A 132,051-nucleotide genomic window follows, 5' to 3' on the forward strand; every position below is an offset into this window, starting at 1 on the left:
AAATTTGAACTACTAATGTGAATACTTCGAGAAATCATGAATTTGTCACTGCGTTCAAACCCCAAGGAAAGTTGTATGATATTGAATGGGGTCACCTAATCAACATGATAACGTTTGCGTGACATTGAGAGAGTAGCTAGCTAGTGGCTTCTTACGATTGTAAGAATGCCCACTTGTGACGCCCCATTTTCCTTTTTTTACCAATCTCCATTCCTTTTTGAGACAAGTGTGAACAAAGTAGCTCAAAAGACTCAATTTTTTATCCTATTGCCTTTTCATGTTCATGTTGACTTGTAAGAAAAAACTACCTAAAACTTGAATCTATACAACAAATTTCCAAAGGAGTTAGCCTTGCTTTCCTCCTTTATTGACTTGGACGTCTTTCAGATGCCAGGGCCAAGCAATTTATCATTCGAGACAACTCATATCTAAACTAGAGAGAGAGGAACAAATTTTGTATAACATGTTAACATGCATATGTCGACTCATTTATTATCACTTAAAATTGGGAGAGAGAGAGACCAAAGAGTACAAAATATTTCTACAAGATTCAAAATAACTTTTAAGAGGCAAAGGAGCAAGGTGAGAGTCAACACCAATTATCAAAATTTTAATTAATAACATAAAATTAAAACCCACAATATTGTGGTCCGGTAGTATTTTTTTTTTCAGTAGTAATAAGTAAGAGATCTTAGGTTTGAATTTTCTAAATGGCGACTTCGATACCAATTTTTTCTCCACCTCCTCAGTATACTAATACATTTTTGTATAAAAAAACAAAGGAGAAGAAATAAATAAATTGACTACTTGCTTACATAACGGTTCAAGAATCCAAACGTTAGGATCGTTCGAAAACTATTTCATTTTTAGTTTTCACTTTTGTTTTGAGATATGAAAAAAAAAATACATGGGAGAAAGGAGGGATGAAGAAGGGTGGTGTTATGGGGGAAAGGATCCTCGCTGGATCTTTTCCTAGGGATCCTATTGATCATGTGATCTCATATGTTCATTGTATATCATGCGATTAGAAATCATTTCAAAATTTAAAATTTAAAATTAAATATGAATAGTACCTAACGAAAATTGACCGCACGATATACGATGAACATGTGAGATCACGAAATCCCTATGATCCTTAGGAAAGGGATCCCGGAGGATCATTTTCCATGTTATGGAAGGAAAGAAATAATGAATGAATGAAATGTTGTAATATAATATGCAGATTGCCCACATGAATAGTTCATTACTATTCATCCAAAGAAAAATCAGATGGATCGTTATTCATATGAAGAAAAACGGATGAGTTACTATTCATGCACAGTATTTCACTATTCATTTGAGGAAAGTTTGTAAAGTGAACAGTGTTGCTATAGTAATCTTTTGCCTATAAGATGAGAGCATACGGAGGAAGGAAGAAGTGAGGAGAAGAAGAAAGCGAGAGGAAAACATATAGAGGAAAGAAGGAGGAGTTATGAAGGAAAAGGAAGAGAAGAGGAAAGAAGGGAGATGCGGAAGAAATTACCAGTGAGCCAGGCTAGAGAGACAAGAGGAAATAGTGAAAGTTATTTTGTACTCCTATTAGTTCAGATAATGAAATAAAGTACTACTGCTGTCCGAAGACGTACGCATACTTGCCGAACCTCGTAAATATTGTCTCTTAATTACTTTATTCCAATGTACACATATCATCGACTTTACAACACGGTATCAGCACAAGAAGCTCTCGTGTCGGTAGAAAACACAGTGCCATAAATTTGATGAAGCATTACCTATCTCTCACCTTTGTCGGTTGGAATCTCACAGATCAGAAAATCTTATCATTTCATCTTCATATCTCTGTATGGCTAATTTTCTTAAAGTAAATATACGTTTGGTTATATAACTATTATTATTATTGGTAGAAAATCTTACAGCCATGTAAACAGCCTTTGAACTCTAACTTGTTGAACTCGGATTGAGATACTTTCTTCTTGAAAGTTGTTCGTCCACCCAGTACCTATAACATATCAAATTTTCATAATATTCCAACGGTGCAATTGTCACAGATGTCTGAAACACCAAGCCAATTTTCAATTCCGCAAAAAACTGGACAGCCATCTTATAAGTACCAAAACTCTTTTTTAGTAGCTCAAATTGAAATTGTTTCTTCATGAAAGTTGTTCGGTATCCTCCTATCCATATCATACTAAACTTTGAGCCAAATCTAATGGTTTGATCTTCTCATAAGTTGCAGGAACTACTCTTGACTCCAAAACTTATGGGAACCACTTCAATTTTTTTCGAAACTCACCAGAGGAGGAACACCAATTGGGACTTATTGTTATTATTACTTCTTGGGGAACTAAAAGGACTTAGAACTGTGAAATGAAAATAAAACAAAAAGGATGAAACAAAAGAAAGTGGCAAACAAAGTAAAAAAAAAAAAAAAAAAAGATGGAGATTTAAGCATTGCCTTTTCTGTTTTGGCATATTTATGTGAATGGTGCTGGTTTAAAGCCATCACAAGTTCTATTTATTTACAATGGGTGAAATTATTACCCTTTACTTTAAGCTTTGATATTTATGTGAATGATGCTGAATCAAGACCCTTATCACCAGTTTTATTTACTTTTTTTTTAGGGAAAGTTTTATTTACTTAAAAGCAATTTATTTACCATGGCTGGAATTACTGCCAATTGTTTTGATTTATTTAGTGTACTACATTTTATGATGAGTATATAAAAGGACCTAAAGTTCCTTGATCATATTAGAACCTAAAGTTTCTTGATCTCATCATATAAAATGATTGGACCTAAAGTTCCACCACTAAAAAAGATCAAACCTGAAGTTCCTTGATCATCATTATATAAAATAGATCAAACCCAAAGTTCCCTGATCAAATGAAAACCTGAAGTTTTTGAATCAATAGGGAGAACAACAGTTCCTCAATTAAATTAAAGTGACGGCCATAAATCCCTTGATTCATGTAAATGAGAACCATGAGTTCCTTAATCCAAGTATATATTAAGTATGGGCATGAGTTCCAAAAATATGAACCTAAAATGATGTCGATATTGAGAATAAATTTTGAGTTCATATGAATAATGTTTTGACCTAAAGTTCAAAATATGAATAATGTTAAGAACTTGAAGCTCTAACATTGTGTAGACATGTGGTATGAGTTAATTATCGCAATTTATGTCATACCTAAATTTCTTCATTTTGGGAATAAGGAAATAATGAACTTAGCAAAACTTTATTTTGTGACCATCGACATCTTACACGAGATACTTTCATGAATTCATAATTCCAGAGAATTTATGTGAAAGCATATGATATTAGAAAACATATTTGCTTAAAGGGTCATTGATTCATATTAATGGAACCAAAAGTTTCTATAATTTCCTATATCTAACAAACTGAACCAGAAGTTTCAAGCATGTATAAAACCAGAAAAGAAATAATTTTCCTACATATATATATACACACACACATGTGCATGCACATGAGTTACAACTACAAAAACAAACAAATGGAGGGGGGAGGCTTCACAAAGGTTACTCATGTGAAGCCTCAGTACTTGACAGTACCCCATAAAGGGGAGGCATTGGAGATTGATCATGTGACACACCAGTACTTGGCAAAACACCAGAAGGGGAAGGCATCAGTTGCCTTCGGAGTCTAGCCACGAATCTTTGGTGATCATTTTGAATTCCACTTTCGAATTCCTGCAGTTGGTCGAGCTTTCTTTTCATGCTCGTCGAGTAAATATTTGCAAGTTTGTGCAACTCTTTATTCTCATGCTTGAGCCCTCTAATATCTTGTCTAAGACTTGCCACCTCATCCATTAATGTTTCAACTTAGCGAGTTCGAGCAAGTAAGCGTTGGCCCATGTTGGATACATAACCCGCACACTGAACACTAAAAGCTAAAGAGTCTTGAACAACCAATTCATCAGACCTCTTTGAAAGTATTCTTTTGTCTTTGGGAGTGAGAATGTTCCTAGCTACTGCTGTAGCCGTTATGTCATCCCTCATCACAGAGTCTCTAACCGTAAGAAGGCCATTAGAAGACAGAAAGATGGGCGCCATATATTATCTTGAAGTGGGACGTGTGCATCTCCTCCGAAACTCAAATCTAAACAAAGGTTGGATAGGCACACCATTTTCAGAAATGATGAAAGAAAAGGGTTGGATAGAGTGAAATCTCATAAATACAATAGAGATAATTTTCAAAGAAGGGTAATTTTCAAAGCGTGCATGTTGGATACAATTGATACATTTATAAAAGAAGAGGCAACACGACCACTTGTTCAAAAATTGAAGAGACACCGCTCTCCGAATTTCAAAAGCCGGATTTTCCTGAATAAAGTTCGTCAACTTTTGTCAGACGCAATCTCAGCTTTCTGGATATCAAGGACAACTCTAGCAAAGTTAAAATGTGTAAAGTTCACTATTCCAACTACACCACTAGCTAACAAGCATGGGTGACAAGGTCACATCCTCACCAGTACCTACTATTGGGAAATCCCTATATATGTCGACCTTAGTCCTCCATGGTAAGGCACACCTCCAAAACACCTAACTCATCTTCCTTGCTGAGAATGCATCTGCAACAAAACCTATCAACATATTCAGTCTTCATTCTCTCTAAGAATACCTCTTCAACCTAGTCCATCAAAAAGCCAAACTCAATTTCTCAGCAAGAAAATATTTTTGGTCGAGAAGTTTTACATTAGCATCAAAGTCTTATACTGTTTTTCTTCAAGAGCAAAAACATATCATATCATCAAGGTTGAGAGCAAGAGTATCTCATATCATGCTCTTTTCCTATCTTTTCCTTTGCCCTTACTCTTGCGTACAAGACAAGGATAAAGAAAGCAATTAGTCGAAACCTGAAATCAAACTTTCAGTTAGGAACCAACTCCTAGAACTTTTCCCTGATTAATTACCTTGTATTGTTCTCGAGTAGTCATCTTTAACTGTTGTTGGAGCCGAGTCTCAAGTCACCAACACCGCAGAATAATTGATACGCTGTTGGCTCTTAACACTGAAGCTGCCAACATGGATGAGTCGCCAAGAAGTGATGGACCATCCAAGGGCAAAGATTGCGCACCACCTCTACTGGGCAAGAGACTAAAGCAAAATGATCAACGATGAGTCCATAGAAGTCCAAAAGGAGAAAATTGGTGGCTGACTAAGTGAATGGAAAACCAAAGTTCAATGATGGGAATCCTACTCATAGCCCCAGCAAACTCTACCAGTTTATATCATTCACATGATGTACAAAAGAGTAATGAAAATTACTAATTGATTACAAGTTACAGAGATGTCGCACGAATTGAAGTCTCAGTCAGACTATCCACAGACTTGGCATTACTGAACTGTTGCATGACTGAAGCATAACAATTGCCGCATGGATTCAAGTTCCAAAAGGGATAATCCATGAACACAACAATTTTAATATATTTTATACTTGAAGCATGATCGCTGTGTAGGTTCCAATTAGGGGTGGCTTGGAAAAACCGAAAACCAAAAACTGAAAAGAAAAAAGAAAAAAAAACCGGAACCGAAATCGAAAAAACCCAAACCGAACCGAAAGTTATTGGTTCAGTTTTGATTTCGGTGATTGAAAAACCAAACCAAACTGAACCGAATTAAATATAATTAAGTTTATTTATTTATTTATGTAATATTTGAGTGTTTATATTCCAAGCGCAATTTAAGTTTAGACCCAAGTTTTAAGCTTTTATTTTAGGCCAACCATTGGCCCATAATCCAAGTCTTTTTTCTTCTCCCCACCTAACCCTCTTCTTTCTTCCATTTTTTTCTCCCCATCCGACCCTCTGCTTTCTTCTTCTTTTTTTCTCCCCACCTGACCCTCCCTGCATCTTCCCTCTCTTTGTTTCTTCTTGCATCTTCTTTCTCTTTCTCTTTTCTTTTTTCCCTTACTTTCTTTGAAATGGAAAAACTGTAAGTAAAGTTGTAGAGTATAGACCAATTTTTAAATTAAAAAAAAAGAAAATAAGTTTTAAAAAAAAACCAAACCGAATCGAAGCCGAGCAAAAAAAAAAACTGAATTGAAATTAAACTGAACCAAATTAAAAAAAATGAACCGAACCAAAATTTCGGTTTGGTTTTGGTCTTGGCAAAAACTTGAACCGATTGAAACCGAACCCACCCCTAGTTCCAATGACTCAAGTCTCCAGAAGTGGAGATTAAAAATACAAGCTCTATAACGTTCTAGATGAGGTTATGATCCAAATTCTCAAACAATTCATCTAATAAGATATGACTGTCCTAGAAGAGATAATGTAAAGCCCCTGAAAAGGTAAGGATATCCGAAGTAATGAAATAATTATAAATATGCATGCGCATGCACATGAGAATTATGGGATCAAGAATTGATGATTACCAATGTTAATTTTGCTTTTATAGTAGCTACTAAATTCATCAATGAGTTGTGTTGATATTGAGCCACGTTCTTTTGTTCGTTGACTAAAAAGAAAAATTATTGGCCAAAATGAAGAAAGGCAATTCCATTACAATTTATTAAGAACGTGGAAAAATGAACCTATAGTACAAATCGTCAAATGATGTTGAACCCAGAAGGTTACATATAGGCATTTGTAATACAGTGAAATACACTCACATGATATGACACAAGGTAATCAGAAATTGTAATACAGTTTTGGAAACATGATTTCTCATTGTAAAGCTTGTTCATTTCAGTAGAGAATTATACATGCCCGAAGCATATCTCCACAAGTAAATCCCTCAAGTATACATGAAAGCAAGTTGCTCTATATAAATTCCAAATGAGAATGTGTCATGAAGTGTAGAAAATCCCTAATTCAAATTGCTTGAAGAAAGCCTTGGAAGGGTAAAACATAAATTATGTATTCAATACCAATGAATGATATAAATTGCCTTAATGAGTACTTTCATTATGATATTGTTGCAACACATTGAATCTCTTGCAAGAGTTGATATTAGATTGGAACTCTTGAAGAGTCTAGAAATATTATGAAGTGTTGAAAGGAATATTGTCTCCAACTGCAGATTGAACAATATGCCAACAAAAATCTTATCCAAAATGTTTATGGTATTTAAAAAACCATATGGATTGAAGATTATGAGTTGAATACTAAAATGATTAACCAATATTTAGACACTAAGAAAAATCATTCATCATCGTGAGGAAAATGATGAATTGATATTTGGTCTAGGAGTACCATATCTTAGATGGATATGTGCCTTACTATATTTAGTACAATACACTGAGTCAGATGTTACATTTCCTGTGAAGCACAATACCAACATATGATATTAGAATGAAGTAAAGTTTATCTTTTGGTAACTCCAGGAATTATAGACATGTGCTTATTCTATTCCAAAGAACTCACTAATAGACATGGTATTATTGGGCAAGTAAAAATCTGAATATCTTTCTAGCCTGCATACAAATCACTCTAAAAATGATTTGTATTTACATATGGAAATAAATTGATCCTACAACGATCAAGGAAGCAATATTCATTGCCACATCTTCATATCTCTCATAAATACAGGAGTTTGGTTAAAACCTGTGGCCATTAAAATTTGGAGTGCGTGTGAACCACCTTCAAAAGCAAACACTCCAACTATCATGAATGATATCAAATTACATCAACATAGTAATCAATCATATTAAAGAATTTGAAATTAGGATGAGATACTCATCAGGAAAAGCATCCAAAACATATCAAGGTTTTAACAAGGTGACCGAAATTGACATATGGCCATCCAAGGGGAATGTTGTAATATAATATGTGGATGGCCCACATGAATAGTTCATTACTATTCATCCAAAGAAAAAATAGACGGGTTACAATTCATATAAAGGAAAACGGATGAGTTACTATTCATGCACAATATTTCACTATTCATTTGAGGAAAGTTTGTAAAGTGAATAGTATTGCTATAGTAATCGCATCAGAGATTTTGAGTTCGAATACAGCCCTCTCCCAATATCACTTTTATATATATATATATATATATATATATATATATAATAACAAAATAATTATCAAAACAAGTCCGATGGACTTTGAAGCTACGGACACATTAACAAATTGAATAATTGAAAACTTTGATCAGTCCAAAACAAGATGCCTGACGAAAGTGTGTCTGTATTTGAGAGAGTGATAATTATTGTTTTAAGTTTATGATTAGCATTCCGGTTCAATTGTATTTTTTTATTATTTATAAATAAGAGGTGTTAGGTTTGAATTTTGAAAATGGCAAGTTCAATGTCAATTTATTTTTCTCCTCTTAGTATAAATATATTGTTGTATAAAAAAAAACATTTATAATTCAACATTGTGATTTAGAGGAAAATTTTGAGATTCAACAATTGTTATGTGTTAGAAAATAGGGAACTTTAACGAAAAGCTCCTGTTACTGTTTATTTTAATGAAAAACCACATTTTTACACTAAAAAATCAATCATGGTACTATTCACTTTACCCTTTATTTTGTCATTATCATTAAAACTTAAAATTTTCAAGCTTTTTTCATTATTTTTCCTTAGAAAATACTCTCCACACTGATTACTGATTTTCGAACTATAAATTGTTATGAGTGACAAATATATATTGTACTCATGATTTATAGTATACTAATTACGAAAATAAAATTGTGACTACTTAATGAAAAACTACGTCGTCAAGTATATGTGACCTCACTTTCCATGCATATATATAAGACGCATCTTAATCAGTTTGCGGCGGTGCAAACGCAAGTTGATCTAACTAAGTGACATGCTATCTTTATATTTTAGCAATATTTTTCTTACCATTCTTAAGTGGTGGTGATGTTCACCACTTTATTTATCATAGTTAGATGAGCTTAATTATCAAGATTTATGTAGTAGTGTTATTTAAACATATTCAACGATGCTAAATAAGGTGGTGAATATTATCAACACTTGAAGTGGTGAGCCAAATTACACCCCCAAATATTGTGAACGTGATCATACATTTTGAGACTTGGTGGGGAATATTATCATGAAAATAACACCACTAGGAAAAACTCAGAACTAGGTGAAGTTGACAGTTATAAGGAAGTGAGGGCTGGAATCAATAGTACCACTACTTTTCCACAATGTACAGTAGAGTAAAACACTTAGGGAATGTTATTTAGTCAAACTAGAGTGTGGTCTTCCTATTCAGTCCGTTGTGTTTCGGATTCAAATTATCTTCATTTTTCTTAGTACAGATTAGTGTAGAAAAAAATTTATGTTGCACACTCCAAATTTGGACTATTAATAATTTTTTACATGTTGGGGGAGGGGAAATGTAATTGAGCACAAGGCCTTAAGTGCAAAAAGTGATTTAATCGTGGGTCCTTGCTAAAAATCACAGAATTCACCGTTCACCAAAACTTGAAGAAAAAGAAATCTAGGCTTTCAGAAAAAAAATATAGAGAGAGATGAAGGACTAAATTCTCATTCGACTTATTATCACAATTACAACTGTAGTAAGCGATAAGCTTGTATACAAAAGTGGATCAACGATTATTGGGACCCTCTGCTCAATCAGCATTGAAATATGCTAAATCAAGGAAATTAGGAGTAAATTGAATTCCAAAGATCAAATTTCCCTTGATGTACCTGAGAATCCTCTTAAATCCCATGAGATGAACTGAAGTTGGACTACTCATTAATTGCTAACAGTACTATTGGCAGCAAATGCAATGTCTAGGACCTGAATATATATGTAAGGTATATTGTAAAGCTCCTACTATACTTTGAAACAAGCTAGGATCTAGAAGGGAAATTCCATCATACTTGATCCATTTTCGAGCAGGACCTAAAGGTGTAGATAAGGCTTAAAGTCCTGCGCGCTCCCATTTTGTTCAATAGCTTAGTAGCATGCTTATCCTGATTCACCGACAAGTCCTGTTGTTGACGATGGACTTGTAAGCCTAGGGGTGGTTTGATGAACTATTTCATTTTCAGTCTTAAATTTTTATTTTTTATAAAATTAAAAATATGTTTGGTAACTATTTTTAATTTTTAGGGTTTTGATAGACAAAATTGAAAACAAAAACTTGAAGGCAAATTTTGAAAATTCAATGAACTGTTTCAATTTTTTTTAAACTGAAAATTGAAAGTAGTAACCAATCGAGTTTTTAGTTTTTCAATTTTCTAAAAAATAAAAAATAAAAACTAAAAACTAAATAGTTATCAAATAGCCTCTTAACAAATAAGAACAGGATCCAAGATCATCTTACAGTATTCAAATTCTTTGAGTTTGTTCTCTCTTTCTTCTTTCAATGCAAATCCCCAAATTCTAGGGTTTTAGTTGAGAGATTTTCACAAAATTCCCCTAAATTAATTCATTTGTTTAAGTAGAATTTTTTTTTCTTTTTTTGACAAACAATATGATAATCTACATTAAAATATAAGGATGTGGATTTAGACACAGATCTTTCCACTAAGTTACAAGTCACTTGGATCTGTTTGAATATATTTAAGTCTTTAAGAATATTAATTAAACTCCAAGCCATAGTGGTGAGATCTACCATACAGTAGTGGATGCCTTTTTTAATTTCTTTTATTATTAGAGCCTCAGCCTGTGGAGTGCGTGGGGCATACACACTGAAGAATATTTGGTTAAATAGTAAGGAAGAATTAGAAACCTAAATTATATTAAGGTTAATCAAATTATTGTGCACACGCCTTCATACACGTACGCAAGGATATGATCGATGCCACGCACTAAACTTTCGGAGCCATAAGAATATAATGTCTGTGTGCTGGATTGTCTATATATAGGCATCAAATTAAATTATGAAAATTGTCTTAAACGGCAGAAGAGTATATACTAGAACTCAATGATAAATTATGAGCTTTAATATCGATGGACCAATTAATTTTACAAATATTAGCTAGTTAGATCGTACAATTCTACTATTAATACGAAATCCCCTCTTCAAATTAGCTTGTTACTAGCTATAACATTGAAACAGCAGCTAGCTGCTAGGTTTCACCATGTCAACCAGTGACATAAGGGAAGTACATTAGACTTGCCACAGCCTCTTGCAGCCAATCATCTTCGTCATATTTCTGAAAATTGACGAGTAAATGGTAATTGGTTATTGTAAACAAAAAATGATAACTAATTATTGGACGTGTGGGTTAATTTGCATGTATGCATGCATAAATTAAGATATTGCATTTGCCTGGCATAATTATATTTTTAAAAACCTACCTGGACGGCACCACTACTACAGAACGGTTCTGATCGCTGATCTTTGCAAGTTTGTATATTGCTCTGAGTCTTTTTCTGTGCTATTTCCTCATGATGATCAGTGTTCCTTGCAAATCTCCCTCGAACTCGGACCCTTCTATCAGCTAGGGTTTTGCGACAAGCGTACTGTGCATACATAGAAAAGTAATTAATAATGAATTCTTAAAACATGGTAGATGCATATATATTTGCTTATACAAATGTTCTGTTGTTATACTGTTTTAATTATATTGTCAAACTGTGAATTTAACCCATTAATTAATAATTTTTTATTGTCTCACTTTGTGATTTAGATTCGCAGTTTAGTAATTTAGTTTCAATATTAAATATATTTGAACTGTTGTACCTTAATAGTTTTGTTGAAGTTCCTTTGGTTTCTTTTCTTTAAATATCTGTCAATCCTTTCTTTCCTTTCTTCTTCTGAATACCTTCCCACCTTCATAGTGGACTGATCTTCAACTGTAGGCACCTGCTGATTGTCTTGATTAATTGCCTACACACAAAATTTTACACAATTAATATTCTACAGGATCTCAGTTAACCATATATGCACAACACTACTTTGCACCATATACGTACTAATGATAAAAAAACAAAGGAAAAATTAGTATCCGGTCCCTAATTCTTATTGTTCATTGACTAAGACCTTATTAGTTCTCAAATTTTGATTCAAGTCCCTAGCATTAATGTGATAATGAATTTACATGTTTATTATATAATTTTTTAATATAAAAATTAGTAATTAATTTAAGGTTTAATACTCACACCTCTATTAAACTTCTAATTAATTTTCAATTCAAACATTTCCAAAATAATACTAAATTAAATTAAATTAAGTTTGTACCTATTAGTTTTTTTTTATATATATAAAAAGATTCTCAATTTTTTAATCTTAAATGTACCCATTCATATAATTTTTCAATTCTTTTAATCTTAAATGTACCCATTCTCAAATATATCAATTTGTTATATTTAAAATGTACCCCTTTTTTTTTTAAATATAAAATCCTTTCAAAAATTTTAATCCATGTTTAAACTTATATGGGTACATTCTTTTTCGTTGATTTGAGAATGTATCCATGTTTTGGTACAATAACTTTTTTTGTTAATTTTGGTTAATGTACCCATACATATATGTACACACACACACACAATATAATAGAGAGTATGATTTATATTTTATTAAATTATGGGTTTTATTTAAAATCTCATTAATATAAACAATTACAAATTTCAATTTTTTATTTTTAATTTAAAAAATATAGTAACTTACATTATTACATTAATGTCAGGGACCTCAATCAAAAACTAAAAAGTAACAAGGTTTCAATCAAAGAATATTGATAGTTAGGGATTGCATCCAAAGTGTCCCAAAAACAAAAATATAATATACAAATTCGTTATGATAAATATGATCAGCTAGAAATAGCATACCCAATTTTCTTGACCAGCAAAGCTAAACGGCTTGAAATCGGATGACATGAATCCAGTAAAACTATCCTCCCCGAACTGCTCACAGATATAAGGAAGGTTTAATTCTCCACCAAAATTGGGAGTCCCTCCAATTACATGCAACCCCATATTACCATATTCCGAATATGTACCAGGGACAGCAATATCTTCCGAAAATCCTTGTAGCTCTTGGAACGAAGCTGCCATAACAGACGAAGAGATGTCGGATTCTGGTGATACCACATCAAAATTAATCGCAGCATTGCTACTATCACAAAACGGTACCAAGCTTTCTTCACAATTAGTACTAGCACTCCACACTGTTCCACCTAAAACTGCAGTACTGCAACCATTTTCTCCGTTCACCACTGGAATTGGGTACCAGTAAAAATCAGAAGGGAGTGAATGGTCATTGTAGAATTGATGAGGAATGGAAGCCATGGACAAGAGAGCTAGCTGGTGAAGGGCTAATAAGGAACTGAATTTTTTATGCACTGTGTTAGTGAGGCTTTGAACCATATATATATAGCAATGGTCAACGGGATAGTAGCTAGACCACTGTCTATTTGGACAAGTTATTCTACCCGTACAGTTTCGGGCAACTGACTGGTGTGCTGCTGCTTAGACAAAAATAGCTAGTCGGAGCTAATAAACATAACTAGCTCCGTGTAACTGTCACATTTAGTTTACTGTTAGGTTGAAGCGCGTAAACTTTTGTTGTTTAACTGTTTAAGGTTAAAGACAAGTTCTAGCTAGTGATGGTATTAATTATTTAACTACACTACGAATTTGGTAAAGATGCTATCAACACATATGTGGGGTATAAATTGCACTTCTCCTGTTGGTACAATTGATAGTTTTACAAAGTAATAATAGACTTTTCATATAGAATAGAGAGGAGTTTTAACCCATGCGGTGATTAAGAACACACCCTAGGTTCAACGTTAGATTCCCGCCTTACCTAATAGTAGCTTTTACCAGGTAAAAAAAAACATGTGGAAAATCTAATACTTAAATCAAATAAAAATAACAAATTAGATTAAGCAGGTTGTGTAAGAAAAAAAATATAGTATTTTCATATTTTCCATATTTATAGTGCTGCACACTATTCTCTCCAACCCACACTTTTTAAACACAAAAATGTCTTCTGTTACTAAACAAGTCAAGTCAAACCATGCATGGCCCTACACTCAATCAAACATAACATTATTGCTTTGAGTTTTATTAATAATAATGAGTAATAATAATAATAGGTATATAAAATCACTTTGCAATATATATATATATATATAGACATATATATATACTTTAATTAATAAAAAGAAAGACAATAATAAACAGCAAAGCTGGTTACATTTCTGATTCCAAAATCATTATCCCCTTCTTTTCTTTTTTGTCAAACATCATCCCCTTCCTTTTGCAATTGCTTTACACTATATTTGGATGAAGGAAATAAACTTGGAATTTTAGTAAAAATCAGAATTTATAAATTAACATGCACCAATTCCCTTGTTTGGATTCATAAACATAGAAATTTAGAATTTCCGTGTGAAAAAAAAAAAAACTTGAAATTTGGGACCTCCAATTCCCAAGTTCAAATTCCATGTAAATAGGTGTTATTTCCCAATTTATATGATTGAGAGTTTAAAAATAACAAATTCCGTATTCAATTCCATTGTTGTTTTAGGTTAACCAAACAAAAAAATTTACAAATTCTAGAAAATAAAATCTTGTCATTTCAATTTCCGTCATTTTAAAATTCCTTAGTAATCTTAAATTTTTTCATCCAAACATAGTGTTATTTTTCTTAACTGAAAATCGTTAGTAAAAAGGAACTCTCTGTCGAAACTCCGGTTTTTATGACCTAACTTTTCTGTATTAAAAGAAAAAACCCTACTTTTCTTTTTGTTAGATTTGTCCCTTAAAAATTAAACTTGCATAAAATGACATTACAACAAAGCGTTTTAGCGAGGAGTACACAACCAAGAGAATTATAGTAGGCTCACCCCCAAATTGCTGGCTCGTGCATGCATGCCATATTCAACAATAGGAACAGAACTACACAACCAAGAGAGACTAGGAAATAATATAAGGAAATTTTGTTCATTCTGCAAGAGTTTTAGTTATCCTTCCTTGAAGGTTAAAATATGTTTTGAAGAAGCATATGGTCCAATATCATGGATAGGGTGTTGGGTTTTTATAAATGTGTTTTAAGTTCGAAACTTCCTCTCCTTTAATTTTTTGTAATAGTTTTGAATTCTTCCATCTTCCATTAATAATAATAAAATTTAAAACAATAAATCCATCTTCCATTAATAATAATAAAATTTAAAACAATAAAAAAAATTGTTTTGAAGAAGCATAAAACGAAAAGTTGGCTTGAAGAGACCCGATAAAGAGAAATAGAAGGCCTCTTTTGAATACTATTCTTATACTGTTTAAAGCTGTCCAACCTATAGGTACTACTAAAGAACTGACCTACTTATACGCTAAGAATCTAACACATGGGCATGTATGATTTTTGCATCAAGAAATCAAGTACAACATATATGCCTGCCTCAAACTTGATCATTCATTTACACACCAAAATATAACTAAACTATTTCACTGCTTCTTATATATATGTAAAGAGTTATTTTTGCATAATCAATACAAAAATGTTGTCCGATACATATATGAACATATCTCTGCAAACATCCATTTACTTGGCTTTTAAACAGAAATTTCGTAGAAGCCTATTTTTAATAAAAAAAGATTAGGAACTTTCATACACACTAATTCCCTTTTTTCCTAATTTCACATCATCCTTTACTTGGCTTTTAAACATTTTGGCAAAATGTTGATGGTGGTGAAATGTAGCAACAAAGATTGTCACTCAGAAACAGAAACCAAGCACTGCTTCTATCTTCTTTTTTATTCTTCTAATGAAGTTCTGATTTTCTAAGAGGGTACGGTATCTGGTTCACCATGTCGTTGAAAGATTCTGGGCTTTCTTTTCATACCAACTCCAGTATCAAATAAAATATGGATAAATCGAAAGGGATCACAAGTTGGGGGACATGTTTGTTTGAGAAAGATTTTTCAATATACCTGAAACACAAAACGGTACACTATGTCGTTCTCTTATATCATATCACATTGTATACTACCTTGCATTTTGGATACACATAAAAATTTCTCGTTCTTAGAAGAGCATTTTTGGGTACCAATTTGTGTGGGTGCAGTTTATCTCTCACTAGCTATTTGCCACAAAAAGTGAAATTTGAGATAGAATTGAAGATTTTGTAGGCGGTAGTAGTGCATAGAATCAGGTCCTCTGGTAAAACTTTCCATGCCATCAACAGACCAGATTTGTCTGCAGACCCCTACACCCACTTGCATGTGAAAAACTGTTCCTCACTAAGCAACGTTCTCACTCTTCTTTTGATTGAAATCCATACACAGTATCGTCCAAATTTTGATGAGACATATAGAAGATCATAATTCTTAACCCACTCTCTAAAAAACATAAAATAAAGATCTTATTAGGCCAACCCCTTATTTCCTAGGGTATATAAGTAAGTTCAAGAGCATCTTGAGTAGATTAGATAAACTCACTTTTAAGTCCTTTTCTTTTCACAAATTCCCGCAAATCAGCATACTAAGTGTGGCCGGTTGGAAGAAGAAAATTGAGTGAGCCAAATTGAAGTAGAAGTAGGCTTACTTTTTTAAAGTTAAAATTAAATTTAATGTTTTTATATTTGATGAAATTGCAAGATGACATCAAACAGTGTATAAGACAACAAAAAACCAAAAGCAACAGCACAAACGGGCAAAACTAACACCGAAAACCGCATTAAGCCTAATCTTTGGGCAAGTTCACACAACCCCAAACAACCTTAACTCTAAGGCAAGCTCTAATCCTAAATCATAAGCATCATTGCCACCACAAGAGCCTTGCCATCAAACCGATCACATCTAGTCAAGAAACAATTGTAAAACAAGGGCAGATATTGAGAAAGCTCAGTCTGCAACGATCTAATAACTACGCATAAGAGCAAATAGCAAAGGATCCTTATATGACAACAATGACCAAAGAACTAACTCGAAAAACAGCAACAAAATCCTTCATAAGCGGAGTGGTTTTAATGATTAGGGTTTAGGGGTTTTCTTTTCTTACCCAAATACAATCAGATTTTGAGAGAAAGATTAAATTGAAAAGGGTTTAGGGGTTAGGGTTTAGGGGTTTTCTTACCCAAATACAATTAGACCAATCCAACATGTTCATGTTGGTACAACGTGCGTGTTGTTCGGAAATGAATCAAAAGGCAGATTTTCCTGGGAGCATAAAATCACAACGCAGCATTTTTTTCTGTATCCCATCATTTACCAGTCAAGATCCTCCTTGCTCAGATTTGTCCAGACTTTACCGTACAGGCTAAATCCTTTTCCAGTCTAAATTGCCCCCTCTGATTAAATGCCATCGCACTGCTTTTTCTTGTTTCGTATTCCCTTCCAAGATATGTTTGACCAAAATGATTTTACAAGAAACTTGGGTTGGGAGGAGTCAATCGATAGTAGAAAATAAAAAATGCATCTTGGAAATTTGATGGATAACCCTAATCTATTGAAAATTTTGAGATCTATTGAAAGATATCAAGTCTAGACCCTAGTTAGAGCCCCCGAAAGCTTCCATTTTCTCCTCATGCACACCCATATTTACGAGCTTATGGATCAAAAAAACCAATGGACAATCAAGAGAAAACAGCAAACAGAAGTGAGCTAGGGCGTCACCCGTAAGTGGCGCGCTGTGTGGCCCGAGCACAGTGATAAGTGAGCAAGGGTCGCTGTATCTCTATCGGCACCCGGATGCAGTGTTAAATGAGTAAGGAGGCCATAGAAACTTCTTTTCGAACGACTCCACTCAAAGTTGTTTAGGAGCATATGCTCCTATCAACTTTACACAGGACACACAAAAGAAATACTTTGATCCTATTGGACAGGGGAGGGTGAAGAAGCTAGGACAGAAGGGTAGAGTTTAAGAGAGTAGAATGCGTTTAGGAACGTGGAATATAGGAACCTTAACGGGAAAATCTATGGAAGTAGTGGAAGTTATGGTGAGGAGAATGATAAATATTATGTGCCTACAAGAAACTAAGTGAGTTGGTCTTAAGGCAAAGGATCTAGAAAACTCAGGGTTTAAACTTTGGTATTCGGGCACAAATAGAACGAGAAACGGTGTTGGCATCGTCATGGACAAGACCTTGACACAAGATGTTGTAGATGTCAAGAGGGTAGGAGATAGAATCATAGCAATCAAGATTGTAATAGGACAAGAACTCATCAATGTGATTAGTGCGTACGCACCTCAAGTAGGGTTGGATACGAGTTCGAAGGAGAAATTTTGGGAATACCTTGGAGACTTGGTGCAAGGAATTGCCCAGACGGAGAAGTTATTTATAGAATGAGATTTAAATGGACACGTGGGCAGGGAGACAGGCAACTATGGAGGTTTTCATAGTGGCCATGGTTTTGGGGAGAGAAACGAGGATGGGGAAGCTATCTTGGATTTTGCAATGGCATATGATCTCTTCTTAGCCAATACCTTCTTTAAGAAGAGAGAAGAACATGTGATCACCTACAAGAATGGGTCGTCAAAAACACAAATAGATTTTCTTCTAATGAGGAAATGGGATCGTATAACTTGTAAGGATTGCAAAGTTATACCGGGAGAGAGCTTGGCTAATCAACATCGCTTGTTGGTGATGAATGTACATATCAAAAGAGTGAGAAAAAAGAACAAGACTTGGAAGTGTCTAAGGATTAGATGGTGGAATCTAAAAGGAGAAAAACAAGCCATTTTCAAAGAGAAAGTAATCACCCAGTGTGTGTGGGATAGAGAGGGGGAAGCTAGCCAAATGTGGGATTCCATGGCTAGTTGTATCCAAAAAGTAGCAAAAGAGGTATTAGGAGAGTCCAAGGGCTTTGCTCCACACCAAAAGGAATCTTGGTGGTGGAATGAAGAGGTACAAACAAAGGTGAAGGCTAAGAATGAATATTGTAAAGCCTTATACAAGGACAGGACCGATGAAAATGGTGAAAGGTATAGAAGAGCGAAGCAAGAGGCGAAGAAAGCTGTGAGAGAAGCTAAGTTAGCGGCTTATGACGATATGTATAAGCGACTAGATACCAAAGAAGGAGAGTTGGATATCTATAAACTAGCTAGAGCAAGGAAAAAGAAGACAAGGGACCTAAACCAAGTGAGGTGCATCAAAGATGAGGATGGAAAGGTTCTTGCTACAGAGAACGCGGTCAAAGACAGATAGAGAGGTTATTTTCATAATCTTTTCAATGAAGGACATGAAATAAGTACTTCTTTAGAGGAGTTGAGTAACTCAGAAGAGTGTAGAAACTACTCATTTTATCGTCGAATCAGGAAGGAAGAAGTGGTTGTAGCTTTGAAGAAGATGAAGCATAGAAAAACAGTGGGCCCAGACGATATACCGATCGAAGTGTGGAAAGTCTTGGGAGAGACAAGTATAGCATGGCTCACTAAGCTTTTCAGTAGGATTTTGAAAACGAAGAAGATGCCAAATGAGTGGCAAAAGAGCACTTTGGTGCATATCTACAAAAATAAGGGCGACGTACAAAATTGCATGAATTATAGGGGTATTAAGCTAATGAGTCATACAATGAAGCTCTGGAAAAGAGTCATTGAGCATAGATTGAGGCAAGAGACACGGGTTTCGGACAACCAATTCAGGTTCATGCCAGGGCGCTCAACCATGGAGGCAATCTATCTCTTACGAAAATTGATGGAAAGATATAGAGATGGGAAAAATGATTTACACATGGTCTTTATAGATTTGGAAAAAGCGTATAATAGGGTCCCAAGAGACATTCTTTGGAAGATTTTAGAGAAGAAAGGAGTACGAGTAGCATATATCCAAGCTATAAAAGATATGTATGAAGGAGTAAAGACTGCCGTAAGAACTCATGAAGGACAAACCGAAAGCTTCCCCATAACTGTAGGATTACATCAAGGCTCATCCTTAAGTCCTTACCTTTTTGCGTTGGTAATGGATGAGTTAACAAGACATATTCAAGATGATATTCCTTGGTGTATGCTTTTCGTAGACAATATAGTATGGATAGATGAAACTCAAGAAGAGGTAAATGCGAAGCTTAACCTTTGGAGAGAAGTGTTGGAATCTAAAGGTCTTCGCCTAAGCCGATCAAAGATAGAATATATGGAGTGCAAGTTCAATGCAAATGGAGGCCAAAATGAGTTAGAGGTGAGGATCAAAGATCAGGAAATACCAAAGAGCGATCGTTTTCGCTACTTAAGATCTATCTTGCAAAAGAACGGAAAATTAGATGGAGATCTCAACCATAGAATACAAGCTAGATGGATGAAGTGGAAGAGTGCATCCAGCGTGTTGTGTGACCGCCGTATGCCACTGAAGCTCAAGGGAAAATTTTATAGGACGACAATAAGGCCGGCGATGCTGTATGGCACATATTGTTGGGCGGTGAAGCATCAACACGTACACAAAATGGATGTAATAGAGATAAGGATGCTTCGTTGGATGTGTGGGCATACGAGAAAGGATAAGATTAGGAATGAGGATATACAAGGTAAAGTAAGAGTAGCCAAAATTGTAGGAAAGCTGAGAGAAAATCGATTACTGTGGTTTGGACATATGCAAAGAAGGCCTACTGACGCTCCGGTTAGAAGATGTGACTACGGGACAAAGGTTCAGGGCCGAAGGGGTAGAGGAAGACCTAGGAAAACTTTGGAAGAGACTCTAAGAAAAGACTTAGAGTACTTGGATCTAACGGAGGACATGATACAGGACCGAGCACAATGGCGTTCGAAGATTCATATAGCCAACCCCACTCAGTGAAGAAGGCTTTGGTGTATTTAACACAATACGTTGAAATGAAGCAAAGCTTATTTATTGATATCTCCGATAAGTTACAAATATGTACATATACATGAGTCAAAATAAACAAACAAGAGGGAACCTTCACAAAGGTTGCTTAGGAGAAGTTTCAGCAGTCGGTAGAGCCCCAGAAAGAGAAGGCATCGGAGGGGGATCATTCGGAGCCTCAGTACTGGACAGAACCCTAGAAGAATGAGGCATCGGAGGTTGATCATTTGGAGCTTCATTACGCGGTACAGCCCTAGAAGACGAAGGCAATAAATGTCTTTGGAACAAACCCACAAACCGTTGATGATCAAGTAAAACCTGACCATCAGATTCCTTCATCTGGTCAAGCTTCCTCTTCATGTTTGTAGCATAGTCATGTGCGAGTCGGTGCAACTGTTTATTCTCATGCTTGAGCCCTCTAATCTCCTGTTTGAGACTCATCACTTCAGCCGCCAATGATTCAACTTGGCGGGTTCGAGCAAATAGGCGTTGGGCCATATTAGACACAGAACCTGCACACTGAACACTGAGAGCCAGATAATCCTTAACAGCCAACTCATCAGACCGTTTGGAAAGTAGTCTGTTATCTTTGGGAGTAAGAATGTTCCTGGCCACCACCGCAGCGGTCATATCATTCTTCATCACGGAATCCCCAACGGTAAGAGGGCCAGTAAGGGATAAGAAGGATGGGCGCCATATGTTGTTTGGAGAAGGTGTGGCTGCCTCTTCAACAAGTTTCAAGTCAAAACAATGGTCAGAGGGGCCATACATTTTCAAAGGTGTTGAAGAGAGAAGAGGTCGGACAAATCAAGATCTTAGAAGTGCAAGAAGGGAGCTTCTACTGGTGGAGATTCAAGTGTGCTTTGGAACTTAATGCCAGCCTCTATAAAAATCTGCACTCGACGGAACTTCAGAAATCGAAAAGGTGCCTGCCCAGAAATCGAAAAGGCGTTTGCTTTCTTAAAAGCTGGGCTGCTCAGAGACCACGAGGGCCGATCTCAGAAATCGAAGAGGTGTTTGCTTTCTCAAAAGCTGGGCCGCAAAGACCACGAAGGCCGATCTCAAAATCGAAGAGGCGCTTGCTTTCTCAAAAGCTGGGCTGCTCAGAGACCATGAGGGCCAATCTCAGAAATCGAAGAAGCACTTGCTCTTTTCAGCCTTGTCAGCACCTGTCACATACAAACTCAGCTTTGCTGAAATTACGGACATTCTGTTGAAGATTTATGGTGAAGTAGAAAGCACGTGAATCTTACTGTTCAATCATCCACTTTCCACACACACCATCAGCTCATGGGTACCACAGATAACTTTGCCAAAGATATCTGACAAAGTTTAGACAGTGAAGCTTGCAGCTCCCACTACATCGCTATGATCAAGAAGGGTAAAAGAATAGCAAAGAAACAGCACTAACAAAGTTTAGATACATAAATTTTGAAGGTCTAGCTACCATATTATTACCTACAAGGGTATAGGAACAACACCACTGCTGGATAATTGGAAAGTCCATGTGTGTCAACCTTTGTGCTCCGTGGCAAGGTAGACTAACAAACATGCCCAACAAGATTGTTTGCTCCAAAATCGAAGAGGCACCGCCCTCCGAATCTCGAGAGCCAGACTCCCAACATGATTATTTTCTCAAAAATCGAAGAGACACCGCTCTCCGAATCTCGATAGCCAGACTCCCAGCAGTATTGCTTTCTCAAAAATCGAAGAGGCACCGTTCTCCGAATCTCGAGAGCCAGATCCCCGACAGGATTGCTTGTTCGAAAACCGAAGAGGCACCGCTTTCTCAACTTCGAGAGCCAGATCTCCTTGGATAAAGCTTGTCTGTAATCTTCACACGCAACATCAGCTTTCCAGATACCACAGACCACTTTTTTAAAGTGCTCTGACACACGTGAAGCTGGCAGCTCCCACTACCGTGCTATGGCCAAGCAGGGTAAAAGAATAGCACTACTACTTGTTGTTAGGGAGACTCCTATATATGTCGACCTCCATCCTCAACGGATAGGCAGACCTGCAAAAATGATCAATCCTTCCTCATATCTAAGAGGGCAATCCCAACGAAGCCTCTCGAAATACTCAACTTTCTTTCCCCCCGATAATACCTCTGCAAACAAGCTACACCAGAGCAAGAATATCTCATATCATCAAGGTTAAAAGCAAGAGTATCCCATATCATGCTTTTTCCCTGTCTTTTCCTTTGGCATTGTTCTTACCTACAAGACAAAGAGAAAGAGAGCAATCAGTCAGCACTTGGAATCAAGCTTCCAATCAGGAACTGACTGCCTGAAACCCCTTACCTGATTACTTACCTGGCATTGCTCTCGAGTACTCATCTTCAACATCTTATGCTTCCAGAGAAGATACCACATCTGCCTGAGGAACATATAGGGAAAGTGAGAAGGATACAAGGAAGCATGTGGAGACAAGCGTAACAGAACACATGCCAATACATCCACTACTTTGTCAACAGCAAAAGTATCCCATATCAGCAGGGTCGAACGTACTCTAGATTTGATGGACTTGTTTTAACCTTCAAATTCTTCAGTCGGCCTTATACTCTGGAAGAAACCAGAAAACCCTCCAGCCCAGTTCAAGAATAAGCCTGTGGAAAGTTACTTCTTCAAAAGCAAAAGTATCTCATATCATCTATTCTCCTTTTTCTTCTCTTTATCCTTCATGCTGCCTGCAAGATAGGGAGAATGAGAACAATCAGCCGGAACTCGAAATCAAACTTCTGATCTGGGACTGATTGCTTGGAGCTCTGATTGCTTACCTTGTCTGTCACCTCTTTCAGCAGATCTCCTAGCTCGGCGACTTGGGAGACTCCTACTACATGGTTTGTATCGCGCTTGACCAAGCCTGAAACTACAAGTAAGCTTCAAGTGAAATTGATACACTACCTTGTGCATCTCCACCAATTAAAGATACCACCCCCAGATAGAGGAAGAGTACTTCCAGAGAATATACCACATCTACCTATAAGACAGATAAGGCAAGTGAAGACGATACCACACTTCAGTACTTAGAAGTTTCGTGATTACGAAATCATTCTCCCACACTATTTCCTAATGTCATTTGTACTAAATCATTCACTTGTACTCACTAAAGGAGAGCTTGAACCTATGTACTTGTGTAAACCCTTCACAATTAATGAGAACTCTTCTAATCCATGGACGTAGCCAATCTGGGTGAACCACGTACATCTTGTGTTTGCTTTCCTGTCTCTATCCATTTACATACTTATCCACACTAATGACCAGAGCAATTTAGCGAAGATCACAAACTTAATACTTTCTGTTGTACCAAAATCCCACTGATTTTGTGCATCAACAATCTTTAAGTCCTTACCTTTTTGCGTTGGTAATGGATGAGTTAACATGATATATTCAAGATGATATTTCGTGGTGTATGCTTTTCGCAAACGATATAGTGTTGATAGATGAAACTCATGAGGGGTAAATGCGAAGCTTAACCTTTGGAGAGAAGTGTTGGAATCTAAAAGTCTTCGCCTAAGCCGATCAAAGACAGAATATATGGAGTGCAAGTTCAGTGCAAATAGAGGCCAAAATGAGTTAGAGGTGAAGATTGGAGATCAGGAAATACCAAAGAGCGACAATTTTCGCTACCTAGGATCTATCTTGCAAAAGAACAGAGAATTAGGTAGAGATCTCAACCATAGAATACAAGCTGGATGGATGAAGTGGAAGAGTGCATCCGGCGTGTTGTGTGACCGTCGTAGGCCACTAAAGCTCAAGGGAAAATTTTATAGGACGACAATAAGGTCAGCGATGCTGTATGGCACATAATGTTGGGCGGTGAAGCATCAACACGTACACAAAATGGGTTTGGACATGTGCAAAGAAGGTCTCCTGACGCTCCGGTTCGAAGATGTGACTACAGGATAGAGGTTCAGGGCCGAAGGAGTAGAGGAAGACCTAGGAAAACTTTGAAAGAGACCCTAAGAAAAAACTTAGAGTACTTGGATCTAACGAAGGACATGACACAAAACCGAGCACAATGGCGTTCTGAGATTCATATAGCCGACCCCACTTAGTGGGAAAATGCTTTGTTGTTGTTGTAATAAAGTTACAGGTAAACTAAATTTGTAGATAAAATTTTGTAAACTAAATAACATAAAAATTGATAAATTGATTAGGACTTAGACGTTAATAAACGTACTCATTTCTATTGGTGACACATCATTTAGTTTGCAAATTTAGTCTACAAATTTAGTCTCCCTAGCATATCACCCTAAAGTTATTCAAACAATAGGCTACACTTGAGCCTTAATTTAAATTAAGAGGCGACCAACACAAACTTAAAGACATTAAGAGAACACACAATTCTAGCCAACTTAGTTGCGGCATTAGAAGTATTTTACATGCACCCAACTAGCCAAAAGCTTGCGAACCCCAGATTGTGGAACAGTGAATAACACTTTATTCCCTTTGTCTCAATTTTACGGCATGCACTCACATGTTTTCATTACTTTAAGCTTTGTACTTGGCTTAATACGAAAAGCAGACAGAAAATACCGCTAATGCACGCACATCTTGGATCATATAATCAACTCAGGGCTAAAAAAAACATTACATCAAATTATCACCACAGGATCACGACATGGATTCGAGATAACCAACCATTCAAATCTAAGTAACTCAAATCTAATAGCTCCACACGAAATGTTCACGACCAGTTAAAACGTTGAGATGTAGATATTATGCTATGCTCTTGGAAAATTACATACATCCCAAGTCACTACAGCTGTTCAAAGAGACAAACTATAGGAGATGCTTTTCCCAGTTTCTGTGCCACATTGACTAGGAACTTATTCTACAATCTACACTGATCATCAATCCCCTCGACAGTTGGTAACAACTCAACATTATCATGCAGCTCAAACACATTATGCAGCATAATGGTGATAAATGTGAGTGGATATGACGATGACCAAACAAAACAAGGACTAAGGCCTGGTTTGGTACTGAGGTGATTCTAAAAAAAAGCGAGTATCAAAAAATACTAAGAGCTTTTTTGTGTTTGGTAAACATTCAGCTTCAGCTTTTTTTCACAGTTTTGGATGAAAAAAAGCCAAAAACACAAAGCTGCAAAACCCAACTTTGAAAAACCGATTTTTTTTCACATCTGTTTTACATAAAAGTTTACCATGCACTATAATATTTTTTTTTTTCAAAAGCACTTTTACAAAAAAAATTTACCAAACACTTTATTTTACAGCTGCTTATTCTCACAGCACAGCAGAAGCAGCTTTTTTTCAAAGCACAGCAATACCAAACCAACCCTAAATTTGCACGGTGGTTGAACTAATTTAAGAAACCACATAAACTAGTTAGATATTGCAATTTTCAATCTAATAAAGAGAGCTCCAACTTTACATCCAAGGTCAACAAATGACAACCGCAAAAAGGTAATGTCAATTAGTTCTGTTTCAAATGAACAAGCAGGTATAATCTGAACGATAAAGCAATTATTTACATAGCATACCTGCATTCTATGACATTCTCAAGCCTACAAAACCTTACTCTAGTTTGCATGAACTCAACTCGATGTTGATTACATCTCAAAAATTGATATGCCTCAGAGGACAACCCATGGACCTTCCATCCAAAGGACCAAAGTAGCCAAGAACAAGCTCAACCCACAGCCTAACAAAGGAATCTGCGAACAACTTTTGCACAACCTGTCAAAAAGAACTTGATAGTTTGTCTTCATTGACAGGGCCCAATGATGAACTCAACATACAGGATAATTCAGAAGGATAAACATCGGTGGTGTATTTTTAAAATAATGAAAACTCAAAGGCATAAAACCCATCACTTATGGATTTCACGACTTAGAAAAGTCAAAGATAACTGATTTTTGTTATTAAGGGCCCATACATTGTCCATTGTCACATGTCAATTTGAGGCATAAACGGTGTGCCATCTCATGCAACTCATAACAATGATGTCTGGAGCCCCATATTGTATATTTTACATCAATATGGCTAGCATGTGCACACACAGATATGAAAGCAGAGAGAGAGAAACTAAGGTAGACATACCGATTATTATCAGTACCAAGCAACTGTAATGTAAATGCTAGTGTATATTGCGGTTAAGCAGTCCTTGGAATGATAAATAAAGATCTTTGTTATCAGTCCCGAATATTTCTTCTGCTTTCCTTAAAGTTTCCTGAAAAAGATATGTACACAAAATTTTAACTACTTTGGTAAACAATGGTCTTCTAGATGTTTAGTTGTATCATTTGGTAAACCATCAAACAATTGACTAGTGCTTTACCTCTCTGGTTTGCTTATGAGCATTTAGTTCCTTGATGTTAGCCAGAAATGCACTGAACTGCTCATATGATAGACGGCTCCTGTATTGCAGTATATTTAGATCAGTCTATGAAGGGCCATACGAACAAATCAGTAACAGTACACAGGAATTGCATTAATTGTACCAACCTGGCTTGACGAAAGAACTCTTTTCCGTCAATTCTAGGAGTACGCCCTACCAAATTTGCAATGCAGAAGATGAAGAGTTTTAATTCCAAAAGATAATTCAACATAGTAGAAGAGAGTGTTCATATACTTTTATCAACAACTGACTGTTGTACAGACAGACGCAGAAATTTTTACTTTTGGAGTAAGAGGGGGGAGGGGTTGGTTTCGAGGCATAATCCCATATTTGTGGCAAATGATAAAACAGGCCACAGAGAACCAGAGATTCCCAAATTCAGATGAAAGAACGAATTCCAAACCTGAATGTGAACGTCCACGAGGTGGAGAGTTTGCTGCTGATGACTGCTGGCTTGACGAGTACCATGAAGAAAATGAACTCCGTTCTTTATAGGCGGGTTTTTGGGGAGATGTGGCACCAGAGGATTGCTGAGGAGAAGAAATGGCAGAATACCCTCTAGGTGACCCACTTGTGGAAATAATCTTTGGAGTTCCAGTTGGAGTAAGCCGCGGAGTGATATATGGAGTCAGAGAAAATCCTTGACCAGAATTCTTCAAGGCTGTCAATGAGTTTCGGTAAAAAGAATAACTGAATAATATTTGAATCTGCTACTTCATAATAACAAATTGAGATAATTTAGGTAGAAGTACTAGGAAAAAAATTCATTAATCACCCACCTCATGGTCCTCATATGTTCATATGTTCTTTTCTAATGCAACAAAAAATATACCTCGGAAATGTATTTTGCAATGTTACTTGTTCTAACAGGTAGCACACAGGCAGGATAGAGGTCCATGGAGGGTAGAGTCAGACTATATACCTTCATCAGTTGCTCCCTTATCTGTGGAACCACTTGAGGAATATTGTCCAGTGTAGACATTTGTCTCCTCATCTGTAGCAGAACAGAGAAACAATCCATGTTAACCGCCAAATGAAAGGAAATACAAGAAGCAAAGTTAGAACCTACACCATTGGGGAAAAAATTGCTAAACATCATTGATTTATTGCAGAAAACTATGGAGCACTTCATCAAGTCAAAGATACCGTACCCTTTTCAGGATATGCCTTAGGAACTGTGCCAATATCAACAGTTTCAGCTGGCTATAAAACGGAAAATATAGCGAATGAGTTGAATAAAGAAAAAATAAACAAGAATACAAAGATCCACATGAAAACCTCCATCACTAGAAGAAAAATAACAGACTTAGATTTTCCAAATATATAATAAGAAACCATAAGCGGATAAGCTGAAGTGCTTACGGATCCGTTATCATCATTCAGTGACTGCATTAGTTGTCTCTTAAATGTCTCCAACTGTTAACAGGGATAAAAAAGTCAGTCCATAGGTTAACATGCTACAAGAATGAAAATACGTTTGCAGTATAACGATAGGTGGAAGGATGAAGGAACAAGGAAATAAATTATGAGTTAACTTCAATTTCACAACAAGAATAGTGCATACATTAGGATATCCTTGAACAACAAAGAAAAAAGCCTCATCCTTTAAACAAATAACAAATCGCACCTTTGCTAAATCACGGCTGAGCTTTTTTGTAGTCAATGCCAATGAATCTCGTTCCTTGGAAACCTTCAACTTCATAAACAACAAGAACGTAACAAAGTCACAACTAATGCAAGTTTGTTTCAACATGAAACTCAAAGGTGATGCACCATTCATTGCCGAGGATATAAAGTTTGCGAGGAAAAAAGATGCACAAATCTTGAACAGTACTATTCTTTTGTTTCTAGAGACAGTAATACAGCAAAAAGATGCATCCGCCTTACCGACTGTTACAACAAGTTGATGTAACTCTGATAAATGCATTAGTAAATTACTACCTCTTCAACAAACCAAATCCAAAGAAACTCATGTGCATGTTTATTACAAACAATAAATGAATTCTAACAATTCCGACCAATTCACTCCGCAACCAACCAACCAAAAACTCTGACCGGAATCAAATTCAGAGGCAAGGTCTTACATTTCGCGGATACTAATTTTTTGGTCAAATCACTTGATGCTAATTGAAAAGGATAGACGACTACTGTGATAACCCTCAACCACCTTCCTTTCCCCACGCCCAAAAGACAAAGAAAGATTAAATTTTCTTCCTTCTCTTAAACTTCGATCAATTTTCAGCAGCCAAAACAATACATAAAAAAAACAAAAATTTTGGGGGAAAACTCCTAAATTTCAAATTCAAAAGACAAAAGCAGATAAATTTTTAAAAAAACGGAAAATTGGGGGTTGAAATGCTTACATTCTCATCCAGGGCAATTCTCAGGCGAGACTCAGCCTCGTGGTTGGCGTGCTGGAGGCGGGAAACCCTTTCCTCCAGCTCAAACACAACCCTATCTTTGTCCTGGAGCTTCTGCCTCATTTTCCCCATCTCAGACTCCAGCTTCGAAACCCTAGACGCTATGGCCATGGACGTAATCTTCCGCGCCAGATCCAGCTGGTCGTACGGGTCGCTCGGTATAACCGATAAGATCTCGTCCGGCAGCTGAAACTCCAGCCCCCCGTCACCCCCACCACCACCGCCGACGACGACAACGGTTCCACTGCCCTGCGACATAGCTGACTCCTCCTCCTCCTCCTCCGACTCTCGAATCTTCGCGCGGTGGTTGCGGTTGTTGGCTTAATTTCGATTGAATTTTCCTTCTTCAAATATCACATTGGGTGCAACGGCAATTATTATTTATTTTTTTATTTCATTTTATTAATTTTGAATAAATTCCCACCCTCCGGCCTTTCCTTTTCTTTTCTTTTTTTATTTATTTCTTAAATTTGTTTCCTTTTTTTCAGCACAATTTTTGCCTTTTCGGGGTCGCTGTCTTATTTCGAAATTTGCGTTGGGTTTCCCTCCAAAATCCAAACAAACATTAGGCTTGAAACACATGAGCCCACTTGTATTGGGCCCAATAGTATTTGGGTTAAACACATAAGCCCAATAGTATCTGAGCCCAATACTATCTGGGCCCAATAGTATTTGGGTTAAACAAAGCTTTTTATATTTTGGCCCCAAATTAAAACAAACTTTGTACCCAGACCCCTCTCTCTCTCTCTCACTGTTCCAATTGCTTGGGACGTAGCTCGAAGAATCGAGTGAGTTCTTCAGACCCCCCCATTTCAATCGTAAAATTTCCCGCAAAATTTGTGTTGCTTACCTGTTGAGGGTTTAGGTTTTATCTTATTCCTCATTTCTTCTCCTTCTCTGTCGTTACATCGCAGAAGGATTACGGGAACATCACTTCAATCTTCAATCAGGCAGCTTCAACGAAGGAAATCGAAAGGTTTGTAAGAAACCCAACTGTTATTTTTCGATTTAAAGGATCTTTTTTCAATGTGGGAGGTCAAAGCTATAATCTTTTGGGGTTTCTTTTATTGTAATGCAATATTGGGTTGTTAGAGTTTCAATCTAATATCAAGGTAATGAATTTTTTCGGGTTTGTTTTCGATATGTAAGTGCTCAATTTCTGTTCTAGAATGAAAAATTGAAAACATATTAGGAAATTAATTATCGAAAGCGTAAGTTTCGGATAAAATTTGGCCCAATTTGAATTTTTCGGCTATATGTAGTGTGATTTGCATCAGTAGGTTTTCAGCTTAGCTTCAATTGTTATCGAAAAACACGGATTGAAAAGATTGGTTGAATGCAGTGAGAGACCATGTCAGTGCTTATAGTGACAAGCTTAGGAGAGATAGTTGTGGATTTGCATACAGACAAGTGCCCTCTGACTTGTAAAAACTTCTTGAAGCTCTGCAAGTAAGTCTATCTTCACTCCTAATTACCATCTAATTAATCGTGTTAAAATTTTTTAGTTTATGTTGTGTTGATTGAGGGCATGTCTTTGTTATTTCAGCTAAAAAGTAAGAAGCTTTGCAAATAAATTAATAGTTATGGCCTGAGTTTCCTTTTTATTGGGTCAAATTTCGTATATTTTTTGAGCAATCAACAATCTTTTTTACTTCAGCTATGGATATATGAAGTTTGAGAAAGTAAAAGTGGGTTAATGTTGATTTCTTTTTTTTCTTTTTTTCTTTTTGTTTTTTTTTTGTTTTTTGTAGAGGATTTTCCAATATTTGTTGAGTTTTGAGATTCTACTCGGCCATGTTCAATTACTAGGTTATAGTGTGAATTGCTTACACATTTTTACAGATATTTGTTGATTTCATAAAGTATCTTACTTGCCTCAGAATTTTTGGTACACCATTGTTATGGTTCTTTGGAATTGAATTTTTATTTAGAACCTAGCTTAATTATGAATCAGTGGTTTTGTAGTTTTTATTTCTATTTTAGAATATCATCTCATTACTATTTTTTGCCTCTTTTTTTTAACCTATATATTGATTCAGGATAAAGTATTATAATGGGTGTCTTTTTCACACGGTTCAGAAGGATTTTACTGCACAGACTGGTGACCCAACCGGAACGGGTTCTGGTGGCGATTCCGTCTACAAGTAAGGAATCTGCACACTCTGTTTCGCACTATGCATATCTCACATAGAATCTTTTAGTTATGCTGAAATATTTAAATGTTTTTCTCTTCTGTCTACTCTTGAACTCACCTTGCACCATGTTCTACCTTCAGATTTTTATATGGTGATCAGGCGCGCTTTTTCAACGATGAGATTCATCTTGATTTGAAGCATTCTAAGACAGGCACGGTTGCAATGGCTAGTGCGGGAGAGAATCTCAATGCTTCTCAGGTATAAGATTATTGCTTTGCTGGTATAAGTTTGTTTTCCCTGCATTAATCTTATTGAGAATAGGGTTTCATTTAGTTGAGTTGTGTATTTTTTTAAACCTTGAGGAAAGGGGATCGTATAACTTGTAAGGATTGCAAAGTTATACCAGGAGAGAGCGTGGCTAATCAACATCACTTGTTGGTGATGGATGTACATATCAAAAGAGTGAGAAAAAAGAACAAGACTTGGAAGTGCCCAAGGACTAGATGGTGGAATCTAAAAGAAGAAAAACAAGCCATTTTCAAAGAGAAAGTAATCACCCAGTGTGTGTGGGATAGAGAGGGGGAAGCTAACCAAATGTGGGATTTCATGGCTAGTTGTATCCGAAAAGTAGCAAAAAAGGTATTAGGAGAGTCCAAGGGCTTTGCCCCACACCAAAAGGAATCTTGGTGGTGGAATGAGGAGGTACAAACAAAGGTGAAGGCTAAGAAGGAATGTTGTAAAGCCTTATACAAGGATAGGACCGATGAAAATGGTGAAAGGTATAGAAAAGCGAAGCAAGAGGCGAAGAAAGCTGTGAGAGAAGCTAAGTTAGCGGCTTATGACGATATGTATAAGCGATTAGATACTAAAGAAGGAGAGTTGGATATCTATAAACTAGCTAGAGCAAGGGAAAAGAAGACAAGGGATCTAAACCAAGTGAGGTGCATCAAGGATGAGGATGGAAAGGTTCTTGCTACAGAGAACGCGGTTAAAGACAGATGGAAAGGTTATTTTCATAATCTTTTCAATGAAGGACATGAAGGGAGTGCTTCTTTAGGGGAGTTGAGTAACTCAGAAGAGTGTAGAAACTACTCTTTTTATCGTAGAATCCGGAAGGAAGAAGTGGTTGTAGCTTTGAAGAAGATGAAGCATAGAAAAGCAGTAGGCCCAGACGATATACCAATCGAAGTGTGGAAAGTTGAGAGACAGGTATAACATGGCTCACTGACATTTTCAATAGGATTTTGAAAACGAAGAAGATGCCAAATGAGTGGCGAACGAGCACTTTGGTGCCTATCTACAAGAATAAGGGCGATGTACAAAATTGCATGAACTATAGGGGTATTAAGCTAATGAGTCATACAATGAAGCTCTGGGAGAGAGTCATTGAGCATAGATTGAGGCAAGAGACACAGGTTTCGGACAACCAATTCGAGTTCATGCCAGGGCGCTCAACCATGGAGGCAATCTATCTCTTACGAAGATTGATGGAAAGATATAGAGATGGGAAAAAGGATTTACACATGGTCTTTATAGATTTGGAAAAAGCGTATGATAGGATCCCAAGAGACATTCTTTGGAGGATTTTAGAGAAGAAAGGAGTACGAGTAGCATATATCCAAGCTATACAGGATATGTATGAAGGAGCAAAGACTGCCGTAAGAACTCATGAAGGACAAACCGAAAGCTTTCCCATAACTGTAGGATTACATCAAGGCTCATCCTTAAGTCCTTATCTTTTTGCGTTGGTAATGGATGAGTTAACAAGAGGTCGCACTTGGTGCGATGGCAAGTGCCTTCGCCCATGAGCGGTAGGTCTCGGGTTCGAGACTTGGGAGCAGCCTCTCCATAAATGGGGGTAAGGCTAGCCGACATTCACCTCTCCCAGACCCTGCGTAAAGCGGGAGCCTTGTGCACTGGGTACGACCTTTTAATGGATGAGTTAACAGGACATATTCAAGATGATATTCCTTGGTGTATGCTTTTCGCAGACGATATAGTGTTGATAGATGAAACTCAGGAAGGGGTAAATGCAAAGCTTAACCTTTGGAGAGAAGTGTTGGAATATAAAGGTCTTCGCCTAAGCCGATCAAAGACAGAATATATGGAGTGCAAGTTCAGTGCAAATGGAGGCCAAAACGAATTAGGGGTGAGGATCGGAGATCAAGAAATACCAAAGAGCGACCGTTTTCGTTACCTAGGATCTATCTTGCAAAAGAACGAAGAATTAGATGGATATCTCAACCATAGAATACAAGCTGGATGGATGAAGTGGAAGAGTGCATCCGGCGTGTTGTGTGACCGCCGTATGCCACTGAAGCTCTAGGGAAAATTTTATAGGACGGCAATAAGGCCGGCGATGCTGTATGGCACAGAATGTTGGGCGGTGAAGCATCAACACGTACACAAAATGGGTGTAGCGGAGATGAGGATGCTTCGTTGGATGTGTGGGCACACGAGAAAGGATAAGATTAGGAATGAGGATATCCGGGGTAAAGTAGGAGTAGCCGAAATTGAAGGAAAAATGAGAGAAAATCGGTTACGGTGGTTTGGACATGTGCAAAGAAGGCCTACTAACGCTCCGATTAGAAGATGCGACTATGGGACAGAGGTTCAGGGCCGAAGGGGTAGAGGAAGACCTAGGAAAACTTTGGAAGAGACCCTAAGAAAAGACTTAGAGTACTTGGATCTAACGGAGGACATGACACAGGACAGAACACAATGGCGTTCTAAGATTCATATAGCCGATCCCACTCAGTGACTTGGATTTTCCAAGTCTCCAACCGAGAAGTTTTCCTCACTCGGGAAATTAAGGGAACACTACCTCAACCTACATGCTCCACTCACAAAGCTTCAACATACAAGCTTCAACAAAAGAAAATTCAAAGAACTTAGCGAAGAAGGCTTTGGTGTATTTAACACAATACGTTGAAATGAAGGAAAGCTTATTTATTGGTATCCCCGATAAGTTACAAATATGTACATATACTTGAGTCAAAATAAACAAACAAGAGGGAGCCTTCACAAAGGTTGCTTAGGAGAAGTCTCAGCAGTCGGTAGAGCCCCAGAAAGAGAAGGCACCGGAGGGGGATCATTCGGAGCCTCAGTACTGGACAGAACCCTAGAAGGAGGAGGCATCAGAGGTTGATCATTTGGAGCTTCATTACGCGGTACAGCCCCAAAAGACGAAGGCAATAAATGTCTTTGGAACAAACCCACAAATCTCTGATGATCAAGTAAAACCTGACCATCAGATTCCTTCATCTGGTCAAGCTTCGTCTTCATGTTTGTAGCATAGTCATGTGCGAGCCGGTGCAACTGTTTATTCTCATGCTTGAGCCCTCTAATCTCCTGTTTGAGACTCATCACTTCAGCCGCCAATGATTCAACTTGGCGGGTTCGAGCAAATAGGCGTTGGGCTATATTAGACACAGAACCTGCACACTGAACACTGAGAGCCAGAGAATCCTTAACAGCCAACTCATCAGACCGTTTGGAAAGTAGTCTGTTATCTTTGGGAGTGAGAAGGTTCCTAGCCACCAAAACGACGGTCGAAGGGGCCAGACATTTTCAAAGGTGTTGAAGAGAGAAGAGGTCGGACAAATCAAGATCTTAGAAGTGCAAGAATGGAGCTTCTACTGGTGGATATTCAAGTGTGCTTTGGAAATTAATGTCAACCCCTATAAAAATCTGCACTCGACGAAGCTTCAGAAATCGAAGAGGCGTTTGCTTTCTCAAAAGCTGGGCTGCTCAGAGACCACGAGGGTCGATCTCAGAAATCGAAGAGGCGTTTGCTTTCTCAAAAGCTGGGCTGCTCAAAGACCACGAAGGCCGATCTCAGAAATCGAAGAGGCTTGCTTTCTAAAAAGCTGGGCTGCTCAGAGACCACGAGGGCCGATCTCAGAAATCGAAGAGGCACCTACTTTTCCAGCCTTGTCAACACCTGTCACACACACACTCAGCTTTGCGGAAATTATGGCCATTCTGTCGAAGATTTCTGGCGAAGTAGAAAGCACATGAATCGTACTGTTCAATCACCCACTTCCCACACGCAACAGTAGCTCATGGGTACCACAGATAACTTTGCCAAAGTTCTCTGACAAAGTTGAGACACGTGAAGCTTGCAGCTCCCACTACATCGCTCTGACCAAGAAGGGTAAAAGAATAGCAAAGAAACAACATTAACAAAGTTTAGACACATAAATTTTGAAGGTCTAGCTACCATATTATTACCCACAAGGGTAAAGGAACAGTACCACTGCTGGATAATTGGAAAGTCCCGGTGTGTCAACCTATGTGCTTCATGGCAAGGTAGACTAGCAAACATGCCCAACCTTTACTCACATTCGAGAAAACACTCCCAACAAGATTGCTTGCTCCAAAATCGAAGAGGCACCGCCCTCCGAATCTCGAGAGCCAGACTCCCAACATGATTACTTTCTCAAAAATCGAAGAGAGGGTAAAGGAACAGTACCACTGCTGGATAATTGGAAAGTCCCTGTGTGTCAACCTCTGTGCTTCGTGGCAAGGTAGACTAGCAAACATGCCTAACCTTTACTCACATTCGAGAAAACACTCCCAACAAGATTGCTTGCTCCAAAATCGAAGAGGCACCGCCCTCCGAATCTTGAGAGCCATACTCCCAACATGATTACTTTCTCAAAAATCGAAGAGACACCGCTCTCCGAATCTCGAGAGCCAGACCCACAGCAGGATTGCTTTCTCAAAAATCGAAGAGGCATCGTTCTCCGAATCTTGAGAGCCAGATCCCCGACAGGATTGCTTGTTCAAAAACCGAAGAGGCACCACTTTCCCAACTTCAAGAGCTGGATCTCCTTGGATAAAGCTTGTCTGTAATCTTCACACGCAACATCAGCTTTCCAGATACCACAGACCACTTTTTCAAAGTGCTTTGACAGAGTTAAAACATGTGAAGCTGGCAGCTCCCACTACCGTGCTATGACCAAGCAGGGTAAAGGAATAGCATTATTACTTGATGTTAGGGAGACTCCTATATATGTCGACCTCCATCCCCAACGGACAGGCAGACCTGCAAAAATGCTCAACCCTTCCTCTTATCTGAGAGGGCACTCCCAACGAAGCCTTTTGAAATATTCAGCTTTCTTTCCCCCCGATAACACCTCTGTAAACAAGCTATACTAGAGCAAGAATATCTCATATCATCAGGGTTAAAAGCAAGAGTATCCCATATCATGCTTTTTCCTTGTCTTTTCCTTTGGCCTTGTTCTTACCTGCAAGACAAGGAGAAAGAGAGCAATCGGTCAGCACTTGGAATCAAGCTTCCAGCCAGGAACTGACTGCCTGGAACCCCTTACCTGATTACTTACCTGGCATTGCTCTCGAGTACTCATCTTCAACATCTTATGCTTCCAGAGAAGATACCGCATCTGCCTGAGGAACAGATAGGGCAAGTGAGAAGGATACAAGGAAGCATGTGGAGACAAGCGTAACAGCACACGTGCCGATATATCCACTACTCTGTCAAAAGCAAAAGTATCCCATATCAGCAGGGTCGAACGTACTCTAGATTTGATGGACTTGTTTTGACCCTCAAATTCTTCAGTCGGCCTTATTCTCTGGAGGAAACCAGAAAACCCTCCAGCCCAGTTCAAGAATAAGCCTGTGGAAAGTTACTTCTTCAAAAGCAAAAGTATCCCATATCATCTCTTCTCATTTTTCTTCTCTTTATCCTTCATGCTGCCTGCAAGATAGGGAGAATGTGAACAATCAGCCGGAGCTCTGATTGCTTACCTTGTCTGTCACCTCTTTCAGCAGATCCCCTAGCTCGGCGGGGACTCCTACTACATGGTTTGTATCGCGCTTGACCAAGCCTGAAACTACAAGTAAGCTTCAAGTGAAATTGATACATTACCTTGTGCATCTCCACCAGTTACAGATACCACCCCTGGATGGAGGAAGAGTACTTCCAGAGAAGATGCCACATCTACCTATGAGACAGATAAGGCAAGTCAAGACGATACCACACTCCGGTACTTACAAGTTTCGTGGTTACAAGATCATTCTCCCACAATATTTCCTAATGTCATTTGTACTAAATCATTCACTTGTACTCACTAAAGGAGAGCTTGAACCTATGTACTTGTGTAAACCCTTCACAATTAATGAGAACTCCTCTATTCCGTGGACGTAGCCAATCTGGGTGAACCACGTACATCTTGTGTTTGCTTTCCTATCTCTATCCATTTATATACTTATCCACACTAATGACCGGAGCAATCTAGCGAAGATCACAAAAAGTGACCGTTTTCGCTACCTAGGATCTATCTTGCAAAGAACGGAGACTTAGATGGAGATCTCAACCATAGAATACAAGCTGGATGGATGAAGTGTAAGAGTGCATCCGGCGTGTTGTGTGACCGTCGTAGGGCACTGAAGCTCAAGGGAAAATTTTATAGGACGGCAATAATGCCAGCGATGTTGTATGACACAAAATGTTGGGCGGTGAAGCATCAACACGTACACAAAATGGGTGTAGCGGAGATGAGGATGCTTCGTGGGATGTATGGGCACACGAGAAAGGATAAGATTGGGAATGAGGATATCCGAGGTAAAGTAGGAAGGAGTAGCCAAAATTGAAGGAAATATGAGAGAAAATCGGTTCCGGTGGTTTGGACATGTGCAAAGAAGGCCTACTGACGCTCCGGTTCGAAAATGTGACTACGGGACAGAGGTTCAGGGCCGAAGGGGTAGAGGAAGACCTAGGAAAACTTTGGAAGAGACCCTAGGAAAAGACTTGAGTACTTGGATCTAACGGAGGACATGACACAAAACCGAGCGCAATGGCGTTCTAGGATTCATATAGCCGACCCCACTTAGTGGGAAAATGCTTTGTTGTTGTTGTTGTTGTTGTTGTGTATTTTGTTAAACTTATGCTTTTTGGATGGTGAACTTTTCATTTTCAATAACATTGTGGTGATGCACTGATTACTTTTTTTTTTCCAGTTCTACTTGACATTGCGTGATGATCTAGACTATCTTGATGGAAAGCACACAGTAAGTCTCTAGTCCCATCTACCAATCTTTTAAAACTGTATGTCTTGGAATTTTGTTTACCCAACTTTGTCAACTATATGGCATATACGATAGTTTTCCCAGTCTAAATGTCTTCAAGAATATAATGTATAAAAAAATTAGCAATATTTCTTAGTTGCTACATCTGGTTGATAAATGCCGGGTAGTAGGAGAGGGATGTCAATTAACTGATGCACTGACTTAATGTGGAGAGTTGAAATTTTTTATCACCTTCCTATGCATAGGTGCTTATGAGTTTGTGTTTCATACGTGAGTATACGATTTTTCCTGTGCAATAGTCCTCTCTCTGATTGATGGGTTTACATGATTATCCTTCCTTGTGCTTTTATATAGGGTGTATTAGATATATCTATGATAGTAGATACCGTCTTCCATTAAAATATGTAAGCAGATGGTGTATGCATGTCTGGTGATTATTTAGTTTTTCTACCCCTAAATAACCCAAAAGAAAATGGATAATTATAGTCTTTTTGGTTTGGTAATTTCAAGTATAAGCCAAGCTACGTCTTCTCCCCTGCCTTCTGCTAGTAGGGATTTTTCTCTTTTGTTTTTTGTTTGATGTCCGGCATTACTCAAGGAATGTATGTTATTGAAGATTTTTGGTGAGATAGCAGAGGGGTTTGAGACATTGACAAGGATCAATGAGGCTTATGTGGATGAGAACAACAGACCCTTTAAGAATATCCGGTCAGTTCCTGTTTTTCCTTGCATATATTTTTCACTTCCTGCTTGTCTCAAGCTAGATTGACACTGTCATATTTATTTGTGTTAGCAGAATCAAACATACTTACATATTGGATGATCCTTTTGATGATCCTTCACAACTAGCTGAGTTAATTCCCGATGCCTCCCCTGAAGGAAAACCAAGGGATGAGGTAGTGACTAATTTCCATTGTCATTCCATATCTATCGGACACTCTGATATCCAAAATGAAGATAAAGATGAGAAATAAATTACTCATGACACTTGAAATCATGGTTGCGGATCTGTAGCATAAAGTTTGTTAATTTACAACCATTCCCAAAAGCTTAAGCTGTTTGGATACAAGCTAACCATTAATATACATTAAAAAAATTAACAATGGTCTTACTCATCTCCCTCTTGACTAGGTTGATGATAATGTGCGGCTTGAAGATGACTGGGTTCCTCTGGATGAACAACTAGGTCCACTAGAACTTGAAGAGCGTCTTCGTGCCAAAGACGCACATTCCAGTGCGGTTGTACTTGAGAGTGTAAGCACCTCAATCATAATCCCATTCTTCTAGTTTCAGAGTGTGCTGTTGTGCAATCACATGTTAATCCTCTTTTGCCATTTTGCTTGTCATATCTGTATAACAGATTGGGGATATTCCTGATGTTGAGATAAAACCTCCCGACAATGTGCTATTTGTTTGTAAATTGAATCCAGTCACTGAAGTAAGTAGCTCTCTTCTTTTCCCCGATTCCTCTTTCATGGTTTTAACATGCGGAGTGGTGCGTATAATTTTTGCTCTGGTGCTTTCTATGCAGGATGAGGACTTGCACACAATTTTTTCACGTTTTGGAACTGTTCAAGCGTAAGTATTGATCTTGTTTGTTAATTATTAGTAGGCTTTGGGGTTGGTGGGTTGTGGATTGCAAAGGTGTGTATGTAATGATATGTGAATGATGGCAGGGCTGATATAATCCGTGATTTCAAGACTGGAGATAGCTTATGCTATGCATTCATAGGTGAGTATATTATATTTGATTCCTTATTTTCTGTTTGTAGTAGGAAATACACCATCTCTTAACTGTTATGCTGGAAAATGTAGGGTTTTAGCACCTTTGTTTGATGAGTTCCGACCAAAATTTCTGTCCTTCTAAATTCTGTTCATAATTTAATGCTCAACCATGAACCTTAAGTACTATAACGCTCTTTGTCCTGCTTATGTTCTTTCTATTTAATCTCCTTTTAAAGTTTTTGAATGAATATTCACATTTCTGAGGACAAAACCTAATCACTATGACATTTGTAATGCCAGAATTTGAGACCAGAGAAGCATGCGAACAAGCATATTTTAAGGTACTGTGATCTAATATACATTTCCTGCTTCCATGCCTGGCAATCCTAGTTGATGCTCCGGCCATTTGATTCTTATTTTAGTTCTTAGCTGTAGTGAGTAACAACTTTTATAGAGTTCATTATGATTGAAATCTTGTAGTTATGATCATGGGGAAAAGAGAAACTTTGTTGCCCTACCAACAAACCCCTTTGACATTTTTCTGCTTTGCTCTATAGATTTAATATCCTTTCTGTTGCATTTCCACATGTATTTTTAAGGCATGCTCAGATAGTCCTTTCAAGTTAGGATTGCAAAAATTCTTGTTGCAGAGGTTACGTAAATCTTGCTGAATATTTTTGGCTTCTCATATGGATGCAGTTCCTTTAAAAAATAGAGTGCAATTATTTGAATATGTGCTATATATGAACCCATTTTGCTTTTCTCGTCTTATATGACTTCTTTTTGGTAGATGGATAATGCTTTGATTGATGACCGGAGAATACACGTGGATTTTAGTCAAAGTGTTGCAAAACTGTGGTCCCAGTACAGGCGCAAAGATCAAAAGGGCAAAGGTATAGATTTTGAAGCATGCGGAAAACATATATGCTTGGTTTCTTTTTGTCCATTTTTTCACTGTGTGCTCAGATGAAGCTTGTTTAATCAACTGCTATTCATAGGAATGTTTTGTACGTCTTTCTGTATGCTATTTTTTGTTCTGTTCAGTATGTGTTATTGTTCTCTCGTTCTTTTTTTATTTTTATGACTATCATAATCAGTTAGGCCTACCTGTGGCAAAATTGAAGTGGACCTATGAAAATCAACTTAGCCAACATATGGACTAGTTTGTTGTGCTGTGAAATAAATAACATTAACTTCGTATGTCATAGTTGTGAAAAATCGATTGTAGAAGTGACATATCTGTAATAGGTTGCTCAAGTGTGTTTTCTTGCATGATGGAATATCCTTCGGGGTCCATATCCAGAAGTTGTTTCATTCTTAGTAAAGGTCAATGTATCAGCCTAGTTGTTAGCGGAAAAATACAAAGCAAAATTATGTAAACTTCTAAATTTGTAAACTTCTAAATTGGAAATGAGTTAGTAATGTCTTGGATCAATCATCGTTTTAAAGGGGTAAGTTTCATGCAACTTATATTTGATTGATAACTACCTGAGTGAGTAACAGTTACTCTGCTGACAGATCAAAATAGATAAGCTTACATGCTCCAGGGCGCCTAGATGGTTTGGAGTTGGGTTTCTGGTCATGATTTTATGAGTAAAAGAATTCAAATACGGTAATTAAAGAGGAAATTGGATAAAATAAATGTTTTAGCAAATTCCTTGGATGTCTTTTTATTGGAAAGAATTTGCTACATTATCATTGGTGCGATGGCAAGTGCCTTCGCCCATGAGCGGTAGGTCTCGGGTTCGAGACTTGGGAGCAGCCTCTCCATAAATGGGGGTAAGGCTAGCCGACATTCACCTCTCCCAGACCCTGCGTAAAGCGGAAGCCTTGTGTACTGGGTACGACCTTTTTATCATTGGTTTTAGTAAAATTCCTGGATTTATCGTCAAAAAGGTATCCTGTATTTGAAATTGTATTGAATTTTTTATCCTCTAGTTCGAATACCTGGGAGTTTATCAAGTTTTATTTTTTGTGGCTGTAGGCAAAGGGTGCTTCAAATGTGGTGCACTTGATCACATTGCCAAGGATTGCACTGGTGATCCTGCCAACACACAGCAACCTCAAAAGTACATATTGAAGGATGATAATGGACAGCGTGGTGGCGGCAAGAACTCTAGGTTGGTAATCTTGCGTGCTCGCTCTCTCTCTCTCTCTCTCTCTCACGCATGTCAAACACACACGTTTTATATTTCTGATATGAAATGTTTCTTGTAGTTATGATATGGTATTTGATGGAGACACTCCGGAAACTCCAAGGCAAGAAAAGAGAAGTCAAGGTCACAATAATGACCACGGAGTTGAGAAACAAAGGATGAATAGGCGGAGTTCCAAGGAACCAAGGCATAGGGATCGAGAAAACAAAGACTCAAGTTATAGGGATAGGCACAGTGACAGAAGTAGAGGGTACAGAGAGGATTCAAGTCAAGACGGTAAAGCAAATCAATCCAGTGGAAGCAGAAGTGGTCGAGATCATCCTGAAGACGGAAGGGATAGAGATAGGCGTAAGGACAGACAAAGAGACACAGATGACAAGACAGATCAGCGTGAGAGCAGAAAGAGAGATGCAGATGATGGTATCTATGCAGACAGGAGGGGTGACAAAGACTATAGGAGGAGTACAGACAGTGATAGAGAGAATCACAAGGAGAGGCAGAGAAACATAGATAATAAGGTCGATCAGCGGGAGAGTGGAAAGAGATATGCAGATGATGGTGAGAGGGGTGACATAAATTACAGAAAGAGGAGTGCAGACAGTGATAGACTAGCGGGACGGAGTAGTGACAGTGGAGATTATAGAAAGAGCAGTGTAGAGAGGAGGGATGAAACAGAGTATAAAAAGAGATATGTAGATGGTGAACGTCGAGACAAGAGAGACGACCCAGTCCATAAGAAAAGAAGTGCAGATGTTGATGCCCATAGAGGTAGATATGTAGATGGTGAACGTCGAGACAAGAGAGACGACCCAGTCCATAAGAAAAGAAGTGCAGATGTTGATGCCCATAGAGGTACAAGGGAAAAAGAACATAGAAGGCGATGATGACATCTTGATCCCGAGAAATGGCACGAGATGTATAATTTTAACCTCCGAATGTTGCTTCAGACATGTTTTTCTTTTTGTAGGAGTGTACTTTTCTACCAAACAAATTATAGGGTTTAGGTCTGTGTCTGAAGCAAATTATAAAAAAATTGGATTTGGGATTTAGGTCTGTGTCTGAACTTTTGAATCAAATCACGGGGGAAGAATGAAATATCATGAACTTTTTTAACAGAGAAAGGAAATTGTGTTTGGTATTAAATTTTTAATCCCCGCCATTTAGAATTAAACACAGAATAATTATTAACACTGTAAAAATCATATCGCGCTCTCCTTATTTTGCATTCAAGGGAGTGGAGTGCAAATAACTTTTTGAAGTGCAAATAACGGCTCTCATTTACCGAGTTTAAGCAGAAAAATAACGTTTAACTGTGATCTAGCAAAAGAACAAATATTCATTCAATTTAATTCCATTGACAGGAGTTTCAATAGATATAGCAACCGCACTGTCTACACAGAATATCCAAAAGGGTTTCTTCTCTACTTTTACTGCTATGATTCTACAATAAAATTAGCATCATCTAACCTATCGTACAGAGTTTACATCCAAACTTGTTTGGTAAGACATGAGATTCAAAAGGAACCTTTTAGCTAGAGTCCTTTTGGGGCTTAGATCAGCCTCTTCGATATTTCTGAACGGCCGAGAACGTAGTATACATGGAAGTAGGTCAAAAACATCAAACGATCTACCCATGATCATCACCAAAGAAATCGCGATAATCTTGGACGTGAACAGAAAATGAGAATTGAATCAAATCCTCGGGGCAAGCAGCGGACGTGAAGTACAACTTCACACATGATTCTCCTGTGAATGCCTTTTGTTATCTCTTTCTGTGTGTCCAACCCGGCCCACTCTGTTACGATCATCTGTATAATCACTGTGATTGCGGTGATTACGGTGATCATCTGGTGGGCTTCCTGCCTTTCTCTTGCGACTGCTTGACTTGGGTGAATGAAATACTTGCCCTGAATCAAGTGCCGATACCTCACCTTCTTCTATATTGTTTAAATGTGGTCCATCTCCATGTTCTGGTCTATTTGAGGGCTTCGGCCAGCTTTGCCTCCGGTCCCGCTTGTTTTTCTCACTCCCTGAAGCCAGTTCAATACCATCTTCCAGTTCTTTCTCAATCAAATCATCCTCATTCAGAAAATCTGTCTTTCGAGTGACATCGGCAACAGCTTTCCTTCGTTTCTCAAGTGCTGCCCTTACCTTGTCCTTGTCAATTTTTTTTATAGCTTCCTGAGGTGATCGGCCATGTGCACTTTGCCTATTATCCAGATTTCGGCCAAAATGTTTGTCCTTTGGTTCCCGTCCTTCCCTTGTTTCACCTTTCCCGACATTGCTCTCTCTTTCTTGACCATCTTCACTATGTCCCTCTGATACAAACCTTGATACATGAGCTTCACCCACCTTCTCCTGGTGCAGTGGCGCTTCAGGGGGTTGAAGTTCAGCATCCATATTCTGCTCTGCGGCACTTTTCAATTCAGCATTTCTGTAGTCATTATTTTGACTTTGGGTTGTTCTAGCAGGTCCACCATTCTCAGCATATGACTGCTCACCCCCTTGCCTCGATGCTAGCTTTGAGGTCCCAGGTCTTGTAACTCCAGCATGCAAATGACTGTTGCCTGTTGCTTGTTCATCATTGCTGGTCGTAGGTTTTGCAGAAGCCTGATGAATAGCACCACTCACTGAACTTCCTTCAACGTCACTGGAAGGCAGTAACCGATTTTGTTCATATAGTTCCAGCATTTGATTGCTAACCTCTGCAGAAATAATTGTCAATTAGAACTCATATCAGCATAATAAAACTCATACCACCATATTCAAAAAGAATCCTATTTAATAATTTAGACATGATCACAAGAATTTTACAAAGGTAGGAGGTGGGGAGAGAAGGAGAGAATTCACTACTCTCCGAAACATTTTCTCTGTGTTATTGATTGGTTTGACACTGATTGACACAAAGAATAAAAGGTCCAGAAGTAATGGAAGAGTGGAGTGATGGAGTATATTCATCACATGAAGAAAAAGAGGATGGCAAAGGACAATTTTGATTGCTCTGTAGCATCAGTAATTGAAATAAAACAAGGACACCCACCCTCCAATTGGCGTGGGGTGACATCAAACTCTTGCCACCAGACCTTCTCGCCATCTGATGGAAGCTTTACTTTGAGGAACTTAGCAGCAAGAAAAATGGCACCAGCCGCAATGTGGTGGGGCTTAAATTGCAAGCAAAGTGATGTCCGAAGTCTGCATGCCACATTCCAAGTTCAAGCAAGAAGAAACTGAAGAAAGGCCAAGAACAAGAATGACAAATGAACTAAGAGATCCATACCCATCATTTACAAAATTCCATGCAACTTGGGCAAGGGCATTTTGAGCTACTTTGAATTTCTTTATTGCCTCAACCAGGGGTTTATATGGATGGTGTACATTAAAATCGAAAGCAAGGGTTCCAAGAACAACCCTCTCTCCGAGTAAAATTAATTCTTTCTGCTGTTCATATACCTCCTGCATGATCGTTGCAAATGTATGAATAAACTAAACAGTTACACAGAATAATAGAAACGTAATTGCATTACAAAACAAACAATAAACCAAACATTGGATTTGGATAGAGTGCACATATCTGGGGAACATCCAAAAGTATGTTCTTTGGATAAAAGAAATATTAAGAAAATGGAAAAGCAACGTGGAGGTGAGAAGTAGACAGGAGGAAAAGCAAGTTGATTTTCAATCTAGGTGATTTAGCGCTGACTCCACATTACTATTGCAACATGGGTATGCAGAGTCTTTGTACTTAACCTATAGAGGTAAGTAGGCACTTGGATATGTTATAACCTGAGGGCTAATAGTAAGCAGCTGCGAACTTGGGGGAAACAATAAAGAAGAAGAATAATGGTTCACATATCAGGATTACATATAAAAAAAATTACGAAGACCTAAACAAGTAAAATCAGTAACATCAAATAAATATTTTTTATTGATAAAGTAGAGCAATGGCAGGTACAAGAACTAGAGTGATTAGTTGATAACTGCCTTTTGCTTGATTCTATGAACTGCTGCAGGATCCTTTTTATAAATAATTTCATATGAGACAAGAATAACATCTTTCAGCGGCCTGGGAGTTTCTTCAACCTTCCCAGCAAGAAACATACACACCGTTGCGATGGTCTGCATAACAGTATAACAGAATTTAGTGAAGTGAAAAAAACTTCCCTTTTTTCGATTTTAGAAGTCATTTTCCTATTACTTGTTAGATGAGAACTTTGTGCATTTCAACTTAGAATATGACCTAAAGTCATATGTTTAAGTATGACCTTAAACCTTGCTGTTCATGTCATGTACTTTCGGGAATTATAGTATACCCAACATAAAAAAATCCCATAAATATGAAAAGCATAATCCAAGCAGACTCAGGTTTCCATTCTTTTGAGTCACTCACAAATGACTACCAGTAAGAATATATGTGGGGATAAACATCTTACTTCCTCATTGGGTACCACAAACACTTGTGACTGCTACACACGCACACACACATAACATCAAAAGGACCTTATTTTACAGAATATGACTTGTGAGGGGCTGTTTGAACAGCCTCTCAAATCCTGACAGACGAGATCCTTTATGGGGCCTCTGTGGGTGTGTTAGTGTGCGTGGGCGCGCATGTTAGTGTGTGAATTATGAAACAGGCACACAATGCATTACATATAAGTTTAAAGATAACTTAGATATAAGAAACTGTAGGGGTTGGGGGCCATTCAAGGTTTCTCATACTCACCCATCTATCATTCTTTGCATGGGATTGGCAAAGGAAGAATCGGTGGCAGAAAATTATGGCTGTCGCAATTGTTACCTGAGGTCTGCATAAGAAAATGTTCAGGATCAGAAATTATTATCATAAATTACGTGGTAGAATTTAAGTCACAAAAGAAAATGGTATTAAATCTAGTATTCAGTAGGAGAACTACAATGATACTCAGTTACAATAACTAACATGCTCGTAAAGTTCAATACCAAAATATTGAGTAAGATTGAATTCAATATTTCCGTTTTAGAAGTTAAAAAGCATTTTGACTAGCCCTTTAAGGCATAGAAATTTCAGTGCTGATGACTAGCCCTTTAAAACCTACCTAATTTTTCGCATGTACATACTACTTATACAGAATATAATAATCTTCCGCTAGGTGTCAGAAGACACAATTACTGACTTTGTCCGGTTAACTAACATTGTATGTTATAAATATATTCGGGCACTGAAACAGCAAAGCTCTCATCCACACCCAAAGCTAGACCCATTAGCAATTCCTTTTCAACAGGGTATAATAGAGGAAGATGCACAATGGTTTACATAAAAAACATAGAATGACAATCAAACAACAATAACACTTAGTTTAAAGATAAAAAGTGAACGAAAAGAAATTTATGGAAAAGGCTTACTCACACTTTAAGTCTCATCCCCAGGTCTTGTAAAAAAGTACAGTATGACTTGCGCAGATATGCCTCTTTTTTTAAGTCAATGCCATCTCGTTTAGATGGAGAGTTTTCTTCAATTTCCTTCCTGGAAAAGTACCAATTGGCTCCTTCATCTGATATGTCATGAGTGTGTTTATAGGAACCACCTTCACTCATTCCATAATTAGAGGAATCACCAGACAAGAAAGAAGCCATATATACTCTGTTCACCACTTAACATAAATGACATAGACAGTTCATCAGTTCAGTGCTGAAACTGTGAAGACTAAATCACAAATTATAGAATATTCCTGCCAACAGATCATCAACATATGTCAGGAAAAGTATCGTAATAGTATCACAAACTTTAATAAAGAAAAAGCAAGATCTGAACACGTGTTACTTTTTCATGAATAAGGAAGCATCTCGATGGTATTATTCTTCCAAGTTTTGTTTATTAGCATTACTTGTGTTTTGGATTTCAAAAGCAAACCAAATTTTATGGAAAACGAAGTTCCAGGATCAAACTAACTATTCATCCACTTCCAGGATCAAAACAAATTTCCAGGATAAAAATAACTATTTACTTTCAGAAAATGCAAAAGAAAACCAGATAATTACTATACAACAGATTTATACATAAATTCCTTATCACTAATAATCTCTTAAGCTTCACAGAGACCAACAAGTACCCAGAAATAAAAAATAAAAATAAAAAAACCTGCTAAAGAAACCGTGTACTAGTACATTGTCATCTCATTCAATAAACAACCAGATTAAAAAATGAAAATATTTTTAAAAGTTACATTCATTAAATTTTTATACTAGTAATTAATAAATTAAAACCCACATAAGGATATAAGTTATGTCATTATATATGGCTGATAATCACTCGGGCACTATCAAAAACCCTAATTTTTCCAATTAGCGAAGGGAAAAGGAAAGAGATACGCACACAAGTTCCGCCAAAAACAATTACTTTTCTAATCGAAACAGAAAAGACCCGATATTTAGTTTGCGTAAAGTAGCAATCAACCCTAAATTTCATACAATTAGCTTAAACAATAAACAGGGATCAAATACTACGATTCGTGGGATCGAATTGAATTGTGGAAACAGAAAAGAAGGAAAAAACAAAGCTAAACGAGGAATTGTTACCTTGAATTGACGAAGACGAAGAGCAGTAGGGCAGGAAAGCTGGCGAATTTTCCCAATTTGAATTTCGAAGTTAGGTTTTCGTAGTGTGGAGCGAGAGCAAGAGGGAGAGAGAGGTCGATGTTTCAGTGTTTCGAGGGCCACCCTTGGGCTTTCCTCTTTCATGTCTTCTGTTTTGGTTTTGGTTCCTTTTTATTTACTTGCTCTTTTTTTTCTACTTCTCGTTGCTCTTTTTCTTTTAAAAAGAATATTTGTTTTCTGTTATAAACTTCTTAAGTGTGTTTGTGTAAATCTTATATTAGATTTGATTCTAATTATTTTTTTCTATATGGACTTGTATTCCTTAGAGGAGAATGATTTCTTATCTCTCTTATTACTATAAATAAAGGTATTGCGTAGAGGGATAACACATCTTCTACACATTCTTCTACACAACCCTACAAATACATCTCTCTTCAATCTCTCTCTACCACCGGCCCCCTTTCCTTGTCAGATAAAATAGGCTACCACACGTTATCAACACGTTCCTACCGCTGCGCTTAAGAATCTGACGTGGAAGCTTTCTGTATTAAACTAGTTCACCAATATCATCACACAATTAGGTTCTTCCAAAACAACGGTTTTTATCTCGATATTTTTGCAACCCTGATAGCATGAACATTCACCATAATGCATGACCCGACTTTATGTTTTTCAAATTCTAGATTCTACAAAAATTGTGTATGCATTATATCTATAATTGTTGAATTGTGTGAATTTGATATTTCCATGAATTGCATCAAATATATGTTCATTCATTAAACTATATATTAAACATGCCTTGAATTAATTGAAAAGAAAAAAATCGAAAACTTTTAGGGTACTTCGAACCCATGACTTGAACCGCAAACCCGAGCCGTCAGCAGCCTGCGTCACCTTAGTGAGCCCAACCTAAGCCACGGATCTCAGGGCAGCAAGCCCATAACCAAACGGTGTGTTTTAGGCACCATCTGGAACCCTCGACCTGAAGCCCAGGTCTCCCTCGTCGACTTTTCCAAAGAAAACACAACTGGCAGTTGTGTGATTTGGACAAAACTCATCGTTTTCACCAACAATCTTCTAAATTTCAGAAGAATTTCATGAGTTTTTCGTAGGATTCACTCGAATCCCTTTGGTTCTCACCACCCCCGACGTTGAGGTTCAACCTCCGTCGACAAATCTTAGTTCTCCGATGAACCATGGCTTGCACCGACCATGGAACACCGCCTGAAACGGCGCCGTTGACCATCCCCGGCGGATCCTCACACCTAGCGTCGCTGGGGTGGCCTGAAGATCCAAACCCATGCCCTAACGAGCCTCGAATTCCTTTGGTTCATTTTGCATAGCACCTTTTTATTGGGCATGTTTGTGCCTATTGCCTTGATCCACATCACCAGCCCTTTAGGCTTTGGTGTAAACTCGGCCCGAGAACCAATTAAGCCTTTCTGGGCTCTTGCCGTTTCTCTCATGCACCGCGTCACACACAACCCTAGCCTTTGTTGGTGTATATGTATGTGCCGCACTGGATCCCAGCCTTGCTAGGGTATCTGTGCTCGTCATCGCACCTGATCAGCGCCCTGTTTGGGCCTATGCTTTAGACCCGACCCTTTTTTTGCCTTGGGCCTACAACCCAACATTCATTTTAGGGATTGATCAACCCATGCCTAACCCCCAGCCCAGTTTTTAGGCCTGGACCTTACAGTTCTAAATTTACTCAGCCCACCCGTGAGATTTGGCCTATTATTTTGAGCCCCGAGTCTAAATGCCTATTTTTTTAGGCCCTATGGGGTTTGTAATTTTTCACCCATACTTTTTATTTGACCCGAATTCCAAATAATTAATTCAATTATAATTATAGACCTAAAGTTCTATTTGCATATTTTATTGTTGCATATTTCTATATATATATATATATATATATATATATATATATTTGCGTTTGTCTACAGGAACATATGAACCTGAAGTTCATAATTATTTCGAAACCTGAAGTTTCTAGAAACATGCCTTGTTTGTAAACCTGAAGTTCATTAAAAACATCACCCATGAAAACCCGAAGTTTTTTTAAGTAATGGATTGAATGTTCTATTCATATGTCTATTAGAACCTAAATGTTCTACTCATATGTGATAGGATCCTAAATGTTCTACTCATATGTGAATGGATTGATTTTTTTCTCCATTACACTAATCACATCTTGTCTATTTATTTTGTGATAAGATTGGAGGTTTCTGAAAGAAACTACCTCATGTGGGTCCAAGATGTGAAGCTCCACCTCATTGCAAAGAACTTGTGTCTCGCCATTGAAGATGAGACGACAACTTAGTTGGCGAAGCTGAGAAAGTCACTGCCATGATCTTCATCCCTATACATATTCATGATGCACTGCAAACCGATTACCTTCCTGAGGAAGATGACATGAGCACTATGAGTCATTTTGACTGATCGCTTTGATCACCAAAATGACATCTTCTTGCCTTAAGTAAGACATGACTAGTAGCATTTGCGCTTCCAAGACTTTAAGTTTGTAAATGAATATAATTTTGAAGTTTGTCGAATCCGATCACTTCTCAAGTTGTATAACCAGAACTTGACCTAAGAGGATCTCCTGGAGAAAACCTATTTAACATTCTTTGCTATTAATATTGTCCTGCAAAAACAATATAGAGCTCAGAAGTTCACTAAGTTTTCAAATTTGATCTATGTTTTATTTCTCGCTGAAAATCAGAATCAGTTGTTGATGAAGAATCATCAAGCTCGACCTACTGAGGGCGATTGTTGTGCCTGAAGCACAATATAGCACAAATAAACACCCAAAATGCTAAAATAGGCCTGGTAGGGGCAGCCAAAAGCCACCTCGTCAAGGTCAACAGAGCCAAGGCCCACCTAAGGGAGGAAACAAAGCCTAGAAGTGCCCTAACCTCGCTCTCAAGGCCCCAAACTTCAAGAATAAAGGCAAAGCATCTGAAACCATGGATGCAGACATGTGCTATCGATGTGGTTCAAATGACCATTGGTCTCGTGTTTGCTGAGCTTCTAAGAAGGTTGTAGCTTAATATCATTCTCGTCGTAAGAAGTTTAAATCAAACTTTATGCAAGTGGATGAACCAGAAAGTACCAAGATGGAGGTTTCTGACTTTTAGGAGGATACCATCCCTATAGAATATTAGAATCTTAGACATAAACTATTTTTCTAGTTGAAATTTAGACAATGGGGCCGAATTCCACCTAGTAGTTGAACCCTCCTTTGTTTTTTTGTTTAATTTTGAACAATTTTCCTTTATGTTTGGATTATTTGTTGGTGATTTGTTTTTGGATATAAAGTTTTTAATTAATTACCATCCTTGAATACTTAAATTATTTTGAATGGATATTTGTTTTTAGAACTTTTATGCAATGTGACCAATTCAAATTAATTTTCATTCTAGGTATGATTAGTGGGAAAGTTAGTTGTCTAGAAGATAGTGCAACCACACACACTGTTTTGTGTGAACGCATCTATTTCATTAACATCATACCTAAGAATGCACCTCTGACAATCATCTCAGGCACATCCAACCTGATCGAAGGATATGGTAAGACACTTTATTCTCCACGTTCCGGAAGAACGTTGTTGAGTTTCAAGGACATTAAATATAATAATTACCATGCTAAAACCTATGTAGAAAACGGAGTTGAATTTATGTGCATAACTTCCTACGAATATGGCCAAAAGCGTATTCTAGAGAAGATTGAGTGTATCCCGAGTGGTATATATACTACGACTATACACCTTATAGAAACCCACTATGTTGTTGGCCCTACTTATGGGACCTCGCACGAAATTACACTTTGGCATGATCGTTTGGGACATCTTGGATGAACATCGATGCACAGTATCCTCAAATCATCACATAGGCATCCACTAACCCGAAGTTTAGGTTTGATTCAAGGAATCACATGTCAAACCTACTCTATGAGAAAACTTATTATTAAGCCTTCTTATGACAAGATTCGTTTGAATCCTCATATTTTTCTACAAAGGATTCGGGGGGACATTTGTGGACCGATTCACCCTTCATGAGGACCATTTAGATATTTTATGGTTTTGGTTGACGCTTCCACATGTTGGTCACACATGTGCTTGTTGTCCATAAGGAACGTTGCATTATCCAAACTGTTGGCTTAGGTTATCAAGCTCAGGGCTCACCACCCTGATTACCCGATCAAATCTATTCGATAGATAATGTTGTAGAATTCACATCTAAAACTTTTGATGACTATTGCATGTCGGTTGGGGTTGAAGTTAAACATCATATACCCCATATTCACACCTAGAACAGCTTGGCAGAGGCATTCATTAAGCGCTTACAAATGATTGCTCGATTGTTGGTCATACGTACCAAGCTCCTGATCGCTGCATGGGGCCATGCAATATTGCACGCATCCATGTTAGTCTGCCTGAAGCCTGTTGCGACCCAACCATATAGTGCCCTTCAGTTAGTCACTGGATATGAACCCAACATATCGCATCTGCATGTTTTTTGTTGTGCAATCTATGTGCCAATTTCGCTGCCCTTACGTATAAAAATAGGGCCTCAACAAATTATGGGAATCTACGTCGAATATGATTCTCCTTTGATTATTCGTTAATTAGAACCTCTGACAGACGATCTGTTTACCGCTTGTTCTGTGAATTGTCACTTCTATGAGACAGTTTTTCCGTCGTTAAGAGGAGATAAGAATGCCAACGTTCCTGATAAACGACGTGAATTGTTGTGGATGACTCCCACTTTGTCTCATTTAGATCCCCGCACTGCTCAGTCTGAGACTGAAATGCAGTGCATATTAGATCTTCAGAGCATAACTCAGAGCATGCCAAATGCTTTCACCAATCTAGTGCAAGTGACAAGATCACATATTCCAGCTGCGAATATGCTTGCAAAGATGGATGTACCAAATGTACGAGGGGCTTCCTTCCTGGAGGCCTAGGACACCACTTTGGCCGATCCACGTACATTAGCGACTAGCCAATCATCTGCCCCTACACATATATGTGGCAAACCACTTGGTTCGAAAGATTCACACCCCTAGAATAGGAAACCCATGACATGCACCTGAAGAATCTACTATGAATCCAACTGTTGCTTACTCATTCTATCAAACTCATAAAGAAATTCTAGATTACAGAAGCGTCCTTGAAGAGACGAATCCACCTCTCGAAAATCGTGAGATTTCGGTCCATTATACTAGCTTGGATGATGTTTGGTGTAGAAATGAGATGATCGTCGACGATGCATTAGCATATGTAATAGCTACTGAAAATCATGTTAAACAATGACATTGAACCTCGTTTAGTTGATGAATGTCGACGTAGAACCAATTAGTCAAATTGGAAACAAGTAATCCAAGTCAAACTCGATTTGCTTGCAAAACGTAAGCTATTTGGACCTGGAGCTCATACTCATCCACATGTAAAGCCCATTGGCTACAAGTAGGTTTTCGTTCGGAAGCATAATGAGAAGAACGAAATTGTGCGTTACAAAGCTCGTCTTGTTATGCAAGGCTTATCACAACGCCCCAGGATTGGTTATGACAAAACTTATTCACTCGTTATGGATGTGATTACTTTTTGCTACCTTATTAGTTTGGTAGTTTTCGAAAAACTAAGTATGCAGCTAATAGACGTAGTAACTGTGTATCTCTATAGGATCTAGGTACGGAAATTTATATGAAAGTTCCCGAATGACTTACATTGACTGGATTAAATATTTCCAAACCCCGGAACATGCTCTCAATTCGGCTGAGGCGTTCACTCTACGGTTTGAAACAATCCGGAAGAATGTAGTATAACCGTTTGAGTGAGTATTTGACTAGTCAGGGATATGTGAACAATGAACTATACCTTTGTGTGTTCATTAAGAAGTCACATTCGGGTTTTGCGATTGTTGCAGTATATGTCGATGACATGAACCTTATCAGAATTCCTGAATAGCTCGCAAGAACTGTCGTGCATCTGAAGTCGGAATTTGAGATGAAAGATCTAGGAAAAACTTGATACTATCTCGGTCTCGAGATAGAGCATCGTTCGGATGGAATCTTAGTACATCAAACGAACTACACCCAGAAGGTGTTGTGCCGCTTTAATGAGGATAAAGTGAAGCCTAAAAGTACTCATATGGTTGTTCGATCGCTAGATGCAAAATGAGATCTATTCCGTCTAAAGGAGGATGATGAAGATATTTTGGAGCCTGAAATTCCTTATCTAAATGCGATAGACGCTTTATTGTACTTAGTTCAATGCATTAGACCTGACATCTCCTTCGCTGTTAATCTTTTGGCAAGATACAGTAATGCACCAACACACAGACACTGGATTGGTGTTAAAGACCTTTTCCGCTATCTTAACGGTACTACGAATCTGGGCTTGTTCTATCCCTATAGATCCTCGAGTGATGTCGCACCCCCTTATCTCAAGTCGATTCTCGCCTTATTGGTTATGCCAACGCAGAATACTTATTTAATCCGCATAAGGCGCATTCTCAAATAGGTTATGTCTTTACCGTTGGAGGCATCGCAATCTCTTGGAGGTTAACTAAACAAACCTTAGTTTCCACTTCGTCTAACCATGCTGAAATTCTCGCCTTACATGAAGCAACTCGAGAATGCTTTTGGTTGAAAGTAGTTGTGGGCCATATTCGAAGCTCTTGTTTAACCCCGTCGTTGATCACATCAACAACAAGAGCATCAAAAGATTGAAGTCACGCAAATCCATTCACAAGACAATCTGGCCGACCTCTTCACCAAATCACTACCGAAGGCGACATTTCAGAAGTTTGTTCAAGAAATTGGTATGCGTAAACTTTCTGAGTTGTAACATTGCTAGTTCTCTTTGGAATTGTGCCAAACTCAATACTTGCTTGATCTTAATGTACTATTTTCCCTACGATTATGAGCATTTTTCCCACTAGGTTTTTGCTACCTAATGAGGTTTTGACGAAACACCCACCTTGGGTTAATCATATCCCTAATGACGTCCCATAAATGTTTCATTTGACTTTGCATTTCTTACACATTTTTCCTTAGACTATGGGTTTTGTCCCTACTAGGGTTTTTACCATAGCCATAGGGTTTTTTGTGAGACTTACATCCTTATACAAGTTCCTACTTTATCCCAAAATTAGTGCCGACGAGTCTTCCTCAACCTCTACATGATGCCGAATCTACTTGAGTATTTACACACTCAAGGGGAAGTGTTATAAACTTATTGTTTAAGTATGATTGTGTAAATCTTAGATTATATTTGATTCTAATTATTATTTCCTATATGGACTTGTATTATTCCTTGGATGAGAAGGATTTCTTCTCTCTTATTACTATAAATAAAGGCACTGCGTAGGGGGAATAACACACATTCCTCTACACAACCCTACAAACACGTCTCTCTCTATTTTCTCTCTCAATGCCGACGCCCCCCTTTCCTCTGTCAGATAAAATAGGCCACAACAAAATATTTGTTTTTCCCTTTATTTATACTTATGCATCTATGGAATTTGATAGACTTTGTTTGATTCTCAAATCAAAGTATATTTAATACAGAATTTTAGTAACTCTACAAAGTAAAAACATTTCATGACAATCACATGTTTACGCTGCGTCTAAAAGTGTGAGCATTTATAGACATGAAAATTTCGGTGGTCAATTTTGTTTGATCACTTGACTAATCGAAAATGACTCAGCCAATCCATGGCACATGATAAGGCAAGCAATCATAAAGACACATGTTACATTTGAGGCCTACATCAAACAAATCAACAAAATAAGACAAATTAACCCAAATTTGATCAAATTATATCAATTAAAAATTAATTTTTTAAATTAAAGATTTTGATTTAATTATGAGCTAAATTAAATAATTAATTCAAATTAAATCACATCAGAAAATCAATACTACAAGTTGCAACATTCGTAATTGTATTATAAAAACCCAACTCATTTTGAAGAAACGGATTTTAAGGAAAGGAAACAAGCTCGAGCCTTCACAGAAAATTAAAAACTCTCTGGCCGAAACAAATATCAAACACTTAAAACACCCTCATGTTCTTCATTGGGCTTGTGAAAAATCAACTAGCACAATAAATACACGTGTTGATTCATCCACCACCAAAATCGAAAATCACCGACCCCGTGACACTACTCGTGATCCCGATTTGTTCAAGATCATGCCTCAACTACCCTTCAAGAAATCACAAGCCCAATTCAAGATCAAATGTTCATCACCTTTGAATCAGATTGTACTTTAGAGATCAGATCAGAAGAATATTATTGTACAAGAATAAACGACATTGATTGAAACCCTAAACACTCATTAATATAAAAATGTATTTCGCATACGTGTTCTTGTTTCATTCGTTACAAAAAGTTGTGTGTTTTCAGGAACTACTGCGATAAAAATCCTTAAAATATTTGATGGCAGATGACCACAAAACGTGCGAATAAAACCTTTTAGGTTCTCATATTTTATCCATGGCATACATTATTGCTTTGTCATGTTATGTCACGAAATGTACCTTAATTTTGCAACTCATAAAAGTATCCTCACTTCCAAGACTGGTAAATGATGCCTATGTGGTTCACAAGTCATTGCGTACACGAAATGCATTGAAATTAAAGGAAAGTAAAGAAGGAAGAGAAAGCCAAAGATGGATGATGCAGAATTTGCTAATTGATGGATTCAACAACGCCAAAAGTTTCTTCCCTACTTTCCATTTCCACTAATTGATTATCAATTTATCATCACCATCAACAAAGTGTCCAAAACATTGGTGAAATGAGATGAGATGATAAACCTCACATTCATCACAATGTATATGTCTGCAAATGATGACAATGGGGAAGAAATAGACGAAAGATTAGAGCATACCAAGGACGGACTCTGAAGAAATCACAATAAACACTCGGACAAAAAGAGAATTCGCAAGTGATTATATCAAGACATCTCCAGCAACTGCAAGCAGTACACACCACCTCAGACAGGATTTTCCTGTACTGGCCTTATGTGATCCATATCGCTGTGTCCAACCAGGCCCGCCATAATGTGATCTTCTGTATTATCAAACTGATTATGGTTCAGGGTTCCAGGTTCATAATCATGCCGCTGCTTCTTCTCTGCATCATCGAGTGGAGGAGGGCTTACTGCTTTTCTCTTCTGGTCACTGAAAATGGGTGATCCTTGGCCACCATCAGCAAGTGCAGACCCCTCACCTTTGGCATTATTTAGATCAGTTCCATCATCACGGACACCCTCATGATGATTTCCTAGATGCAGGTTCTCATTTTCTGGCGTACTTGAGGGCTTCGGCATGCTTTGACTCCCATCTCCCTTTACTTTCTCACTCCAAGAAGCCAGTTCAATACCATCTTCGAGTTCCCTCTCAATAAGATCATCCTCATCCATCAGATCCTTTTTTTGACTCATATCCCCTTGGCTCTTCCGTCGTTTTTCCAGTGCTGCCTTCACCTTGTTTCTGTCAATCTTCTTTATAACATCCTGGGGTGACTGGCCAAGTGAACCTTGCCCATTTTCCAGGCTTTGACCTAATTGTTTGTCCTTCAATTTCTCGGCTTCTATTGTATCAAGTTTCCCATTATCTTCTAGACCTTCTTCACCACATCCCGCTGACTGAAATTCTGATACGTTTTGAGCATCTCCAATCTTCTCCTGATCGGACGACAATGGTGCAGCGTGTTGATTATCTTTGAATTCTACATCAACATTCTGGTCCAGAGCATTTTTTACTTCTGTACTTCTGTAGGCATTATTTTGACATTGATTAGTTCTAGGAGATCCATCATCATTTCCAACATCTGACTGCTCAGGTGCTGGTGTAGCTGATGCAGGTTTCAAGGTTTCAGGCCTCGCACCTCCAGCCTGTAAATGACAGTTGCTTGTAGCATGTTCTTCATTGCTAGCTGTACCTTTGGCTGGAATCCGATGAGCGCCTCCACTTCCTGCCACTTGATTGGAAGCTGGAACTCGATTTTGTTCATACAGTTCCAACATTTGATTGCTAACTTCTGCACAAATAAATGTGTACCATTAGAGCTGACACCCATAGAACAACAGAATTATCTAACAATCTTCTTAATTTGTTTAAAACTTTTTACTTTTAGTTCATCCTCAAACATACAATCTATATCGAGTAACAAAAATAATTACAGGGATGCAAGTAAAGGAGTAATCTGGAGTGGTGAAGAATTAGTGAGAAGGTAAGGACACTGTTGATTGCTCTGTAGCATCACCTACTGAATTAAAAATGAGGACACCCACCCTCCAATTGGCGTGGGGTGATGTCAAACTCTTGCCACCAGATTGTCTCGCCATCTGACGGGAGCTTGACTCTTAAGAACTTGGCAGCAAGAAAAATGGCACCAGCTGCAATGTGCTGGGGTTTAAATTGCAAACATAGAGATGTCCGAAGTCTGCATGGCACATTCCAAGTTCAGGAACGAAATGAAGAAAGGCCAAAAACAGCACATATGATCAAGGACAAGCATACCCATCATTAACAAAATTCCATGCAACTTGAGCAAGGGCATTTTGAGCTACTTTGAATCTCTTTATCGCTTCAACGAGGGGTTTATATGGATGGAGTACATTAAGATCAAAGCCAAGCGTCCCAAGAACAACCCTCTCACCAAGTAAAATTAATTCCTTCTGCTGTTCATATACCTCCTGCAGGATTTCAACTTGGATTATGCCATGAGTAAAGCAGAATTAGATAGAGAAGACACATTCTAGGATTATGAAATAGAATCATTTTCAGATAAAAAAAGACCATCTAAATAAAATGGAAGAAAGAAAATAACAATTAATCAAAGTTCAATCTAGAAGATTTAGTAGCTCATTTTTTTTTTTCAATAAGAAAACAGTACAACATCTTGTTTTGCAAAATCGCAACACAAGATGCAAATGTCCACTCCACCAGTCGGGTGTAAGTTGATATACCATTTTATAACCAAAAAGCAGGCATAAACAGCTGATAGCTTTGTGATTAGACCAGAAAAAAGTAATGATATGCACACCATGACTACCTTAAAAGTTATAAAGATCTGAATGAATTCACATCAGATTAGTAGCATCAATAAGAAATATCTTGATAGATGAGGTAGAGGAATGTCTTGCATAAAGACACTCTAATAAAAATTACCTTTTGCTTGATCCTTTGTACTGCTTTAGGATCTTTCTTGTGCATAATTTCATAAGACACAAGGATAACATCTTTTAGTGGCCGTGGAGTTTCTTCAACCTTCCCAGCAAGAAACATACACACTGTCGCGATTGTCTGCGGCACATTTTAATTGAGTTTAGTGAACAAAATTTGATCATTTGTCCATGAGTCTTGTTTCTCTACAAAGATGAATTGAACCCTACATTCTACCTGCTCTCTATGACACATGTGCACCTGTACGCCGCAGGTGCACATATACAAAGGATGAAATTGAACTTTGCGATGATAAAAGTCTGGGTATTTCCTTTATATAGAGACAATGCAAAGTTTGAGAAAGAGTGTTGTAATACATTGACTCACGAGATTTCACATTTATGAACTTAAATACTTTACCCCCCACCCCAAACCCCACCTAAGTAAAACAATACAATAAATCCTTTAAAGAGGGTGGACAAGGTCATTAGCCCCGACCCAGGTAATGGGGATTACGGTACACTTGAGGCTAAATAATGAGAATTTTAAGGACATCATGGCATATTTGTGACCCCATTGCCTTGCATGCCATTAGCAATACAAGTACAATAAAAGTTAGACGAACTTTCATGTATGTGATAGTAACTAATGGGTGAGCATTCACCCCACGTAGAAAGTCTAAAGCTAACTCAGACATAGATTAATAGACAATGCAAGCCATAGGCATGGGGGCGTTCAAGTTTCAAATACTCACCCTTCTATCATTCTTTGCGTGTGATTGACGAAGAAAGAATCGATGACAGAAAATTATGGATGTTGCAATCGTCAACTGGGGTCTGCATAACAAAGTATTCAGGATCTTCATCATGCTGAACTAATGAGTCAAAACAAGATAAAAGATATGTAGTAGGATATTGACAAGGATAGTTCCAGTGGTTAACATGAGGTTTTCAAACCTACAGGGATATTGAGTAAGATTCAACTCAAAGTTAATTCTGTTTTTTTAAATTAAGTGCCATTTACATGGGACTCAGAGCATGTTGGATAAGTTCAGTGCTGATGAATAGTCTTTCCAAAACATACATGAATATGTCTGTCTAAACTTACATGCATGAATTGTAATAACCTCTTCGGACTTTTAAAAGAATAACACATCTCTTTTTGTCAGATTGATTCAATTGGGTGTGTTTTCAATTAGACTTTAACCCTCATAAAACTTTTTTTTTTTTGTCAAAGTAACCCTCATAAGACTCAAATAATCATAATTCAATTCATACACAAATCGGGATTAAAGAAAGTATTCAAACATACTAAGTTCCTAAGGTAGGAACATTCTCATATAATCCAGGAGTTCATCCCCAATCTGAATTGCATTTCAAAAGGGTTATGCTTTTGCATTTTGAAACTACCCCATTATCCATACGGTAAGTTCCGAGCAAACATGATTTGGTTTTAACTTTTAATTCATTCTTTCCTAAAGCTATTAACGCTTTGACATTTTTATTAGACACATCCACCCTAATGTTATATTAATATTACCAATTAAACCCGTTGATGCATTATGTATAATGCACAATCACTTCTAGAGTAACATTTGAACAATACATTTACCTACATAAACATTAACAAATACGTGATCAATCAGTTTGTCACAAAGTCTCTTTTATACCGCACATAATTTATTTTTGTTCAATGAAGGTTTAGTAGGTATTAGGGACTGTTGGAGTTTATTTGGATTTAGGGGTTCCAAGTGATTTTGACCTCTAAATCCCTGAGACTAAACCCTCAACCCTAAAAGCCTAAACAATATGGTGGGCCAAAGTTATGCAATGTCAGTACTTAATGGAGAACTTGATGGAAACCCTAACGGAAGTATTAAAGTGTCAGAAAAAAAAAAAACTAAGAGTAGCAAAGTGTGAATTTCACGATAGTTGAGGGTAGTAAGGTGAGAATTACCCTAAAAAGAAAATCAATGGCGTGACATAGACTTAATTCAAGCTTAAGATTAAGGACATACTACCAACGATGGAATCACATCTGACAGAAATATTAATTGGTTGGAGACAAAGAAAAAGTGAACGAAATAAGAGGGAAGGCTAAAAAACTCACACTTTAAGTCTAATACCCAAATCTTGTAGAAAAGAACAGTATGACTTGCGTAAATATGTCTCCTTCTTCAAGTCAATGCCGTCTCGTCTAGATGGAGAATTTTCTTCAATTTCCTTTCTAAAGAAGTACCAATAGGATCCTTCCTCTATCCTGTCCTGAATGTCTTTATGGGTACTTCCATCATTCACGCTATGAGGAGTGGATTCAGCAGGGGAAGAACTAGCCATATGTATCTCAGATCCCCAAATTAAAATAACACTGATATAAACAACTTCTGTTGTTGAAAACTGTAAAGACTATATCACCAAAGTTCACCAGATTCCTGTTCATGGATTACCAAAATGGGTCAGAAAGACTATTATAGAACAGGATAAAACAAAATAAAAAAGTAGTAGTAATCACAAAGTTTACAAATGAAAAAGATAAAATAAAATAGGCTATACGCGTAGATAAGAAAACCAGACACATTTTTTACCCTCAAATTCTACTTTGTTCGCAGCATCTTCTACGAAATCAAGCTTTCTAGCTCTTTTCCTACATTTTAAAGTTTTTCTTCCATTTCAGTGAATTTGCACAGACGCCTGAAGTTTCTGTTTCTCTAATACTCTTGCATCATGATTCAAATTGGTCCAATTTGGTGTTTTCCACTTAAGTTTATTCAAATATAAATGATAACCACAATGAAAAAAAAAAAAAAACAAGGTCCAAATCTATATATTGGACAGAAAATCTTGATTCCTCATTGACTTATTTGATGGTGCCGACATCGCCAAATAATTCAAAGCTAATAATCTCTAGGGTTCTTCCAATCCTTCTCAAGTCCTTCAACAGTATTCTATCTATTACACTAGTGGAATACAATGATGTGCACAATATGAACTATCTTTATCAAAAGCCACTACTTTCTTGAATTTACCGCATGAGACAAGGAGAACTACTTTCATTCATCATTGAACTATATAAACACCACCACATTTCTATCTCGGAAAGAGTACCAAGCCTCAATTTCTGAAGTTTGAGCAGAATAGCCAAAATGTGCATGCATGAATGCTAAAGATTTAGAAAACTTCTTAACAACTTCGCTACCTCAACCATTGCCAAACTCCATTTGTAAACAAGTGAAGTAAATGGTCTCATTGTTACTCCTTTGGTTACCGCGAAAGCCAAAAACTCAAAAATCAATTAAAACGTATCTTATGAATATAATCATAATTGTAATTATCAAACTCTACAAATATAAATACAAGACCGGACAACGAAAACTAGACAGAACACACACGCACGTACACATATATTCTTCCCCATTTAATCCATAATCCGCCCGCGATTCTTTTCTGCAGCCTATTTTTCCAAATTCAATTAAGATAAACAGAAGATTATCCTAAAACCCCAAACTTCCACAAGATTACAAAAATAACTACAGAAACAGATTATTCAAACCAAACAAACAAAACCCAATTTTTTGTTTGTACTTCTACGATCCCAAATGAGCTAATTTACGTAAAAAAAAATCTCAAAAAAACTCGAAGAATTCGACGAGCAGGAAAACTTGAACGGAGAAGCTAAAAGCCCGAAACCGAAGTTAAGAGAAGTTAACGTTACCTTTGAATGGGCGAAGACGGCAGCACTAGGGCAAAATCCTACCCAATCTTCCCAATTTGGATTTTAGGGTTTATGTTGTGCAGACTTTGGAGAGAGAGCGCGAGAGAAAATAATCGCTGTGTTTTAAGACTTCATTTCCTCTTCTTCGTTTTTTTCAATAATTCTTTTGCGATTTTTCTCATTGGCGTTTTATCGTTGCCACGTTGGCACGTACAGATGTGTGAGATTTCTCATCCGAATAGGTTCTCCTTGTTTGGATTAAGTAACACGTGTTCTATTTTTGTCATTTTTATTGTTCTTTAATTTGGTTTCTAAATATCTCATTCCAACAAAAATAAATATCTAAAAAAGTACAAGGCTTTTTAGTTGCTCAAAATTTATTTTCCTTTTGAACTCAAAAACAAAAAAACAAAAAATTAAAATCAAATTATTTTCCTTTTCTTAAATTTGTTATAGGAGTCCCTTCTCTTAAAATCATTTTAAGAAAATTTTGATTGCTTGTCAGTACGATCTTAACATACATGGTATCACTATTTTAAAAAATTCCACCTAGGCACTAAACGGCTAATTAACGTTCTGATTTATTCCTAGGCGTTTGAGAATTAAGAAATGACGCCTGAACCTACAAGGTCCTAGCTCTCACTTAGATAAAAAATCAATAACTTTTTATTTTGGATTTTATATTTTTCAATAAAATGTAAGAGACTTGTTGAATATTTGGATGAATACTCATTATATATTTGTTCCACTTGTTTTCAATATGATATATATGTCATTTTATTTTGCATTATGTATACTAATACAATTATGTATTTTTCAACTATAAATAGACACTTACTTGTACGATGTATAATAAATTTACTTAAATCTGTATAGTCTTCTATTTAGACCAAATCCGTTGTCCAATTAACTCTTAACTTCTTTTAGAACTTTGTACATCATTAATAATGTAGTAGATATGGGGCGAAAGAAAAGGAATACCATGATGATGATGATCAATAATCTCAACCTCGGTAAAGATTCCATGTAACAACTGTTGTTGTTCGTCCGGCGAAGTAACGAGGAGGGCGAGGAGCAAATATGCACATTACTCAACTTCACTGTTTCTGTCAGGTTGCCCTGCAACTTCCTTTGTTTTTCTAGTGTTGCTACTATGAGAAGAGGTTATCACCGGATCTCTTCCACAAGATCATCAGATTAAGTGATTCGAATATTTTAAATTTCATTCAACGGCCTATTTATTTTGACTCTTTAAAAACTATAATAATTTTTTACTGTTGAATAAAATTTGAAAGATCTGAATTACTTAATCCGATGATCTTGATAGAAGAGATCTAGAAACCATCACCTGTTTTCTGTCAACAACGATTGTAACTGGCCAAAGTGCACCTTGTCCATTTTCCAAACTATTGCAAAATTAGTACGCTTGTCTTTGTATGTTTTAAACGCCTTTTATTTTTATTGTTTTTTATAGTGAAAATGATGACATCAAAAGAACTCATTGATGTTTATCCAAAAAATAGGAAGAAGTCATTGATTTTTTTAATTAACTGAATAAAATTCTTTATTATTTTTTTATGGCAAAATTTAAATTTGTTTATGAACTAAACTAAATCTCATAATAAACTAGTAATAATGTAATTCAATTAGGGAGAATCAAACTTAAAATCTTTCAATTAATAATAAAAAAGAATATTACTAGACCATAATATTACGTTCATATTCGCTCGTCTTTGAATTCCTCAATCCTCACACGAGTATACAACTCGCACTCGTTTGTTGACTTCACATGTGGGCAGTCACGTGAGACCACCCAATCGTTCTTTTTATTTTTTATTTTTTCCAAATAAAAGAGCAAATTTAAATAAAAGGAAAATCAAAATCGCTGTGACAAGACGCTCCCAGCTTTGTAAATCACAATTCAAAAACACCCCAAACACACTCTCTCTCTCTCCCCGATTCACTTGTTGGTGGCAGTAATCGCAAGCTAACAGTGAACAACTTTGTGAAATTTCCGGCGGCTGAGATTGGCGGGCGGAGGAGGATACGATGGCTTCGGCGCCGGTGAACAAGATTGAGCGGGCCCACCAGATGTACCGAGAAGGTAGCTACTCGGAGGCGCTAGGGTTTTACACCGAAGCCCTATCCATGGCCAAGACCAAACCCCAGAAGATCGCCCTCCACAGCAACCGAGCTGCTTGCTTCTTGAAGCTCCACGATTTCAAAAAGGTTCGCGCTTTTTTTTCCCTCTCTATCGCTTTATCTATTCGTTTTTGCTGTACGAAATTGTTCAATTTTTTCAATATTCGATCTCGATGAGTTGATTAGAACTAGATTCGTGTTATCGAACGAAAATTTCAGTGGCAGTGTGGATATCGCGAGTTCAAGACACGATTTTTCTGCTGAAAATTGCGTCGTTTTCACAATTTTGATCCCAATGAGCTGATTAGAGCAAGTAATTTGTGTTTTCTAATGATGAGTTCAGTGACAGTGAGGGTATCATGAGTTCAAGACATGATTTTGCGACTGGAAATTGCGTTCTGGATCTCGATTTTGATTTTCTAAATAAAAATGTGGAATTAGATGGTTGGAATTTTGTTCTTTTTCTAATAGTTGATCTGTTGGTTGACTTCATTCGACTATATTTTAGGCAGCAGATGAATGTACCTCAGTGCTTGAGCTTGATTACAATCACACTGGAGCATTGATGTTGCGGGCGCAGACCTTGGTGACCCTCAAGGAATATCACTCGGCACTCTTTGATGTTCATCGGCTCATCGAGTTAAATCCATCATCAGAAATTTATCAAAACCTTCAAGCCCGATTGAAGACACAAGTGGTATAATTCTCTCGTTATTTCTGCTATTTTTTTTCTACATTGTTTTACAAATGATTGACCTTTATTGTCTGGTACAAATCAATAATAGAAGCTTAAGGGCAGTTTGAGGTTTGGTTGCCAGTTAGTATGGATGGTTTTGTTGTCACCTAAAACCCGAAAGAAATCCCCTACCCTTCGAACAACCTCTAGGTTTTTGTTCAGTGTCATTTGGGACATTTTGCTGACTTATAACCATCTTATTCATCATTGTATTTACAATTATGAACACCGCTGTTGCAAAAATTTACAATTATGAACATCATCATCGTCAGCAGCAGTGCAGCCGGTGCTGAAATCATAAATTTGCAATTGTCAATTTCCTGGCTGTGAGTAAAGAGTTTATTTTTCTGCTTGAGGAAAGTCACTTGCTCCAATACCTGAATCCGAAGCAGAGCTAGAAGAAGAGGAAGAAGATGAGGAGGATGAAGCAGAGCCAAATAGATATGCGGAGAAAGTGGAGCAATACGAAGAAAAAGAAGATGCTGTATTTTCAAGTGCAGGAAAGGAACAGATTCCTGAGGTTAATGAGACAACTGCTGTTGCCGATGTTATTCCCCCCAAGACACCGGTAAACAGGGAAGTTTCTCCACAAGGAAGGGATCCAAAAGTTAACTACATAAAGACCATTTCCCCAGCTGAAGTTGTTGCCGCTCGTGCAGTCAAGGTATCGTCTGAAAAAGAAAAAGAAAAAGAAAAAGAAAACGGATGGCAAGCAATTCCAAAACCAAAGGGACACTCTTCTTTGGACTATGCACGGTGGGACAGAGTCGAAGATGACTCTAGTGAAGAGGATGATGAGGACGATGATGATGAAGACTCTCAACCTCAGTTTAGATTCCGTGTGAGAACTGTTGGTGTCCGACCAGTGAAGTGAAGGGCGCTGAGGAGCAAATATACACAGTACTCAAGTTCGATAGCATCTTCTTTTTTTGGGACAACCAACCACAAAGTCAAAAAATCATAGTGAAGTAAGCAGCATGCAAAAGTTGTGGTAGTTACAAGTGCAGAAACTTTGAAAGCTATGAGAATCTGGCTTTTACGTGCAGACGAGCTCTGGCAATGCATCATTAAAAGAAACAGGATTCTGCATATTAGTTCTCTGGCTCAAGATGGATGTATTACCTCTGTAGTTCCTACTATGCTGCAATTTACAAACAATTCATGCTGTGGCACAAAAATAATCGGAAGCTCGGTCTGCAACAGTTGAATTCCAACTTGTCCAGGCTGACTAGTCCTTACAGGGTCAGGTAAAATTGTTGGTTGTGATGTAATTACATGCCTTTGTAAATTTTTACCGCAATGCTTGTAAGAAAATAATGTAAAGTATAGGTTTCCAGGGTTGCTTCCATCCTCAATCAACTTGGAAACCCGAAGGATGATATCAACTTTCAATATTCGATATATTCTTTCACCTTAATCTGGTTTCTTATGTAGTGTGAGTTGTATGTAGATTAGTAATCGAATGCTTATATCCGGTTTTGATACTATTTTTCAGAGAATAGAGAGAATGTTTTTTGTGAAACTTAAGGCAAAACCCAAATAACAAGCAAACTCAACCCAAATCTATTATTTCTTACTAAAACGTTATCAGGCGAGCCCAAAAGAAGGGAAGGAAAAAAAAAAAAAAACTTAACGAGCTACAAAATTACAACAATATTAATACAGTAACTTAAGAAATCTACAACAAAATGCAACTTTGATCCTCCTAATTTGAATTAGTTTCATCAAGTACCGACAAAGCTTGGGACAGAATATCAGCTGCAACATCAATCTCCTGCTCAGTTATGATCAATGGAGGCACCAGCCTCACAACATTACCTTTTCCAGCAGTCAATATTAACAGGCCAGAGTTTCGACATGCATCCACAACGGCTGAGGCAGAGACGTCCAATTCAATTCCGATAATAAGCCCTAGACCACGTATTTCCCGAACATGTGGGTTCCCTCCCAGCTTCTGCTTTAAGATGTTTTTGAAGTAGATACCTTTTTTAGAGACGCTATTCAAAAATTTGGGATCGGATATTTTGTCGACAACAGCTAAGGCTGCGCTACAGATAAGAGGTGCGCCAGCAAAAGTACTTCCATGGTCACCAAAAGCTATGGCTGAAGCCACTCTTTCGGTCATCAATGCAGCTCCAATGGGCAGGCCTCCAGCAAGTGGCTTAGCAAGTGTCATTATATCTGGGAACACACCGTAAGCCTCATGAGCCCAGAGATACCCAGTTCGACCTAAACCACATTGAACCTACAGAAAAAGAGAAAGCATTACTCTTAAACCTCATCGACGAGAGCATTAACTTGAATCCCTTAACTTATCCCTCTGAAAGAACTTTGAAAATACAATAATGAGTAAAAGAAACAACAAGAACAACAATGAAGGAAAGTGAGCATAATAATGAAGTTTGACATTTGAGAATTCGAACTGCGGCCTATTTAATATCCCATATCCCCAGATTGACGAAATCATAACATAAAGAAGCAATGAGAGTAATATTGCCGATATAAGAATTGGGAATGTAGGAAGAATCTACTACAAGAAAATCAGATGCATTATGCAAGGATTCATATTTCATGTTGGGAAAGGGAATGGCTCGAGGCCATAACGACCATTATCCAAGGGATCAATGAAATCACGAATTGTCCAGTGAAATTGCAATCCGAACCAAACAAATTCAAAACATTTTGGAGAAAACATAAAAACTATATCGCATGCTAACAAGAGAATCCAGCACAAAATACACCATCTAGTTTGTTTAAATTGAGCACAAACTGAAGATAAAAAGTAGCTGATTACCTCGTCGAACACCAGAAGAGCACCGGCATCATCACATGCAGTACGCAGATACTGGAGAAACTCCTTTGAAGCACTGTAAATTCCGCCTTCACCCTGAATAGGTTCGACGAACACAGCGGCAGTCTTTCCGGGCTGAATCAGTTCTTTGGTAGCTTGTATATTTCCATACTCCACAAACGTGACTCCAGGCATAACAGGTTCAAAAGGAGACCGGTAATGCTCTTTGCTAGTCAAGGCAAGAGCACCCATGGTCCTCCCATGGAAGCTGTTTGTGAAAGATATGAAGCCCGTGGCAGGCTCTTTCGCATCAGGGTGAGTATGTCTCTGAAACTTCCTTGCAAACTTAATGGCTGCTTCGTTCGCTTCGGTTCCAGAATTAGTGAAAAACACACGGTCTGCAAAACTAGAACCCACCAGACGCTTTGCTAGCTCCACCTACATTACACCAAGCAATGCCCATAAGTCCATTAACCAGACAAACGACGCCAGTCAGACGCAAAATGCAACATTTCACATTTTTTCCTACACTTTCTCGGCAACCAAGCAATACCCAGAAGCCCAAAACCAGAATAACGACGCTGTTTATGCGCAAAATGCAATCTTTTACAATTTCCCGACACTTTCTCGGGAACCAAACAAGCATACGTAACGAAACCCAATTTAAGATGAAGGGCAAACCTGCGGGATTGAATAGTAGAGATTGCTGACGTGAGTAAGGGTTCCGGCCTGATCAACCACCGCCTTCAGCCAGTCCTCGTCGCCATGGCCGAGCGCGTTCACCGCAATCCCCGAGCTCAGGTCCAAATACTCGCGCCCCTCGGTATCGTACAATTTACAACCTTTGCCACTGGTGAGCACCACTGGAGTCCTCGCGTAGGTCTGCAGCAGGACCTTCGCCTCCGTCTCCATTACCTCCTTGCTCTTCAAAAGCCCTAATTTGGAGGCGGTATCCGGTGCTTCCACGTCCACGCTGAGGCAAGCCGCGGACGGCCTCCGGCCGTTGATTAGTCGGACTTCTCTGCCTAAATTGGGAATGCATCGACGGCGGAGATTGAGAGGCTGGGAAATGGTGTTTGGGGAAACGTGAAGGGAAGACATTTTGGAGACGAAGGAGAAAGTGCGAAATCGGAGGTTGGCGGCAGAGGCTGCTTGGCGGGCGAGACGAATGTGTCAGAACCCCAATGGGAAAATGCAAGAAAACTGGAAACGTGATTAATGGGAACCTAAAACGACATCGTTTTATCTTATAAAATTATGGGTAAATCGTCAAAACGATTCTTGAGATTTGCATAACTATCACTTTGGTCCCTGAGATTCCAAATCAATAAAAGTGGTCCCTGAGATTGTCCACCATCCATCATTTTGGTCATTTCGTTAAAAACTCCGTTTAGTGTCTCGGAGCTCTTGGCCGGAAGTTTGGGCAATTTTTAAAGCTTCGTAACTCAATCGTTTCTTAACCAAATTTGACCCATAATATATCAAAATGAAGTTAGAAAAGTGTAGAATAAGATTATACCTATTTTGAAGGACAATGTTTGCCGGCGATGGCCGGAAAATAGCCTCAAAGTTGACTGATCCGAGCGAAAACTGAAAAACTCGCCGAAAACTGGGTAAACTTTAAACGTTCATAACTTCTTCAATAATCAACGAAATCAAGTGATTCAAAAACTAAAATCATACTTCTCGACGAGACAAAAAGAATGGTATCTTTTTATACTGCTAGATCGCCGTGGTTTGGCTGAAAAAATAGCTTGAAAGTGGCTAACTCGAGACCAAGCCACTTTCGAGCTGTTTTCCGGCCAAACCAAGGCGAGTTAGCCATCAAAAAATGTACCATTCTCTTTTTCTCGTCGAGAAGTATGATTTTCATTTTTGAATCACTTGATTTCGTTGAGTATTGAAGAAGTTATGAACGTTTAAAGTTTACCCCATTTCCGGCGAGTTTTCAAGTTTTCACTCAGACCAGTCAACTTTAAGGCTATTTTCCGGCTATCTCCAGAAAACATTGGGCTTCAAAATAGGTATAATCTTATTCTACACTTTCCTATCTTCATTTTGATATATTATGGGTCGAATTTGGTTAAGAAACGATTGAGTTACGAAGCTTTGAAAATTGCCTAAACTTCCGGCCAAGAGCTTCTGGACACTTAACGGAGTTGTTAACGGAATGACCAAAATAATGGATGGTGGACAATCTCAGGGACCACTTTTATTGATTTGGAATCTCAGGGACCAAAGTGATGAGTTATGCAAATCTCAGAGACCATTTTGGCGATTTAGCCTCAAATTATTTCTTCCAAACGCCGACCAATCCGTAACGTATAAATAATCCCAACCCTTCCACTCTTATCCGTCGGACTAATTAAACCGTCCAAACATGGGAGAACGCAACTCTTTCCACTCATTAGCTTATCTTTCATGGGCTCTTTTATATTTGCTTCGCACGTCTGTAAGAGTTCTGTTGTCTGTATCTTTTTGAGCAAGAATCTGAGATTTGTTTGTAAGAGTAGGAGAGTGATCTGGTTGTATATGGGATTTGGGTTGTGAGAGCTTAAACAATTTGTAATCTCTGTTTCATACTACTATACTACTATACTAGTGACATTTCTTCAAGAATATGAGATTTGTTTGTAGGAGCAGGAGAGTGATCTGGTTGTATATGGGATTTGGGTTATGAGAGCTTAAATAATTTGTAATCTCCGTTTCATACTAGCAGTAGTGTACCTAGGATTTTCGAATAATGGGCTCATTATATCAACCAAAAAATACTTCATTGGGCCATTTTGTCCAGCACCTAGTAGGCATCTGCCAATTCTTATCAATATATGTCGAAAGTTTATGCCAACATATGTCAACAACTACTATTATTTCTATAGGCTTGTTGAGGGTGGATGCAAGATCATGTAGAGTAATGTTGAAGGATGCCAAAGCTTTTCAACTAAAGTATTTCATACAAGAAGAGAGAAAATGAAGACAAATATGATAGAAGAAAATAGAAGAAGTATGAAGAGGATGTTGTTATTTAGTTTGTCTTAGGTGTTTATAGGGTCAAATACAATATACAAAACAAATATACATGGGGCTTCTGAAGTTGTTGGGGTCAAGGACAACCAATGACTCCATGTTGGCCCCGCCACTGCATACTAGTGATATTTCTTCAAGACGTAGACTTATGCAGAACCCGTATAAATCCTTGTGTTATTCGGATTTTTGTATTTATCATATTTTGCCTAGTTTGAACTAAATTTTATAAATTTATACTCTTATGAAAACATATATAAATATACTTCCCTAATAATTTTGGTGCCCTCAATTATTTTTGGCCCCGGACGGTTGCCTTGGTAGCACTAGGCCTGGCCCGACGCAATGAGAGACCATGCAAACCACATGACAGTAGTTTAGGTATGTAACAAGCAAAGCATTTTGTGGTATGATTTTACGTTAGATGTTCTTTATGACAGACATAAGTTTAATTAAGATGGCTACATCAATGTACTTTTTTATTTGCATTTAAGTTTGATTTTTTTTTTTTGTGCGCGTAGAACGTGCAATGGATTTAATATTTGTACCGAAACCAAGCCAAATCAAATTTTATTGGTAAAAAACTTGACAGAGTTTGAGTGCACCACTACTTTAACAGTTTACATATGTGACATGCAAAGCTTTTTGTAGTATAATTTTAAGTTAAATGCCCTGTATTGTAGATGTAAGTTTAGTCGAGTTGACTACAATAACATATTTCTTAATTTATATTTAAGTGTGATTTTTTCATGCTTAAGACCTACGATGGATCTTATATTCATGATGTCAATGTGTGTAAGGAAACCAAGCCAAATCAAATTTGGTTGGTAAAACTTGACACAGTCTGAGTTCGCCGCTGCTTAATAAAAAGGAAACAAAGCAAACTACTATTCCAATTGTGTTGATTTGCTCAGCCCATGCATTGCACAGTTTGAACTAGAAAGTGATGGACCTTCTTATCTGCCCCACGAACATGCTATGCTGCAGAATATCTAGTGTTTATAAAGTTAATCTTTTTGTTTTGTTATGTAATTAATAACATAGATGTAATATGTGACAATAAAATATATTGGATATAACAGAATTCTACATCAGAGATATAACAAAATAACATACCGTTTATATGTGAAAGGTTCACTACTAATATCACCGATGTATTTTTTTTATAAAACCTCCGACTTAGTAATATGTATTTAATTTGAAAACAACATCCGTAACCTAAGTCCCGGGCCATACTGGGACTTAAAATGTTTATCAAAATGTACAAAAAATGATAACAATATTATGTGACAGAAAATTAAAAAGAGAGAAAGACAAAGGCAAACTTTCTTCCTCCATCTTTTACAAGAATAACTTGTTTGCCATAGTTCACTGGCTTTGGAGTCCTCAAGTTCTCCCTCTCCCTCTGATATTCCAATGCTGAGATAGGAGGGCTACCATCGATACTTGCCATAGTCTCCCAAAGAATGTTCCCAATTTAGATGTTCTCACTTAGATGTGACTCTTTTATTTACATTTTTCAACTCCTATATGTCATGATAGATTGTCACTCTCATTTTGCAGATACGACTAATTAATCTTGACTTCTGATTTTTGACACTGAGGAAAAGAAAAAGTTATCGGAAATATGAGCAAAAATATAGAAATTTTCGAGCTGAACATAAAAAAAAATGTTGTAACTCGAGAAAGTGATTATCTAACAGTGAAATGCGATCACATTGTATAGACAGATGAACATGTTAATATTTTACACTTCAGAATATCATGTGATCGTACTACTCCAAAGTACCGCATAATAATTGTTCGTGACGGGCATTAAATATGCAATAGTCAACTGTGTAGTTCGTGCTTTATACTTTGTTATTATACGAAGTATTTTATATAAACATTGTAAGATGCTACACTTTCCGACAGATTTCATTGAATTGACAACTTTGATTAACACATGTGATCATGTTGCCGCAGAAGAGAATCTATTTTTGGACAGCCGTAGCCATAGTTTAAAAACACAATATCAAAACATCAACATAGTACATGAGGAGTTGAGGAAGTACAACACCAACAAACGGCTGATGACATAAACGTATATTCTTGAACGCTCATTTATATTTGGTTTCCTTCACCTCGGTGGAATGAAATATGAATAGTAAAACCTATCGTATTTGTGTTGAATTCGATACCTAATTAGTGAATGATTTATTGGTTGATCTAGTTCAGTACTCCATCTCGTAGAGAAAAAAAGAAGCCGGTTTCAAACTTAATCTTAAAATGCATTATTCCTGTATATAGGAGCTAAACTTATCTTAACCGTGTGGAAGAACTTGTGTATGTGAAAATCGAATATAAAACTTCTGCCACAATTAAGTATGCAACCATGTAAAAGAAAATAATTACTTGTTAAGTCAGATAATCAATAACATTATCTACTACATAAAAATTTAGAAATCGACCACACCTTTAGCTAAAGGTCAAAAAATCAAAAAAAGCCACTGGGACCTTTTTTCTCGGGAGTAGGATTTTCTCCCCTCTTTTTGCCCTTTCCCTTACCTTCTCTCCTATTTGAACGGTCACGGTTAAGTTATGTCAACATTTTATATTAATTTTTTATAACAAGAAAAAGACAAAATAAGAGAATATGAGAGGAGGGGATGAAAGGAGATGAAAAGAGGAGAGTGAATTCTAGTCCTTTTTCTTGACACGTTGTAAGTTGTAACTTGTGCACGAAGCCATTCGTCATCTCTCTACGAAAAGCTCGAGAAATTTGTAGTTGTGACGGGAACACGGATGATACACCACGCGTTGTTATGAAAATTTTAATTTTTAAGTTATTAACCCTTTAACACACATAACCCACCATTTATATGGAGACACATGATGTACCATCTCGTGTGACGGTCACGCTGAAAAATCTCTAGAAAACTCGAGTCTTTATAAAATTGCCTTTCGCCTCCTTCTTCCCTCCCTCTTCTTGTTTCGGTTTATTCCCTTTTGCCATAACTGGCTTCTTCCCTTCACCAAAAATTTCACTTCAAAAGTCTGAACCTTTTAACTTCTGCTCTTTACCATTCACTGTCTCCCTTTTGGGTCCTCTTCTTTTTCACTATTCAGAAAACCCACATCAGTGTAAATAGCTTTAGTGGTGGATTACTAGTCTGTTGAACTTCACATTGATTCAGAGCATTTGGGGTCCGACTGGAAAGGGAAATGGACCCGGAATCAGCTTCCCTTTCCGGGGGCTTGCGCCCGGTGAGTGTTTCGTTACGTTCTTATGTGTGTTCAATCTTTTGCTTTCTTTTTTTGTGTGTGTTTGTTTCCAGGGAAGTTAAGTAATAGAGGAATGTAAAGAGTGAAATTTTGAGTTTTTATTTTTATTTTTACTATTTTTGGTTTTTGGAAAATGGGGTTTTGTTGTTTTTGATTCCCAATGAATGTTCGTTCAGTCTTTACAATGTGTTTGACTGTTTTCTTCCGGATTTTCTTAGCAACCAAACAATAGATGCATTTTTGTTTTGTGAAAGTGTTATAATTTAAGTTGCTGTGGCCTATGGAATCTCTTTATTTATTTATTTATTTTTTTTGTTTTCTGTTTATGGCTCTTTGGACTCCGATTCTGGTTGTACTATAGATTTTCTATTGTATCAACAAAGTTAAGTATGAGTTATTTCATGGTAATTTTCTTCATGGTTTCTTAATTCACTTCCATTGCTGCTTTATAAACCAGAATTATCGGTCCTTTCAAGATTAAGTTCACGGATTCAATCTGCCTTATTTGTCATGTTAGTTTACTAATGCTTCACTTTTAAGTGATCCTTTTGTATGAGCACCACAAAAAATTAGTTGCATTGGATACAGAGCATGTTAGAAGAACAGTATCCAAACTCCAAACTAGTTTGGGCTGATTTTAACATCGATATTTGTAGGTCTAGTAATTTTAACTTCAATCATGGTCCCGGACTGGTTTAACTCATTACAGAAGGGAAGTTTGTCCTAGTTATGCTGTCCATCTTTTTTCTTTCCAGTACTGTTCCTGCTTGGTTATATTTGCAGCGGAATTCAGTTTACGTTATAATATTGTAAGCATAATAACACTTGTCTTACTTGTTTATGAGCAGAATTTTTACACGACCACTCTATGCCTTGCTTATCAGAGCCTTGGTATTGTTTATGGGGATCTTAGCATATCCCCCATTTACGTATACAAAAGTACATTCTCACATGGTTTGAGTCTTTATGCGGAGGATCACGAGATTCTTGGCGTGCTTTCAATGGTTTTCTGGACTTTGACTATTATCCCTCTTTGCAAGTACATAATATTTGTGTTAGGAGCAGATGACAATGGTGAAGGTGCTTACAGTAACCTCAGTTATCTTATAGCTGCTTGTGAGAATATATATTGGTTGATAGTTGTTGGACATTAGAGATTCACTTTTAGTTTTACAGGTGGAACTTTTGCTTTGTACTCATCGCTATGCCGACACTCAAGGCTGGGCCTTTGGAACACAGTTCATCCTGAATATGAAAGCATACCATCTGACTGTTCTGGTTTATCTACCAAGGATACAAGAATGAGCTCCCTCATAAAAAAATTCTTTGAGAAGCATAAGAGTTCTAAAATTGTATTGCTGCTTGTAGTTTTTATAGGGGTTGGCATGATAATTGGTGATGGTATCCTCACGCCAACAATGTCCGGTATGATATTCTAAAATGTTCTCTCTGGCCCTACCAATTGACCCTTTCTGCAGTTATTGATGTTGACCTAATGAGGTTTTGTTGTGTATGTTGGCAGTTCTTTCTGCAGTTTCTGGAATTAGAATCAAAGCTCCAGATTTACATGAGAGTAAGTCAATCATAAATGCGCGTGTATATATATATATATATTATTTCTGCAGTATATTCTTGCATAAAGATTTTCGCATTGGCAATACATGGAGTTGAGAATAATGGATATAGTGCAACATTATTTGTTGTCTGATATCATGCAATACACATTTTTTCTATTCGATTTCCATTGAAAACTAACTTTTCTAATTACCTTTACGTCTGTACATGGCAGATTATACTGTGCTGATAGCGTGCATCATCTTGGTCGGACTTTTTGCTCTTCAGCATTTCGGGACACACAAAGTTGGGTTTCTTTTTGCTCCAATCATGTTAACATGGTTACTATGCATTTGTGGGGTAGGCATTTACAATATATTCCGTTGGAACCCTGGTGTTATATGTGCTCTGTCGCCCTACTATATTTATAACTTCTTCAAAATAACCAGAAGAGTTGGGTGGAGTTCCCTTGGAGGCGTTGTTCTTTGTGTTACAGGTTGGTTCATAGAAAAAAGTTCCACATCTTCAGCAGTCGCCTAGAAAACTTCATATTTTCTAAGGCTAAAACATTATTTGGCTATGGTAGGTACAGAAGCAATGTTTGCCGATCTTGGGCACTTTTCCAAACTGTCTATCAGGGTAAGCTCATTCTGATCCTTTAATTTAACTCTTTGAAGCAGAAAACTGCTCAGTACTTTTATTGTTGTGTTTTCGGCTGTTCAAATTTTTTCTCTTGCATCCTAATTCTTCATAGTTTTACAGTTTTTTCGAGAACACAATTTATCATGCTTGTTTCTAATAGTGTCACATTGCTAACTATATAGCTTTGTTTACTCTCTGGGCTTCATATGCAAGTTAATTATTTATTCTTTATGTATTTTTTTACTACTAGTTCTTTCGTCTTGCAGATTGCATTTACTGCGCTCGTTTACCCTTGCTTAATTCTTGCATACATGGGAGAAGCTGCTTATCTCTCCAAGCACAAAAAGGATCTGCGTTGCAGTTTTTACATGGCCATTCCTGGTAAATCTATATTCTTTCTGATGCAATGGTACATCAACTAGTTGTTTCCCGTAACGTCATTCTTCTTATTAGCAATTCAAATGATTTAGAGAAAGTTTTACTTGCACCTAAAGCATGTCATTATTCTTCATTATTACAGTTTTCAAAGTATAAGGCCGTTATTTTTAGTGTTCATTATATTATTAGCTTTTATCTGCTACACGTTTGTCTGCATTTTTTTTTTTAACAAAATGCACAAGAAAGACATCTATTTAACCTGCAAACCTTCTGGTGTAGCTTCTGCACCTTTAGAAGCTTCAATCTGTGTGAATGCCTTTACCAGTTTTGGACTTTATATTTAATCTTATTTAATCAGAAGCTGCCGGTGTTGAATTTGAACTGATAATTTTTTGTAAAATATTTTCTTTCCTTGCAGAGGTTATGTTTTGGCCAGTCGTTATTATTGCAACTCTTGCTTCTGCGGTGGGAAGTCAAGCAATAATTTCAGCTACCTTCTCAATAGTCAGTCAGTGCAGGGCCCTTCGGTGCTTCCCGCGTGTGAAGATCAAACATACATCAAATCAGATACATGGGCGGATATACATACCTGAGGTGAACTGGATGTTGATGGTATTATGTCTTGCGGTTGTTATAGGTTTCAGAGACACTCATATGATAGGCAATGCATACGGTCTGTGCTCTCTCTCTCTCTCTCTCTCTCTCTCTCTCTCTCTCTCTCTCTCTCTTCATTTGTGCTATTTTGAAATAAGCGGTTTTACACCATGTTGCATTTACAGGGCTTGCTGGAGTGACAGTGATGTTCATCACGACCTGCTTGATGTTTCTAATTATTAGTACTGTTTGGAAGCAGAAGGTTATCATGGCATTCTTGTTTTTTGTAATCTTTGGATCCCTTGAACTACTCTATATTTCTGCCTGCCTTGGAAAAGTACATCATGGAGGTTGGCTTCCCCTTCTATTCGCTCTTGTAATTGTGTCTTTGATGTCTATCTGGAATTACGGGACTGTAAAGAAGGATGCATTTGAGCTAGATAACAAGGTATCGTTGGATAGACTTCTAAGCTTTGGGCCAAGCCTAGGTATTACAAGGGTCCCTGGAATCTGCCTAGTTTACTCTAAAGTTGCGTTTGGTCTCCCTCCAATGTTTGCACATTTTGTCACGAACTTCCCTACATTTCATCATACTCTCATCTTTGTGACCCTTAAATATCTGATGATTCCAAAAGTTCCACTTGGTGAGCGTTTTCTTGTTAACCGGATTGGCCCACCAGAGTTGTCTATTTTCCGGTGTATTGTAAGGTACTTTCCACAAAGTTTCTCTGGTTTGAAGCCAAACCTCATTGAATTTTTGCATGAATAGCTCTCGGAACTTCTCTAATGCTATTATTGGGCAGGTATGGATACAAGGATGTGAAAGATTGCTACAACTTTGAAACCCAACTGATTGAAAAGGTGGCGGAGTTCTTGAAACAGGAGAGAAATAGTGAAGAATTGGCAGTTAGAGGGCAGTCACCGAACCAAATATCTGCAGCAACACGAAATGAGGTTTATGGAGGCAGAGCTGTGCATTGGAGTGATGATGTTAGTGGCGGCAGTAGTGAGCAGTGGAGAGATGGAGTTGGCAGTGCTAAGCAGTGGATGAAAAAACTCATGGAGGCACGGGAAGCTGGTGGCGTGACCTACATGATGGGCAATCCTTATGTTGAGGCAAGTGAGGTATCACCGTTCCTGAAGAAGTTTGCGATTGACATTGTCTATAATTTTCTGAGGCGGAATTGCAGGCGTCCAGCAGTCACACTTGGAATTCCGCATACCTCAGTGATCGAAGTGGGAATGCTTTATCAGGTGTAAATATAGTGTGGACGGAGACGCAGTAAATAAACTCAAAGGTAAGACAGGATGCTTATGGATACCAATTACATGAAAAATGCTTAGATGTGTATATGGTGCAGGTTGTAATATGATCATAAATAAGCAAGAAAGTTTTGGCAAAGAATTCACGTACGTTCAAAGTATTTTACTTTTGTGAAGCGTGTTTACACTAATCTTCTCCCATGTTAGAAGACCTAGACAGAAATTTTAAACTAGCTTACTAGAGAGGAGTGCATGATGATTTTTTTTTTAAATGTCAAATTCATTAGCAACTCCCTAAACCTTTTATGCAAAAAAGATTGAAAACACGGTAATTCTGTCATTTCTTTATTTGTTTTCCGAATTTTAATTTGTATGGTTACTTTCACAAAAATTGACAAACAACCAAATGAATTGATGAGTGTCCTCAAAGCTGCGACATAAACATTATAAACTTAAATTTGATAGCTCAAGCCACCAACTTCCCGGTGATCAATTAATTGTGTGCCCGCAAATCACTCCCTTAAATCAATGCCTAACACTAACTAACCGTCCAATCTCACACTTTTGTTGCCTTCAAAGTTTGTGTGGTCGCTTTTCCATTATATAGCTTCTCTCATTCATCTCTCTCTCTCTCTCTCTCTCTCTCTCCCCCCCCCTCTCCCCCTCTCCCTCTAAGTTCCGATACTCGGTAGACGTCGGACCAACAGATTCCTCCGACCTAGACACAAACCCCTCCTCCACACCCCCTGCAAGTAGGGCTCACCCATCTGAAAACTTTGTCTTGGCCGCATACGACTTGTCAGACACAAGAATCTCTCTCTCCAAACAAAAGGGCTTAAGGGTTACAAAATGTATTATCTGTGTTTGGCTGCCTATAGCATCTTTTTCAATGCATCTAGGGTTATGTTTACTCTTGCTCTACTTCTCTTGGTTTCACTTTATGTCTTTTTACTCTTTGAGAGAGTGAAGAGCTTTCATGCATTATCTGCCTTTGGTTGCAAGCAAGAGGTCGGGAACTTGGTTTATCTCTGGTTTCAGGAGACCACTGCATATAATGGGTCAAGGTGAGATGATCGCCACCGCTGGTTTGGGAGATCGAAGGCATGGACGGTTGTGATCGTCGGTCGTCAGCCATGGAGTTTGATATAAAAATCATAATAATTTGCTTTCATATTTGTAACAAGGTATTATTTTTTGGGTTTTTTTTTTTAATCCTTGAAACATATTGAAATTTAATAAAACTATGGTGTTAGATTACATATTGATTATAGTCCTTTAATCAGTCCTTAATTCAAATTAATTAATGTATATTGGCCTAATCGGATAAATAGTCTCGTGGTCATAAGGTATTCGCAAGATAGCCCATGTGATAAAAAAGATTTGGATTTAAACCCTTGTGGTCTAAGTCTCTTAGGATTTATACCCAAAATTGAAACTTCCATCATTCCTCCCTTATGAGTGTCACATATGAGGATAAGATGCTCATTTCATCCCCCGTTTTGCTTTTTGCCATGAGAACGCAACCTTCGACCTTCAGTTGAGCTGGTGCATGATGTTGCAGGCTCGGTGCTTTCTTCACCTATAACAGAAAAATTAGGGAACTCAATTTATTATTTATATATCATCAATTATAAAATAGTAATTCATCCCTCCCTCCCTTAAGATGATCCTCAATCAAATACAAAGTTTGAAAATTAAGAGAGAAAAAAACAAAAACCCAATAGCTCAAATCTCCGAGTATCCTTCAATTCACTAAATAATTTGCAATCCAATTATTAAAATTATAATCTATTATAATTATCGTGAACTAATATTAACACTGCTCATAAGTGCCCTGATTGGGGGGATTTTGATCTCATTCATGTCTCATAGATCAATAGGGGATTTGCATTCCTTATCCATTTTACTCTTCTTAGAAGAAAGCGGAAAAAAAAAAAAAAAAAACCCTAACCCTAAAAACTAACCCAGAAGAACAAATCCCAGTTACCCCTCAGCCCGAGAGTTGCGATTCTCTTCTTCTGTGAGCTGCACGGATATCCCAAACCGCTATGCATGACGCATCTTCTTCTCAATGGCGGTGGTTGTGTTGGTACATATGATAACGGGCCACCCCAAATTTCTTCACAAACTGCTGTTTGACCAACGGGCCACCCCGATTCCGTGAAACCGAATTGGGATTTCAGGGCTTCTTTGGGTTTGGGATAAAATTTGAGGGTTTGGAATAGCTTTTGGAGGCCGTGGGTGTGGCTGAGAAGAGGAGGAAGAGGAAGGGAGTGAAGGTGAAGGATCTAAACGTAATTACAGAGTGAGTAAAGGGAAGGATGAGGGATTTGATGGATGGTATGAAACGGGAGATGAAATGATCATCTTATCCTCGCATGTGACATCCATGTGCATGATACTAACGGAGAAATGACGGAAGTTTCAATTTTGGGTATAAATCCTAACAGACTTAGATCACAAGGGTTTAAATCCGAATTTTCTTGCCACATGGGCTACCTTCTGAATACCTTATGACCACATGGATTATTTATCCGATTAGGCCATGTATATTTTATTCAATGTCTCCTATTAAATATTCGAATTTATTAATATACACATTTTAATTTATTTTTTGACAAAAAAAAGGGATTTTTAATTTATTAATCTCATTTAACATTCTTCAAACTTGAAAGACTCAATTAATGTACCTAAATGTTAGTACCAAAATGTATTTACTGAAGGGTGTGTACTGAAATGTATTAATTAATGTACCTAAATGTTAGTACTGATATGTATGTACCGAACCGAAATGTATGCACTGAAATGTATTATAGTTATTGTACCTAAATCTGTGTACCGAAATAGATATACTAAAATATATTAAATGATTTTATATATCTAAATGAAGAAGACAAAGTATATCAAAAATAAAAATGTTTACAACAAAATATATAATGATCAATGAAATGAAAATTATTATTATAAGGAAATATAATTAATACATAAAATTAGACAGGAAAAAAAGAAATAATTAAAACATCAAAATATAATTAATAAACGAGGTGATTAATGTATCAAGAGACTAAAACTAGATTTTGATCTTACTCATGGTTTTAGTAAAGTCACTAACAGTCATATTTGCCAAGGATTAAACGAAGTTTCCTTTTTTTTTTTTTTTTTTTTTTTACTTTTTGTAGCAAGTATAGTGCAAGCAATATGAGTGACGGTGAGAGGAAATTAAACACACAAATTTGTGCCAAAATGAATGATCTATAATATAAAAATTTCAGAAGATGTGTACATTGATCTATATATCATAAAATTCCGATGCCGGCATGCTGGCCGTCACGTTCCGTCAGTGTGCCAGGCACGTGTCTGCACGTAGCCGGCGCGTGACGACCAGCAAGCCTCAATTTGGGTCGGGGTGTGTCATGTATGAACATTTTTCTTTATTTACCTCTAAAAGTTTACCATATGTTTCCGTCCTTGATGTTTTGACGCTCAATCGTTTATGAATGTGGAATTTAACACAGTTACGCGAAGAAGGTTGTGAAGAGCAACTTTTGTATATGCTCCGACCAAAAATTGTGGGCAAAAACGCCGAAATACTAGTAGTCGTTGATGACGGTTTGAGCGTAAATATATAAAACATGATAATAGTATAAACTATAGGAAAAGAAATAAAGTAAAAAGTTTATGAAAATAGAGATAACTTTTTTTTTTTTTGGGTAAAGGAGATAGAGGTAACTTACTCCTAAAATCAACATGCAAATATTTTGCCGTTTCTATTGACAATGAAATTGTATAATTAGAAGATCCTCGTGATCTTATTTAGAACCTCCTTAATCAGGACTTGTAATGGTTTGAATTCAATAAAATATCGAGTTTTCGTAAAAAAAAAAAAACACTTGCTCCTAAATCAACGTGCAAGTATTTTGGCACTTACTTAAATCATCATGACCGTTGGAGCGTGCCACTTCAGGGGACAAACATGAAATTTCACTATCACAGATCTGATGATCTGGATCATGACCGTTGGAGCGTGCCACTTCAGGGGACAAACATGAAATTTCACTATCACAGATCTGATGATCTGGAATAATCCTAGCCATTACAAAAGCTCGCGATCTCGTGAATACCCGTCATAAGGTAGGGGTACTTCCGGAAATCTACTTTTAAAATATTCCAAATTTGACCGTTATAACACTCGAAACCCTCGCGACCGTTTCAAAGTCCCACTCACCACTCACCCCAGAAATTCCCACTACCTTTCTCTGACACAAAAATCCATGGCCGACGAGAGCACAAACAAATCGATCATGGAGCCGAAGTTCTCTCACCCACTTCACCAAATCTCTCAGTCTCCGAGCCACAAGCTTCTCCTGAAGCAATGGCTGAAAGAAGAAGAGCTAATCCTCAACAGGGTCTCTCTCAAGGAGTCCCAAATCGACTCGGTTCGAAAGGAGATCACGATGCTCTTCATCTTCTTCTTCCTCTTCCACTCCACGGCTCTCACCCTTCTCTTCAGTTCATCGTCTCGGGACCCGAACGGGTCCGCGTGCCGCAGGTCCTGGATCCCATCGCTCTGCTCTCTCTGCTTCTCGCTGGGGATCATTTGGGCGATAAGGTATAAAAGCGACACGGAGGGGCACCTGGAGAAGTTGTTGGAGAGAGAAAAGGAGGATAAGAACCTTCTGGGAAAATGCATTGAGGAGCTGAAGAAGAAGGGGTTGGAGTTCGATTTGTTGAAGGAGGTCGACGCGCTGAGGAGGGCCAAGAGTTTGAGAGTCGAAGCGAAGGCGGTGAGGAAGTGGAATGCGAGGGATTTTGTGACTCTGTTTTTCTTCACTGTGTCTTGCTTTGTGATCATTGTCACCAGAGTTATTTTGTGTAACTAGGAAGGTCGAAATCGGGTTGGATTTCGGGGATTAGATTGGTTAATTATTGGGTTTTGGATAAGTGGTGGGGGAAGAAATTGGTTGCAGAATGTTTTGTTCTGCTATTTGTAATTCGGGGAATTTACGTTGGCATAGTTATGAAACAAATCTGGATGACTGCTCATATTAGCCTTAAAATGTTTTTTTTTTTTTTTTGACTATTAAATTTGATCTCATTTGATTATAACCGTTATATTATAAGTAAAAAACAGCATTTGATTATAACCGTTATATTATAAGTAAAAAACAAAAAAAAAAAGTTTGAAATATGATTGTTTGATGGGTCTAGAATAATTTAAGCCAAACTTAAATCCTGGGAGAATCTAGCCCAGAGATATATTTTCTTCCCATGACCCATGGTTGGAGATAGTTTGAGGGGGTTTTAAAGCTTATATTTTAAGCTTTATCCCGTCGGTTGGAGATAGTGTAAGAAGAAGAAAAATTGAGATAGCACATGCATGGGGAGTAAGAAAGAAACTAAAATATTAAACAGTGAGCCAACAATGGCCACGAGGTTCTCAAGGTAGGGTTAAAAATAGGCCACTGCAATGGAGCTGGCTAGTAATTCCACCCTTGCAAGCAGTCTAGAATGTCTCTATTTCGCCGATTTCTGTAATTCTCTGTTCGATAACTTTAACTACCGGAATAAGAAGAATGGTGGAGATTGCAACTTCTGCACTAACTTGTTTGGTAAGGAGTTAAACAAAGGAATTAAACACTAGTGTGTGAGTAATTCATTGATTTCGAAACTGAAATCCTTGCACTTAATCTTACAAATTTGAAATTTCATATATAGAAAATCAATTTGTTTTACCAATCTACAAATACGAAAATCACATATGGAAATAAGCTATATATATATATTGCGACGTTTAGTCACGAAACCACCCCTGCGGTTGCATTTCACTCTTTAATTTTCCACATACGCGTGATCCACTGGTAGTACTTGGGTTCAAGCTTCTGTTCTTTCCAAACTTTGGCGAAGTCTGAAAATTAGTTGACCTGCGAAATCTGAAGAAAGATCGGAGAACAACACGTCTTTCTCTTCTTTCAGCCAAGTAGAGAACTCATTGTTCTTGGCACTCAAGTTTCTGCTAGCAAAAATACGACTTCTCAAGTCCTAACCATCAGAAAAGCCGAGGATCCCTTATGCCAACTGCCAAACTTCTACTTTCCAAAGCACAGCTTCTAGACTGAAACGAAGGTGCATCCACGTTTTACGAGTTCACACATCAGTTGCTAGATACAGGGAACGGTTAGTTGCCAATGGATTTCTCAAGAAGCTGGATTAGACTACTATGAGACCTTTAGTCTTGTGGTTAAACCAACCACAGTGAGATTGGTTTTAGCATTGGCTGCTCACATAGCTGGAAACTAAGCAATTAAATGTAAAAAAATGCATTCTTCCATGAGTTGAAGAGAAAGTTTATATGGCTCAGCCCCAAGGGTTCGGTCATAGTTCTCACCCAAATTATGTTTGTAAGTTGGAGAGTTCTTTATCTGGTTTAAAAGTTAAAACAGGCTCCTAGAGCCTGAAACGACAAGGTCACCAAGTTTATGCTTCAATTAGGATTTAAGTCCTCTTATGAAGAACTTTCTTTGTTTGTCAAGTATGATGGTAAGTCTATTATTGTCTTACTATTATATGTTGATGATATTATTCTCACTGATGATAGTGGTGGTGCAATTCAAGATTTCTCAATTGGCAAGGGAAATTTGATTTGAAAGACTTGGGTATTTTGCAATTTTCCTTGGACTTCAAATTATTATCAGTCACAAGGGCTATGAAGTATGTCAAGGATTTACTGAACAAAGCCAACATGTTGGATTGTAAACCTTGTCTTACTTCTTATCATCCTAATCGGAAATTGTTGAATCTGAAGTGCTCCGTTTTCAGATACTGCATTTTACAAAAGTATTGTTGGTGCTCTATAATATTTGATATTTACTAGACCAGACATTGCTTTCATAGTAAACCAAGTGTGTCAGCTCATGCATTCACCTCTTGAATCTCTTTTTGCTACAGTCAAAAGGTTTTTGAGGTATCTTAGGTGCAACATACTGATTTTGTAGTATTTATTGGCTCCAATCCTATTTCTTGGAGTTCTAAGAAGCAACACATTGTTAGTAGATCCTCCACAGAAGCATAATACACAACTATGGCTACTGTCATTGCAGAAGTTGTTTGGATACATCAGCTACTCAAGGACTTACATTTCTAGCATTGGCTACTAATCCCCACTAATCCTGTATTGCATTCCAAGGCCAAACATAGAGACTGACTATCATTTTGTGCGTGAAAGAGTTCAACAAGGAACTATTATGTTGCATTATGCGGCTTTTGCAGACCAGTATGTAGATATATTCACAAAAGGATTGTGTTCTCCCTAATTTATTTTTCATTGTTCTAATCTCATGTTTGGTTGTTCAAAGCATGAGCTTGATGAGGATGATGGTGTTAAATATGCCATGTGTCATTATCACCATTGGATTTGTCTTAACTTAGTTAATCTACTGTGTATGTTGTATCTATAAATAATATGAGTTCCGTAATTATTACACAATTATTAACTGAGATTTCAAATTACATCTGCCAGTTTCTCTCTCTTCGATTCTTTTGTCTCTATCTCTCTCTTTAGATTTTCTCTAGATTGTTCGTAATTGTTCTAAATTGTTGACAATAAATAATTAATTATTTTTCAGTATCTATATGTGTATGTATTTCATTTATACAAATAAAATAACCTTCAATTTTTTTTTGAACTTTCTACAAATTTTCTTATTCAAATCTTGAAATATGTCAAGAAAATCCAAGGTATGTAGGGAAGTAGTGTGGCCCATACGTGTTTTATCATATTGATAAGGGAGCCAACATGAAAGCCAGTCAACTACCAATGTGCTACCATGGATATATAAGCCATGGGGGCCAATCTGGTAAGATTATTGCAGCCATGTACGGATTGACTGGGAGACTAGACTATTGTTTCGGATCGTTTTCAAATTTCAACTGAAGGCTAAGTGTACCAACCAATTTTCAAAGTTCAACTCAGACTTTGGTTTTCTTGGAAATAGAATAAAGAAGCAGAACATAATTAGAAAAGGAAACTTACTCCATCAATGGCTTGGATCGAGGCAGTCAATTTTCGACCAAGTATTTTATCTAATTGTAATATCCTATTATTGGTAAATTACATTTTGACCTCTCCCATTTTTGTTCAATTTTAAATTCAAATAAAGGATTTTTAAATTTTTTCAATTCATGCAACGGCTCACGATTTAATACTAGTGTCATACAATCGTTAGAGATTCTATTAAGTTAACCGTTAAATGATGATACGACAAATAACTGACTCATATATTTGCTAACGTGACAATCAATTGTACGACATTATTACACTATTTTATTTACAAGAACAATCTTTAGGAATTATGGTGGGGGGGAAAAATAGTGTTGTTTAATTTTTAAGTTTTTATGGGGGTGAGATTTATAAGGTGGCTGGGGTGATAGGGTTGGTCATTGGTGGGTGGGACTAGAAGCTGTCACATCCTAGCCCGGATCCCATCACATCCCTAGCTCGACTCCGCCGTAGTATGATATTGTCGCTTTGAGCCCCGACCACGCCCTCACGGTTTTGTTTTTGGGAACTCACACGAGAAATTCTTAGTGGGTCACCTATCATGGGATTGCTCTCGCGCGAATTCGCTTAATTTCGGAGTTCTGATGGAATCCGAAGTCAGTGAGCTCCCAAAAAGCCTCGTGCTAGGTAAAGTTGGGAATATACATATAAGGCTTATATGATCCTCAACCCTGAACGATGTGGGATCTTACAAAAGTTCCCTTTATTGATTAAAGAACATTAAACAAACAATAAATTAAGGAGCACTAAATTGTGTGTTATAGCATGTTTAGTCCCCCTTTAGCAAAAAATATTAATCTACTATTGAAATTTGTAAAATATCACAAGTAAATTAAGAAGGTCAGTCAAGGTTTGTAATTGATCATTTTGAGTTTAGGAATGTCATTGGAGGGAGCTTAAAGCTAAGGTGGCCAAAATTTGTGAACTAAACTCTACGCCTTAAGCAATTAACGTAGTGAATTATTTTTTTGTAATGAATAAATATTACCTATGCATGCTTTGGGAATGTTAAAAGACATTGTAATGGTTAGGTTGGGAAAAATGAAGATTTTTAATGAGAAAATCAGTACAATGTGATCAAATAGTCAATGTGCGAAAATGTAAAAGAGGTTTAGAAGTGCAATGATCAAACACTGTCGAAGGCAAATTGGAGGAGAAACCGAAGGCCGCAAGTGCGTAGTTAAGGGTATTGGTGATGACATAAATGTCTTCTCTCTGCATTTTATGTCGTTCGGTGTTGGTCGTTGGGTGGTGAGTTCAAATTCAATACCGACTCACTGACATGTACGGCGCTTTGGAAACTACTTCACTTCATTTCATTATATATAGAGACTAGACTGCCAAATTCTGCACCCTTTTCAACGGCCCGTGTAGGACTGTCTCTGCCCTTCCTTCTACAAGACTCAAGCTGCCAGCCGGACCCGGACGTACATTGCTCTTCGATGGTCTCCCAATAATTTAAACAAAAACTAGCCTACAATTGTTGAATTTGTTTTCCCTGTTTTCTTGCTTACTCCAAATCAAGAGTGATATTGTTTGTATATGCAAAACTAATTTACCACACGTAGTCTTAGACTCAAATCCCAAACAAAATCACACACAATGTTAACTCGATAGTATGTGATTTTGTTTAGAATTTATATCTAAAATCCGTGTCTGACTTTGTTTCAGGTTTACGTCAAAAGTTATATATTGACAATGTGTGTGGTTTTATTTAGGGTTTAGGTGTAGAATTGTACAATGAACCAAACAAAGTCCCACCATTTCGGATTAGCTTGATTCAAGGCTCAAATTAGTAGCATGACCAAACGAAACTAATCTAGATAGTAGCATGACCAAACGAAACTAATCTAGATAGCGACCTATTTATTCTACTTGTTGGAAATTTTGAGTAGAAATTCATTGTTCCACATTGATCACTACCAAAAGATTCCATCACTTTATAAGGCTTTGTCCCTTAAAGAAATTAATTGGAGTGATGGATCATGGAGAATAAAATTGGGCTTAACCTGGGGGTTGGACTTTGGGGTGTATCAAAAGATGGGCCTTGGGGCTTTCGGGCTCTAATAATTAAATTCTTTAATTAATTATTTTTGGATTTAATTAATTAATTATTTTTTATGTCAACCGTCATCTTTTCAGATGAAGTCTAAAGTGATGAAAGAACGCTAGCGAGCAAAGCACCCATCTGAGAAGATGTCTCCCAACAAACGCATCTTATACTCATACCTATTGCGAACAAGCATAAACTTATTTTATATATATATATATATATATATATCCATCTGCATGGTATTTAAAACACAAAAATAAAATTCTTCTTCTACAATTCCAAACATTCTTACTAAGAGAATCACAAAAAATATTTGCCAGAAGTCAAGTTTTCTGGTGCTGGAATTCTAACTTAGATCGTTGAATCCTGGTGAAGCAGACGTTCGTAGAACTACAAGCATTGGGTAGGGACAAAATTTCTGTTTCAAGGACATTGTGGTACGCAAGCCTCGATCTTCAATTTGTCTGTTTAATATTATTAATTCGCATTTATAATTTATTAGCATATATATTTATCATTGATTGTTGATATTTATCCAACAATCCTATTGTATGTTATGTCTTTGATAAGTACTTTTTAGATGGGAATGGAGAAAAAAGCCTTTGTGCCTTCAAATAAGGGGCATATATAGCATGTATTTCTTGAAGCTAGGTTCCAGATAGCCAACCACAATAAGACAATTGCATGGCTACAAGAAAAAAAAAAGACATTGAATATCGTGACTTCGATCAATTCACCGTTTACCCGATCGTATCTAAACCATCTTAGTTTAGTTCGTTTGATGGTAAAGATCTGAAATATATTAGTAAATATTAGTGTAGGTCTGATTTGTTTGTCATCATCCGGACTTTCTAGTAGCCATTAGTAGAAATTAATCTGTCTTGATCTGTTTGTAGTTGGTCCCTATTAATTTGTATTTTACAATAAACTCATTGAAGTACTAATCAAAATTCAAGAATCTGTTGCCTTGGTATGTATTTTCTTCTGGTACTTTAGATTCCACGTAGCTCATTGAACTTTTCAACCCTATGCGGATTTTGTTTTTCATTTGTATCAATATCGATCTTAACTATTGGAACAAAATGGTATTGTTGATCAATTAGCGGATTGGAGTTTTAATATGGATCTCGTTCGCTTTGTTTTCTATGGCACTCGTCACTTGTGCATGCTTGAATCGAGTTAACTCTTATGGATCATTATTTTGGTGTTTGTAAAGTGTGGTATATTTATACCCCCAATTTTACCAAACAACAAAAATATCCTAACTTGTTGGTTTCTCTTGACACTATTATATAAAATTCACTCTTTTGCACAAACATAAAATCTGATATGGACAGAAAAAATTTTGATTCTCAAAAAATAAAGCGGGGAGTTCTACGAAGATTTATAAATTTGTATTATGCATTCCATCTCATTGACAAACAACAACAAGAAGAGACTTAAAACTCTGAAAAGCTAGCATATATTATACATATGGGTGAAAATGGGGGTGGCTTGGCTCCTTGATCAAATGCAATATGTATCTTGCAAGAAATAATCTCTTTGTAGCTTTCAAGTACAGCCCAAACCAAACGTCATTGTTTAGACAACCATATAGTTGAACTAATACTAGTGCTTTTTGAATGTTGGGTACTTCTCTAATTAAAGAATGATTAATATTCCTCCTCATGGACCATACTTATATGGCATTTCAAAGTTCATACCCATGGATTTGGAGTTTTCCTCAATCTAGCCCTGTGAATTCTGCTAGAATCCAATGCTATGAACAAAGTTAGAAGCGTGGCTACAATATTATGTGGCTTTAATTAACTGCACTGGAATATTAATAGGATAGATGAACGGTGATGACAAATGATTTATTTCTTTAAATCTCACCCATTCATATTTACGTTGAAATAACGTAGTACCTTAGATTTTCCACAAATTAGCAAAGTTAAGACAGACCTTAAATACATAGAGAATCAAGGACGGTGAGTCAGCCCTGGTATTCCTGAATCCTGGTACAGAAAAGCTTATGGAGCTCCATTCCTGCAGCCTCCTCACAATCAATGAGAATTTCCGCTGTTCCTTTCTTGTTCATTAAATATGTTTGGAAGGTTCGTCATCAGAGTCGTGGAATTTTAAAATAATAACAACTAGGTTGCATGCATGATTGGTAATAATTAGAACACGCTATATCCACGCGGTGTGGAAACGGTGATAGCTAGGGTTTTTTGTGATGAGCTGCCTGCGAATGATTACGGATGACTTTTGTACAAGCTGGTCTCTCAGTTCACACACAGTTCAACGATTAACGAATTAAAAAAACTATATATTACTGGATTTTGAAAATTAAAAGGAATATTTATTATTCTGCGGTGCACCGTGATGGCATCAACATGGCTTCCGGGGGTTCTCATTTAAAGAAGCATAATGTTACAGTTGGTTAGTTAATTTTATAAAGAACATGGGGTAGTTAACAAGTTAAAGGACTCTGTGGTTACAAAATTAGTCTACATTACCAAATGTAGGTAGTTGATTGGATGACAATGAAGATCCAAATTGAGTTCACATTCGGCCACCTTATATTCTCAAATACTTTGCCCTTCATCTCCAAACATGAATCCCCTAGCTAGCATTGAATACCAACAAATTGATGATCCAATCATTCGGAAGTATAGATTAAAAAACCGATGGAATTAACATGTTCTTATGTACATGATATGATTAGAGTGTCGGAGTTTAACTAAACTTCACCACTCTAATCATGCAATATAACTGTGAATAATTCTCAACATGGAAAAGAAAAAAAAGTTATGTGGGATGGCCATACCTACTAACTGGCACATGTATTTGTGCTAGTTCAAATCAAGTCAATTTATATAGTAGCGCTTACAAATTATTAAGTTAATACGAAACTAACTACTTGTTTAGGCATTTCCATAATTTAACCTCATAATCCAAATCGTTCATTTTTAGGCCATTCATCCTTGCTAATATTAGTACTTGAAATTTCTTGGCAAAACTTTCATCTACTAAATCTTATTTCTCACATGGCGAACATTATGATTTTTTGTAGGTCAATTAATTTAGTTTATTCATTGCGATTATAATTGAACTAAATCTCTGTCCTTAAATCTATGCAGAATGTATATATGCACCACGGCATTGATTTTTCCAATGTCTGTTTACGTATGTATTGAATAATGTTATTATGATAAGTCAATTGGCTTATACAATATGCCAAAATAATTCTCGTGCTTCTTCAATTATGCTAAATTATTTGGTTAAAAGAGGAGTTTGGATTGATCACGAACTTAGGCATATATTGATTATATTAATATCTGCAGGTGTATAAAGTGCATGCAGACGGTACTCACTCGTTTTCTTTTTGGTCAGCAAGCATGGCTTTCCAACTAGACAACAAGTAAGCTTTGTGAAAATCTCCATGGCACTCCCTAGCTAGTTAGTTCATTACTTTATACTTGGATTGGGTTGTGTAAACCCTAAATTTGAAATATAACTAGTTGCACATCGTTATCCATGAGTGGGGCACGAGTTATATATATGCGGGACCTAGCTAGGGCAACAAAAAGGTACTTATTAGGAACTAATGCAACATTAGGCAATTTAATCATATTTTCAACAAAAAAAGGCATTCTTAATTAATTGTAAACTCTTGTTGGTTACGTTATAAAAAAGAATAGTATTGCCTTTTCCATAATTTTGTTCACACGTGCATCACGCAAATGAAATGTAGTAGTGAACCAGTAATTGGTGTGTGTGCAACACGCAAATGAAATTAAAGAAGTTTTTGACATACTTTTTACATTCGGCAAGGTCATCACTAACTTCATTGATATTTTTTCAATTAAAAGAGTCATTTATTATTTTGTGTAAAGTTTTACCACAAAATATCGTGCTAATATTAGTTGTGAACCTCTAAAATATAAACCAAATACTATTTTGTTATATTTACAATGTGATACTCTATTCTCCTTCTCTTTTAGTGTTGAATATTAGACTTTTACAAACATAAACAAGTACGTAACACATGTATTTAGTGCTCAAACTTTGCAATCTGATCATAAAATATAGCCGGTTAAAACCCTATTGGACTCTAAACTTATCACATAAAGGTTTAAGTTTAGTGGAAATTGAAATCAGTTAAAGTTAATATTTGAACAAATCTTTTTTCCTTTAAAGTAGGACAATAAGGTCGAACACTAACAGTGGATATCCCACGTTGGCATGTAGTGGACGTGCAGTTTTTGCCAAACTGTTTATATGATATGAAGAAATGGTTGTGGTTTCACATCTATGAAATAGTTTAGTCCTTGCTCAAGAGGTACACGTTCTTTTTCTGTAACTAGCCATATTGTAGTGAGAACATAAGATCCCCATTGAGTAGAAGACTTCTCCTCGATCATTCACTTCATCAGGTTTGTTTTAATTCATACTATGTACTTCACTTGTTTCATGTGTTGTAGGTAGCTAACCTTTAGAGTTCCAACAGTTAAAGCTAAAACATATAAATCAAGTTCTTTTGTAACTCTATAAAATTAAGTCGACAGGTTTGTTTTGTTTTGTCTGTTTATTTTTTGGTTTAAGCACTCAAATATAAACGATAAGGTTAAAAGTATGATATGGTCATCGAGAAGTAACACGGAGATGTGCGGTTATACTTGGCTTAACCATCCCCCATCTTCGTTGGTGCATATTTTAAATAAGGATGGCCTCCCATGTCCTCCGTAATTGTAGTTTGGTGGTGAAGGGGGTGACGCTTGGCACTTGGTGCTGCGTCTTTAGCCTTTGCTCCCCTCTTCACTGCTTTTTGTTTGTTTCCTCTAGTTGTTGCCTCCTGGTAGGCTTCCCTGTGTTTTTGGCTCCGGCCCTAGTTATGAATTCATTTAGTTTTTCAAAAAAAAAAAAAAACACATTTGAGTCCCCACAATATAAAGTGATGCACGTGGCAATCTCACAGTTTTTTTTTTTTTAATTCGAATGAAACATAATTCCCTAATCAATTAACAAGATTATTGTAATAGTACTTTCGAGTAATTCTCAAAAGGGGTATGTTATCCACACACCTATTTTTACTTCTCACACACCCTTGTTAATTTTTATCCGTTGATCTTCTTCAATTTATCCGATCCGACGACCGAAAACCAAAAATGTGTGGGAGAAATAAAAAAGGGTGTGTGGATATCACATCCCTTCTCAAAATTTCAAATGTTAATTTTTTTTTAATAAAAAGGGATCGGTTGGTAACTTCGTGATAAATGTGAACAATACTATGAGTGTTTCATTAAGATTTTTTTTTTGTTTTTGGGGTTCTTTTAGGTAAAATTACACCTAAGGTGTACTTTTAAACTTTAATATTGAATTGAGTCAATGGTTTTTAATTATTTCAAGAGAGACAAATTTTAATGTACTTGTGTTAAGTGACCAAATAGCCCCTCTTCTGTTTGAAAGCTACTGACGGCAAGAAGTTAATCTTTCATTCCATTTTTTTCCGTCTCCGTTCAATTTCATTCCGATTTCTTTTCTTTTTATTTTTTAATTTGCTTCAACAATTTGGGTTCATATTTGGTTTCGCTCCGTCTCCGGTTCTCACCAATCCCACAGATCCCAAAAATTCGAAGCCCAAATCTCCAAAATCTTCAGCCCCCGAAGCTGCGGATTGCTGAGACAGTGTTGTTTGCAGTTCCCAAATTGGGCAGACGCAAGGCTGACGATGCAGGCTGCGGTGCGAAGAACAGTGTGGCATCGAGCTTGAGGTGCGGTTCATAGGGCCTTGTATTGTTAAAGTTGCAGTGGACTGGAGCTTGGTCCTTCGCGAGTTGCAGAAGGAGTACAGGTTCTGGGTTTTTGCAAGATACTTTTGAGTTATTGGTGAAGGGACTGGTAATGCTGCCATGCAATGTTCTCAAACCCATGGGAATTAATCTTAAAGATAAACGAGTTGAAGTGGAGAAGATAATTGGAAGGGGTAGTGGATTTGTTGTTGTTCAAATTCAATTCATTCCTTGCGTAAAACGAGTTTTAGAGCTGTAATTGCTACACATCTATTTCCGTGCAGCACTTCTTTTCTAATTTTAGTCATATAACAAAGTCTACAATAGGGATGGGCAATGGTTATGCGGACGGGTAACCGCGATTATTTTACCCATAACTGTTTATGTTCATACCCGTATAACCGTTTACCCGTGGGGTAATTACATAAATGGTTATACTTATAACCATAACCGTTTATAAACGGTTATCCATACCCATAACCGTGTACCCATTTACCCATAACCATTACCCATTTAACCATAACCATAATCATTTACCCGTTTACCCATTTTTCGCCCGTTTATCCTTTTTTTACCCATTTACCATTTTTTTTCTCCCGTCTACATTATTTTTTTAACGATAGTTAATCAAAAAATGAAAAGCGGAACACTATTCTCTATTCAAATCAAGAAGCTTTCTATCAATAACAACACTTTGACAATGTGGATACAATTACAAATCACAACACTTATACACATTTGAAGTTGATTCATTGCCTGATAGAACAAGCATTACAAGTTGAAATTCACTTGGCGAAAGCGCTATTGGCAGAAGCGCTTATGACACAAGCAGTCCCGAATTAGCAATCTCTCCCGAGAGTATATTCCGTGCTCGCTCATCATGTTGTTCAATCGTTTTATGTCCATCACCTGAAAGAAATTGAATTAAGACCATGTTTGGCCGGAAACTTAAAATTGCTTATCTGTATAGAAGTACTTATGTGCTTCAAAGCACTTCCAACTGCTTTTCCAAGAAGCATTTGGAAGTGTTCGCTGCTGAGGTGGCTGATAAGGATAACGAGGCGAAATGCCGGGCGAACGGCGACGTTGCTCAGAGGAGGCGGGGGAGGAGCCGGCACTCATTGGCTTCGGCCGACTTCAGCTACGAGCCGTCGAGCTACGCCAGGAATTTCGAGGACGACGTGAACCGAGCTGACGAGATTATCTCTCTCAGAAGGTTCAGGGGGTTGCTGGCGCAGCCGAAGCAAAGCTTAACGACGGCGCCTCCGCCTACCAAGTGTTCGCCGTTGCGTCCGGAGATTGCTGCGTTTAGCTAAAGATTAATTATGTTTTGATAATGCAATTACAAGTGTGTCGTCATCTGCTAAGGTTCTGCAACTGATATGGCGGATGAGATTTTTCGATTGAATTCGAGGCTCTGTAGAGAGAGAGATCGGGAGAGCGACGGAGAAAGAGAGTGACGAAGTCGAAAGGCGGAGAAAGAGAGTGACGAAGTCGAAACTCTGAGGGTTTTTAATTTTTTTTTTACATATATTAAATTAAATGGGTAAATGGATACCCGTTATAACCATGAATATTAACCATAACCGATGGATATCCGTTATAACCGCGGATAATACCCATAACCGTCCATTTAAATTTCATGGATAAACGGTCATACCTATAACCGTTTATTTGTTTAAACGGTTACCCATAACCATAACCATCAACTTTAAATGGACGGGTAACCGCGGTTACCCATACCCATGGGTATTTTGCCCATCCCTAGTCTACAAAGATGTGATTTAAATCTTTACTAGTTATTATGTGGTTGATTTTCATTTGATAGTTATTAGTCTTTATTTCAACTTGAATTTTAATATGGTGATCATGAATTTCTTTTTCAATTGGGTTGTATTGATGACATAATGTAATTAGTTTGCAAATGATTTGAAACCAAACTGCAACCAAATGGTTTGGTTCCATATTGTTTCAAGCTTCAAACCGCATCAAACCGAATCGTAAAAAAATTCGGTTTCGGTTTTAGTTTCACCCCAAACACACCGAACCAATCCATGCCCACCCCTATACTCGAGGATGGGTTGAATTGATTCTGCTAAAATGGTAAGATGAGTTGAAATGATTCTGCTAAAATGGTCAATGACTAATTGAACTGATTATGCAAAAATGGTCGAGAACGGGTTAAACTAATTCTCTAAAAATGGTTGATGGCTAATTGAACTGATTCTACAAAAGTTGTTGAAGACGGGTTGAAAACTTTTTCTGCAAAAATAATCAAGAACGGGTTTAACTGATTCTGAAAATATTGTTGAAGGTGAGTTGAACTGATTCTGCAAAAAATATCGATAACTGATTAAATTGATTCGGCAAAAGTGGGTAAGGATTGATTGAACTGATTATGCAAAAATAGTCGAAGACGGGTTGAACTGATTATGCAAAAATGGTCGAAGACGGGTTGAACTAATTCTGCAAAAATTGTTGAGGACAGGTTGAACTGATTATAGTAATAAAGGATACAAATTGATTCTACATATAGTTTCAAAACTAATTCTGCAGAAATAGTCGAGGATGGGTTAAGCTTAGTTTCATAACACATAGTAATTTGGGTTAATCTTAGTTTACAACCCTGAAGTTTCTTAGTTTTTAACATTTGGTACATGAAGTTTTTTTAGTCCCAATCTGGTACCTAAAGTTATAATTCTGGAACATTTTCATACATCCGTTAAGTTTTCCATTAGAACTTTTGTTAACTGATGATGTGGCACCCACGTGGACAATAACTGGGCGCCATGTGTCAATATGGGCCTACTTGAATATTAAAATTTTTTAAAAAGAAATTAAAAATACAAAAAAAAAAAAAAAAACCCCATCTGTCTCCTACCTCATCCCCCCACCCTCTCCATCCTTTCTCTCTTCTGCAACCCGCACCCCTTCCCTCCCTTCTCTCTTCTGCAACCTGCACCACCCTCCCTTCTCTCAGCTGTTAATAGAACCCTTCCCTCCCTAAGGCTTTAGGGATGGAAGGGTTATATTAGTTGCCCTAAAGCCCTAGGGGTATTGCTAGTATTTTAAAACATTGTTTCCATGTTTTTGGGTTGAGCTTTTGTTATTTTTATGTTTTTGTCTCTCATTGACATGTTTAAAAGCTATTGGAGTTTCTTGAAATATAGTTAAAAATTTTGTCTCTATATATAAAGCTCCATTTGTTTTACCTTTTTTACTAGCATTTCAACTAGAAAATAGAAAGTAAATATGAAAAAACATTAAAGGGAAAATAACCAAGGTAGTCTCAGGATTATCATTCGGGAATTTGACAAGTCAAACTACACACACAAATTTTATTGTGGTTAGAGGTGGATGGACTATGAGACTAAGGTAGTCTCAGGATCATTCGGGGTTCGAAAAATATACACGTGAAGGTCTTTCGAGGTATTTGATGTAATGGCTGCTAGCTATATCTCGACCAGTTGCGTCGACAACACTATCACTTATCAGATTGCTTCGACATATGTTGATATCTGTTGACATGTGTGATGACGTGTGCGATACATGATTTGATTGACGATAACAAGTTCACCAAGTGTTCGACGAAATAACTTAATGAATAGCATGATTTTTTTTTGCGTGCTTCGCACTGTTTCTATCTAAAAACATGTTTTTAACACCGAAGACCCCACAAGATTCGAATCCTGAATTTGTCACTGATTGAGGTGTTGGTTTTTAGAGCCAAGTGTTATGAAGAACACTTTTCATTATTTCAATAGGTAAGTCTAAATGAAGTAATTGCTTGTGTTATGGATGAGTAACAAGTCCTGAAATTAATATGTAGTTTGGAAGCAAATAAGAAATATTGCTCTTTATTGTATGGCCCTCATGGAAACTTCTAATGAGAAATCAACTTAATTAATATTAGAATTCATTTCATTTGAATGGAATAATTTTATTACCAAGTTTATTTGACCCAATTAAATTTCATGATATGTCTGTATGTATATATATTTATATTTTGTATTACAAAGTTCATACATGGATTGGTGACTTGTAGATGTTGCATCATGACATGTACTAGTACTATCTTAGAACGCAATTTTCCACTTTCTCGATTTTATTTTTATTATATTCATGTAAAGTGGAGGAAGCAACTGATTATTAATAAGGAATTTTAACGAAAACCTTTCAGTATTGTTCACTTTAACGAAAAATCACATTTTTACACTAAAAAGTCAATCCTAGTACTATTCACTTGACCCTTTATTTTGTCCTTATCGTTAAAGCTCAAATTTTTAAAGTTATTTCATTAGTTTTCTTTAAGAAGATTTTAACAAAAAACTCTCGATACTGTTCACCTTAACGAAAAATGTCAACTTTTTAATATAGACTTTTCAAATCCTCCTATAGACCTCATTGTTCAGTCGTATTTATACAGAAGTCAGACACGCGAAACATGTGTAGCCAGTTACTTTACATGTGAGCAAACGTTGACTGCAATACTACGAATGAACTTGGAATTTTATCTAAAACCAATTGATAATAAAAAGTAATCCAAGTGATGGCGAGAGTTTATGCGTTAATGATGTAGAATTAGGCTTATATCAAAGGATTGACTATTGACTTTGAGTCCCTTCAATTGTAAGTGGGAAAAAAAATGATATTGAAGAACATAATCCACGCATATTGATTAGAAAATCTTGTCTTTTTCATAGAATTTCGATTTCCATGGTGACAAAATCGATCATATAAAAAAAAGATAAAAAAAAAAGAGAGAAAGAAATGATGACATAATGGTAACTACAAGCGGTGGCAAATCCAGTATGGGTTTTTATATTAACACCCTACAAAATGTTGAATGCACCTCACATTAAAATTTAATATTAAATAACTTATTTATACCACATGCAATGACAATTTTGACCTTATTAGGTTTTAAAAAAAATAAAGATTTATAAATACACCCTAAATCACTTTTAGCGTATTATTTATCTTCTCAACTATCCAACATGTTGTTAAGAAAAATTGTTTTTGACGAATGGAACACGAAATCGATGTTCAGGAGCTTCACATGAGGTAAGACTTCATAGTTTTCATTGTTTTAGTGATTTCGATGACATCGATAATTATTTAATCTTGCGTTTGTTGCATTATTTAAACTTCTATATTCATATTCATCTTTTAATGTTCATATGGTTAGATTCAATCCCTGAAAATTAAAAATGAGTGTTATAAGATTTGAGAAATGTGGGGTGTATGTACAAAATATAAGATGTATATTGAGAATGTGGGGTGTGGGAGTATTATGGGAAAATAAGTGGGGTGTATTAAGATAAGACTTTAAGTGAAAAAGAAAAGGTGGGGTGTATTAAGTTTGTGGGGTTTATTCAACAATTTGTGAAGTGTTAATATAATTAGCCATGCAGTATTTGAATTTAGGTGGTCTGTTAAAATTCAAGTTTTTTATTTATTATATATATATATATATCTACTAATTAATAAAACTTTCTTTGTCAATCAAAAGATGATGAAACGATAAATTAGTCTTCTATCACATAAAAAAAATGATGGGCAATAATATAATTTCACAAGTTCAAATTTTACTTTTTTTATTGAAGTCTCACCTACAGGTGATGTTAAAATATCTCAAATATTAAAAAAAAAAGGAAAACAAAAACCTCCCACTCCCCCTCACATTCTCTCTCTCTCTCCCTCTCTCCTTCTCATTTTCTAAATATCTCCAATATCACATAAAAAAATGATGGGCAATAATGTAATTTCATGGGTTCAAAATTTTATTTTGATTGAAGCCTCACCTACGTGATGTTAAAATATCTTCAATATTAAAAAAAAAGGAAAAAAAAACCTCCCACTCCCCCCATGTTCTCTCTCTCTCTCCCTCTCTCCTTCTCATTTTCTAAAAAAATATGTTCATACACACAAACTGTGTAGGCAAATGCTAGTATATATATAAATAAAGCGCGAAGCATGCAAAAAAAAAAATCAGTTTATTTATTGAGGCATTTCGTCGAACACTTAATCAGTGATATCAAGAGAGTTTGTCCGATGTTGTCCACTCAACCCATTGAGATATGTCTGACATGTATTACATCAAACACTTAATAAATACAATGAGACCCGTAGAAACATTCGAAAAGTCCTTTAAAAATCTTCACATGTATATTTTCAAACTTTAGTGGTTCTGGGACCATCTAGATCCCAGTGTGCATCCGGTTCTAACTACAAGTGGTTTAGAACGAATTCTTTAGGATTGTTATCCATATATGAGAGAAAAAAATAAGACCAAAAAAATAGGGAAAAATGGTAATGTGATACTTTTAAAGTGTCAACTTTGAGGCAGTTTCCAAATTTTGTTTGCTCTGATTTCTTTGAGCAGATGGCATACATGCATGCAGTAATATCATCCCGTGACAGTTTGCTTTTTTGTGAAATGGTTTTGGAATGGTTTTTTCTGCATGTTATTTCGAATGTATTTATATCTGAAAAAAAAAACACCAAATTTGTGGCAAGAAATGATTGGAACATGCAAAGTTTCTGTGTATCACTCTAGCAAAAATGGTGAAACTTTTAAAATCCTTAAAACTTTCATCTGTAAGAAAACCAAAGACACATATATAGAAAGTGAGGTAAAATTATAAAAACTAAACACTTAAAAGAGAATGAAAGTAACCACGCTTTCCTTAATATTCTCCACATTCCAACGTTCACAAACATTTACGTTACAGTTACTCGAAGGAGACGAAACCGCCGATGTCTTTTCTTCTCAAACGATTCTCTGTTTCGATGCAATTAGCAACGAGTATTGTGCTTTCCACTTTTTCTCTACTCTCTGCTTGCACTTACCAAACTAAAGGAATCGTCACTTGCCCGAAGGAGGATGGATAGGCAAAGGGGCAAATGGTTAGCAAGCATGGATTACCATCCTTCATCGAGTAAGTGCCGATTAATTTGGTAAGTGCAAGTAGCGGGTGGAGAAAAAGTAGAAAGCACAACACTTGTTGCTATCTGCATCGAAAGCGTAACTACAACATTAGCTAGAATGTGAAGAAAATTAAAGGAAGCATAGTTGTTTTCACTCTCTTTTAATTGTTCTTGTTTTTACAATTTTACTCGCTTTTTATATCTGGTTATTTGCCTTTCTCACTTTAATATACAGATAGAAGGGAAATGCTAAAAAGACTCTTTCAAAAGTAAGACTTTTTATGAACTCTTCGTCATCTTATGTTTTTTGCATAATATTCACGTCAACATTGTATCATGACATAAAGTGACGAAAAGTCTAATGGAGAGTTTTACATTAAGAGAGTCTCGTTAGCATTTCTTAAACGTATAAAAACAAATGAGATTAAAAGATGAATGCCAAACCTGCAGTCTTACCTGCAAATGCTAATGCTGGTGCCCACCACCAAAAATCTAAAACAAAAGAAGAAAGAAAATACAGTAATTTAATTATAATTCTGCAATCAAGAAATAAAAAAATGATCCATGATATTTAATAGTTTTGTTTAAGAATAATTAAAAATTGAAGGGAAAAAAAAAGTCTGTCTCACTTATTGTACCTGCCTAGTACGCCTAATTGTACCTCCCAACGTTCTCTCATCGTCACCTTTCCGTTTCTTAACATTTTACTATGACAGTCTCTCTCTCCTCCGCTCTTTCTTTTATTCTTTCTCTCTCTGGCCTTTATATATTCCCTTCCCCTCCTCACACCCCTCACACCCACTACTCCAATTCTCTCTCTCTAAAAAACTCTTCAATTCTCTCTCTTCATCTCCTTACGCCGTCCGTACATCACCATGAAGCAGCTGATCCGCCGGCTCTCCCGCGTCGCCGACTCATCGCAGTACTGCCTCCTGCGCTCCCCGGCCGACGCCTCCGCCCCCCCGCGCAGAAACGAGTCCTTCCGTGTAAAGCTCCGGCGCCGGAGATCCTCCGCTGGCGAGCAGGTGGCCCCCGAGGGCCACGTCCCGGTCTACGTCGGCGACGAGATGGAGCGGTTCGTGGTCAGTGCCGAGCTCCTGAACCACCCGGTCTTCGTCGAGCTCCTCAACAAGTCGGCACAGGAGTACGGCTACGAGCAGAAGGGAGTCCTCCGGATCCCATGCCACGTGATCGTCTTCGAGCGCGTGCTCGAGGCGCTCCGCCTCGGACAGGCCCCGTCGTGCGACCTGCACGACCTCCTCAACTCGAACTCCGTCGACCTGAGATCCTTGTAGATTTGGTAATTCAGGGAAATGTTTTTGGCCTTTTATGTAAATACATCGATTAAAACGAAGCGACGCAAAGCGATACGTTTTTTATTTTATTTTTTGTGGGGTGGGGTGTTGTTGTAAAGGGAAGAAACACTGGTGAAATGCTAGAATTTACAGTCGTAGCAGAACGGAAAATATTTCTACTTTTTTGCCCAAATTCTGTGTTCTGTTTCTTCTTGTTTCCCAAGAAAATATGGGATGGAAAATGGTAAGGAAAAGAAATCATGTAGCTCTACAGTTGCGATTCCGCATACCTGGGCTTAAATTGGCCGTTTCTTCCTCTGCACTGAAGTTCGAATCTTTCATGTGTATAAATTTAGTGTAGATTATTGCTAGTATTAAAATTTGGATTCGTGGAAAATTGGATGAAGAAATTATTCATTTGTTTTGGGGTTAGTGAATAGTGAGTTGTATTTCCAGACAGTGTTTTGCATTTTCTGGGAGTCCAAACGGAACCCGGACACGAAGTTGGGAACAAATCACGGAACTGGGACTGTGTTAATGTCGGGGGTTGTAACGTCCCAAACGGATCTGGAAAAAGTTTTGATGCCATACGATACGACCGAGTTGGAAATGGTGTCTTTTCCGTAATTTCGTGTTCTTTGGTGGCTGTTTGACTTGAGGGATAACTTTGTCTGTCTGGATTTCTGGTGAAGGGTGTTTTTGGTCAATTCGCGTGGGTTTCGGTTGATTATGAAGTTATGACGGTGGTAGATGAAGGGCTGAAGCACAAGCACCTTAGAAGAAAGTAGAGTGTCATCCTTTTAGTTTAATTTCAAAAATGGTATTTAAAATCACTACAAAAGTAAGGTAATTAATCAAGTTATATATGCGGTTTTGGTCCAATAATTCATTGTTACGTTTAAGTTTTTTTATCTTTTCATATGACTCTAAGTTATTAGAACAGAATGTCATGTGTCAATGAATATATTTACTGATCGTTGATGTATTATTAGGTAAGTTACAATTAGGTAAGTCAGACAGAGGTGATACTCTGGGTTTTAAAGATGTCAATCAAATTAGAGCTAGGGTCGGGTCGAGTTGAGGTAATATTGACTGTTGATACATTGTGGATTTAAAAGGCTTCAGTTAAGTTAGTAGTAGGTTAGATAGAGATGATATTGATCGTTGGTACCTTGTGAGTTTTAAAGGTGTCAATCATGTCAGTGAAATCCAACAAGAATGATCTGATTGTTGATGTACACATAATTCATAATGCATCAACAGACAAAATTAACCCACGCATCGTAAAAACTGACTAAAACATCCTTCTACCAAGAATGTGGGTGTAGTTACAACTTACAACCTTGCTTAATACATCAGTAATATTTTAGAGGGAACAAAAAAGAAAAACAGCAAATTATATATACCAACTATGGCCGAACATGCACATAATCCGGCAGTTAATCTTACCTAAACTCAATGATTAAAAGAAACTGTCAAAACAAATCTCATTCAAGGCGCCAACGATTTAGAGTCCAAATTATACAAGTCTAGGTACACAAATCAAGGCATACATTGCATGTCCACCTAAAGCAATGACACCATGATTAATTCCTTAATACATTTGCCACCTAATATGAATAAGTATTGAGTATTGTTATGAAGATTAAATTTGTAGACAAAATTTTAAAAACTAAATGATATGAAAGTTGACGATTGATTTATTACTTAAGCGTTGATAAATGTACTTATCTATTGGTGACACATCATTAGTTTGTAAATTTTATCTACAAATTTAGTCTTCATGACATTACATTAAGTCTGCATAGCAATACTGCACAGTTCAGGAACTCACTGCTAAAATTTCTAAATGGTAATTACGTACTAATTAGACACTTAATTAGTAACATTATTGATTAGGTAGCTAGAGGGATAGAGAGCTTATAACTTGGTCTCATATTAGTTGAAATGTAGATTGATTACCATGCAATCGATACACATCACTGAAACTTGTCAAAGATGCTTTGGTGGCATGCCTCTAACTTGTCAAAGATTTCTAGGTAGGTGGGTTTTTGATCGATGTTTTCAAGCAAATGTACCAATATTATTACTTCAAAATTTATCTTGAGTAGGTGATATGCTTGTGTCACTTATATTTATACGCTAGTATATATCGTGGATTTGATTGATTTAATTTAATTTTAACATTTTGATAAGAAACAAGTGTTAATTATTTGTTTTTTCCGTGTAAAAAACAAAAACCCTAATTGGAGCACAAACAAGAACGGCAAAATACAAAGTCTACCTAGCTACGTCTCTTTAATACTAAGCTCTAAACATTGACCATAACATTGATCATAACTATAACACTAACATCTTTAGGAACGACGGGGTAACGAGTTAGATTTGTAATAGGATAAGGATTCGAACCCGTTCAATGTAAGTTTTGTTCGGCGTCGGTTTTCTGACTTTTGTATAGTGTTTACGGTATATCATTAATGAGTTCTACGTCAAATCTTGTTAGTTAGAGCTCGTGCATTGCATAATGCAAAGACGAAAAACTTTCGTCCTTTTAGTATGCATGTTCTCCTAACTCTTGCTCCCAAAAGATGGAAAAATACATATATGGAACATAAGATTTTAAAAAATCTGCTTTATATGGAGCTAAAAAATAGCTAAAATCTAATGGCAAGGATTACACCAAATGCTAGGGGCATTACTGAAATGAGGTAGTTTGTGTCCTAACCTCAAATCTAAATGCATTCTGCCGGGCCAAATTAAACATAGTGCCTTGTTTGAAAGTGCTTCTAAAATGGTTGAAAACGTTTTTGGTTAAAACATTTTCGAAACCAATCATTGGTAAAAATGCAAGTGAATCCTTAAAATAATTAAAGTGCTTCATGCCACCAGTTATGTGCTTCTTGTAGGAAACACTTAATTAAATGATTTTAGAACTTTAAAATATTTTCGCTAAAAACGGTTTCAATCGTTTTAAATGCAGCCCTTAACTTATATGTGTTTGGTATTCCTAATTAATTAATACATAAAAATCAAGGATTGGTGCAGTCAATCTGTCTTTATAATCCATGATATATTTTTGAAAGTGCAATTAACAAACATGACCTTACTTTATATAACAGATTTGTATATATCAATTTCACGGCCAAAAAATAAAAATAAAAATAAAAAGAGAGGATTATTTTTTGGGGAGGCCCATTTGCCCATGAATATGATATATACAAATCTGATATTCCGATGACTATGTAATTTGTAATGATATATGAGTAGGTTAAGGTGGTCTCAAACAAGAAATCATGGAAAATGGTGGCAGAATATATTGGGTTGAAGACCCCACAAAAAAATTATTTCAATTTTGAACATTACTTTATAAAAATAAAAATAAAAACGATAATACGGAGATCAAATTTTTAAACCAAAATTTGTAAAAAAAATGATGTGGTTGTTGATAATTAGATTAACGTGCTTATTGCTTATTGGTGACACATCATTTGGTTTGCAAATTTAGCTTCATAATTTAGTCTCTCTAACATTATCTAAATAAAAATAATGTGGAGTGTGAAGAAGAAGAAGAAGAAGAATTAAGAAATTTTGAATTGATTATGTAGTCAATCAAGTGAAATGTGGATTAATTGTGGACCCGAATAGGATCCGGCTTGAAACAAAACAAGCAGAAATGGACAAGTAATTGAAAAGGATAAGGTACCAAATGTATATGGTGACAAATGCAAAACTGATCATGAAGTGAAGGACGGGGCCCTGCATGCTTGGCTACCTCAAGTGCAACGGAGGCGTCACAAAGACGTATTTTTTACACCATTCACTTGATTGATTATTGTTAATTAGCTTTCTTAATTCGGAATTAATTTTAACCTTATCCGAAATTAAGCTCAACCATACGAGTGACATGATCATAAGTTTTATTGGCCGAAATGTGTGACCAACCAACTTTTCAATACTTGACCAGATCATATATATATCCTTAAAAGAGTGCTTGATGGATGTTCTCTATATATATGTTGTTCAAAATAATATGATCAAGAGGTGCAGTATCTAAGTGTGAAATCTGTAAAGAGTATTTACCCAATTTTTCACACACGTTTTGCAGGCCTACTCCGTAACGTGTTTAACGATTCGAGCTGTCTATTTTGTAGAACATTATTCATAGATAATCCTTACAAAAAATTAGACAAATACAAAACCACCATTAAAACATTCATTTGTAGTGAAGAAAATGGACGAATATAGTTCTACAAAGTAACCTTAAATCCTTAATCCCACACGGTCATATGGTTTAAGATTTAGGTATTTTGACAGACATGATCCTTGAGGAAATACCTAAAAGATAGATGTTTGGATCGTTGGAATACATTACGAAGTGGACCTCACAAAAATGTGTCTATATACATATAAAAGTGAAAAGAATAATATCATTGAGGATTTTCTGCTTATCTGTATTTCTACAAATCTTTATCATTTTAGGATCCAAGATTGCTATACTGAAGTAGAATATTAGAGAATAAGCTCGGATGATTCTATATTATTTACTTGATACTAGCTAGTATTCTGTTTTGGAAGAGAGATTCATATCTTTACCAACTAGGCTGTGCTAATTTGATCTCTGAACCTTACCCCGATTAGTATATTAACCGGATAATTAGGGAAAGTAATTCCTGCCTTTGTGTATAAGAAAGGAGGCCACATATGTAGAGAAATACTATCATACTAGATCATGAACCATAACGTGCATTAATCATGTTGATTCTTATTAAAAAATAATAATAAGAGAATATCACAATCAAACAACATAAGTTTAATAAAAGAATAAGATGCTAACAAATTTACTGACACGTTAAAAAAAATTAAGATTTTGACATCATCTCTAGCTAAGTTGGAATTATAGAGTACTTAATCAGAGTGAATTCGGATTGCAGGCGCTCATTAAGGCTTATTGTATGCTAGTCCAAAAGGAACAAAACCGTAGCCATTTCCGAGGGAATAATTTAGCTGGAGCATTGGAGGTGGTGGATCGACGAGGGGTTTACAATATATATATATAATTAAAGGCATAACCCCATTTTATGCCAGGCTACGTACTTGACTTATGTTGCCAGCCAGCTGCATGAGTTTTACACACACACACACACATATATATAAACACAGGTTTGACGTGGGCTTCATGATTGGATACAAATTAAGAAATTTAGTGACAGTTGATGTGTGTGTGTATATAAATATATATCCTTCTTCAATCTTCAGCACTTACCTTTAAAAATATATGAACATATATTTCAATATATTTAAAAGAATCATGTTAGACCAAAGATACTACGCGTGCCAGTTCGGAAGCACTTGTGAGTTTAATGGAGCCAATATTCGAGATTGGTATTATATATGCATGATATTCCTAGAATAATGTTCGGAGTTGGACACCGATCGTTAAACAATTTGAAATTAATGTTGAAAGTATGAATAGATGTATGGCGGAGATTGGTTTATGATTGAATATGGTGCAGATTGGTCTAGGAAGAGTTTGTTAGAATGTTAGGTTAGAACTAAAAATTAAGGTTAGCTCTATACAAGGATTACATGCTATTTAAAACAAGATCAATATGTATGTGTGTCGTGTTAACCACATACCATTGCGTCATTACACACACACACACACACACACACAAAAGGTTAATGTTATACAATCAGGTAAAGCTTTTGAGGATACCTGAAGACGACATTGAGTTGGATGAACGAGAGAACCCTAGTCTGCAAGTAATCGTTCAAGGAAAGTCTTCTACTCACTTGAAGCCTTTATGTTCTTATGGTGATAGAACCCTTTTCTTAGAACGTTTTTTCTATGAGCGGGGAATTCCTACATTTATTGTGGCAATGGCAGCCAACTTCCATCTATCGTGGAAGTATGGTTATTGTCCTGTTGCACCAAATCCCGGTTTAAATGGAATAATGGATTAGTGGTAAAATACCTTAAGTGATTATTTCAAAACATTTTGAATGTGCTTCTACAAAAATAGGATGTTAACTTTTCCACGTATTCAAACTCTATAGAATTATATTATCAACATGTACCCTCTCCTTTATCACAACTTGTTAAGTCCAAATAGGATTCTTAAATTCTCCCACATGGACGCTAACTAGTTGTGGTTTAGAAGTTCCATGTCTAATATGAATTCATTCTTTAGTGATCACTTTGAGTTTTAAGCAACTAACGTCTTATTCACATTTACTAGTAATCGTTTAAGGATTGAACTTTAGGAAATAATACATGTACTAATAATGTATTCACCCTAAAATCACAATCCTCAAATTCATACTATATAATGCAAGTGTAATCAAACATTTATACACATTAATAACATAATTTAATCTGTATCTCAATTCATCTCTCCCACTGAACAATCCAACTAACCATTGTCGAGCCTTTGTTTGGTTGCAATGTTCTCATAACACTTGATTAAACAAGCTTCTTTATCACTCAAGTTCCTGAGCATTACCTCAACTTGTATCAGCTTGCTGCAAGCATATATTTGTATATACAAACGACTGAAACAATCATCAAGGTTGAATTCATCAACATGTCAACTAAAAACCATGAAGAACAAAACACATGAATTCATACTTATTCAAATAGGGAAATTCACTCCCACATAACAGCAGAATTGAATGAGTCAATGACTCCCATATTCATGACATGATCCTTGAACACTCCAACAACTAAGGGCTTTATGAGAAGATACTCCTGCCTTCACCTTTTCCTTTATGGACAAATATTTCACATCCATCATTCATACATGTTTATGTTACACCTTTGGGTAAGAAACATAAACATCATTTTGAAAATAGATTATGTAACCTTATTGTATAATAGTCATGTAAAAGATTAGGAAAACAACCAAGATTTGAAGTCTTTGGACAATAAAATAATCAACTTAATTCTCTTAAAACTGTTATACCCTAAAAAAATCTCAAACCATTCATACATTCTTCTATTTGGAAAAGAATATTGACATATTACAAGTTTTAAAACCATAATTTACATAATCCAGTAGGTACACAAGCCTGCACTTCAAAATCTCGCTCAGAAGTTTTTCCTGAAAAAGTAAAGGTTAGTGCAAAAAATATTTGTGAGAACCCGTATTCCATAATTATATTATAAGTTGTCCTATATATGTGTGTGTGTCAACTAGAGTTGTATGTTGATCAACACGTGATGACCAAAGGACATGTGTCTCTGTGACTCATGAATTTTAAGCAAGAGCTGTTAGATACTAAAGTGAGTCACCACTCTATTGCTTGAGGTGTCGGATTTTTAAGAAAAACCTAGGGCTAGCTGTCATGCGTTGCACTTCCAACCAATTAAATGGCTTAATCTTTGCCGTCTTCTCCTAGTATAAATAGGAGCAAAGGCTCCATTCTTTTGAAACCACAGAAGCATGCAACGCATGCATTACGTAGGGGTGATGTACATATAGTATATATCTATGTATACATATGTATGTACGCAGTGGCGGATCCAGGAATCTTACCCCAAGGGGTCGCAGTGTAAAAGTTCAAATAAAAATTTAGGATGGAAAAACATATTGAAAATGAAATCTTAGTACTTTCATTCATAATTCATAATAGAAACAATATTACAAACTATTTCAACATTTCGTTGTTTCGTGGGAAATATGAATAAATAGAACTAGTTACAAACTTTAATTCGAATAAATAAAACCGTTACAAATTTTCCATTAAAAATACATTTCGAAGGACACAAATCATATAAAAGTGATGGTTTCATGCCACTCGGTTATTGTCTATCCAGTGTCCATCCATTTCTAATCAATTTATCTCTACACATTTCTTCGTCACTATGTTGGAGTTCATATTGAAAACACTTAACACAGTACAAATGTAAAATCCTCAAACGCTATCCCATGAAAAAAAAAAAAAAAAAAAAAAAACCAGTTCCTGGACAACATTTAAAAATTGATCCAAAATAAAGCAGAAAATTTCACATTCCATCACAAATTATGTAGGAAATAATTTAAAAAACAGTAGTGACTAACCAGAAGCAGTGTCATAAGTAGCATCAGAAGCCTTCTTAGAACTATCCTTCAAAAAATTCTCATCATCCTGCTTCAAAAAATTCTCATCATCCTGCTTCAGCCCAAGTCCTCCGGTGATTTTCTCTTTAGCCCACTCCATCCACGACTCCGACCCTTCTTTACCCTCTCTCGCCTTCTCCGCCGCCCTCGCGTCATCCGTCTGCCTTGACTGGTCCTTAAACTCCACAAACTCATCAAGAACTTCCTCATTCGCAGACGGCGTATGCCCCACGCTGGAGCCGCGGCATACGGTGGCAAGCATCACCACCACCGCCACCATAATGACAAGGAGTAGTTTGTAAGATTGCTTTGCACCCATGATCGTATAAACGTTTTCTGAAGATTTAAATCTGAAATGTATTTTCTGAAAAACTGAAGGTTTTGAGACGTTTTCTGAAAGGATCAGGAAGCAATGTGTGAAAGTTTAGGGTTGGGGAGGACTCCTGCCGAGTTTTGAAAAAAAAGAAGCGCGCGAGCGCTGCTTCTTCTTCCTCTTCCTGCCGAGTCTTCTTCTTCCTCTTCCTGACGATCCCGACGACCCCAGCTCCAAGAGGTCGCATATGGGAGCTTCAAGGTTGTTTCCATGGTTTCCAAGGGGTCGTGCGACCCCGACGACCCCACTGTGGATCCGCCCTTGTATGTACGTGTGTGTGTGTATATTATATATGTATAGAGAGAGATAGCGAGCTAGGGTTAGAGAGTTTGACGTGTGTGGAGATGTTAGTTGGGTTGTCTTGCCAATGCTTGGATTATCAAGGTGAGTGGTTTATGTAATGTGTTTCAAAGTATTCTTATTTTCTGATAAATGAAAACCACGAACTATTGTGGGTTTTATCTATTTATAAATCTCTATCTATTTAAGTCAAACATGTTGGATTTGTTGAAATGTTTTGGAGTTATTATATATCGTGATATGTGGATTATTTGGAAATGTTCATGGAGCATGAGAACTTTGGTGTTGCATTAATCCGAGGGATAAATGTAAACTGCACACGGCCATTAGGGGTCACGTGGTGAGTTACAATTTATGAAGGATGTAATGAATATGTAAATGGATGATGTGATATGAAATTACGTGGTTAAAGCTTTGATATTATTATCCTATTTTATAGTGTGATTAAAATGGCAAGCTTGACTGGCATATTATATATTCTACTTACTGAGCGACGGTGGTTGTTGCTCACCCCTCACCTATTATTTTACAGATGAGTTATTTGGCAAGACAGGTGTTGGACGAGCTGAGGTTGTCATTGAGAAGTTTAAGGATTTTAATTTATTACTTTTGTACACCCTGTAAGGTTTTGGAGTTATTTTAATAAGAGGGGTTCATTTTTCAACCCGTGTCAATTTCTTTTTATTTATTTTTACTTTTACTCACGTTTCGGGCGCAGGGTTTTATTTTTCCACCGATCCCAGGTTCGGGGCGTGACAATATTATCGCAAAAGACTTTATTGTTATGATTGCAACCATCTAAAAAAGCCAAGAAACATTAGTAAGGTGAACCCCAAACCCTAATAATTATTTGGTCAAAACCATTTAAGCAATCTTTAACTCAAAATTGCCTCAAACTTAAGCAGTCGTGAAAACAAGGTTCATTTAATCATGCATGTCTAAGTCTCACTTTTGAGCAAGAGACATAAACTACCTTAATTCTTTACTGTATAGCCATAACACAATAGATTAAGATAGAACACAATTCATAGCATATAAAACAGTGCTACTGTTTATGTCTTTGTCTAGTATCCATGCATAAAACTTTTAACATTTCAATTTTTTATGGTAAGTAGGAGAAATCAACCAAACATCGTATGAAAAACCAACTTCCTACACTAATGGTAGAATCTAATTATGGATTATTTTCACATGCATCAGGTTCCACCTTGCAACCTACCATCTACTTCAAAAATGGCATTACTCAGTAAAATCTATAAATCTGTATCAGAACAGGAAGCAAATACTACACCTATCAAAAGGAATAAAGTTACTAAAATAAAAAGCACTTACGCTCTCAAAGAAGAAGTTGTTTAACTTAATTTCACCTCCACAAAAACAACCAAGATGCACCACCCAGAAAGATCAACTAAGTCATTTTCTTTAACCAACATTAATTCTAAGTGCCCCTATTTATTGGCATCCCCTCAACAATAACTTCTACAAAAAATTAGTAGAAAAATAAAGAATCACTTTGCAATATGATACATACATCAATTCAAATTGAAGCTAATTAACTAAATCACATCCATATAAATCAAAAAAGGACATTACTTACTTCATGAGCTTGAGATGCAACCTTCCCAGTTCCAATGGCCCACACGAGCTTAAAGGCTAGACAACACAAACTCGTCGTGCTCGTTTTCGTCAAGTCCCTCGAAAACTTCATCGTCTCCGCCATCATGATCGACCAACTCCTGTAAGATTTTCATGTAGGCATCGCGATTTTTGTTTGGTTTTGTCATCAGCCCAGAAGGCTTAAAAATTGAATCACAATTCCATGCATCCTTTCCGGACCAAAATTTCCATAAAATCCCACTTTGGTGAAGATGTAATAAACATTTGTCCAATGGTTAAATAACACAATTATGTGTTCCAATAAGACATATTTAGCCTTAGTTGTTTTACGTTGGCACCATTCTTGAATAAGAATTACCAAAAAAAAACATTAATGCAAACAATTATAATCATAAATCATTATAATCACAACCAAGGAAAGCATTGACCAGAAACCATTAAAACATGTCCATTAGTCCACCAAGCTGGTGCATCCGTGATATCAAAGGCAACCCAACAATCTTTCATACCAATATCATTACCACCATCTCCATCGCTGGTTAAATGGAAGAGAAAATTGTAGCAGTTGCATTCACTGAAGACGATAACATTTCATGTCAACTTATTACATTAACACTTGATTGAAACGCAATACAATACAACGCTTTTGAGCAAGAAGTATTTTATGCAAAAACATACAAACAATGCAATTTTACCAAATGGCTATTTAGTTTAGCATTAAACAGTTTCTTGGTCTAGGTGTTTGGACAAGAATTAGAGCCTATTTAACACTCTGCCAAATACCATGTCCTAACTCATTAGTCGAACCATTAAAAGTATTCCCCATTTTTGAAGACACTTAAAAGAATTAATCCAAATTATATCCTCCTGAGAAACAAGAGTAATAGAAAAGATAACAGACAAAGAGTACAAGAAATTGAAGCATATTCCCAACCATCTTAGCATCTCCAAACATGGAGCAATGTGATGATAAATCAAGACATGAACTGATAATGAAAAACACAACTTATATGCGGCTCCTCACTTATTTATTTATTTTTAACCATAAAAAAATGGCGATAACATAATATTTTTCATTAGAAGATTCACAATGAACACAACCACAAGGACATAATATTTTCATGTATGCAAACCATGAACCACAATATAGAGAAAGAACCTGATACATTATATATGTCAAACCATGAACCACAATCCAGAGAGGGAGCCTGATACATCATATATGTCAGCTCTGGATCGAATCACATGATGGAGAAATAGATCCATGTTATGATCAATGAGTCACAATTTTACACCACTGAGACAATATTTCATTGAGAACCCATTTTGATGGAATTCTTCAAACAATTATTTAGTGTCACAACCCGTCCCGAGATTTTCATATCGGGAGCGTGAAATGACGAAAGTACCTTTAGCGGGTACTAAAGTATGTGTGTGAGACATATATTTTTGGTCTAAATACATACATTCCTAAGTTTTTGTGTGGCTAGGGATGTGAGTTGGACTTGTTATTTTTGGATGGATCACACCCACACTCACGGGACACTTCTCATTTTCCTTTCCCCGTGTCTTCCCTCTCTCATTTCCATCTCAGTCTCTCTTCCTCTCGAACGCACGGACCAACACTACAGAACCCTGAAACTTCATGGATCGAGGGTTTTGAAGGCACCATCGTGCTCTTAAGGACTCTACGAACTCAACCACACCCATATTAGGTAAGAAACCCTTCGTTTTCACGTTGAAAACTCGAGCTTCGAATTGAGCATTGTTCACGAACTCTTGAATGGTTGATTATTAGGACAATCCAAGCTCACAGGGAGCTTTGTTAGGACCTCTAGAGGCTTGGAGTGCATCGTTGGAGGTGTTTTGACGTCGGGATCAAGAGGTTCGAAGGTGGCCGGTTTTTGTGGAAATTTCTTGTCAAGATTTCGAAGGATTTGAAGCTCCTAAGAGGTATGGTTTCATTCTACATGTTGAGGGCTTCAATTTGGTATAAAGAACATGAAAATGGTGCAAAAATGAGCGAGAAACAAGCAATTGCAGGTCTGCCCAGAATCCGGCGCCGGTGACACTATTCCGGCGTCTGGAGGTAGGAGATGACGCGCGTGGGGGGCGCGTGGCACCGTGGCCTCCCCGGCGCGTGAGGGCGCGTGGGCTCTAGGAAAATTATTTTAAAAATATCACGATGTTTGTGAGGTTGAGTAGGTCACTGTGGTATATTCATATACCCAAATTGAGCACCGTATGAGAAGTTATTGAGAATTGTTGGTTATATGCTTTAAATAACGTTTATATAGTATTCACCGCGGCGGCGCGTGGCCAATGGCCGCCAATGTCATTCTTATCATGTGTTTAAGGTTCTAGGTTCAGTTTTGATAATTGATGGACGTAAATTGAGTAATTGAACCTAAGTTGGGTACGATTCGTGGTTAGGCGAAAACGTGAATTGACGATTTGACCGTTGGATCGTCACCAAAATTTGATACGTTGTAATACGTAATATTTGAGGATTATAGGAACTTACGGATCGGTAATCCGATTTAGGGATCTTCCGGAATTGGAGTTGTAAGTTCATAAAATAGAATGTTAACCATCACTTGGTTTTGGAAATTGACGGAGATCTGACCGTTGGATGGTAATGAAATTTTAGGAAATTGTCCTAGAGATATATTGTGGACCTCTGGAAGTTATGGATTTGAAATCTGAGTTGCAGATCTTCCGGATCGAACTGCGTAGTGACGTGTTGTATATAAGTTATATATTCTATTGATATGATTTCTGAGATTGGATTTGATTATTGTTTTAGGCGCCGATCGTCATGACGCCTTGACGTATTGTGCGATGGAGTTGTTGGGCGAACTCCAGGTGAGTGGGCAGTATTTCCGTTTATACCTATATACTATTGAAATTCCCATAAATTGAGTTTTTAATGAAAATATGTTTCTAAAATGCCATGCATACATAATATGAATGATATGAGTTATACGAATTGATAATTGATGCATATATATGTGTGAATTGGTGCTGTGGACGCACAGGTAAGTATCAGGTGAGTTTTATGTTATTCATGTGAATCATTGATGATGTATATTATGTTGATAGCTCATAACCTGCAATCATGGTGTTAGTGCTTATAGTATTCACCGCACCGCACGCTCATCTTGGATCCAAGTAGGTGCATGTCGTACAGACCATGAGAGGGTTCCGACATGCTAGTCGTACAGATCATTGAGGTGATTCCGACTGGTAGGTGACTTAGGTTATGTGCACAGATGATTGATGAGAGAAGCACTAGAGCGTATTATTACACCATTCATGTCGTACAGACTACTTCAGGTAGTTCCGACTTATCTGCAGTGTAGTGCCGTACAGGTCACCGAGGTGACTCCGGTTGGATTGGATGTTGAGCTATGGAATTAACCGTACAGGACCAACTGCAGGGTCTCCGGTTAATTCATCATTTCACCTGTTACATTGATGCATCATTCAATCTGTTTTTGAAAGTTTTTAACATAGCATAATTTTTGGTTTAAGAAAGTTTGATGATTTGAGATTTATGAAAAGTATTATGCTATTTTTGGGAAAGTATACAGGTTTTACAGCGAAGGGTTAGAAATGTTTTAAATGAAAGGTTTTCGAAAAACTTTGTTTTACTGACCCACTCAATTTTGTTTTGCGCCCCTCCAGGTTCTAGATTGCAGAGCTTTGGTGGCCACGAGGAAATCCAGCGGTGTTCTGACAGAATTCACAAATGTAGGACTCACCCTCGGGTGTTTCATCTTAGTAATTGTATTTTTAAAGCTTCCGAACTGTGTAAATGGTTACGTCACTCTCACGTGACGGCCATCATGCCCTCCTTCGGGACGGGGTGTGTCATTTAGTATATCAATTACTTGGACTTATGTAATTCTTGTTTTCTTATCTGCAAACACTCGAAATGGTGGTGAGAAGAGAAAAGTGACAACAAAACAAAACATGAATCAAAGTGAGACTAACCTTGGCTCTGATACCCAACTATTAAAATTATACAAGGATTACTCATTTAAAACAAGATCAATATGTATGTTTGCATCCTTACACACACACACACACACACACACACACACACACATACATACATACATACATACATACATACATACATATATACATACATACATACAATGTTAATGCTACACAATCAGGTAAAGCTTTTGAGAATACCTGAAGACGACATTGAGTTGGATGAACGAGAGAACCCTAGTTTGCAAGTAATCGTCCAAGGAAAGTCTTCTACTCACTTGAAGCCCTTGTGTTCTTATGGTGATAGAACCTTTTTCTTAGAACGTTTTTTTTTTTCTGTGAGCAGGGAATTCCTACATTTATTGTGGCAATGGCAGCCAACTTCCATCTATCGTGGAAGTATGGTTATTGTCCCGTTGCACCAAATCCCAGTTTAAATGGAGTAGTGGATTAGTGGTAAAATACATTACGTGGTTATTTCAAAGCATTCTGAATGTGCTTCCACAAAAATAAGATGTTCAAACTCTATAGAATTATATTATCAACATGTAAACTCTCCCTTATCACAACTTGTTAAGTCCAAATAGGATTCTTATAGGTTAGAGTTAGTTTGTAGGTTAGTATAAATTGTAAATTTTCTCTCATTTTCTGTAATCTGTTCAACTATCAATACAAGCTTTGATTTCCTTCTAAAACCTTCATCTTCTTCTTCTCTGTATTTTGGATAATAGTTTCATGCCTCTTTCAACTATCAAATCAACCATTGAGGGAAATGTCAAATGTGATGAAAGCTACTATAGTGATACAAGTCGCATGATATATATTGGTTATATATGTATAGCTTGCTAGATAATGAAGCTAAAATTGGATAATTTCATAGATGGTATGCATGACTGCACTTTTACATTATTGACGAGCTTCTTCTCGATTTTTTTTATTATATGTATGTAGGGCAACCTACCATATTAGCAATGTCTTCTAGTAGCAATCTTGTTATTGTTGTCCATCGACGTTACCTTTCCTCTAGCTATATATAACTACCAACTGACCATATACATCCCCAGCAGGTTCCTTCACATGCTCATTAGGCTGCTTGGTGGACCTTGTTTTATGAATATACGCATGCACTTAAGCTAGCATCTATGTTTCTTTTTTTTTTCTTTTTTCTGACAAGAAACGATAATGTTGTATTTCATTCATCATCACAAGCAAATACAGAGGTGCTAATAGATAACAAATAGAGAGGTGCCAATTGGATAAGATGGCTCTAGTGACCAAGAAATTGATTCGAATGAATTTGCACAAGCACAAAATAAAAGCAAAACCTTTAAACGTTTACCACATGCACAAAACTACAAACAACAATGGAAATCTGTCACAAAACACGATAGAGGCAACAAATTTGAATCAGCATCCACATCGGTCGTTGATGAATAACGAGGCCACATAAAGTGATCATCGAAGAGCGAGATCACTTAAAATCATCGTTGAAAGATGAGACCACTTAACTCGTCTCTTAAAAGACGAAAACCACATATAGCCATTGCTAAAGCGCGATCACGTTACTTGCTAGACGAGACAACAAACTACACTACTCTGAGCAAATATCCACTGCCCGGCTCATTCCAGTGGAGGGCTGTGACTCTCTGACCAAGGAAACCTGCACCAACAATGCTCAAGCAGAATCCACAGTGTTCATATGTCAAAGGAGGCGGCGAAGCCTGCCAAATTTATAGCGTGCTAAGCGGCGGAGCCACCAAATCTGATCACTCAGACGGTGCAGCCGCAAGATCCTTTAGCCCAAGCGGTCCAATCGCCAAATTAGATTGCCCAAGGAGGCGTCTCCGTCATTTTTTAGGGAACAAGGTGGCATAGCCACAAAACCAATTGAGGATTGTGTTACACCCCAAAATTAGAATTATTGAAAGGGCGAGAGTGGTTGCCACTAGTCCCAAGCCAAAGCAAGAAACCGACGGCTAAGATGGTTTCAGATCTAGATTTGGGAACATAAAGGGTGGCTAGGATTTTGAATGGGAAATACTAACACTTAAGTTTGAGTTATTCTTCAGTACGTCTGAAATAATACTTTGGCTTTAATAGAACTCATCGTATCGTATTTGCATTCATCGTATCAAAACTCAATTAATTCTTAAATTTCGTGAACAATTTTTACCCTTTCAATCTTGTTTAGAACCGACTAGATCAAATCATTAGTGCGTAACTTCTTCAGCATAGCTAATACAAAAAATAATCCAAATTACTCTGTTTAATTGTACATAATCCAAGAAGAATTAAATAAGTGTAGTTAACAAAATCGTAAGTATTTGAATGAATATGATTTAATGAAATATGGTTTGTGTTTTATATATGTGAAATATGAAATCAAATTTTCTTCGTTTTACCATATTTGTTTTTTACAAGAAATAATAGCGGGATTTCACTGATCATCATAATCAAATACAAGAGTGTTAATTGGGTACATTGCTCCAGTGATTAGTACATTTATTTGGAGTGAATTTGCACAAGCAAGCAATTAATCAAAACACCTACATGACTACCACAAAGTATAGGTGCACCAACATAGAATGTCACAAGAACAATAGATGGAACAAACCTATACTAGTGCACACACCTATCTGCGCTGATGAGCGAGGCCACACAAAGTCGTCTCTGGAGAAAGAGAACACATCAAGTCACCACAAAAAGACGAGATTACATAGAATCATCACTTGAAGGTGAGACCACTAGAACCATCGCTCGAAAGTGAGACCATTTAAGTCGTCACTCAAAGACGATATTCCATCACCTATTACTGTGGCATAAACAAAACATACACTAATCTAAAAAAAAAAGTTCATCCGTCCGCTAGTCTCAATGGAGGACTATGACACTCTAGGCAGTGGATTCACCACAGATCTGGGCGCCTAGGGCTGTGTAACCACACGATAGTGGGGAGAGTGTCACCACCATGAATTCAAGCAGATTGAAATGGATTTGACCCACCAATAACCATGAATCCAACCCAAAACCATGAATTAAGCCTCAATTCAAGGAATAAGACCTCGGGAGGAGGCAAGGGACCTTATATGGGTGGAGGCTCCAAAGCCAGGACCATGGTTGCCCACAAAATGGTGGGGGAGAAGCTATGAAAGGAAGACAGAGAAAAACGTTGAGAGTGTTGAATATAAGTCCCACATCGGGGAATTGAGAAAAAAAAAAATATATATATATATATATATATATATATATAAGTGTGGTTTCATTCCTAATACCACCGAGGTTTTTTGTAATAGAACCCAACATCAAGCAAAAGATGGTTAAGTTGGAACCATATCAGTGTGGTTAGGAGCAGACCAGTAGTCCGTCTCTATGAATTTTTTACAAGGTATCAGAGTAGGTTCGATTGTAGGTCATGTGTCCATGTCATGCATGAGTTACCAGTTTTATATAACATTGTTTGTGTTGTGCCCAAGTTACTAGGTTTAATGTAATGTCATGCATTGTCTCACGTGCGGTGTCACACATTGATCCAAACATACGTCCAGGATCGACATGTGACATCACCAAGTATCCATATCTTTAACATACCCCGACTCCGGAGTATGTACAAAGCATAATTCAAGAATTGAATTGCATAGAAATTTTTCGTATACTTTATGGCTGCATTTAACCTTCTCGTTAGATTACCTATGTACCTTAAACAGGGATCAAGCCATTCGTAATTCGTCAAACTCTAATCTTTTCTTTCGTAAAATACTTCTAACAGAAATCATAGAGTACCATACTACACATCAACCTTACGCCAAACAACCATTATCACCTTATCATGCAAACAGGTATGCCATTCTCCCACATATGTTTTCCAATTCATCCATCATATAAATCACTATGTTTTACATAATACCGCAATTCATAGTATGCAACATCTCAAAGAATAGTCAACAAAGCACAATGTTATTCTTTAGCCACATTGATCAACAAGTCTAATCATAATGACAACAAGCACAACCAACATCATTCCACAATCACATCATTACTAACATATATCATAGGCCAAAATGCACGGCTAGAGTGACACAGTTCTGCCAAAGCCTACATCTCTGAAGCTGAAATCAAATCCAAGGAACCAACAAGTCAAATGATGCGATTTCATACCACTCAACGAAATCCATCAACATTGGGTTTTGGACCATTCAACAAACTCGCGGAGTATAAGGGATTCTGAACCTCTCAACGGAATCCGAGTTGATACGATTCCAGACCATCACTCAACGAAATCGCAGAGTAGAAGGGATTCCGGAACATCACTCAACAAAATCAAAGTGGATACGATTTCGGACCATCACTCAACGGAATCACGGAGTAGAAGGGATTCCGGACCATCACTCAACAGAATCCAGGTGGATACGATTCTGGACCATTACTCAACAGAATCGCGGAGTATAAGGAATTCTGGACCATCACTCAACGGAATCCAAGTGGATACGATTCCAGACCATCACTCAACGGAATCGCAAAGTAAAAAGGATTTTGGACCTCTCAACGAAATCCGAGTGGATACGATTTCGGACCATGACTCAACAAAAACCGTGCAGTATAATGCATAACAAACCACTCAATGAAACCCAAGCTGAATACGATTTCGGACCATCACTTAACGGAATTGCGAATCACAAGGGATTCTGAACCACTCAACGAAAACCAGATGGAGCAGGGAACCAAACCACTCAACGGAACCCAGACGGAGCAGGGAACCAGACCACTCAACGGAACCCGAGCAGAACCCAGTTCCGGACCACTTAACGGAACTGAGCGGAAGTCCAAGAAACATAACAACGGCTCAAAGAAACAAGACATGAATCAAAGTATTCAATTTATAATGGCTCAACGAAACAAGAAATGAAACAATCAAGCAATATGTTAAACAAGTCTCGAAGCAACAAACCCTATAACAATGGGTTCGTTGTTCACTACTAGCCCTCACATTTCATCACATCATACCAATCATGTAAATCAAATCACATTCCAAATATGCACGTCAAATTACTTTCCATCAAACAATTCAACAAGCACTTCAAATCACATTTCAACGATATCATCAATACATGAATCAAATCACAATTAATAAACATAGATCAATGACTAATCACATTTCAATATATTCACATTATAAAATCAAATAATATCCACAAATGATACTAAATACGAAATTTGGGTAACAACCATATTCCATATCTTAAGTCACTCTTTATCCAATATAGGTCCACTTGACTTTATTGAGTCTCTAGTAGTACTAATTTTAGTATTTCAAACGTTTCGAGACATGTCAACCAAAAGTCAACTCTCAGTCAATGGTAGGGTCCACAACCCTACATAATTCAATCCAGAAAATCCACACATCGGATTTCGGATCTGTAACTTCATAAAGTCCTCATTATGCTCATATAATGACATACTAAAATCTCATCGCGATCCGACGGTCGGATCTCCGCTAATTGCTAGAATTAGGTGGCGGTCAGCAATTAGTTTTACAAACTTAGAAATCCAATTTGGGAAGATCCGTATGTCGGATTCCTGATTCATAAGTTTCTAAAGTCCTCAAATATTACGTACCATCACATAGTAAAGTTTGGTAACAATCCAACTGTCAGATCGTCAATTCATCTAATGACGAAGTAGCGGTCTCTATCAAAACTATAGTCATATGACGAAATTTCTTCAATCAGGCATCACATATGGAACTAGGGCATCCAAATTAGTCTAGGAAAGTGCGATCTCGGGAATGCGTCGCCGCCCCGACTCACCAGAAAATCCAACTAATTCAAAAAATTACCAAATTTTGTAGGAATGTAGAGCACAACAAGAGGAAGAACTTTAATACTTGGGCCGAAGTCCAATTCGGCCGGGAAGTGCCTAATTTTCCCACGAACTGCCGGAACCCTAGTTTTGGGTGTACTTCGATTCGACCTCCATATGCGCTCCAACGCCTCCATCATTGCTTGGGCTTTGTTCTTGTCCTTCAGATGAGTGTTTTTGTGGTGGTGATCATAGGTAAGCGTATCAGAAAAGGGTGGATTGCCGCCGGTGTCCGTCGCATTCATCGGTACGGTTCTTCTGGAAACTAGGCTTAATCCCAATCGAGTTTGGATGAAATTGGTAGCAAGGATGGCACTAAGATATTTGGTGGTGGTGGTTTGCTGATTTTCACCGAAGAGATCGATGAAAATCTCGTTGAAAACCATGAAACCTGTCAGGTTGCAGTCGGGTCACAAGGAGAAACGGGCGAGGATGGAGAATTCGGTGTTTCGCACCTTTTCTCTTCCCCTTCTTTCCTTCTCTTCCCATTGAGCAACCTTTTTCCTCTCTTCTCTTCCTTCCTTTCTTTCTCTTCCCCCTATTGGTCACTCATTCTTTCTTTTCTTCCCTTTTTCCTCTCCCTTCTCCGATTGGTCTCTTCTTTTTTTTTATATATTTTATTTTACTTTATTTTAATTCTTCTTATTCCCAGCCACTCACATGGCTTCCTTTCACCAAGAAAAAGCTCCCACAAATCTGGAGCCTCCCCGATTCATAGAAAAATGATTATTTTGCCCCTACCTTCTTTCGTTTATAACTTTTTCGTTGTAACTCCAAATTCCATTCAGTTTGCGCTTATGTGCTTGTATCGATGAATATTATCCAAATATGTAAAGAAATCTAGAAAATTATGAAAGGATCAAATATGTGCTCGAAAATCCGCTTAATTCATTAAGGGTGTTTTCATCCTTTTACTTACTGAAAACTTTGTACGTTGCAATTATTTAAGCGTTGAAATTACGAATACGAATACGAAATACAAGATACATAATTTTAAATAGTGAAATCCAGGGACGGGATTGCACATCCTTCTCCCTTATAAAAAATTTCGTCCTTGAAATTTAGTATCAATTCCATAACCGCCAATGCCACCTAGCAAACAGATAATGATGCACAAATGGCATTCACACTTTAATTATACTCAAATTTAGCTAAAATCAATCTCGACAACATCGAACCATAACTCACAAATACAATTATCATCATCTCAACACGACCTCAATACCCATCTTTATACAAGCACAAGGAATGTCAATACGAACAAGAATTCATCAATACTTACCTGATTCAAATCACAATCCTCAATAACCAGGATTTGAGTGAAGAAAAACCATTAAATATATTTTTCAATTCCATGACACAATTTCCAGCATCTAAAGGTAAAGGTACTTGGACCTAATACCTAAGCTCAGATACCACAAAAAGTTGTCACGCCTCGATCCCAACATACGTCAAGGATCGACACGTGACATCACCAAGTATCCGTATCTCTAACATACCCCGCCTTCGAAGTATGTACAAAGCATAATTCAAGAATCGAATCGCATAGAAATTTTTCGTATACTTTATGGCTGCATCATTAGACTGCCTGCGTACCCTAAATAGGGATCAAGCCATTCGTAGTTCGTCATTCATCAAACTCTAATCTTTTCGTAAAATACTTCTAACAAAATTCATAGAGTACCACACTACACATCAACCTTACGCCAAACAACGATTATCATCTTCTCATGCCTGCGAGTATGCCATTCTCACATATATGTTTTCCAATGCATCCATCATATAAATCACTATGTTTCACATAATATCGCAATTCATAGTATGCAACATCTCAAAGAACAGTCGACGAAGCACAATGTTATTCTCTAGCCACATTGGTCAACAAGTCTAATCATAATGACAACAATCACAACCAATATCATTCTACAATCACATCAATCAATAACACATATCATAGGCCGAAATGCAGGGCTAAAGCCACATAGTTCAGTCGAAGCCTACATCTCTAAAGCTAAAATCAAATCCAAGGAACCAACAAGTCAAATGATGCGATTTTGGACCACTCTACGAAATCCATTAACATCGGGTTCCAGACCATTCAACGAACTCACGAAGTAAAAGGGATTTTGAATCGCTCAACGGAATCCGAGTAGATACGATTCTGGACCATTACTCAACGGAATCCAAGTGGATGTGATTTCGAACCATCACTTAACGGAATCTGAGTAGATACGATTCTAGACCATTACTCAGCAGAATTGCAGAGTATAATGCATAACGAACCACTTAATGAAACCCAAGATAGATACAATTTCGGACCATCACTCAACAGAATAGCGGATCACAATGGATTCTGGACCACTCAACGGAATCCAGATGAAATAGGGAACCGGGCCATTCAACGAAACCCAAACAGAGCAGGAAACCAGACCACTCAATAGAACCCCAGCAGAACTCAATTCTGGACCACTCCACGGAATTGAGTGGAAGTCTAAGAAACATAACAATGGCTCAAAGAAACAAGACATGAATCAAAGTACTCAATTTATAATGGCTCAGCGAAACGAGAAATGAAACAATGAAGCGATATGTGAAACAAGTCTCGAAGCAACAAACCCCATGACAATGGGTTCATGGTTTACTACTAGCCCTCACATTTCATCACATCATACTAATCATGTAAATCAAATCACATTCAAATATGCACTTTAAATTACTTTCCATCAAACAATTCAACAAGCACTTCAAATCACATTTCAATGATATTATCAATCCACGAGTCAAATCACAATTAATAAACATAGATCAATGACTAATCACATTTCAATAGATTCACATTATAAAATCAAATAATATCCACAAATGATACTAAATACGAAATTAGGGTAATCACCATATCCCATATCTTAAGTCACTATTTATCCAATATAGGTCCACTTGACTTCACTGAGTCTCTAGTAGTACTAATTTTAGTATTTCAAACGTTTCGAGGCATGTCGACCAAAAGTCAACTTGTAGTCAACGATAGGGTCCACAACCGTATGTAATTCGATCCGGAAGATCCGCTCATCGGATTTTAGATCCGTAACTTCCTAAAGTTCTCATTATGCTCATATAATGACATACTAAAATCTCATCGCGATCCAACGATCGGATCTCTGCCAATTGCTAGAATTAGATGGCGATCAACAATTAGTATTACAAACTTATCTAATTTGGGAAGATCTGTACATCGGATTCCTGATCCGTATGTTCCTAATGTCCTCAAATATTACGTACCATTATGTATTAAAGTTTGGTAACAATCCAATGGTCAGATCATCAATTCATATAATGACCAAGTGGCGGTCTCCATCAAAACTATAGTCATACAACAAAATTTCATCAATCGGGCATCACATATGGGACCAAGGTATCCAAATTAGTCTAGGAATGGCAAATAGGGTCTCGACCCACCGCCGTCCTAGCTCGCTGGAAAATCCAACTAATTCAAAAAATTACCAAATTTTGCAGGAATGTAGAGCACAATAAAGGGAAGAACTTTAATACCTGGGCTGAAGTCCAATTCGTTCGGGAAGTGCCTGAATTTTCCCTTGAACTGCCAAAACCCTAGTTTTGGGTGTGCTTCGATTCGACCTCCATACTCGCTCCAACGTTTTCACCATTCCTTAGGCTTTGTTCCTATCCTCCATATGAGTTTTTTTGTGGTGGTGATCGAAGGTAGGCATTTCAGAAAAGGGTGGATTGTCGCCGGTGTCCGTCGCACTCATCGGTGCAGTTCTTCTCGAAACTAGGGTTAATCCCAATCGGTTTTAGATGAAACTGGTAGCAAGGATGGCGCTGAGATATTTGGTGGTGGTGGCTTGTCGATTTTCACCATAGAAATCGACGAAAATGTTGTCGGAAACCATGCAACCCGTCGGGTTGTAAGGAGAAACGAGCGAGGATAGAGAATTTGGTGCTTCTCACCCTCTCCCTTCCCCTTCTTTCCTTTTCTTCCCATTGGGCAGCCTTCTTCCTTCCTTTCCTTCTCTTGCTCTTATTGGTCACTCCCTCCTTTTTTTCTTCCTTTTTTTCTTTCCCTACTCCGATTAGTCTCTCCCCTCTTTCTTATTTTATTTTATTTTATTTTATTTTAATTCTTCTTCTTCGCAGCCACTCACATGGCTTCCTTTCACCAAGACAAAGCTCCCACAAATTTGGAGCCTCCCAATTCATAGAAAAATGACTATTTTGCCCTTACCTTCGTTCGTTTATAACTTTTTCGTTATAACTCCAAATTCCATTCTGTTTGTTCTCACACGCTCGTATCGATGAGTACTATGCAAATATGTAAATAATTATAGAAAATTATGAAAGGATCAAATACATGCTCGAAAATCCGGTTAGTTCATTAAGGACATTTTCGTCCCTTTACTTATCGAAAAATTTGTACGCCACAATTATATAGTCGTTGAAATTACGAATATGAATATGAAATACGAGATACGTTATTTTAAATAGTAAAATTCAGGGACGGGATTGCACATGCGGTGCGTGTTGAACATAATCCCACATTGGGAATTAAGAAAATAAAATACAATATATAAATGTGTTGTTCCACTCCTAATAACACTAAGGGCTTTTGTGATAAAACTCAATACTGAGTAAGAGGTGATTAAGTTGAGATGGTATGAATGTGGTTAGGAGTAGACCAGTGGTCCATCTCTCTGAATTTCTGACAGAAAGACGCTAAGAGGGGAGGATGAAGGCATAAAGAACAGCCAATAGGGGCAGGAGAAACAGAATCACAGAGAGAAGATAATGTTGAGGGAAGATGGGAAAGGAAGGAAGGAAGAGCTAGAAGAAAGAAGAGATGGGATGGTTGCTGTAGATCTAGTGTTCTTGGGCAATGAGGAAGGCAGTGGAAGGACAACCATGAGAATTTAGGGGCCCTAGTCAAGCCTTCGAAGTGGGACCCTAAAGTTATCTGATCCTTGGTTCTTTGTACATTAATATGTAAAAAAAAAAAGAATGTTCTACATACATAAAAATTCTTCTTCCACTTCAAATATCATTAAAAATTAATATCAAAAGAAGATAAATATACAAACATTACTTAAACATTAGACGTCTCACGTTTTTAGATGCAAATGTACAAAATGTTTGCAATCAAGAGTCTAAGATTGAAAGTGAAGAACAATAAAACTTGATGATCAAGACAGTAAAGAACAATAAAACTTGATTGATGAGTATAATACACTAAGCAACGCCAAATGTTTCTCTTGTGTTTTTTTCTTTCTTTCTAAAATCAACATTATACTAATTGAATATTAAAATAATCCATTGAATAAAAAATCATTGAAAAGCAAAATATAAATTTAAAGTTTTGATTATCTTAACGTACAATCTTTAAGACCATGTGATAGTTGATTTAAACATTCGATAAAAATGGAGAGATTGGGAAGTTGAAAGAGAAAAAAAGATTGCAAAGGGACTTGAGTTTTATAACTTTATATGCTTTCGACAGATGAATTGGGAGTAAATTTGGAAGAAAGAAAAAATTAGTGACTAAAAAGGCAACTCCATGTTTCGAACTCACACCCCAAAGAAAAAAAAAAGCTGAACATTTTCACTACACCAACTTGGGCTACCCTCAGGATATTAACAAAAAAATTGGGGGCCCCTCAGGGCCGGCCCTCAAGCAATGCGTGGAAGGAGGGAGGCTATGTGTTAACACTATAAACTTTATTAATTGGCCAATAGCGGAGATTGTAGCTACAATATAGTAGAGCTTACCTCTACATGTACATAAGTCCCTTTCTCCAAGTATTAGGAAAGTTGGTAGTAACCCATTTACCCAAATTGGTCTCCACATGATAAACAAGAGTGTGATTCCCTAATCTCCAACATGGTTTAAATAATTAGAAGAAGAAATCTCAATTAGCCGATCACCAAGCCAATAATTAGCAAATGGATAATACGCCACTTAACCAATCATATATACGAGTATATATATATACTTGAAAGTTGTTCTCATTTAAAGTAATGAACAAGTAATTTATATCTTAAAATAAGAGGAAAAAATGAATTAAAATGAAAGGATTTTATATATGGAAGTCATAACCTCAATTGTTTGATAAATCATAACTTCCGAGAAAGTGGGCAAAACCCACCTTCGATCGACTTGGAGTGATAAATATTTGACTCATTGATTCGTAGTTCAACTTCCAATGCGTTCATACCTTGTTTAATTCACACGCCAAACAAAGAATTAACAAATCTTTTAGTCAAACAGTTCGATTCTTGAATTGGCCATTCATCAACGAAATATATAGTATTATTTGAGTTAAATATAAAATAAAATTCTGTGGCTGCTGCTGCTGCAGGAGGTAATGGGGCTTTCGGATGTGATATCCACACATCTCATTTTACTTCTCACACGTCTTTCTAATTTTCAGCTGTCGGATCGGATGAATTGAATAAGATCTAACAGACATAAATTATCAAGGGGTGTGTGAGAAGTAAAATAGGGCGTGTGGATAGCACACCCCGGAGGTAATATATGAAAATAAATGCCGGCCTCGCAGCTTATGATTAGCCTGCACCTCTTGCAGGCCTTGTATAATATAATCAAATAATAGAGGATATATAACAAAAATAATACTTGAAAAAAATTAATTAGCTTAACTCGGAAACTGCATGGCGACTTAATAATATCGATCGGTTTGGGAAGTTGCTGCAGATGGAACCTTGACAAGTATAATTAAGTACAATATATACGGTTTGAATTTTAGCAGCCGCAGTCATGTTCAAGATCGATCGTAAGTCATAGTCAAGTGGTACGTACTAATGATTGAGAAGATGAAGCACATGCATGTTTGATTAACCTGCATGTAATTATTTATAATTGTATAATATTATTATTATTATTTTCGAGTTAAGCCAAGGTATTCTGATGTGGGATTCAGAATTTTGATTAATATTATGGAATATGAGTGAACAAAATATTTTTAGAAACAATCACTTGATCATCGCATGCAAGCTGACATGCAGATATAGTGCAATTTTTGTATACTTAAATCACAGTTGTTTAATTATAATTAAAAGATGGCATCTCTATGATCCATAAAGGCTAAGGCTTTTCAATCTCTCAACAGAAGAACAAAAATCATTTGAATTTGCTAATAATGTCGATAATTTTGTTTTGTATATAGCTATATGGGAAGTGGTTGTGGCACATGGTACTAATTAAGGGAGTTGGTTTTCCATATGCAGAGTGGAAAAGCCTTACTAACTATGCATGGCGGCATTAATCTATTGGATCCAGATTTTAGGGAATGAATATACGATCACATGTAGAACTGC

The 132,051-nt window shown here is 37.1% G+C and overlaps 11 protein-coding genes and 2 long non-coding RNA genes across 25 annotated transcripts; 7 read left to right on the forward strand and 6 right to left on the reverse strand.

Moving 5' to 3' along the window:
* Positions 1-10,844: 10,844 nt before the first annotated feature.
* On the reverse strand, positions 10,845-13,214 carry LOC103445801 (zinc finger protein CONSTANS-LIKE 3-like). Its single transcript, XM_008384855.4, has 4 exons — positions 12,707-13,214; positions 11,619-11,765; positions 11,234-11,398; positions 10,845-11,088 (listed from the first exon to the last, which is right to left on the reverse strand). Exons 1-4 carry the CDS (start codon positions 13,163-13,165, stop codon positions 11,017-11,019), a joined length of 843 nt encoding a protein of 280 aa, XP_008383077.1. The 5' UTR covers positions 13,166-13,214; the 3' UTR covers positions 10,845-11,016.
* Positions 13,215-25,993: 12,779 nt separating this feature from the next.
* LOC103445803 (uncharacterized protein At4g15545) lies at positions 25,994-29,683 on the reverse strand. 2 transcript variants are annotated; one of them, XM_029110049.2, is made up of 10 exons: positions 29,369-29,683; positions 28,633-28,701; positions 28,368-28,421; positions 28,157-28,208; positions 27,928-27,999; positions 27,409-27,666; positions 27,113-27,158; positions 26,946-27,024; positions 26,708-26,837; positions 25,994-26,322 (listed from the first exon to the last, which is right to left on the reverse strand). In XM_029110049.2, the coding sequence occupies exons 1-9, from the start codon at positions 29,681-29,683 to the stop codon at positions 26,745-26,747; spliced, it is 1,038 nt and encodes a 345-aa protein (XP_028965882.1). In that variant the 3' UTR covers positions 25,994-26,322; positions 26,708-26,744. The 2 variants fall into 2 exon arrangements, with proteins under 2 accessions (XP_028965882.1, XP_008383081.2); XM_008384859.4 differs by having other exon boundaries at positions 25,994-26,344.
* Positions 29,684-29,864: 181 nt separating this feature from the next.
* On the forward strand, positions 29,865-43,637 carry LOC103445845 (peptidyl-prolyl cis-trans isomerase CYP59-like). 4 transcript variants are annotated; one of them, XM_070807126.1, is made up of 17 exons: positions 29,865-30,213; positions 30,340-30,401; positions 30,768-30,874; positions 31,465-31,569; positions 31,701-31,818; positions 38,545-38,595; positions 39,230-39,321; positions 39,410-39,509; positions 39,745-39,867; positions 39,974-40,051; positions 40,145-40,191; positions 40,290-40,345; positions 40,639-40,679; positions 41,129-41,231; positions 42,323-42,458; positions 42,556-43,262; positions 43,347-43,637. In XM_070807126.1, the coding sequence occupies exons 3-17, from the start codon at positions 30,777-30,779 to the stop codon at positions 43,376-43,378; spliced, it is 1,887 nt and encodes a 628-aa protein (XP_070663227.1). In that variant the 5' UTR covers positions 29,865-30,213; positions 30,340-30,401; positions 30,768-30,776; the 3' UTR covers positions 43,379-43,637. The 4 variants fall into 4 exon arrangements, with proteins under 4 accessions (XP_070663227.1, XP_028965878.1, XP_028965879.1 ...); XM_029110045.2 differs by having other exon boundaries at positions 42,556-43,637; XM_029110046.2 differs by having other exon boundaries at positions 30,142-30,401.
* Positions 43,638-43,812: 175 nt separating this feature from the next.
* LOC103445804 (cyclin-T1-3-like) lies at positions 43,813-49,238 on the reverse strand. Of its 8 annotated transcripts, none has more exons than XM_008384861.4 (7): positions 49,050-49,238; positions 47,881-48,202; positions 47,218-47,299; positions 46,476-46,610; positions 45,772-45,947; positions 45,535-45,686; positions 43,813-45,199 (listed from the first exon to the last, which is right to left on the reverse strand). In XM_008384861.4, exons 2-7 carry the CDS (start codon positions 48,105-48,107, stop codon positions 44,226-44,228), a joined length of 1,746 nt encoding a protein of 581 aa, XP_008383083.1. In that variant the 5' UTR covers positions 48,108-48,202; positions 49,050-49,238; the 3' UTR covers positions 43,813-44,225. The 8 variants fall into 8 exon arrangements, with proteins under 8 accessions (XP_008383083.1, XP_017190732.1, XP_017190731.1 ...); XM_017335243.3 differs by having other exon boundaries at positions 47,881-48,114; positions 49,050-49,229; XM_017335242.3 differs by having other exon boundaries at positions 47,881-48,124; positions 49,050-49,214.
* An 8,538-nt stretch (positions 49,239-57,776) lies between these two features.
* Positions 57,777-64,122, reverse strand: LOC103445807 (cyclin-T1-3-like). The gene is made up of 7 exons (XM_008384864.4): positions 63,959-64,122; positions 62,357-62,678; positions 61,002-61,083; positions 60,254-60,388; positions 59,603-59,778; positions 59,374-59,525; positions 57,777-59,120 (listed from the first exon to the last, which is right to left on the reverse strand). The coding sequence occupies exons 2-7, from the start codon at positions 62,581-62,583 to the stop codon at positions 58,072-58,074; spliced, it is 1,821 nt and encodes a 606-aa protein (XP_008383086.1). The 5' UTR covers positions 62,584-62,678; positions 63,959-64,122; the 3' UTR covers positions 57,777-58,071.
* A 1,692-nt stretch (positions 64,123-65,814) lies between these two features.
* On the forward strand, positions 65,815-68,253 carry LOC103445806 (uncharacterized). Its single transcript, XM_008384863.4, has 3 exons — positions 65,815-66,187; positions 66,609-66,797; positions 67,198-68,253. The coding sequence occupies exons 1-3, from the start codon at positions 66,008-66,010 to the stop codon at positions 67,708-67,710; spliced, it is 882 nt and encodes a 293-aa protein (XP_008383085.1). The 5' UTR covers positions 65,815-66,007; the 3' UTR covers positions 67,711-68,253.
* A 123-nt stretch (positions 68,254-68,376) lies between these two features.
* Positions 68,377-70,847, reverse strand: LOC103445805 (acetylornithine aminotransferase, mitochondrial-like). The gene is made up of 3 exons (XM_008384862.4): positions 70,309-70,847; positions 69,631-70,065; positions 68,377-69,081 (listed from the first exon to the last, which is right to left on the reverse strand). The coding sequence occupies exons 1-3, from the start codon at positions 70,726-70,728 to the stop codon at positions 68,542-68,544; spliced, it is 1,395 nt and encodes a 464-aa protein (XP_008383084.1). The 5' UTR covers positions 70,729-70,847; the 3' UTR covers positions 68,377-68,541.
* A 4,721-nt stretch (positions 70,848-75,568) lies between these two features.
* Positions 75,569-80,488, forward strand: LOC103445847 (probable potassium transporter 13). 2 transcript variants are annotated; one of them, XM_008384899.4, is made up of 10 exons: positions 75,569-75,897; positions 76,764-76,995; positions 77,092-77,340; positions 77,438-77,488; positions 77,705-77,965; positions 78,056-78,108; positions 78,378-78,492; positions 78,908-79,162; positions 79,269-79,791; positions 79,887-80,488. In XM_008384899.4, exons 1-10 carry the CDS (start codon positions 75,856-75,858, stop codon positions 80,341-80,343), a joined length of 2,238 nt encoding a protein of 745 aa, XP_008383121.2. In that variant the 5' UTR covers positions 75,569-75,855; the 3' UTR covers positions 80,344-80,488. The 2 variants fall into 2 exon arrangements, with proteins under 2 accessions (XP_008383121.2, XP_070662990.1); XM_070806889.1 differs by lacking the exon at positions 76,764-76,995 and having other exon boundaries at positions 75,575-75,897.
* Positions 80,489-84,477: 3,989 nt separating this feature from the next.
* On the forward strand, positions 84,478-85,389 carry LOC103445812 (uncharacterized). Its single transcript, XM_008384870.4, has one exon. The coding sequence runs from the start codon at positions 84,618-84,620 to the stop codon at positions 85,224-85,226; it is 609 nt and encodes a 202-aa protein (XP_008383092.1). The 5' UTR covers positions 84,478-84,617; the 3' UTR covers positions 85,227-85,389.
* An 18,549-nt stretch (positions 85,390-103,938) lies between these two features.
* On the forward strand, positions 103,939-104,722 carry LOC103445811 (auxin-responsive protein SAUR72). The gene has a single exon (XM_008384868.4). It carries the CDS (start codon positions 104,038-104,040, stop codon positions 104,455-104,457), a length of 420 nt encoding a protein of 139 aa, XP_008383090.1. The 5' UTR covers positions 103,939-104,037; the 3' UTR covers positions 104,458-104,722.
* Positions 104,723-112,512: 7,790 nt separating this feature from the next.
* LOC114827451 (late embryogenesis abundant protein D-29-like) lies at positions 112,513-112,875 on the reverse strand. The gene has a single exon (XM_029109264.1). It carries the CDS (start codon positions 112,873-112,875, stop codon positions 112,513-112,515), a length of 363 nt encoding a protein of 120 aa, XP_028965097.1.
* Positions 112,876-113,191: 316 nt separating this feature from the next.
* Positions 113,192-113,893, forward strand: LOC139188856 (uncharacterized). The gene is made up of 2 exons (XR_011572216.1): positions 113,192-113,313; positions 113,762-113,893. It is a non-coding gene; the product is annotated as an uncharacterized lncRNA (long non-coding RNA).
* A 2,550-nt stretch (positions 113,894-116,443) lies between these two features.
* Positions 116,444-118,797, forward strand: LOC139188333 (uncharacterized). The gene is made up of 4 exons (XR_011571702.1): positions 116,444-116,561; positions 116,645-116,799; positions 117,653-117,711; positions 118,534-118,797. It is a non-coding gene; the product is annotated as an uncharacterized lncRNA (long non-coding RNA).
* The last annotated feature ends 13,254 nt before the right edge of the window (positions 118,798-132,051 follow it).

This window comes from Malus domestica, chromosome 10 (genome assembly GCF_042453785.1).
Source record: "Malus domestica chromosome 10, GDT2T_hap1".
Lineage (NCBI taxonomy): Eukaryota > Viridiplantae > Streptophyta > Magnoliopsida > Rosales > Rosaceae > Malus > Malus domestica.

Excerpts from the sequence above, each read along its gene's own strand:
- LOC103445801 (XM_008384855.4), bottom strand. The coding sequence starts at position 13,165 with ATGGCTTCCATTCCTCATCAATTCTACAATGACCATTCACTCCCTTCT. Across the intron at positions 11,766-12,706 it reads TTGCTGGTCAAGAAAATTGG|GCAATTAATCAAGACAATCA; the intron begins GTATGCTATTTC and ends TTTTGTGTGTAG. Across the intron at positions 11,399-11,618 it reads ACTTCAACAAAACTATTAAG|TACGCTTGTCGCAAAACCCT; the intron begins GTACAACAGTTC and ends ATGTATGCACAG.
- LOC103445803 (XM_029110049.2), bottom strand. The coding sequence starts at position 29,683 with ATGTCGCAGGGCAGTGGAACCGTTGTCGTCGTCGGCGGTGGTGGTGGG. Across the intron at positions 27,667-27,927 it reads TAAGGGAGCAACTGATGAAG|CCTTGAAGAATTCTGGTCAA; the intron begins GTATATAGTCTG and ends ACTCATTGACAG. Across the intron at positions 26,838-26,945 it reads CTCATAAGCAAACCAGAGAG|GAAACTTTAAGGAAAGCAGA; the intron begins GTAAAGCACTAG and ends TATCTTTTTCAG.
- LOC103445845 (XM_029110045.2), top strand. The coding sequence starts at position 30,777 with ATGTCAGTGCTTATAGTGACAAGCTTAGGAGAGATAGTTGTGGATTTG. Across the intron at positions 30,875-31,464 it reads AACTTCTTGAAGCTCTGCAA|GATAAAGTATTATAATGGGT; the intron begins GTAAGTCTATCT and ends ATATTGATTCAG. Across the intron at positions 39,322-39,409 it reads AGACCCTTTAAGAATATCCG|AATCAAACATACTTACATAT; the intron begins GTCAGTTCCTGT and ends TTGTGTTAGCAG.
- LOC103445804 (XM_070807129.1), bottom strand. The coding sequence starts at position 48,107 with ATGGCTTCTTTCTTGTCTGGTGATTCCTCTAATTATGGAATGAGTGAA. Across the intron at positions 46,611-47,217 it reads ATGCAAAGAATGATAGATGG|ACCATCGCAACGGTGTGTAT; the intron begins GTGAGTATGAGA and ends ACTGTTATGCAG. Across the intron at positions 45,200-45,534 it reads CACCCCACGCCAATTGGAGG|AGGTTAGCAATCAAATGCTG; the intron begins GTGGGTGTCCTT and ends TTATTTCTGCAG.
- LOC103445807 (XM_008384864.4), bottom strand. The coding sequence starts at position 62,583 with ATGGCTAGTTCTTCCCCTGCTGAATCCACTCCTCATAGCGTGAATGAT. Across the intron at positions 61,084-62,356 it reads TTGGGTATTAGACTTAAAGT|ACCCCAGTTGACGATTGCAA; the intron begins GTGAGTTTTTTA and ends TTTGTTATGCAG. Across the intron at positions 60,389-61,001 it reads ACGCAAAGAATGATAGAAGG|ACAATCGCGACAGTGTGTAT; the intron begins GTGAGTATTTGA and ends AATGTGCCGCAG.
- LOC103445806 (XM_008384863.4), top strand. The coding sequence starts at position 66,008 with ATGGCTTCGGCGCCGGTGAACAAGATTGAGCGGGCCCACCAGATGTAC. Across the intron at positions 66,188-66,608 it reads AGCTCCACGATTTCAAAAAG|GCAGCAGATGAATGTACCTC; the intron begins GTTCGCGCTTTT and ends ACTATATTTTAG. Across the intron at positions 66,798-67,197 it reads CCCGATTGAAGACACAAGTG|TCACTTGCTCCAATACCTGA; the intron begins GTATAATTCTCT and ends GCTTGAGGAAAG.
- LOC103445805 (XM_008384862.4), bottom strand. The coding sequence starts at position 70,728 with ATGTCTTCCCTTCACGTTTCCCCAAACACCATTTCCCAGCCTCTCAAT. Across the intron at positions 70,066-70,308 it reads TCTACTATTCAATCCCGCAG|GTGGAGCTAGCAAAGCGTCT; the intron begins GTTTGCCCTTCA and ends GGTGTAATGTAG. Across the intron at positions 69,082-69,630 it reads CTCTTCTGGTGTTCGACGAG|GTTCAATGTGGTTTAGGTCG; the intron begins GTAATCAGCTAC and ends CTTTTTCTGTAG.
- LOC103445847 (XM_008384899.4), top strand. The coding sequence starts at position 75,856 with ATGGACCCGGAATCAGCTTCCCTTTCCGGGGGCTTGCGCCCG. Across the intron at positions 77,489-77,704 it reads AGCTCCAGATTTACATGAGA|ATTATACTGTGCTGATAGCG; the intron begins GTAAGTCAATCA and ends TGTACATGGCAG. Across the intron at positions 77,966-78,055 it reads CGTTGTTCTTTGTGTTACAG|GTACAGAAGCAATGTTTGCC; the intron begins GTTGGTTCATAG and ends TGGCTATGGTAG.
- LOC103445812 (XM_008384870.4), top strand. The coding sequence starts at position 84,618 with ATGGCCGACGAGAGCACAAACAAATCGATCATGGAGCCGAAGTTCTCT.
- LOC103445811 (XM_008384868.4), top strand. The coding sequence starts at position 104,038 with ATGAAGCAGCTGATCCGCCGGCTCTCCCGCGTCGCCGACTCATCGCAG.
- LOC114827451 (XM_029109264.1), bottom strand. The coding sequence starts at position 112,875 with ATGGGTGCAAAGCAATCTTACAAACTACTCCTTGTCATTATGGTGGCG.